General features: G+C 23.5%; 3 protein-coding genes across 3 annotated transcripts; 1 reads left to right on the top strand and 2 right to left on the bottom strand.

Annotated features, from left to right (window-relative positions):
- Positions 1-451: 451 nt before the first annotated feature.
- LOC136981253 (adult-specific rigid cuticular protein 11.9-like) lies at positions 452-989 on the bottom strand. The gene has a single exon (XM_067277543.1). The coding sequence runs from the start codon at positions 947-949 to the stop codon at positions 572-574; it is 378 nt and encodes a 125-aa protein (XP_067133644.1). The 5' UTR covers positions 950-989; the 3' UTR covers positions 452-571.
- Positions 990-6,374: 5,385 nt separating this feature from the next.
- Positions 6,375-9,099, top strand: LOC136982471 (uncharacterized). The gene is made up of 5 exons (XM_067278963.1): positions 6,375-6,505; positions 6,579-7,339; positions 7,415-7,546; positions 8,551-8,630; positions 8,865-9,099. Exons 1-5 carry the CDS (start codon positions 6,406-6,408, stop codon positions 9,097-9,099), a joined length of 1,308 nt encoding a protein of 435 aa, XP_067135064.1. The 5' UTR covers positions 6,375-6,405.
- Positions 9,100-79,874: 70,775 nt separating this feature from the next.
- Positions 79,875-136,432, bottom strand: LOC136982094 (octopamine receptor beta-2R-like). Its single transcript, XM_067278521.1, has 2 exons — positions 134,783-136,432; positions 79,875-81,062 (listed from the first exon to the last, which is right to left on the bottom strand). The coding sequence occupies exon 1, from the start codon at positions 136,053-136,055 to the stop codon at positions 134,820-134,822; it is 1,236 nt and encodes a 411-aa protein (XP_067134622.1). The 5' UTR covers positions 136,056-136,432; the 3' UTR covers positions 79,875-81,062; positions 134,783-134,819.
- Positions 136,433-140,483: the final 4,051 nt, after the last annotated feature.

Below are 140,483 nucleotides of genomic sequence, written 5' to 3'. Positions count from 1 at the left end.
AAATTACCATAATTATTACCAACAAAATTATTAGAATAGATTAGGTTATGTTAGAACGTGTGTCCCCACTGTTTCCTTTCTTCTATTTACTGGAATCAGAGGCGAGCCGCCATTTTGGAACCATTGGTAACATTAACCAATGAATTTTAGTAAATAAATCCTAATTAATAAAACTTTTTATATAATCTCTTATCTCTTGCGGATACGAAATTTTTATTATTAATTTTTAAAGATTTCTGTATGATGTAACTAAATATTTTAAAATATAAGTAAATATTACTTTAAAATATTATAAATTCTTAATAGCATTATATACTGTAAAAAGAAATATTTTGATATTTTATTTGCTTTTATTATTTTTGTATAACAAACATTACAAATACATTTTTTTTATCAAACAATTATTACATGATATAAAGATTTTGAATTATCAAACACTAAACAATAAGCAATTTGAATTCAGAGCCTTTTTCTATTTTTTTCTTTTTTTGGTATTTTATTCCTCCAAAGAGACATAGCCTATATCACAACCATCCCCGCTTGAGCAAGAACTCGCAGATTTTCAATTGATTTACCAATAAATTGCTGGTGCTGCAGCGAAACCAAACGCATAAGGATGAGGTACAATTGCTGGTGCAAGAGGAAAACCTGCAAAATATGGGAATGGTAAAGGTGCAGCTTTCAGATCGACGGTAACTGGTTTAGGTGCTAAAGCTGCAAGTTTTTTCGCTTCTTCTTCTGTCTTCTTATCAACAGTAATATCTCCCTCAGCAACAAAACCGATGCCTGCTCCAGCTTTATACGTTACTTCTCGAAGGTAACCATTGGGATCCGTGTAACTGTACTTTCCACTAATGGTTCCATCACTTCCTCCGCTTTCTTCTCTCTTGTGACCACCGTCATCTCCTGTGCTATAAGCAAAGTTATACTTTCCATCACCTATCTCCATGGTCTGTTCGGCTACGCAACTAGCCACCAAGAAAATGAGGATGCACTGTCAAAAAATTAATTGAATTAATTCATTCTAATATAACGATCACAAAGCAAGCCGGTAAATACATAAAAAGTTATACAAAGGTTATATAATTATTAATTTAAACAGGTTTTAAAACACCTCGTTATCTTTCGATATGTGCTCCAGAACTGATTATAAGTAAGGATACAACATAACAATTTATCAATAGTAAGGGCTAAAAAACTAGTATAAGTTAAATATGAAATTAAAAAATAGATTTAATAGTAACTTTAAAAAGATCAATAAACAAATATTTAACTTAAGAAAATAAATTTATATAATATAAATTAAATTTAAAAATCTAAAATATTATATTGAATATCAAGAGAAGTAAAATTGACACTACAACAATTAAATATGGTTAAAAATAAGTTTATTTAATCAGAAGAAATGAAGACATTTAACATCTAAAATATCAATTATTTTTAACCTTTTTATTACATTAATAAACTACGAGTATTTCTTTAAAATATAGAATTAGAAGTTTATTTAACTACTTACGTATTTCATGTTTTCCTGAGGTGCGATCTTTCAAGCGATCTGGACCATCATTACAACGATGAACCTTATATACTTTTACCCATCCTGGAATTTCATCATAAAAAATTTTAATGTAGTTTTTTTATTTATTCGATTCTCCAATCTTCGCCCTAAATCAAACCAGTTTTTACTTAAAGAATACCAAAGAAGGACGATCATTGATCTTCAAGGTTTTAGTGAATATTCAATTGAAAAGTACAGTCATTGATGCGATAATGGCCAGAAAGATGAGGTGTGCCAACAAAATTCAGGTCAGAAGATGTAAACAAGGTTACATTATCACCACCACACCCAGTTAAAAATAGTAAAGAATGCGAATTAAGAATACGCGTAACATAATAATTACAAGTTAAAATCCTTTTTCTGATTTATTAAGATTAATAAGAGATGATGCTCTTCTTTTACAGTTAGTTGGTGTAGCCTACTTAATGAAATGCACTTAGAAGATAATTGGAAAAACACGCTTTTAGTCATTTTGAGCGTGAAAGGTTGGAGGTGGTTTGATCTAATAAAAGAAATAGAAAGTAGGAGTTGAAAGTTACAGCCACTCATTAATCCAAAAATAGATTTTTAGCTAATTATGATCATTAAAAATCAATATTTTAACTCCTTTTCTTACATTTATTCATTTCTTAAATATTTATTATAGTTTTTATGAAAATTTTGGATAAAATATAAGAAAATTAAGAAAATTATACAATTTATAAATGTCTTAATTAAATTATATCTTTATAAAATAAAAAAAAAATATTCTTATTCTATTTATTTTCAAAAATGTTACAGGATTGTATAATTAAGTAATCAGAAAAGAACAATGAAATAATTATTTTATTATATCTTTTGTTTTGTCATTTTTGGATTTATTGTAATAAAATGAGATTAAGTTTTTATAAGACAATTATTTCATTTTCGAAATCATAATTAATTAAAAATGTTTTAAAGTATTAAAATGTATAATCCCATTCTATTTATCTATATACTAATTACGAAGCTTCTTATAAATTTAAAAAATAATTTTAATAAAGCAACATTTTTGTATTTTTTTTTAAATTCAATCTAAATTAATCTAAATATATAATTTATAATCTTTTTAAAATTTGTTTAATATCTGAATAATTATTATAAATATGTCTTATTCAATATTTGAATTCTTAACTTCAATATTTGCATAGTTATAAACACAAATTTTAGTAGTATTAATGTAAAGTATTTTTATATTACGTATAAAGAAAATACGATATTCATGGAATTTCTAGTCATTCAGTAAGAATCATTCTCCGTTAAACAAATTATATCAAAATATGTGTTTTTATATAAATAATTTTAATGTATTATACTTTATTATTATAAAACATTTTTTTTTATTTCGATATAAATGAGTTTATTCGAAATTTATATTGTACATATGATTAATTTTGAAAGTCATTAATTACAGATTAGAAGAAATTACCTTGATTTATCACTTTTGTAATTTATTAATCTTATTTACCTTCAGAATAAGTGGAAACACTAGAACACTTTGTGTTTGTATGCCTCGTGAGTACGTAATTTTGAGGGTGTGTACAGGTTTTTTTATGTGGAAAAAAAAATTATTTAAACACAAACAATTTTTTAGAACCATTTTTGTCGCAAGATACTTGCGATTCTATCTAGCACAGCGGAGTTATTGTGACTATATACTATAGCGAGGTTGAGGCCGAAGTTTTAAACGCGAAAACGTGTACGTCGAACGTTCAGCGCCGCTTTCCTGTAAGCCTAGAAGTTTGACAATGGCGTTTAGAAAGTCAGTGGAATGTTGCTCGACATTCCAAACGCTATTGTCAAACTTCTAGGTTTTCAGGAAAACGGCGCTGAACATCCGACGTACACGTTTTCGCGTTTAAAACTTCGGCCTCAACCTTGCTAATATTTCAATAATTTGGTAGGTATATTTGTAAGGTAAATAACGAATGTGACACTTATATATTTTAAAAACCTATTTGATAATAAAAATATATTACCTATTTTGTATATTTTTCATTAATTACTTGTTGGTTATTAACTCTTGGAATTTTTTAAACCGCTTATCTCAATTATCTACTCGATTAAGTAAGAGCAGATAATTAAATTGGTAATATCTTTTACTAATTATATAAATAATAAATGTTCGTGTATTTCTATTTATAGATTTTTATATACAAATTAACAACAATGCATTAATTGTTCTATATTAAACAATAAAATTCTTATGCTGTTGTGCACTCTTGTTATATTTACAAGTAATTAAATAACTCATTAAAATAATGAATACAGTAATATAATATCATTATAGTAATACAATAATAATATTTTCTAGAAAATTTAATTTAAAATTCATTTAGATTTTATAAGTTTAGAATAATTAATAATTGAATATTTAAAGACAAGAAGTTTTCGTGACGAAATATGTCCTTGACACTTTCTGTATTATCCTATTTGAAGTTGATGAAGTAGAAAAGGAAAAAGCACGTATAATTAAAAAAATAAGTACATTTTGAAAATGTCTATTTAAAAAAAAGAATAAAATCAGGGTTATTCGTTTTAAAACAAATGTTCAAAACAAGTGTTTAAAACAATATACAGTATTTAAACAACCTAAAACACGTGTTTAAACTTTTTTAAACAAGGGAAAAAAAACACGTTTTGAACAGTGCAGAATTAAGCTAATTTTGGCTGGAATAAATCTTTTTCTCTTTGGTGAGTATCATGGAGCCCAGTATATTGAACCCTGAATACTGTATCTTTATATACAATATCAAGAATACTCAGATATTTTCTACGTAATAAACTAATAAATGCGTAAACATTAAAACTTAATATTAAACACAATTCACGTAAACACACGTTTTATTAGAAAATAAAAACTGATAATAATTGATTAACGAACACAATACGAAAGAAGCTACGTTTAAGAATACGATTAGACTAACGAGAAAACGTAGTACAATGCTTTTACATATTTTTAAACACTATCTTATTATTTTTTCGTATGAACATTGAACAAATGACACAACACTGTAGAGAAAAGGAATGAAAATGAAATGTATTAAATCATTGCTTTTAAATGTTTTAATTATAGTATTTACTTGGAAAACTCAGTTTAACTTTTACAATCAAAATATAAAACACTAGAATAATTATATTTCCAGTTATAATTTTATATTTACTAAATTTTGAACTCCATAATGCCCCGATATATTCTACAAAAATATTTGAAATCGTTTAAATTTTTATTCTGAGAAGTTACTTGAATCTTTTAAAAATTATAAGGATAATTTTAATAGTCATGAACACAAATTAAGTTTTTTCTGTGGTTTTATTTTAAAAGAATGCCGTAATTTTTTTCGGTATTTCATTTACTTTCGGTAGATTCAATTTCTTTACAGACATTAGAATTTAAGTCAGCATTTCCAGAACTAATCATTACATATCAATAATAGTTTTAGTATAAGAATTTTTAAATATACGTGCACTTTTTATAATTTGTGAGTCTGGTTAATCATCGTAACAAGATCACTATCACTAAAATGAAAATGAATGAGATGGTTCGTACTAAGTTCACATACCAAAAATAAATCAGGCATATAATAGAAGAGCTTTCCAAACAAAAGAACTCGTACAGTACATGGTATGTAAAAAAGTCCTAATTTATATCGTATTTACAACAATATTGGACAGTTGTTAATTTTAAATAGTAATTTGTTAGATTATTGTGTTAATTTTGTAGAGATAGTTTATTATTATTATTATTATGTTGGGTTAAGTGAGATATACTCGGTTAACACCGGTGGCTGTGTACTATGCCGGACCAAAGTCAAGGCATAGTAACCAAAACAGAAATTAAAGAAGTGTATCAGTGTGTGTGTCTGTATTCAGGAATTTTCTCACAATATGACATGTATTCAATATAGTGGCCTTCTGTAGTGTGATGTATGCGTTTCTATTCAATTGTAATGTGCCCAGGCTTTTGTGTAGTGTGTGTGGTATGACACCTGTAGAGGAGAGAACAACAGGTACAATAAGCACCCTATCCATCCTCCACAGATGCCTTATTTCCTGGGCGAGTTCTGTGTACTTGCTAATTTTTTCAGTGCAAGCGTTTTGTATATTGTGAGTGTTTGGAATGGATATGTCTATAATGTATGTGATTTTATTGTGTTTGTCAATGAGTGTGATGTCTGGTCTGTTGTGGTAAATTGTTTTATCTGTGATTACGGCTCTGTCGTAGTACATTTTGTGCGTGTTGTTTTCCAATACTGTCTGTGGAATGTATTTGTAATATGGTTCGTGGATGTCTACTAATTTGTGTTTCTTTGCAAGCTCTTGGTGTATTATATTTGCTACTTGATTATGTCTGTGTAAATAATCTGTCTGTGCCAAGAGCTTGCAATCAGAGGTGATGTGTTGTATAGTTTCTGGCATGATGTGACATTTTCTGCATGTGTCATTTGTGAGTGTTGCATCTTTGAGTATGTGTTTTCTGTAGTTATTATTATTATTATTATTATTATTATTATTATTTAGGGTTTTAAAGTTAAAAAAAATCGTTATGCGTGTTAATTTCATTTTAAATTTGAAAAGAAATGTTCGATGCTGTTCCGAATTCGAACACAATTTATCTGACGAGGGCTCATAAATAGAGCCGAAAAACGTTTGTAACGTTTGTAAAGTTTAAATACCCCAGTAGTAGGATGTTTTTATATTTTATTTATATTTATATTTAACAGATAATTGTTAATTAATTTATATTTATTTAACAGATAATTGTCAATTAATAAAAAAACAGTATTGTTAAGAAGGAAAATTGTTATAATTATTTCGAATATAAAAAGATGTGGAATAAATATATCTTGCTTTCTTTATTGATATTTACAAAAAGTTTGGCATTGTATATAAATATTAAGATAACCATGAAACACGATATTAACAATGGTAAGTTTATTTGATATAAATTTTTACATTTCATAATATTTGCAGGTATAATGATAATGATTATTATTAATAGGAATAAATAATGAAAATACTGAACGAGGTCAGAAATCCAGATTAAGCAAGATTCTATGGTATATATTGAAATTTATTTTAGAAACATCAAAACAGATTTATATTTATTTCTTAAATGAAATCTATAAACAACATGAAAACGCATCAAACATAACGATTTTAGTTGATGTTTCTGTAGATCTAAATTTCATAATCAAAAGTTTATTAAAGAATGAAAAAAGGGTTTGTTTTGTGGATAAACGAAAAAACTTCTCCAGTACAGAAAATGTCTCAAATTCCATTTATCCTACCTTTATGCAAAAATGGAGACGAGATAGGATAGAAGATGAGATGCTTTTATTTAACTGGGAGCAGCATCTGATCGTTTCTTCATATGTTTCAACTAAATTCTGTAAACAAATAATTATTCTGGAAAATCATACGACGATAAAGAATGAGGAAAGTATATTTAATATGAAAGTTGAGAATTTAACTGCCTGCCATCATAATAATTTTAGTTTGGGAACCGAAAATATGACCAAAACTAATTTAAATTTAAGTGACATCGTAGAGTATCCAAACATGTCATGTGAAATAACAAATGAAAAATGTATTGTTTTTACATTCGAGATTGCCAACAGAAATATATTCTTTTTGAACATAATGGAAAGCTCTCAAAACAATTCTAAAAAGCGTAACAACGTTTTGAATCTTCAAGTTGCATTACCAGTTACGCAAAATTATAAAATTATTGTATGGATTGGAACAATTTTGTGCTTATCGGTACGACGCTTTTCAATTTATCAAAATGTTTTAAATATATTTTTAGCAAAATATGAATTAATTTTTAATTTTCAGATTATTTGCTTTTGTTTTTATTTTTTCCTGTCCAAAATTTCGGATCAAAAGCAAATCTTTGAACATATACAAACTGATAATAACGACGAACCCGAAACAACAGAGAAAGAACTTCAAAATGACAACTTACAGGTAAACTTTGTTTATTTTTTAAAGTAATAGAGTAGCCTAAATCCTACCGAATATTTTTCTTATTTGAATAGGTTTTAGTATTTTTTATGTTTTAACTTTTAAACAAGATACATGTCACATAATTACGTTTTTATTTATAGTAAAATTACTTTTATTGGGCTACTAGATTTTATTCAAAGGAATCCAGAGATTCCAAATAATGACGAGCATATTCGAATGTAAAACTGAGAACTATTCGACTCTAAAAATTTCTCATTGTTTCCGAGAACTTAATCTAAGTATTCAATATATTCTCGAGAACAATGAGATCAAGTTTTACACCCTAACATGTGCTGCTCCATGCAGATGCTTACTCTACTGGTGTCTGGAGCCACGGTCCTGTATATCTCTGTCACTTTAGTAGTCTATATAGTGGAATTAGAATTAACAGTCTACTTTTATTTATCAATTAGCCTTTAATCCCTTTCTTTATATAATACAATAACAATATACTTTCTACAAATACGTAATACATAATTTTATTGAAGAGTTATCGAACAATTGAAATCTTTATTTTTTTTTATATGCCTCCTAAAATGCATTAAAAGTAGCATTACTTTTAATAATATGTCGTTATGAATTCAGTACTTGCTGAACTCGTAATGATGTATTATTAGGATCAATTAGTATAATGGAATAAATTAATCAATCATACTGAAAATCAAAATTAAAATCAAAATTTGAAATAAATATATTAAAATTCCTAATTCGCGATCTCATCCAATCTCTAATGTCCTTAGTGGTAGATAATCTCCAGTATTTACTTTTATAAGCATTGTTTAATTTCAGGACTGTAATAATACCGAGTCTAGTTATGAAGACCAACATTTGCATATGTCTGTTAAAACAGATGTAATTCAAAGTCCATTACTTACGATAGATCAGGTAAGACATTTTCAAATTTTTATATTAAACAATGATTACAAAAGTGAAAAATGAAATTAAATTGTATCAATGTTTTTCAGCTGAAACTAGATTTTACAAACATTATGGAAGAGCTACAGGAAACGGAAGAACAAAGCACCAACAAATGGGAAAGTAATTTGTAAGTAATTTTTAAAAAAAATAGATATATTCAGAATTACTTATTTTTAAACGCATTTCTTGACATAATGCAATATCAGTAAATTAAAAGCACTTTTATTTTATAACAAAAACAGTAGCGTCAAACACACTTCTAATATTTTTTTGTACAATGTACCAAATGTATTAATTAACAAATATATTATTATTAACATATAATGCTTATTATATTGATTGGTGTTATAATTTCTAACAGGTTAAGCATGTCAAATGAGTTGGAATCAATTGAAAACTTAGGAGAAAGCATAGTCTTCGACATTCAATCTGAAATCGAATCAATAGAGCAGCTGATGGAAATCATAAAAGGAATCGACACAAAGTACCAATGGATAGTAGGGAATCACGAGAAATTGAAGCGATGGTTTGCAGAATTTGTAGCTTATAAAACTGAAATTAAACAAAAATTACAACGGTTCGGTATATTAAAATAAATACGACGAATAAATAAAGACGAATAAAAATTTCGATTTTATGATGATCCTTCGAATCTTACTAGACCTCAAGTGTAGTAACCCCCTTTTATCTATCGTATTGTGATTTACTCGAGTGTCTCTCTATATAGTCTATTAATAAAATTGAACCTTTGTTAAATTGAGGTGTCTGAACATTACAGATTAAAACTTATACATGATAAGGACTACGGAGCGAGTTACGTTCTGAAATATACGAAAGATATAGTGACTAAACATCCCTCTTGAGAGCGATTTATTCTTGCATTTATGACGAATTAGAAACTTCATTCTAGATGTGTTAAATTATGCGTTAGACTCTGTTTTCTGTTAAGACTGATTGTAAAATCGGGAAAAAAACGTTCGTTAAATGATTATTGCACAAAGCAAATATTTACATAAGTTCAATACCGTTTATTTTTTCTATGGGAGAATTTTGTGATAAGTTTACTGACACCCTCTACTGTTAAGCTACGTAATTATAATAGGACAAGCAAACTAGACGCTTATTGAGTTGCGATCAGAAAATTCCGCCTGTCTTTTCCTTATCTCGAGAACGGAGTTAGATAGATGAAAGACGAGACCAGATATGGAAATTTAGGGGCAGCAAGAAACCCCGACTATGTACCAAGTATGTACGAACTTCCGATGCAAACCGGAAGGCACGTTATTTCAACCGAAAAATTTTTCCCTTAAAGCAGTTAGATAAATGACCGGCACGACTCTATTGTTAAAGGTAAAGTATGACGTACAGGGGCAAGCGACTACTGATTTGGTGTGGAGAACATATATTTTAAATTAAATAAATGAAAAAGTCAACATTCCGACGTTGTGACAAGAAAAGAATTGCTCGTGGGATTTTTAAATTGTTTATTATTTATAATATTACATATATAATAAGTCTTCTTTTTCTTATTTGTACTATATATGTTAGTACACAAAAAATTTATCTCCGCTCTTTTCTGACGTACGGAGGCTGGAAATTTTACAGTACTCTAATCTGTTTACTTAAAAACAAACCCGAATAAAATTAAAAATTGTAAGGCAAACAGGTAAATCTTGAGAGAGAAAAAATTTATTATTATTCATATTATATTACCCCAAATGCATTTCGCCGTAAACGGCCTCCTCAGTAGGGCTTTTTTCCAAAGAAACTTTGATGCGAGTCATCCAACAGAAACAGAAACATCGTCCACACAGTGAATACTTCGCGTACAATCTTTATATCCGACTAGCAGACCCGGCCACGCGTTGTTGTGGCTAAAAATGTATCTATTATGAATGTATAACACTTCCCCCGTGGGGGGAAAATTTCAAAAAATCCCTTCTTAGTGTACATTCTCTTCACGTGCCCTATTAAAACGCAATCAAAAACGCAAAAAACTGCATCTAAAATAGTAGAATAGAAGCCGAGTTCTTCACGGTAAGCCTTAATCCTGTCCATCTCCCCCCAGTGGAGGGAACTTCGACACGTATATTATTTAAAACATGTGCGTATTCGAATGCAACGTTGTGTCAAAATTTCAAAGGAATCGGTAGGAACAAACGAACATTACATTTTTATTTATATAGATAGATAGTGTAGATGTACCAGTTTTGGCCAGTGTACCAGTTCTGGCCAGAAAACAAATTTAACTTAAAAATATAATCACCACATATTCAAATCTGTCCAATGAAACAAACTTTTATTGTTAACTGTGTGAACAGTTAACAATAAAAGTTTGTTTCATTTGTGATTAAATTTTTAAGTTAAATTTGATTTTCTGGCCAGAACTGGTACTACACTGGCCAAAACTGGTACATCTACCCTAGATGATGATCTGCTTTAGTTCAACCTCACAAAAAAACATAATGCCTTACAGAAAAGCAAACTTAGGTCGTCGGAGTTAGCGCCATCTGTTGGACATAAAAGCCTTAACCCTAGATGTTATCTTTTAATTTATATGAATGTTTAACGGAATAATATATAGCCTATGTCTACCCTGAAGGTCCATTCTAAATATTGGTGAAAGAATTTTTGAAATCGGATGAGTAGTTTCGGAGATTACCTGTTACAACCAAACTTAGTTACCTCTTTATATATTAGTATAGATAATATTAACATAAACATAATAAAATTAGATTTTCTAAATAAAATCAAATATAAAAAGTTGTAACTGGCTTTAAACGGCTAGTTAAGGCTCCTGTGACGTACAGTACTGTACTGTACATTAATTTGTTTAAACACCTCCACTGGATTTCTGGCTTTTTCGGTTCCAAACCTGTTTCTTAGTTTAGATTAAGACGAAAAAAGCCTGGCTAATTCTGGCTGATGAAGCAGCAGCTTAGTAAAGAGGGCTATGGTTTCTAGATTCAAGCCTCGCAAGGAAAGCCACCAGTTCAGGGGCTTGATGGATATACCCCGTAGTAAGGACTTTCCCAAAGAGATAATATTTGAAACTCCTTGCTCTTGCTTGATAGTTAATAATATCGGAAATGGATTGGGATAAAAACCACTGGTGTATTCCATGGCCTCATCAATCTTCCCGCTAAATAGTTTATGCCGGCGAACCGTGGATCGAGGGGATTTACTCCATTTCGATGTAGAAATTGTCGTCAGATAATTTTCGGGATTAAATTTCTGCGTGTGATTTTTTATTTGTTGAGCCAAAGAAACTACTTCCTCTTTCAGGATTCTACACCTAATCCGTAATGTTTTCGTCTTTTCGGGAGTAATGCAATAGAAATGTTCGACTCTTCGGGTTTTGAATCGAGAATAATAATCGAAAGAAACATTTGCATCTTCTCGCCTCGGTTTAAAATTTAAAACTGAAAAGTAGTATAAACATTTAGTTTTTCCAATCGCGAATAAGTTTGGCTTTAAAAATTGAGATGCGTTTTTTTCACTTTTACCCCCTTTTCTGTCTATATACTAGTTCACAAGTGAGAAACTTTTCAGTTATTTTCTTATCGCATACTAATGCCAGAGTGACGTTACAATGGTAGTAGGTAGTCGTTACTTAAGTAATTACTACCTACTACCAATGTAACGTACTGTAAAATCGTAAAAAACACAGACAAATTTAAGTTTAAACATTTTAAAAGTGTTTAAAACTAAAGAAAAAAGTGTTTTTTTAAACAAAAACCGTTTTAAAATGGTTTTTGCAACCTTGAATAAAAACATTTATATAAAAATTAATATTTTGTAACTTATACACAACTGAATTTATTGATATTTAAGTTATATTTTATTTACACTGTATTAATAAATGTAATAAAATCATCATAAAAATTGTATAAAAATAATTTAGTTAAATTTATAAATATAAATTCAACAAACTTATATAATAAATTTAATTTATAAATCCAAAATTATAAAATAAATGCATATAAATTTATTTCTAATCTTTAATATATTTACTTTTTAAAAGCATTTTAAAATCTTATATTAGATTAACTCATTCATTAAGTTGCATAATAGCAATAATAATAATACAGAATCATGTTCTTTTCTTTAAATAGAATATTGATAAAAGTATAAAATGATCTGCTTTATGCCATAGATTTATTTTTAATGACTTGTTTATTATATAAACTATTATATAAATATTTAATTGTATTCATCATCGAAAATATTGATTTTTATTGACCTTGTTTTACTTTCTTTTGTTTGTGTTAATCAATATTTTCCTACAATTGTTTAGAAATATTCTTAATTGTATTATTTTAAAGTCCTGTGAAGTCTATTTGAAGCATGCTATTTAAGTGTCTAATTTTAAAAATATATTTTTTTTTCAGTTTATTATTTTCTTTTGCACTTATAATTTCTTTGGACAATAAATTAACATTAATCTGTATTCTCTCATATATTTTAACAGGTTTAATTATTTTTATAAAGATCTGAAATACTTATATATGTGTATATATATATATTTTTTTCTACAAAATCTCATAGAAGATTAACTTCATAATCCTGATTGAAGGTACGAGCTATTTTTAGTTTCGAAGCTTCCTCTTTCTACTAACCCTATTTCTAGACGAAGTACCACATAAAAATTGATTTTTATATATATATATATATATATATAGGTGTATATTATTCTTCTTTTTCGAGTTAATACCGTAATTCATAATGTAATAAATTAATTTCATTATATAAATCTATATAAGTTAAATTTAAATTCGATATAAATTGACTAGAAAAATGCTATTAAATATAGATTGATAGCAAATATTTATCTTGTTTCGTTGATTTAAACAGATTTATAAGTGATTACATGTACAATTTTTGCGTATAAATCCTCATCCACAAAGAGCTTCATCTCCCTTTTCAACATTACAAATCAACATAATTTTTAATCTTTTAAAAATCTTTATTGACATAGGTATGTAATTAGATATCGTGGCTTTAATATCATTTTGATTTTACTAAAATTTATTAATTTCTTTCCTTAATTTTTATTATTTTTATTTATTTTGATTTACAATTCTGGTGAAAAAATAAATAATTTCTTGAAAGTTTTCTTGTTAAAAATACGATTAAAATACTTTTTTTAACTGAAAGATTTAAAAATAGTAATAAATTAATTAGTAATTTTATTATTATTCTAATCAATTAAGATTTAAAAAAAACAAAATACATTTAATATTTCAATAAATATTTAAGCATTAAATAGAACAATTTCTAAGTTTAATTTAATAAAATAAAATGAATAAAAACAAAAACTAAGTAAATATTTTAAGTATATTAAATAAAGATTGGTGATAATTTTTAAATTTTTTAAACTTATTAGAACTGTATAAAAATTATCAAGTGTATTATTTAATTATAAAATTATATTTATTTAATGTAGTTTTATTGTTTTAAATATTATCGAGAAAAAATTGTTAAAAATCAAATTTTATAAATTTCAAGTGAAGTAATTCCGAATCGATACAGTAAACAGAAATATTTTAAAGTAAAACCGAAGAAAAGTTTTTGAAAATTCTTATTACTTTAACAAAAAAAAAAAAAAAAATTATTCAAAAATTTCATTTCTCTTTGCAACGTCGATTTTAAAAGGAATTTACTTTTTACACCAACCGTTAGATGGCAACAGATATATAAATATTCGTTTCTCATATATTAAATTTGATTTTTATTATTTATAACATTGCTTCTGTAATATAAAAAAATATCCTTTTAATGAAAATATATGTGAGAGATTTTTTAAAAATTTATTTATAAATATAAAATGTATAAAAACAAAGTTTCATTTATTTATACATTATTAAAAAAAAAGAAAAAAGGATAAAACGTTAAAAGCTTAAAATATTTTAAAAAGTTTTAATGATATTTATAATTTAAAGTAAATGTAGGCCTATAAATTTACAACTTTTTACACTTTATATATTATAAAGTATATTATACACGTATTGAAGGCGGTTTTAACAAGTTATGGTGGTTAATACGGAAATTTGTAAAAATTTACCTTGTTGATGATCGATTAGTGAAGCTGTATAAATCTTTATGTCGTTGTATGAAAGGTAAAAGAGATAATTACATATTAGCTTTCGTTTATCGGTCGAAGCTTAACATAATAGGTATTAAGGGATATAATATGATTCATTTGGAAATATGTAGTTAGGGTATCAAATGTTGTAGACTATTAACTCCATCTGCAGAAAAAAATATATATAGAAAAATTGCTGTACTTGAGAAAATAGATCGGTTAGCTCCGTCCCAATCGATACTTCTATTACGCTATACAAATAGTTGTGTCGATCAGTGTTGCAGTGCTTAAGAAAAATCTATTGCTGCTGACTTTTTCTTCAAATAAATTGCATTTTTACCTTTCGCCTTAACTTAAATTGACGGGGTTATTATTTGAAATCGGTTTGCTTGTCTTTTAGTTGATTGCATACGAAAAATGCTTTTTTTAGAAACATTATATATTGTTTTTTTCTTTTTTTTGACTATTCCGAATAAAGAAATAATTTATTAATTCTAAAGATTGAAATTTTATAAATAAATATTTTATGAATGGTTTTGAAAGCTTTGTACTATATTATTACATAATATTGGAGAACAAACATTTCTTCTTGTTTCTTACTTTCATTCTTTAGACTGGTTTCTTAGGATCTATACTTTAAAGCCAATTGCAGAAATAAACTTAACTTAAGCCGTGGGTTAGATTATCCTTTAAGTCATCTAATCTCCCTCTTTAGGCAAACAACTGTTCATTGTTAACTATTGGTGGGTGCATCAAAATCCGTAGTTTAGACCCGGATAGAGACAGACCTAAATCATAGCTTATTCCTACAACTGATCATAGATGTTTATAAATACAATTTATGTATTGTATACTTCTACATACCATAATAATTAGATTTTATTTGTAATAAATTAATCTAAAAAGTTCATAAAAATTATAAAAGAACTTTGCAATACGATTGCTTTTGTTAAACACTAAAACATGGTGGATTTTTTATAAACGCAATATATTAAAATATATTCATATTTTATTGTTATGAATTTATATAATGATTTAAGAAATTAAATATATTTTATTTAATATAATTCTCCTTACATTCAACAGATGGCGGAATTTACTTAGTTTTTAAACTGAGAAAATCAAAAGTCCAGACCTTTTTTTTCTCTCAAGTTTAACGAAATTTTTATTTATAAACGTAATATAAAGATATAATTTAATAAATTAAAAATTAAAATATTTTTAAATGTTTAATGTAAATAAAGATTATTTTTATGTAAACATATTTTATAAATTTTTATATATAATAATAATAATAATAATAATTTTTATTAATATATATATATATAATAGGTGTAAGGATTAATAGTTTTAATTATTAACTAGAGGAAGATAAATTTTACACAACATTAAACCAATTATTTATAACCGAACGTAAAGAGTTACAGAGCTAATTAGATCTAATCTGAATATTTTCTGAACAATCAATATTTTTTTTTTCTTTATTTTTTTCAAAATTCTTGCCGAATTAACAATTGAATTTTAATATTTTTTAAATAAATTAATAAAAAAGTACTTTAGCTAAGCAATTTAATTGGAAGAAGACGATAAAAAAAACAGCATATGATAAGAGTTTGAATTATTAAATTATTTCTTGTTAGTCGTATTTTTAAATAAATTATTTTACTTTATTAAAATTAATTTTTATTAGATATATATTAAAATTTTAAACGAAAAATTTAGAATTAAATTTAAATTAACAAATGGGAATTTACAATATATTGGACGAGGATTCATAAATGTCCATTTCAAGATGGCTTGACATTCTAGTGGCTCTAACATGTCAAAAGAATTTCCCTTCGACGTCAAAAAAGATCATAAAAAAGCGATGAACGTTAAATTTATAAAAAAAAAATGGTTAAAAAATATAACTTATATTTACTTCCTTAAAAATATTCAATTTTAATGAATTATTTTTATATAAATTCGAATTTATATTAATATATTTTACAAAATTGGCCTTATATTCTGCTTTTTAATGTTTTATTTGAAGCGAGAAATTTATATTTAATGCCTCTTAAAACCCCTACGGGGTTTTTATATAGGGATTTAATGTAGTAGAGTTGATTTGTATAGAAGTTTAGGAAAATCAGTTCTATACGAAAGGTACAAGAATTAGTTTACAAAAGTAGAAGATTTTATTTTAGATTTAAAAATCTTGACAGTTGTTTTGTACAAGAGTTTCAAAATAAAAGAATTGTTACGTTGTTTCAATGGTTTAAAAATCAGAAAAGTCATTGTATAATGTTTGCTTTGTAAAATGGAAGAAAATCAACAATTACTTACAGCGATTTACAAAACTGAAGAATTTCTTTGTACGATCATTTAAAATAGTTTACCACTTCTTTGTATAATGATTGAAATAAATATGTGTTACTTTTTACAATAGCTTAAAAGATCGTGAATTATTTGTACAATGATTTAAAAATAAAGATATTATTCTGTACATTTGTTTAAAAGACAGAAAATTTGTTTTATACGATGACTTAAAAACCAGAAAATTGTTTTGTACAATTGTTTAAAAATAAACTTGTTTTGTACAGTTGTACAGAGCACCAGACAGTTACTTCCTATAACGGCTTAAAGAGAAATTTACTGAATTTATTTACTGTAATTATTTTTAAAAGTAAATTTATTTGCATGAAATTATAAATAAATCGAATTTTAAAGACGAAAATTCTTTTCACGCAATAAATAAAAAAAGTTCAGCTTATTTAAAATACTTTTTAAATACAATCCTATTCATTTGAAAATTGAAATTGCATTCTTAAATTAAATTCAATTTTTAATTATTCAGTTTATTTATTCATTGTTTACTCGCAAAATGCAATAAAAATTAATCAATTTGTAATTATTTTTTGTATTTACTTTGAAAGTTTGATTTTATAAACATTATTATAATTGTTTAAATTAATATTACATTTTACATTTATAAAAATGTTTATTTTATTATTAAAAGATAGTAGGAAAACATATTTTATGTGAGTATTGTTTAATGATAAATTGTTTAAACTGAATATCAAATAATATAAATAATTTTATTAAAGATAATTAATATTTTCATATTTTCTATCATGAAAGTCTACTTTTTTTTCTTTACAAATTTTTTAAGAATTTTTCTATGATTTTCTGTGTAAATTCATATTAAACTCTGCATCATATAATTTAAAAACTGACTTAGCGGAAAAAATCGAAACTGCGTTTAATCAGAAATCTTTTAAGATAGATCCAGGTAATTGGCAAAGTCTATTCTCAGTGTGATATAGCTGTTACTTCGCCTTGTGCTTCACCAAACAGCTTCTTGCACTCGAAGTAAATTATCGCTGTCTCTCTGTTACGTTAGCTAACGAGGAGTCTCCTCAGATACAAGGATCCTTTACACATAACTCACAATAGCTCAAGTCTGATGAGACAAGATTAAAAGCGTCAAAATAGAGAGTCATTAAGTTTGTTTGAACAATTGCTTTAAACTGATACGGTTTGTTAATTAATTACTTTTGATTTGATAGTTTCTGAAGTTAAATGGATAATATTAATATTATTTTATGCTCGTGATTTACATATCTATAATTTTTTCTCATTTAATATAGAATGAATTTAACTACAATGCAGATTTTATTAAATTTCTGAAGTAATTTATGGAAATAACTGTATGATAGAAATGGTTTGCAAATACATTCAATTATTTAGATGTATATTTTAAAATACAGTATTGTAGATATTGTTTACACAATTAAATAGATGTTATCAATAATTTAATTTAACTTATTATAATGCTAGTGATTATTACGAGATTACAATATAGAGATATTATTATAAATTTTATATATATATATATGAATTAAGATTTTAATTTTCAATTTTTATGAAAATTTGATATCAATTTTCCAAGTTATTGTTGAAGATATCAATTATATAAAACGTATAATCATTAAATGGAGAATTATATTGATACTTAGAATTAATTTTTGTTTAAAACATCTAAAATACATTTTAATATAATAATAAATCATCAGTCTAATAAGAATTTTCACACTAATCTATTTTCTGACAGGTTAGTAAAGAGACACGAGAAATAAAATTCTCACAAGAGATTTTTCATAAAATACATCGAATTTAAGTCCTGTATATATATAGGATTGGTGGCCAGTCGAAAGGGATGATTTGGTGCTTCTATACAGTATATATATGTAATATATATATATATATAAGGAAGCATAAAAAATCCCTTTGGAGTAGCCAACCTATAAATTGCGAATTGATGGTTTATGATTTCATATAGAATCTTTCGATGTAAATTCAAAGATTCATTATGATATCAATTTTGTTATTTTAGCAAGTTATGTTAAAATAACGTTTAAATATTTTCATTCATAACACAAATGTAATAAATTTTTCAGGAATATTCAAATACACCTGTCGGTGTTCTAGAAGAACTGAACGTTATCTTCAATATAATACGATCCTCGCAACCCACCAGTTGAAAACTATAATACAATAGAAAATAATGATTTTAAATAACAATTCTATAGAAAATTAGAGAGGATTATTTTCACTCTTTGAATGAAAATAATAGTTTCATTGCACGGAAATACTGATAAGGAGGATAATTATGAACAATAAATCTTTTAGGAAGTTCAGGTTAAATTTCTGATGCGTTTAATCCATGATATGTTTATTTATTATCAGACTTATAAATGGTACTGCTAGTAATTTAAAAGCGACATTACAATAAAGATATCGATCGTGCTCAGCTGGCAAAGGAGAAGAGGGGTAAAGCAAAGACGTGCGAGGGGGAAAAAAGATTGTAAAACTTAAATGACATCTATGCTTCGGGTTATCTTTCGAAGAGATTCTATGTGCTCTTTAAATAAAAGAAATCCAAGAAAGTATATTAACCCTGATATTGCACTGTCACCAATAAGAAGAATTGTACTCAATAGTTCTTTCAAGAAGTGAAGACCAAAATGGAAGAAGAGTAATCGAAACGGATATAGCATCTCCTTCTTCAGCTCCGACGAGCAACTTCTTAGGTCAGCATATAAAGGGGGAAAACAGAATTATTATTGGAAATTCAATATAGTAAGCCAGAATTTCTCAATCAATAATTTTCGCATTGAACATTTTTTTCTTTTTAGGTTTTTAATACAAATATTGAAAGAAACGACGGAAAACAGTTTATTGTAAATTTCCAACAAACAGATATGAGAATGTTTTTAATAAAATAGCCTATAATTATATAGCCTATAATTAATTTTATTGTTTTTAAAAATTATTTAATAAATCTAATATAAAACGATTTGATTTTTGATGTGCATAATTATAACATTTGGGATATGATAAAATCGAAATAAAACACGGAAAAGCAGAGTAAGATCGCTTAAAATTAAATTTTCTGATGATCAAACCAATCACATTCTTCCTAATCGAATTGAACGATTGGTTGTTCATTGATTTCAAGTAATTTTTTATTTGAAATTTTTTACTTTGTCTTAAACTTTTAAAATAATTTTATCATAAATTTATTGATAAATAAATAAATAAAACAATAGCTTGTTAGTTACACTGATTTCTATAAGAAAAGTTGTAATTCGCAATACTCAGGTTAGACAGAGAACGGCATATATCTTTCGCTTTTCTACAAAAATATTTAAAATTTTGAGAAGTTCTAACGTTGTTTTGTCAATTGTTTTAAGTTACTGATTTTTATACAATAACTCTATACTGAATTTTATATTATATGCGTTTAATGAGTTTTGTAAATAACTTGATTCTCTAATTAATTTAGAATAAAAGTTTGTATAAATATTTACTTGCTTTACTCCTCAGTCAATTCAATTTAGTTCATAATTTACAGTGGCAAAATATGACGTTAGTCATTTCATTTTCATGAAGTTTAAAATATTTCCATCTTATTCTGTATATAATAGATCTTTTGCGATCATTTCAGAGTATATCTTCTACCAGTTTTATACTACAATCTTGATTTCATAGTTGCAAAAGTATAAAATGTGTACACAGATATATGCAATGCATAAAGAAATATACACATAAGGAGAGTTACGGTATAAAGACATTCAAAATAAATACTGTATACAAATAGATACATAAAATACACAGATGTACAGCGTAATACAAGTATCGATATATAGACATTATTACGATGCATAAATGCGATGTACTGCACAAGTAGTACAATAGGAAAACAAGTTATGATATACGTTATTGTAGCTATACAATATACGATATTCCTCATCACAAATTGCATATTATAGCAATCAAATACGTAAGCGTGTTTTAATACCAAGCAATTTAATTTTCTAGAGCAGAAGAACGTTAATGAAAATTCTTTTACACAAAAAGTAATTTTTTCAAGACCAGATATGATATTTGAAAAGTTAGAAAATACTTTTAAAAATATTTTCGAGAATCAAATTTGTCGAAGAATATTTTTCTGACGGTCGATACAAGCATTTACTTTAGTTGGATAGAAGAAAGAAGGTAGAATGTCCCCGAGGGCGTGTGCCATGCTTAAAACAGCGATGCCATTCTGATAGAAGATATGTGATCGGATGTTGAATTCCCACGAGGGAATATTAAACACACAATACTCGAGTTTATTTCATCAACTTTTTAGTCTGATCAATCGCATTCCACTTGCTCTAAACAGTATTTATTTTGAGTACACATCATGCCAGATAATTATTCCATAGAATGGATCTTGTTTTCTGATTTCCAAACAAATAATAAAATAGAACTTTTTATAACTTTTCTAAATTTTAAAATGTAAAAATCAATATAAATATCATAAAATAATTAAATTAGTAAATCAATTTTTCCTACAGTTATTAATACTTTATTTAATCTTTTGATGCTGTTAGTAAATACAGCTTTAGTTAATAAAAAGCATACCACTTTTAAAATATTCATTAAGACTCCAAATAAATAAAAATTCATTTTTATTCAGCTTAATAAATTGAAAAGTTATTTATTAAGCAATATAATTTTATTCTCTAAATTACATTCCAGAAAAAAAATTGTTAAAAATTTCTATTAAAAATGTTTGATGCTATTCAAAATTAAAACAAAAATAATAAAAAATATAGTTTGTACATTTTTAGATAAATTTTACCAATTTTTATGCTGTAATTCTCATTATTTTTAGAATTTTGATATCATTAAAGGAAGCAATTTTACAAACATTCAGATATTTAGATTAATAAACTACTAAAAAAATTTATAAATATAGTTTTAAAAAATGAACATAGAAACAGAAAATATTAAAATAAATGAATAATAATTATAAAAAATCCAAATAAAAAAAAGTAATATTAACTCTTAAAAAAGTATTATAAAAATATACATTGTTTTGTATTGAATTTGATTTTATTTATTTGTTTTTGAATATAAAAATGCTTTCTAACAAAATTTTAAACTGTAATTGTTTATAAAGAAACGTTAGAAAAAAATATTAGAATGAAAAAGATTCAAGAAGTGCATTACGTTTTTAAAGTAATGCTCAAACTTTAATAGACAATATCTACTGTATATATATATTTTATTCTGTTTCAATATATACAAAATTATTTTATCTTTTGTTTACATTTGTTATAACTTATAAATTTTATACATATATATTTAAATAAATTTTATTCAAATAAATAAAGTGTTTAGATCAAAAACATATGAAAGAAAAACAATTTTATAAGCATGTTTCAAATAATGTAACATATCATGAAGTATAACCAAATATATTAAAGATTTTAAAAAAATATGAAATTGAACTTAAAAAATGATTTTAAACGAATACAAAATATACAAAATTAAAAGTTTTATTTAATTAATATTGCATTTCATTAAATTTAAAATATTTTCTAAAAATTGAAGTAAATAATTGAAAAGGTAATCATTTTTCTTGTTAATTTATCAACAAATATTATTAATTTATCAATTAATATGTTTATAAAATATATTATTTTCATTTTTTCTAAATTTTAAAAATATATCTTAAAGAATTCTTATTTAAAATCATTAAACAAACTGAAATAATTAATTAAAATGTTTAAATTAGAATTATAATAATCAATATTTTTTTTCAAAATTAAATTTAATTGAATTTGATATTTGCTGCATTTATAAATTATTTTATTTTCATTTTGATAATATTTTCATATTAAAATCATTAAATAAAAATGTATTTTATAATAATATTTTTATCGAAAATTTTCTATTTAATGATTTTATTTTATATTTAGTTTAATTGAATTTTCATAGATCTTATGAATATGTTAAAAGTTCATTATAAATGTATGAATTCTTTTCTTACACGAAAGAGAAGGATGTAACTTTTGCATTTATAATGAAACAATTTAAAGAAGAAAATGAAATATGTCAAAAAATATTGAATTTACACCTGAAAAATTTTCATGTAAACAAAATCCAGTAAAGATTTTGAATATAATATTTAAAATAAAATAAAAAAAGTGCATACATTGAAAATGAAGTTTGCACTTCTTACAAATTTAAAACAAAAAAAAATATTGTTCAAAAATATCTATAACTTAAAATTCCTATTTAACATTAAATAATTATGAATAATTCTCTAAATATTTATATTTTTCTATTTGAAAGAAAAAGAAAATATTATTAAAATATTTTTATAAATTTTTACGAAATTTAATGAGTATTTTCTTCTATATAAATTAATATTTAAATATTAATGTCTTCTAGTAGAAAATTTTTGAAAAAAATATTTAACGTTTTAATTAATTTTTATTTTAGTGTTTTTTTGTATAAAACAGGTTTACTTCAACTGAAATAAAATTGTTGATTTCAAACATTTTGTTTCATTATTTAGTTTTTTTCCCTTAATTGTTTTAAATAGTTTTTCTTAATTGTATTGTTTTCATGTCTTTATAAATGCTTATTTTAAATTATAAACATTAAAATATTAAATATATATGTATAAAAATTCATTCTTTTTAAAGTTTTTTATATGGAAACAGTCAATACGCCAATAATCCAATAAATTTAAATTGTAATATCTTTTTCTGTTCTTTTTAAATTTTGAAAATAATTTGTAATTTATTAAAAGAGTTTTAATTTTTAATAAATTATAAAGAAATATTTTAAATGAAACATTTACCTTTTATTAAAAATTGCATTTTCATTCAATTTATTATATAAAAAGAAAAATAAATATTAATAAAATAAACGTTGTTTGTTTTTCATCGCATAAAATGAAAATTTATCAATTTTTAATGTAGAAAAATTAATGAAATTTTATGCATTTTCTGAAGGTGTAACCGTTATACAAATTGTTATTAAACTTTTATTGTGTAAATAGAAATTACTTTTAAAAATCTGTTTAAAACATTTCATGAATTACAGTATCTCATTTCTTTTAAAAAATTTTTATAAGTAAAGAAATAAACAAAAATCAATAAAACTAAACAAAATTTATCGATTTTATAAAGTAAAGTAGATAATTTTCTATATTATTTTAAAGAAACTTGGATAGAATATTAGCAAAGTGTTGATGTGATGCATTACTTGAAGATGTGAGTATCAGAGCTACTTTCTCCTCTCTAGACACTCTTTTCTCATGATTTACTGCAGGTTGTCGACTTGCAACTCTATATCACTTTTCTGTTTCATAAATCTATTTAATAGCATCTTATTTACCTGCAAATGTTGCATTTCTGTACTTATATTACATAAAACATTTCGATTATCTTTCGAGGTTCTTACTTGATACTTTTAGAGACAACTAAAGAAAATTAAAAGCATGGCTTCGTCAATTAAACTTTTTTCTTCTTTTGATCAAAATGTTTAGTTTTAAAAAAAGAACAAAAAATTTTGGTAAAAATTGTTTAAAAATCGGTATTGATTTGTTCTCTATATCATTATTTCTTAAACTCTAACTACTAACTTTGATGTTGAAATTCTCTTTTGAAGATGCTACTCCAAACATAGCCTCTTTATCTGATGGAAATATAAGTTTAAAAATCGAATATCCTTCTAAGAATCGTACACGTAGTTACATCATGAAGAAGGTTCTTTGTGTTGAGACTTTACTTTTGTAAGAAAATTCTTTTGTAGGTGAAGTAAAGAAGCAGAAAGATCATGGTTATTTTTAGATTAGCTCTATCGCTAGTTTAAGCAGTTGTTTCGTTTACTTTAAATAAAAAGTAATTTAAATTATATCGATTATCTTTTAGATATAATCTACAGTCTATATCTATGGAGTAATATATGTCTACATATGTAATGTTAAGGTATATATTTTTTAAAATTATCTAAAAACTACTTTTCTACTGTTGCGATATTACAGAATTTAGGCCATACTATAGCTCAAAATGATCGTATAACTAGTAATTAAAGATAGAAATACTAAATATACTGTATAATGTATATCCTTGAATATATCTTTTATCAAAATAATGGATTTATTAATATTTAATGCACAGAAAAAACATTATTTCTTATACACAAGTTAAGCATATTTATTTATAAATAATGTATTTTTGAATTAACGTATAAGCATTATTTGATGCTAAAGAAAAATATATATTTCTTTTATCTTATATCAATAATGTGTATATCCAACATACTTAATCTAATTAAATATTTAATATCACTTAATATATATTGTTCTGATTCAATTCAATTCTACATCAGGAAAATATTTCTTAAAAATAGTTTTTATTTTATAAACAAAATCTCACTTTTGATATCTTTAAATGTGGGCCTTTTGAATTAATGTTGTATTGATTCTAAGGAAGAGAACTAAATAATAAAACACTGTATATATAATTTTCTATAAAAAGCTTTATTATTTTTATGATAAAATATTGTAAAACATTGTATAAAGCAAATAAACATTAAAGTAGTTATTAAATGTACGAAGCTTACAATAAAGTGCAATATTTATAAAATCATATATAAAAATTTAAAAATTTTTTATTTTGTTTAATTTCTGTCAAAATTTCATTTGATAACTTATAAAATTGTTTATATTTATTGTTCAGTTGTTAAATTTTTAATTTTAATTCAAAGAAAAATGTTTTCATTTATAAATATTTCTAACAAAACTCAAAAGTATCTTTGATAAAAAAAAAATAAAAAAATAACATAATATAAACACTTCAGCTGTGCTATATCTGACAGAATCACATCTATCATTCTAACATAAACAAAGAGAAAATATTTTGCTATAGAAAGGTTTTAAGAATATATACAGCTTGATCCAATGGTAGATCAATGGTACTTGTCAATATTTTTACTGTAGATCTATCAAAATATTATAAATTTTACTGATTTAGAATATATAAATATATATTGATTCCTCTTAAACAACAGATAAATTCTTAAACATTCAAACAGTAAATTCTTTTTATTATATTCATAGGTTTCCAGGATTTTATCAAGGATGTAAGTGCAAGCAATTTTCTCTTTATCTTTAATTGAATCAAATTGAAAATATTATTTTTCAGTAAAAGCATTTTCTGTTTATTTTAAAGTAATAATTGAAAGTAATCAACATATGATGTTGACAATAATAGATAAACAATGAACGTAGAAACAGCTAAAGATCTAAAGCTTAATTTCGTAGTTAAAAGTTTGATTGAATTTGGGTTCTGGTAGAAAAACTTTCTGAACCCAGTTAAAACTTGGCGTGAGTTACCAAATTTATTTTACTTATTGATTGAATTTTGTGTATTTACTGAGGAATTAATTTTTGTTTAAGGAAATTTAATATGAAAAAGCCATTTTGCTAAATTATTTAATTTTGTAATTATTTATTGTAATATAAACATAAATGCAATAATTTATTTCTGATTACAAGCATTACTAATATCCACAATATTATGATGCTAATGACTATGGGTATTATTAATAGCATTGCTTCTAACTCATAAGGGATATAAGTTAGAGATTTTCTCTATAATCATTAAGATACTGATATGGCTGACTAAGAGTTTTATAGTTATTATAATACTGATAAGAGACAGTATGAGATACAGATTCCCTATGTAATAATTATGTTGATATGGTTTTTTATATGTTATACTCCCCAAAAAAGCTAAATTCTAGTTAAAAACATACAAATATAAGCATATATTTATTATAAGAGGGATTCGTGTGCATAAAATTTATCTTGTGAGTTGAGTTTTTAAAACAGGATAAGCATTATAATTTCATACATTTGAAGTTTAAATATAATGTATTCTGATGTTATATAATATTAATTTAACAATTTATTCATATTACATAATAAAGATATTTAACTTTATCACTTTCTTAAAACTATACTTTATAATGCTTTTAATATTTTATGTTATAAAACATATTCTTAAATTACTTTAGCCAAAAATATGTATATTTATATAATAAAAGTCTATGAAACTTTCTTTATAAAATTCCTTATTAAATATAAAGTTATGGTTAAATTTTAGACAAAGATGTTTAAAAAGAAAAATTAAATAATAATTAAATTAGAAAGGAGGAAAATAGAATCAGATAAAATAATTAGATATAGGAAGCAAAAACCCATAAGTATATAAAAAATAAAATAAAATAAGAGGAATAAAAATAAAGAAAATACTCGTATTTTTGTAACTTTTATATTGCAATTTAATTCATATTGCTATACTTTAAGACCAAGAAGAAATATATTATTTTGAATATTTTTTCTAATTAATACATATTAACAATGTAGCAATATTTTACTTCAATAAAGTTTTAAATGGATTGTTCAAATTTCCGTCTAAATTGTAAATTTTTATATCTTTAATCGTCTTATCTCGGTTTTTGGAAAAACGAAAACGGTTAAAGGTTTATCTAAAAAGAATTTTTACATATTTAAGAAGTTTTTCTTTTTTTATGAATTATTTACAAGAAAGAATTTTCTTGATAAACATTTCTTTTCGAAAAGTAAATTATAAAACATTTCATTTTAGTTTTTATTTAATTTATTTAGCAATAAAAATGTATAAAAATTGATTTTTTTTATTGAGAATCAATAAAAAAAACATTGTCATTTGAACAATAAAAGTGCTTTTTAGTTAAGCTAAACGTTCAAAATTTTTCTTTAAAAAATCTATCTTAAATTTTCTTAGAATTAAAATATATTTTGACAAATTTTGTCAAATTTAACGACTTTTTAGAAGATTATAGCAAACTTTTAATAATATTCTTTGGTTTATATCACTTAAAAATCGGTTATAATGTCATTAAATAAACCATTTTGCTGAATTCCATTTTGATATATAATTCGATCGCATATCAATAAAGAAATTTTCTTCGGCTGATGATTGATGTTCTCCTAAATACGCTCTAAATTAGAATAAAAACACTTTTGAATGTAATGAAATATGGATTTGGATGAAAGAAAATATTTGGAGTATAATTTCTAAATTTTAAAATTAAGTAGACCTTAGATCATGATTAAAATAATTTTTTCTAGCGTTGAGGCAAATATTAAAAACGCTTACTAATTTCGCTTGAATTTGCATATTTTCGTATATATTTTTTCTTAATTAAAAGGAATTTAAAAGTTTTTAAGTAATTTGCAAGGTTATATTGGACTAAGATTACCCGAAATAAGATCTGCCGAAATAGTTTAAGTAAGATCATTCTAAATTGCATTCAAAATTTAATGTAGCATTAATTCGAAATTATTACTTTCTTATACATTTTTTTCATTAAATGTAATTAAAGAGTTTCATTTAAATTGTAAAATACAATTTATGTAATAAAATAAGCCATGCAAATTTAATATTTATTAACTTTATTATTGTAACGAAATTTTTTTAAAAAGACAAGAAAATTTTAAGGAAAATTATAATCCTATTCAACATTAATCATAAATTATTCATATTTTTAAGTTGCATTTAGATTTATATTTTTATATTTTGTTATAATAAATATGGTAAAAATAAATTTAAATACAGAAATTATATTTTAAAAAATTGTTTTAAACAGAAGTTTTGAATTTTATAAAATATGGAGTATTTTATTTAAATGAATAACCGAAATTTGGTCATTCGCTACAATAAAAAATATGCATTTTTCACAAAATATCGAAATTCTATCATTATTATAAATTTATTTTAAGAATAGAATTTGTTATTTTGTCATTAAATTCACTATGAATTTATGTTTATATGTTTATAATGTCTATATATAAGGTTTATATGTTATAAATGTATGTACTCTATATAAAATGTAGTTATATTTTATATAGAACACCGTTTATATTCATGTAACTTGCTACTTTTAGAATCTAAAAAATGAATCTAAGATACAATTATATTTATCGTATTTTGTATTTAACAGGATAAATTATATACTTATACAAATAGTTAACTTGGAATTTACGTTGTTAAATTGTTTAATAGTAATACGGAAATTGCTACAATATAAACATTTATTTATCATGTTTAACGTATGTTAACTGTGTTCTGAATTTAAAAAGATCTACAGAAATTACACTAAAAGACCAAATTAAATAAAGAATTTATATCTTTATGTATATAATAATTAAAAAAGTGAAAATTTAACTAATTGAGGAATTAAATTAACGAATAAGAAAAGAAAAGAGTTCAACTAAAAAATATATTTTTACATAGAATTTACAAAAATACGATGTAAACAAAACATAATTCCCTCTGCAAATTTAAGAAAATAAAATAATTCCTTTCGTATCTTTAATAAATAACTTTTTGTTTGTTTGTTTATTAAAAGTTAGAACTTTAAAACTGGAAAAATATAAAAGAAAATTCCAAAAGAGGAAAAATATTTGCCTCATTATAGTTGTTAGTTTTTGAAATTTCTCGATTTTTCTAAAATTACTCAACATTTTACACTATTCACTTGATCATAGTCATTGGAAGACGAGTAGTTTTGTTTTACTTGATGCCTTTTGGGATTTTTACTTCATCCGAGATGAAAATGTCAAATGTAATGGGATTTTTGTGAGTGGAGTGTCATTTGCCATCAGAAAGCGAATGCTATTATTGTATTGCCATTGTTGCCACTTCTGTGCTACACATCGCAGAAACTGTAACGCAACAAAAATATGTCACAAAAGAGAAATAAACAAAATATGCAGTCATTTTCACTTCGAATAAATCATCCGAGTTAAATGGATTAAATTACTATATTATCGATTAAAATTTTGTCAATATAGTATTTTATATATATATAGATTTATGAAGTAAAATTTATAATAAAGCTTTTTACAGTTATTTTATTTTTAGTATCTTGTTATATTTAAGTGAATTTATTTGATATTGTTCTGTTAGTGTTTTCGTCTATGCGCAAAACTATTGATAGCTGAAAACTAGAATTTCTTCGAAATCTGAGTTTGAAAATTTGTCGGAAAATTATTTTATTTAATAATGTTTCCAGTTAAAATTATAATAAAGTAATAATGTTTTTAGCTTCAAATTGTGAATGTTTTGTAGTTTATCTTACGAACAATCTTAGGTTTTTTCTTAAACTCTTTCCCTCCTTTGAGCACTAACAAGGTTTTTTTTGACTGCGATTTAAAAAAAACTACAGATCTATAAATTCCCACTGTCGTCTGTCTATCTGTCAGTTTGTCCTTTCTTAATCTCGAGAAAGGTGTTAGATAGATGAAAATCGAGACCGGATGTGGAAAGCTTAGGGGCAGGAGGTCAAGATTAACACTATAAGAACATCCGGTTTAGACGGGAAGTCATATGAATTTTATTCAAAAATTTCTCCTGAAAGAAGTTACATGGATGATTGTTGACTGTTATGTATGACTGTTATCAGGAAAAGTATGATGTACAGTACAAGAGCAAGACACTGATAATTTGAAGTAAAGAGCATATATTTTAAATGAAATAAATTAAAAAATATCATTAAAAGATGGCAGCCCGGCATTATGTTGTTTTTTTTTTTTTTTTCATTTCCATCATGGGTTTGATTAGATCCGCATTTAGGGTAGCCAGGTGGTGAGGGTTGGGATATTCAAAACTAACCGTCCATAAAGAATCAAACGTTCGTAAACGGAATCTGTAAACGTTTATAGTTAAAACGTTTTTCATTCGTAACTTGAACCTGAAAAGTCTACATTCTGAGCTCGGAAATCTTCGTATTAAAAAAAGATCTCGGTTAAGCTCACAAGTATTACAAAATTGAATCAGAGAAATTTTACACTTTCGGCCGAAAATATACGCCTATTCTAAACGTATTCAATATTAAAAACAAAAAAAAGTTTTTTCCAATTACTTTTCATGGAATAAACTATGAATAAGAGAATTTTAAAAATTTTTTTGCTATTATTATTGAGATTAAATTCCATTTATATTATTAAATATTACTGTAATTTCGCATTTAATTGGTTTTATTTAATATAAGTTATATTTCCAAAATAGTAATTGACAATTTTAATGGAATTAAAAAATAATCTTTCTAGATTTATCTATAATACAATACAAAATAAAGAAATACGCTAAGACTCTCGAAAATAACTGCTATTGTATAAATGATATAAGTTGTATCAATATTGATTGAAATTTATTAGAACTAAGATAAAAATTACTATTTTTTAGCCGTAATATATGTCGTTTGTGATGGTAACTTTACATAAGCAGACGTTTGGCATTATGCTTTTTTGTACAATCTTTTCAAAATGAAAAGATTGTACAAAAAAGCATAATGCAATAAGACATAAAAGCATAAGGCATACATTTTTCAATATTGTATGGAAGATCCATACAATATTGAAAAATGCTAGCCAAGCGCACAACCTTTTAAACTTTGTTTGTTTAACTGCAAAATTCAGTATCCAAAAATTTTTTACTTATTTATAGTAAACATACATATTATAGATTTTTTTATTTTCTTTAGCATTGCGGCAGAAATAAAAAGTTTTCTTTGAAAAAATTCTTTACTGCGCCTTTTAGTATTATTTTTTGAATTTTATTGTTTATTGTGTCAATACAGTCAAGCTTCAAAGATTCTATGAAATTCTGTTGTAAAGATAAATCTATTTTAAATAATATCGCTCAGTTGTAATAGTTGTAACCTTAATTTTACCTTGAAATAATCATAATAAAGCATAATAAAATAAAATAATTTATTAAAAAATTCTAAAAATTATCACGTAATTAATTAAATTAAAATAATAATCAGTTGTTACTTAAAACATAATATTAGAAAATATATTATAAACTAAGTTTTACTTTATTCGAACAAATCTGCCTTAGAAAATCAGATCAAATTATTATAAATTAGCTTCAATTTGCTCAATTATTTTATACTATTTTAAAATTAAGTTGAAATATCCGTTCAGATTCCTCTTCCTCTACTTAAAATTTTCTAAATTATGTTTTTTTTTATAATCTCAACTTTAAAGTTAAAAAATATCTATTGATCTTTTTGAAATAAAATATCTTCTACAAATTATTTACGTAATGAATATTGTCTTACCTATTATCAAGAGTATAATAGTTTTATGTTGCTTCTTACAAAATCTTTATTATAATCCTGAAGAGCATTCTCTTAAAGTATCGTAATTATATGATGTAAGAAAATAGATCCAAAATACATCAAGGACATGTTTTTATATGTCTAGTTAATGTATTAGACAATATGTCTTTTATACATTGAAATGTTAAAAAATCCTGCCTGAACATTGAAAAACATGTATAGATCTTAATTTACGTGTTTTCAACATATCTAAAGCGTAGTTAGAAATTAAAACTTGCTAAAATAATAATCTATGAAAACGAATTTTATTTGCTTTGAAGTTGGTATGTTAGATTCTTGCATTATATTTTAAAAAATCCCAAAAATATGCGGATTTATATTTGTAATTCTTCTAAAAAAAATAGATTTTTATACATATCTATCTCTCTCTCTCTCTTTCTATATATAAGTATAATAAGTATAAGTATATATAAGTATAAGTATATACTTTCATAAAATAAAAGTATAGAATATATATATATATATATATATATATATATATTATACTTTTATTTTATCTGGAAAAATCAAATCTTCAGATTTCTAAAATCTTTTCTTATGAGTTGTCCACGGAAATGGTATAGAAGATAACGTAATATATTAGAAATTTTTGAACTATGTTGTTATATTAGGTAATTCTTCAATATCTCTTATTTTTTACGCTTTGATATAACAATCGAGTTATTTATATTTTCATGCATGGTCAACATTATATAAAAATAAATTTAATATATTTTTTCCTATAATTTTTAAACATTATAAATAAAGAATATATAATATAAATTGTTACGTAAATATATTTATTTTAAAAAAATATTTTAGATAATTTAAAGGTTTTAAAATTATTTCCTAGAAAATATTTTTCTTAGAAAAATGAATTTCTTTATAAAATTTATTAAGAACTATTCTTTTATTTAATTTATACAAAAATTCTGATGGTATTTTATCTTCAAAAAAAACTTTTTTATTGTTTCTTTCTAATAAAATTAGAGGATTTACGAAGAAAATGGAAATAATAAATTCCGAGAAAATTACAGAAAGAATCAATATTTACGTAAATATATTAGAAATTTTTATCATACTGATTAAAATTTAATTCAATTTTATAAGATATTAAACTATAAAATTTTTAAAATTCCTGTTTAATTTTCAAATATGTATAAATATAAATGAAAGGAAAAATTGTGTTTATCGATAGTTTTGCATAAGTAAATTAATAAAATATCAATTTCTAATAATGAAATTTAATACAAATTAAATATAAATAAGAAAATATTTTATTTAAAAAAGTAACACTTTATATATTATAAAGTAATTAAGTAGCTGAAGTAAATTTTCATGAAAAAGTTGTACAATTTTTAAGATATCTTGTAAAGAACGTGTAGTGTTGACAGCATGTCGCCAGATAATTGACTCTTCGCTGTACAATTATCAACTAAAGTACAGAATTAGATGAAGTTGCCAATAGAATTATCAGATTCTCCTTAAGAAATTTTGTTGAACGTGGGTTTACAAAAGCTACGTTCAACGAGATTTCCATTACATTTTCTTTCTTTATTTCTTCTTCTTTTTTTAGATTACTTAAATCTTAGTCTCTTGTTAAATTAATGGAACGTGACAACGGCAACTCCATTAAATATACATTAAATTGAAACAAGGAAAATACATGTTAAGTAAATGCTAAATTTATTCACGTGCTAAATTTAGTTAATCAGTTGAGTCTGTTAAAGAATGATATCTATTCATAAGTTCAATATAGTATATCCTTTTCTTAAAATAAAATAAACTTTCGCTCTTCTTAAAATTACACCTATTTATATTTATTAAAATATTATGGAAACGTATTTAGAATTTAAATAAAACTTGTTAAATTACATTAATTTAAAATGGATGATGATAATAAATTAAATATTTTCAATTAAAAGTATAAATAAGAAAATCGTAAGCAATTAAAACAAGAAAATTAATTATTATCAAACTGTGGAAATCGTTTCTAAAGCTGTAAAATCTTTTTGTTTTTGACATTTAACTGCTTGTTTGCACTTCCAAATGATAGTTGTGTATTATCCCAATACAGAAACGAAATGTCACAGACTGTTCTGACAGAAAATATAATGCTTAACGTCTAGGGAGTGGAGAATAAATTCTGAGAAAGGCTGGTCAATATTCACTTTTTGTAAAATTTTAGCTTTGTGTTCAATCCGATTCTTTACTTATTTTTTTATATTATTTTTCTCTTTCCAAATTAAGAAATGTGCATCAAGTTATACGCTTTATGAAACTGAAAATACAGATAACATTTTAATTAAAATCCAGCCATTATGAATTCATTCGAATTTTGAAAATATATTTTTTTATTTTTTTTTTTTTTTTTTTATTAATTCTGCTTTTGAAAAATTATTTTAAAAAATTATCTAAGTTCTTCATTCACAATTTTCTTTTATTTGGCGATATGATTTCATTAATTGTTTACAATGAAATTAATTTGAAAATTTTTAAAAATATTTTAATGAAGTAAGACTGAGCAACGAAGAGAAAAATTTTAAATTACATATAGATTAAAAAGTGGAATTACCAGTTAAGATTACTATAAATATTTTTAATAACTTCGAATTTATAATCTTTTGATGTTTATTTTATTTTATTTTTATTTTTAATAATAAAGGCTTTACAGAAAAGTCAAGTGAAAAAAATTTATGGGCAGTTCTTGTGTATTTTTAAATATCTATAAACTGTATGTAAATTTTAGAATATTTATAAGACTTATATTTACTTAAATTTTCTGAAAAATCAGAAAATAAACATATTTTTGTATTTTTACTTTGAAACACAAGTTATTTTTCTTAAAAAATCCATTAAAGATATGTTTATTATCTATCTATAAATAAGTGTAGATTTAATACAATAGCCAAAACATTTTCTGAATTTATTTTACGTGCTTCATCTATTAAATTCAAAACAAATATATTTATATTTTGAATTTATTAGTTGTTTTTAATACATTTTTATAAAGTTATTTCATACATATTGTAATTATTTTCTCATTTTTGCACCATTTTTATTGGAGAGTTTAAAAAAAGCAATTTTTTAATTCATTTTGATCACGAAATTAAATTATTTTTATTGTTTTAAATGTTTTATAATATAAAATGCCTTAAATTTTAAATTTTATTTGGTTCAAAAAAATGAACATTGAAAGTGATATATATATATATGTATGTATATGTGTACTACGAAAGAGTATAGTCTATAATATTAGAGTAGCCTGTTATTGATAAAAAGTGATATATCTTAGCATTCGGCAAGAAAATAACACTGAAATTCTTGCCTTATATAACTAAAATACTTAAAAAATGATACCTTTAACAGACATTTTTGTTGAAAAATCTCTTGATTCTTGAATTGACATTTTCGTTAGTAATGTATTGTACTTTACAGAAAGAACATTACAATCGTATTGATGATGACGGAAAAGTTATGAATAATTCTTTTTCTTTTCACTTTTCTATGTTTAATTTGATACAGTAAAACAGTACCGAATTATTTTTCCGGTTTTGAACAGGTTTTAGTTTTTTTTTTAAGTGGTTCCAACTAAAGATTCTTCTTCATATTTAACGTAAAATCACTTTTATATGCGTAGAAAAATTCTATTATTATGCTTAATACAAAAAATGATACCAACTAGAAAATATTCGAATGCAAAAATCGGAACTATGAGATTGAAAGTTCTCGTTTTTCCCAAGAATTTATGCTAGGTATTTTAATACTTCTCGGATGCGATCCTTATGCGTTCAAACAACAGCAAACAAGCCAATTCAAGTACTAAGAAGTAGTGTCTCGCTCTCTGTCAGAAATTCTAATCGCATTACTATAATAAAGAGACAAAGTTATTCTGTGTTCGGGCTTCTCGAAGAATTTTAATACCCTAATTAATCGTTTACTTCAATCTCTGTAATTATGAATGTGTTAATCAACTTGTTTTCGTATATTCGGTACTAGTTAGACACTAACAACTCCTTACAAAGCAAATTTGAGGCATTATGTTACGTTATTTTGTTTTCACAAATTACATTCGTTGCTTGTTCTCGAGAACTCAATTCTCGAAAACTCATTCGGTTCTTAAAATTATTCGATTCCGTTTCCGGTTAATTCCAACAAAGACTAATATTAACACAGACCTTCTGTACAATGTCCCTTGACCGTTCTCGGAAAACTTATATTCTGTTATACTATTGTTATACCTGGAGGTAACTTTACTTATTTGACAAGTGGAGCCTTAATTTTTCGCTTTATTCAGGTTAAGTTATCATTGTTCGTACCTAAAAACCTCTTCTGCTTCAGCTTTGGACAGGTTTCGGACTTAAAATTTAGCATAGAAAATCGCTTCGCTCGGAAAAATTTTTTTTTTTTCCGTTTAGGCAAATTTTCGTTTTATTCAGTTTCGTTTAGTCTGAATAACAGAAAACGGAAAAAATTATTCGATACCGTTCAATTTCAGTTTAACCTAATGCAAGTTTTACTGCATTAACGTTCGACATTTTACTAACAAAAGTAGTTTTTAAAAATATAAACCTAGATTATATTTTCTAGTAATTGTAATTTTTAAATTATACCTTAACCAGAGGACAATTTAGACATTTTTTTTTTCATATCAAAGCGGAGAAGAGCATCAAAATAAAGATCGACTCCGTCGTGAAGGATTGTTGGTCCTGTGGAATTAGATGGACGAACATGAAGACCTTTTGTGTTTCTTCTGTATGTTTATTTTAAATGAACATTGCTTTTACTCTAGTATAAAACAAAACTGTTTCTCCAGGTATTAATTTCTAGGCATGAACATATAGTTTATACTCTAACTAGTTCATACGTTAGTTGTTAGTTTTGGTTAACAATTTGTTTAATCATGATTGAAATTGTTAATAAATAACAGCCAATAGAATATGTTACACGTTTTCCTTGTATGCTTTAACTTTCTTTAAATTATATTCATAAAATAACTCGAGCGAATGAATAAAAAAATATTTTTATCTTCTATATTGTAATATTTTACACACTGTTTCTATTTATATTACAGTAGAGTGTCAATTATCGAAATAATCGGGGTGGGAGACTTTTCGGATAACCGATCACATTCAGCAGGGAAAAAATAAAATGATAAATACCTTAAATAGCGTGAACATATTAAGTTTAATTCTTACACAAAGGTAAAAAAGATTAAGGCATTGAATATGTATAAAAACATATGAATGATTAGAAGTAACGAAAAAAATTGTCTAATTTTTTAAAAACAAGCACTAGTCTTTCCGTACAATCTACAATATATTGATGGGACTGAATTAAAAATAAAATATAAATATTTACTATTAAATATTTAATAACATTCTTCTTCAATATTAGTTGTACTGTAAGACTAATAATAAATTTTAATCTTTAATTCTAAAATATTCTTAATGTATTATATGTGTACATAACATGGAGCTTGGAATCTTATATAACTTATAATAATAAAAAAATTAGAAAATAGTTTCAATAAATGGAAGATTTTCAAATTCACTTAAATGGGTTTTAGATGTTAAAAATCAGAAAAAAAAATTCAATATTAGCAGAAAAATTCTGTAAAGTCAGCATTATCGTATTGATTCTCATAGCAACAAAACGATGTTATAGTTCAATCTGTATAAAAACGCGTGCATGTAATCGCTGATGTCCATATTGAAAATTTCACTGTCATTGCTTATGCCAGTGAAACTGGTAATTTGATTTGATTTAGTTCCATTTTGAATTAGTTTAAAGAGAAATCTGACATCAGACATACAGAAATGTCTCCAATATAGAAAATTAATACATAAACTTCAAATCGGATAAACTTCATTGTATCCTCTTTCATTGTACAGAATTCAAATCCTATTTAAGTAATTAGTTTATGCTTTGAGATAATAATAGTCCGTGTTAACAAATATTGTCAATTTTGTAGATTTGGGATATCATAATCCTTTCAAACTACAGAAAAATTACTCTAGATCAATAATATTTAAATTATATTTTTACGAATCTTTAAAGTCCTTCGGGGCATTTTCGGGGATTAATTTCTAACAAAAATGATTAGTTTGACAATTTAAAAACATTATAACTTTAAGAAATATTTTCCGAATTAATTTTTTAAACAAAAATTTATATCACGATAGCTCAAAAATAAAAAAATTTGTATATAAATTTATAAATCATATTATCATTTAATTTTTCCCTAATAAAAGTCATTTCTACAGTAATGCGTTGCAAAAAACCAAATCAAATTTATTGAAATGGTTTCCATTGTTGTTGAGAACTTAAAAACGACTATTCTATATGAATATTAATTTGTTTAAAACAAATGTTATTCTCATTAATTAATTTAATATTGTTTAAATTACATTGATTCAACGATATTCATAAATATATACGAAATTAATTTTTAAACTGTAATGGATATATACGTTTACTATAAATTACATCGACATTTATAATAAATCCTATTATGTTGCATTCATACATATTACAGAGACTGTAATAAATTTTGAGAAGATAATTCATTTTCCATGTTATAAAGTTCATATAAATGTTGTAACCTTAATTTTTCTATTTTCTTTTTTTATATTTGTACATTTTAGTTTTAATTTAAATTATGTACGAGGAAAGTGATTTGATTTGTTTTTTCTTCGCTTTACCCAGATTGAATGTTTAAGAAATAAATAAACAAAAGAATTTTTTTTATCATATAATAGCTGAAGTTTGCAAAATAAAACATAATTTTGATTATTTTTAAATATTTTATTATTTATTTTGGTACAGTAACTTTTTTACTAAAAGGAAATAAATTTTTAAAATTTTATAAACAATAATTATCTTCAATTATTTGTTTTGTTTAAATTTGAAAGAAACCTAAAAAATTAATTCTTTAAAAATCTATATAAAATTTCTCTTAAACAGCTTATTTCCACGAGAAATAATTCAGGTGAGCTTTTGAGCGTGAGTGGTAGATAATCAATCGTACAGTGTAAGCAAATGTTACTTTTATTTTAAATTATAGCAAATTATAAATTCTGTTATGTTTTAAATAAAGATAAATTATAGTGAATTTTTATAAATATTTTCCTGTGTATCCAGACTAAATAATTACAATATTCGCGATGGCTCTCGGAGGGACCAATTTATATACAGTAAAATTAAAAAAATATACAAATGATGATGAAAAATATCTTTAATAAATATTTTTAATGGCAATATTTAAAATTGATAAAGATATACTATTAATATTTGTTCATGTGAAGAAATTGTTTATTTTATCTTGAATATAATTTTATTTTCTTTTAGCAAAAAGTTCAATAAAAATAGATTCAAATCTTCTTTTGTTAATACAGTTCATTAGATGAAAGTTTATTATACTAACAAACGGTGTTAATAGGATTTTATTCAAAACTTTTAGACGTTTTTGCTCGTATTTCTGACATCATAAAACAATGCAATGAGGAATTGTTCATAAATTACATAATGCATATTCTCGACCAACTTCCATAATTGTATGCTACTAAGGAATACAGAACGTTACATTATTTTTACGAAAGTAAAAATAATGTAACGTTCTGTATTCCTTTCCTATTTACGAAAGTAAACAGAACGTTCTGTATTACGTTCTGTTTACTTACGTAAAAATAATGCAACGTAAACATTTCTTTTTGGCGAATTAGTCAAGAGAGTAATAACCAAATGTGAGGAATTGTTGCTGTTTGATGAAAAAACTACCGGGATCTTAATTATACATATTTAACAAACAGTACCAGTTGATTTGAAGACTCTACATTACGTAACGTTTTTGTAAACATCTTTATCCCGTCGTAACTCATCGTAACGATTACATTCATATCTACGTTATGTAATTTATTGACAGCTCCTAATCTTAAATTGCTGCTAATTTATGTATTGAAAAGCTGGTCCCAGCAGATACTATTTTTTATAATTTGTTATGAGAAGTAATGTTAATAAGAATGCAGATTATTTTCAAAAATATTCGAAATATTTTCATTTTAATTTCCGTGCTTTATGTTTGAATAGAACAATAAACAATTTGATTTGATGTTGACTTTCTTTAATATAATAATGAATGAAAATTCTGCATAAATTATTTATATTGCACTTACTAAGTCTAACAACATTATATAATGTTAAAAATAGAATTTATGTTGTTGTTTTATTAACATAACAATAAAAAAATCTTAATCTCTTATTATATAAAAAAGTAAATTATACGATTGTTCTGTAATCTTCATACTTAAACTAGTTAATTTGTTTTAAATTATTCCATTTTAGTGGTTTTATATAACCCAAAATAATAGTAAGTAATAATTTAGTATTATTTACATAAAAAAGCAAATTAATAACAACTTCTTTTTAAATATAACATCACAGTTGTATATTTTTAATTGTAAAATTAAAACATTATAAATTAAGGTTGTTATGAATTTTTTAAAGCTCTATTCTTAACTTTATTTGTAAAAAAAAAAATGTTATAATGTTATAAATGTTAAATGTAAACGTTTTTTCGGTTATTCATATATTAAAATATCAAGTTCTTGACGAAATATCAATTTTTATGTAAATCTATAATTTAAAAGCCTTTAATTAGCGAAAATAAAAGAAATTCTTACAGTTAAGAAACAAGTTATTTTTAAAAATATGTCAAGATATATTCGTATAAACGACTTATCTTAAAGATTTAGTGACAAATACTAGCAAAGACTTATTCCTTTGTCATATCATTTATCTTATAACCAATAATAAACCGTTTCTTCACTATAGACACGTAAAGGCACTTTAAAAACAAGGGAATATATTCGGATTTCGTTATTATTTTCTAGATTTTCACCAGATAAAAAATAGTTTAAGTAACTTAACTTAAAAAATGAATCATTAAAGTAATAAAAAAATAATTTCCCATTTAGATTCTATTCAATATAACTACCTAAATTGTTAAAAAAAAGGAAAGAAAAATCCAATAATAACATCTGGTAATTCTTAAAGAGATGTATTCTAATGATTACTTTTTGTAATTGGTTTACATTTACAAAAAAATAATCATTTGAAAAGTATAAGACAATGGATAGCTATGAATAAAATTTAATGATATACAGTGATAAATTATAAGTGAACTTCAATTAAAAAATAAAATCTTTCTCAATTACAAATACGTGAAATACATATTAATATATTAAGACAATGGATTGAATTATGAAAAATTAATTTATAAAAAAAATTTAATGATGTAATAAAATAATTAATTACATTTTTCGTTACTGATTTAACCTATTTAAAATTACAGTATTAATGGTTACAACACCTTATACATTAATTAAACAATTATTATTATATAAAATGTAATTAATTTTACATTACTTGAGTTATTATTTTCATTTTTAAGCATAAAACATTAAAATGATAATTCAATATTTTTTTAAATTTTGTAAAATTAATTATCAGTAACTCTTTTCATTGTAGGTGTGATTAAAAAATGTAATATAAAAAAAATTAAGAGAAGTTTTGCAATTATTTATTTAAATTTCATATGTAATTTTAATACCAAGATATTTTAATAACATTAATTATTAACATTTATTCTAAATTATATATGTAATATATATATATATATATAATATATATATATATGTCTGTGTGTGTGTGTGTATGTGTGTATAACGTTAAAACTTACTGCATGAATAATTTAAAATTTAAACAAATGTTCATTTATTATTTATTTATTAAGAACCAAATTTAGGCAATGTAATCTCATATAAAGATATCTTCTGATTGCTGTTATTTTTCAATCTTGACATTGAAACATCATAAATTTATATGTTATCTTATTTTTTATTTATACATACTAAGCAATTACGTAAAGAAATTTCTTTGGGTTTCTTTTTAAGAAAGAAACGGCTTTATATACATTTAAGGAAACGAATTAGTATTATAAACAATTATAATTATAACAATATAATGGAGTTATTTTATTATTAAAGCCAACAGAAATGACGACTCTATTCATTAAGATTCATCAACATCTCCTTTGTTACTCTGAGTATTCGGGATCAGATCAGATCCATTATTTCTAGTATGAAAATATTTTTTAAATTCTTTCTACAGTCAAAAATCATCAGAAAATGAATTTCTCTTTCCATGATAATAAATCTATTGTAGGTGATTACACTTATAAGTGTAATCACCTACAATAGATTCATCATGGAGTTAAGCCCATAATCGTGAAAGCTTAACTCATTAAGCTTTCGTGATTAAGCTTCGGTTCATATTATATTAAACTATTCTAAAATTTCAACAATTTTACTATTATTAAACATTCTTACATCGAAAACCTGTAAACATCAATCTGTATACAAGGAATTCTTATTTAGAAAATTTTAATTAATTTAATTTTGAACCGATAAACAATTTAATCCATCTAAACTTTAAAGTGTTTAATTACTGTAATTGATTTATCAAAGTTTTAATTGATTTTAATATATATTAATTTGTAAAAATTAATAATATTAATAGTTAAGACATCTTGGGTCAAATCATTAAATATTTTCTGAATTTTTAAAATAATTTTTTTTATTGTTTGTTGAAGTTCTAAAGATGTTATTGCCATAGTTATTCTCGTATCATTATTTTTAACAATTATATTGCAATTATTTGATAAATAAATCATTCGTTTTCTTTAAACGTTTATAACACACTAAGGATGTACCTCGAAAATGTTACTATGGTAACATCTCCTACAAAAGAAACTTCGTTACCGTAACAATGCTACTCTATAAACGACGAATGCTGCTAAGATTAATACAAGCATACAATATGTATGTAATTCTTATTGCTACAGTTGTAATGCAGACGTTTACTGACGTTATTCCAACCATAACCTATAAAGAAAAATATAATAATAAATGCTAAAACATGAATAAATTTAATAATAGTTAGAAATATTCTATTAAAGAAAGTTTATGTTGAAAATTGAGATTTGTTATTGTTATATAAATAATATTTTAAAATTTAATTACTGTTAAATTATTCAACAGATGGCATGATATGTAGCTTTTTCCTTTAATTTATTTTAAAAACTTCAAGGTTTGATACTACGTTAGAGAGTCGAGATTTAAATTTAAAGATAAAATAATAATTATTAATTATAAGTTTAATTAAGAGGAAAGTAGATGATTACAGTAAACATCTGCATCAGCATCATTAAACCTACTTCATACCTTACATAAGTGTATAGATTATATATATTTATAATATTCTTGCGATAATATTTAGTGATTAAATTCCGAATTTACAAATTATATCCACGTCATAATTTCTAGATATCAGACTGAAAACTTTCCTCACTCAAATGCGTATTTACAACTAATTTTTCCATAATTTTATTTAATAAAGTATTCTTTTCTTTCTTTATAAAGTTTATCATATGATTTTTAAAATAATTATTTTATTTTTAATTAAATCGTGAAAAATGTTGTTTTTGAAAACTGAGGGTTCTACAAATGAAAACCGAAACGCGAAGAAAAGATTTCAACTTTGTTATTTTGAGGTATTTTAGATTCAAAATTAAATTCTAATTTAATTTTGATTCCCTAATCAAATTATTTAACTTGGAGATAAAGTAAAATCTAAGGAATTCTTCGTTTAATTAAAGAAATATTGGGACAATAGAATTAAGTTAAACATGAGGGATTTGTTTAGAAAATATTAAAGAAGACGAATCAATTATTCGGAATTTATTAACCCCGTAATATCCCTTCAAAATCTGCACAAAATAAAAATACATAAATAATTTGAATGAGTTTAACATTAGCTCAAATCTTATTAAGAAGATGGTTTAAGTGATTAATAGCATTCAGTAAATTTTATTCATTTCCTGTTAGATGGAAATCTCAATAAAGAATAAGATATTTATCATTATTAAATAAATAGCAATACATTTAAAATTTAACATATATTTAGTAGTAAACTTCCATGTAAGTGTTATTAGAAATTAAACTCGAAAGCTGCAAATTGCCGATTGAGAAACTCGCTGAACGTATTGAATTTAGTTTATATTTAATACGTCCTTCAGAGTTTCTCAGCTGGTAGATCGCGGGTCTAGCTAGTAAACTTATAGTTTATTAGCTAAGAAACTTTAAATAAATTGGAACCATATATATATGAATTATCGAACATTTTCTAGTAGTTTCAAAAAAGTTTATCATTAATAATATATAATAATTTGTTACATTTTTCCATAATTATTTTCTGCTACAAAGAACAAAATTTCCTTGCTTTTATTTACAGTTGTTTATTTCAATTCAAATAAATATAATATAGATGGAGATATAAAAATATTTTTATATGTTTGTTATTTCGTTTTTTATATTTGTGTAAATTTTATGCTTAAAGCTATTGTGGAAACATATTTTATCCAATTTCCACTTTTATAACATAATTTACACTTGATAACTTAATATATATATATGAATATTTATTTTATAGAAATATTTCTCAATGTACAAGATGGCGACTCCTCTTTCAGCACACTAAAAACTTGATATTATCCAGGATATGGTTAACGACCTTCTGAGGATTGTGAGCTATTGGTCGAAAAATATTATATTAAAGAATATTATAAAGAAAAACTTGCAAGAAATTAGGTTAATCTTTCGAAGCTATATTAAGAAAGAGATTGATTTTTCAAAGTTCAAAGTAACCGTGTAATATAAATTCGAGTTATTTTAAGCGATCAACACCTCAGAATAGTTACACTAGATCAATGCCAATTTTAAAATGGAATTGAAAGAGAAAGAGACTTAGATTTATTCAATATTGGGCGGAGTAACTTTAGAGAAATTATTCATCTGATTTATACGGTTGGGTGGAGATTAATGTTTAAATTACATTCACTTAATATCATTGTTGCTATTGCGAAAACAGATCATTTTGGGTCTAATCCCTAAAGGGTTAATTTCTGTCTTGTTAATCGAACTAGTCATTGCTAAAAGACAGTTATCACAGAGCAATCTTTTGTTACAACATTCTTTTTGAAGTCATTCAGAAGAGAATTCTTTCATAGTCGAGTATTTATCTAGACTTGTGTGGTGACAAACAAACAAGAAAACTCGCAGATCTGGTGGGGATTAGAGACGGAATGAGAAAGATCGATTTTTCGGAAGTAGCAAATTGGTTCCGTTGATTGCAGTCAACAAGAAACGTGAATACTTTTTTCTTCTTTCATCACGCAATAAGAAATTAAAAATAAAAAAATATATATATAAAAAGCAAATTTAGGACCATACTCTCTATCAAATTAAATCCTTCTTTCTTTAATAAAAAGATTATCAAATTATTTTATTTTATGATTTTATTTTTTTTCTTCTTCTTCTTCCCAAATCGAAATGAGTTAGTATCAACGCTAGAGCTTAGTTTAGTCTGTCTTTCTGATTGCATAAGCAAAATTTTGATGATAAATAGGTAAAATTTATCAAAATGTAGGATTTTAGGATTAATGCGTCCAAGTGTAATTAAGACTTGGCTTACCGTGTTCAAATATAGTTTAATATGTAGAAAATTCGTATGATAAAAGGAGTTCTTGAGTATTGAAGCATCACTCATCACTGCCTTATTTAATGTAATAATGTTACATAAAATTTTTTAATTTATCAATTATAAATATATAACAATCTATGGAAGATTATTAAAAATTTGTTGAATTTCACAAATTCTAGATCATCTAATGTTATAGAAGAATTTTAAATTTATAAATAACTTTTTAGTTTAATTGGATGAATACAAATACGAATATAAATATTACCATTGAATATTTTGAACAAGGAGATAGTCTTAATATTTTTAATACTTTTTCCCAAAACTCCCTGATCCCTGAGTACTAAAGTTCGACATTATTCAATTTTTTGATGATCGCGATCCCCTGGTTAGAAATCGATAACAAAGAAAACAAAGGTAATTTGAAATTAAATTTGAAACATATTAATAAAAGATAAAATATTTAATACGTTGTTTATAAAAAGGAGGTACATCTTAAGCCTCAAAAATTTTTCGCATGTCATTTAATACTTATATAATTTAGGTTTTCCTCCATCATCTAAATCTAGAAAACCTAAATCTGAATAAGCTCTTTTGAAAATCAATTTTAATTTTAAATATGTATAAATACAAAAAAAAAAATACATTTAAAAAATGAATCCTCTTAAGAAAATGCAAATTCAAGAAAATTTGAAAACAAAAACTTAATAATTTATTTATTTAAATAAAAAAAAATACAACTAATTAAATTCCTTAAAATATATCTTATTTTTAAAAAGATAATTAAAATCTTAGAAAAATTAATATTTTTATAAAGTTATTTAATTGTTAAATTATATAAACTATAATGAATATTTCACTAGAAGAATTATTTATTTAAAAAATATATATATTTAATTCTAAAAATACTTTTAACACGAAAAAAATTCGTTTAAAAACCTTTAATATTTGTACGTTAAAAATATTTAAATATCTAAAATAAAATTAGAAATGTTATTAAAAGAAAATATAGGATTTTGCTTTATACTGATCATTTTAAAACAGCGAATTCAGAGGAGAATAATGATTTAAATTGGTTTCGAAATTAAAGTGTGTAAAAGAGTAGTTTAATTTTCCAGATTCATCATCTCTCCATCTTCAATGAACCTCCTCTTTTAGATATTCATTTTCACGATTTGTAGCTAACATAATTTTATACCAAGTGTTTATTATCTATCTGTAATTACTTATTTACAATAAAAATTGTAAAATCTATAATTCTACATTTCTAATTCAGAATAATTTGACACAGAAGACGAGTATTATCGAAGATCGAAATCTTTTATTTCATGTATTGTACTGTACACATTGCTTTCATTATATTTTAATGGTTTGCAATTGTTAATTTTGCTTATATTATTGTAAATATGAAGTTTAAAGTTGTACATAATTATATTAATTAATAAAATGTAGATAATAATATTAATAAAATTTTTTAAATGTATTCTATAAATAAAAAAAAAATCTTTTGCTTTAGATTATAATTTGGAATTTCTATATTTATAAATTTTCTAAAAATTCAACATTGTATATTTAGAAATTTATTAAAAATTTAGTTATTCATAATATTTATTTAAAAATATTTTATTTATATTTTTTTTTTTTATTTGAAATTTTTTTATTTGATTTGATTTATTTTTTATTATATTTTTATTTAAATTTATTTAAAAAGGTAATATAATGTACAGTATATAACTAATAAACGCATTAATTAATTATAATATATTATAATAAATATATAAATTTAATTATAATTAAATTTAAAATTATTTATTATATAATATATATTATATATAAATAATATAAGTACTGTAATTATAAATTTAAATTATATAATTATATGAGTTTAATTATGAAAGTAATAAAATAACTAATTATAAACGCTTTAAACGATTAACTTTTATTCAGTTTTTTTTACTTAATATTTCACAAAATACTTCAATGATAAAATCAAATAATAAGAATAAAATTTATTAAATTATTTTAAATTATTTCAGGAGTGTAACAACTTAAATATCTTATCGTTGTTAATTGTCATCATTAAAGAGAAACCAAGAAGATGAGGAAGTTCAATTGATAAAAATTTAAGATTTTTTTAAAATAAGTAAAAATTTCACTTGAAACCAGGAATTGGAAGTTTATTCTCTTTTGTAAAGGGAAAGTGTTGTCATGGCATTTTCTGGAAAGGATGAAGCAAGTTACAATAGAGAGAGCGGCAGTTATTGAAGAGGACATTACATGGTTGTGCACTTTGCTCCTTCAATAATTGGTCATCTAACAATTTACTTTCCATGATTATTGATGTGAAAGGGATGCTCCTTTATTATATTTTACATACAATATGATCTTGTCAACCAATGTACATTTTTCAATTTTTATCATCATTTTTTAAATTTATACTTTTGTAATTTATATATATTAAAAATAATAATAATATAAGTAATTGGTTTATTTATTTGCTAAAAATTTAAATAAATTTGTTTATATATTTATACAAAGAATTTGTTTAGAAGGATATTTATGAAGTATATTATATTTTTTTAATTACTAAAACTATTTACAGCATATAATTATTTCTGACATTAAATTTTTGAAACTAGAATTATAGATTCTTGCATCTAATTTCTAATTCTTAAATTATTTCAATTATAAAAAATCATTGCAGTTTATACTGTATATTATTTAAATTTAAAAATTAATTTTGCATGTAAGATTTTTTGGATTTTTAACTAAAAAAAATCTAAAAAAGACAAAAAATCCAAAATATAAAATATAAATTTCAGAGTTTTGTTTTTATGTGAAACTTATATTTGAGATTTTGAAATTTTTTACTTAAAAAATTGATTAATTCATTCATTTATGATAATTTATTGTTATTGAAAAACATTTGAATTGTTTATAGAATTAATGTAATAACAGATAATTATATATTTAATTAGAATTAAAAATAACTTTAAGATGAGCTTGGTTTACTTAACTAGGATTATATAGAGTATTAATTAATAATTTAATCTCGAAAATTTATTTAATACCATTCATAGTGTATAATCAATTATTAGAACTCTTAACTCTTATTAATACAGAAATGTCATACATATTTGAAAATTAATTGGAAATTTTGGAATACATTTTGCCAATATTATTACTTGTAATATTGAAAATTCATTTATTAGTCAGGAATTAGATTTATGAAGAAAATTAGAATTTGCTAAAGAGTTATTAATTAAATATACTCTTGTCAATTTTATCAGTACAAATTTTAAATAATAAATAAACAAATTTAAATGCTAAATTAAATTTTTAGTTATTCCTAATTTTCTAATTTATATGCTAAATTTATAAATTATTTTCAATCAATTTAATTATACATTTTTTAAAATAAGTTATTTAAAAAATTAAATTTTATTATATTTACTAGATTATGTTATATAAACTTATAATTAGATTTTTAAAAATAATAAAATTTAAAACAATATATTTTTATAATATAAAATCTTAAAGATTTTATTATTATAAAAATATTTTGTTGTATTATATTATTTATATATTTTATAAAAATTTTTAAAACATTGAAAATAACTCTCTATATAGTCCTTAATAAATTATATTTTCTCTATAAATTTTACAAATAGCTTAATTTATAAAAATATTCTATTAAAAAATTAATTTCTTGTATAAATAGACTAATAGGATTTATGTTGTAGCAAAGATTAAAATGTCAAGTTTTTAGATGAGTAAATATCTAGAAATCTGTGTTAAATTGTGCTTTAAGATGTCTTCTTAACTAATTAAATTTATATTTGTTAATCACTTAAAAGAGTTTATTTTGGGTATAATTCAACTTACACGATTTAATCCTTAATAAAGATGCCTGTTTTCAGTTACAAAGTAGTGTCTACAATACATTATCCGCTGCTGTTAAGGACCGTATATATTAAATCATATATATTATGTACTGTACCTGTACATTTCTAAATAAGAACTTTTAGAAATGTATTGTTAGACATAAAAATAGCGTATTAACTTTAGCCAAAATATTATTTGTGGTGTGCTCCTTTAGGTTTTTCAATATATTAAATGGAGGCCAGTCAAGTAAAAACATTTGATAATTCTATTGTATAAAAATGATTATCCAAAAATATTAAATTTATAAAATATTTTTTTAAAAAATTAAATACTAATAAAATTTATTGATTATTTTTCTTTCGTGAATAAAATTGTTGAAGATAAATTAGAGCGTTATCCATCGTTATCCATTATATTAAAATATAAAAAGCTGATCAAGTATAATAATTTATTGTTTATTTCGTCTGCGATAACAGATAAATTGTTATAGAAAATGTTCTGTACAGAATGGAGATTGAGGCTACGTTCGATAGCATCTTTGACGTTTACAATTGTTTCCTCAGGAACAGATGAATGAGTGGAACGCTTTTCATCTGTTACGCTCCCAGCCCTCAAATTTATTCACAAAGGATACAGATACATACCATACGGGTTTCAATCTTTTTATTGTTTTTTCTTTGTTTTTGAAACTGCCTTTTTTATGTAAATTCATTAAGTAAATTCAAAATCAAGTATCTTATTCTTTACCATTGAATAAATTATAAATTAGTCTAACATTACGACATTTATCTTTTGGATTTCCATATTTTAATTTATGTAATATTAAAAAAAGAATTGATTAATTATTTAGATTAAAAAGTGTAGACTTTCCTGATTAAATGAGCTTGTTCTTTTATTATTTAAAGAATAATAAATAAATAAAAATGTAAATGTTTTTATTACATTTATGGACTTGGATTCCTACTTTTAACAGAACTAATCTCACTTGATTATTAATATTTACGATATTTTTAATTTTAATTAAAATATTTTCAAGTTTGCTATTCTGTTTCAATTAACATGCTGGAAGGTTTTTAAATAAATACTGTTTGTATATATATTTTATATAAATTTTTAAACCCTCTAACATATTAATTTAATGAAAGTTTAGTAGCAGTAGTACTGCGTGTATATATATATATATGCGTGTGTGTTTTGCTACTCATATTGAAGACCTTTAACAGTTAATAATAATCAATATGATGAACACAGTGATTAGAACTCGTGACAGGATAGATTAGAGACAACGTATTTAATAATCTTTACGCACAAAGAACTAAAATATACATTTTAAAATATTCGAAGTCTATATTGATGAAGTATATAGAAAATTCTTATTTAATACATTTAAAAATAAATAGTTTTTTATGAATAATACAGTAATATACTTAAAATATTTTTTATGGTAATCATCAAGATTTTTAAATAATTTTAAAAAATAAAATATTGTAATTTTAAATATAATTCTATGTACGGAATGTTTATTTGTATTTGTTTTTTCCTGTAGGTAAAAGAAATTTGTTACTATTTCGTGATTGTAATGCCTTGAAGGTCTGACTGCCTGTCTGCCAATGTCTTTCGTGTCAGGCATTACTTCAGGACAGACTTGTTTTGCTGATCGTGAACGGACCACAAACTTAACACCAAATGGATAACAACGCAATGATTATAGGACATGCAATAATGTCGTTCAGTTGACTATTAATTTCACGATTGGGAAAAAGAAAAATCTTGTTATTTTAATATTTCAAGTTCAATAATAAGCGTTTAAATTTTTCTCTGTCGATATATATATATATATATATATTAGAATTTCAGTCTTTTTATACTTATTTTCTTTAAGTTTCTTACTTCATTATTTTCTTAAAAATAAAACTTTTATTATAGTAATTTAATATTTTTTTCTTTCATTTCTTCAAAGTAGATTTTTTTTAAAATATGATGATGAATAGTTTCATTGTAAAAATATTTTGTTACCGAACTATTAAAAGAAAACTTCCATACTAAAATTTAATGATTTGATGCGTATTATCTTCTGAATTTTATTATTTTGCATTTTTAAAATAAAGCATAATTCTTATAAACATAAATAAAGTGACAAAGCTTATAAATGATTATAATTGTATGTAAAAATATGTTTGATTTCGTTATTTTAGCATAATGTTTTCTTGAATTTTTAACATTTTTTTAAAACAAAATGGAGTGTTGTAAAATTACAAATAGAAAAAAGAAAGCAATAATTCATTGTACAAGAGAAAAGAAAAGAAAGTTATAAAAAATAATTATCCGAATGAAAAGATAGAAATTAAGGAAATAATATGGAGAATGTATCAAGAAAATCAATACTATTGCATAAGGTGCAGTAATCTAGTATTCTACTTATGTAAAATAAACACGTTTTACCTATAAAATAGGAATAAATTATATATAAGATAAACATATTTACTAAATAGACTTTGATTTTAATATGTCTTTTCGTCTGCACTATATTGTGTTTTAAAAAATGTTTGTCTAAGATACTTAACTATTATAAAATTTTTCAAAACTTTGATGGGACAAATTTGCATTTTTAATTAATATTCTCATTGAAAGAAATTTTTATTTTTTGAAATAATGTACTATGTATGTATTATTCGTATTGATATTAAGATAGTTAATATTCAGTATAGCATATTAAGATATTCTCTTTATGTATTCGAACGTGACGTGACACTGTCCTAGGTTTTACCAGACTAATCCGTAAGTTCTAATACATAACATGCGATTATGTCAGCATGCTATAAACAGACATAAACAAACATTATGCAGCAAAAGATCTTGAAGGCGAAAAATTTCCGGCATATCTTGTTAGCATCTGTTTCTGTATCAAACTGCCGGTCTTGCAGGAAGTGCTGTAAACTCCGGAACCCATAATCGACTGCTGCAATGTCTGGGTTACATGCTGGGTGGGACAACAGTGAAACATTTTGTTCTTGCCAGGATTTGTCTTCACCGATGCGTCGGAGCGTTGCCAGGCTGCAATAAAAACTCGCTTTCAATTGACCAAAACATAGTATTTCTGTTTCATTTCAGCATAGACGCACTCTAATTAAACACTGTAAAGTTCTTCGTCCACCACACGTCCTTTTGGCCCCAACTCAACATGAATTACCCTTCAAAATTCTATCAAATGCACAGCATAAGTTTCTTGGCAAATCTCTCCTATCTTGTACAGTACATGGTACAGCCATCACATCATAATCTGTTCTTATGTAGCAGAACTTATAGGCCTGCCTAATAATTAAATGCATTTTTACATTATTATATAAAATATAAAACTATACATTAAATTTATATAATATGAAATTCAAATGTAAAATGAAGCATGAAATTTTAATTAGATTCCGTAATTGTACTGTACAGACAATGCAGCATAAAATTTCCATCTTGTATTGTTTGTGTAATTATTCAATAATAATTTATTTGTCTAATAAAATTACATTTAATTTATCAAACAATTTTATCAAGTTTCAACTACATATGCTCAATGATCTTAAACCTCTGTTTAATTTTATAAACAATATTTATAATAAAATTTACACTTAAAATATGTATTAGTTGTAAGATAGAATAGAAAATAAAATTGTAAATTCTATCAAAAACGGAGTTTCAGTAGATACCTTTTGTCAAAATCGTTTTTACAAGAAAACATAACTAAATAAATTGATAACTCACTTGAAAGAAATCGGAGATAAGTGAAAGGACTGAAAAAAGTCTAAATCTTTTCGAAGATTCTTTTCAATTGAGTGTCAAAAAGATCTTTAGTGGTGTCATTTTATCAGCATGGTTCCACTTTATTTTTTATGACTGAAAATGTATTTAATATCCTTTCTAAAAAGTCAAATTTTAATTTTTAAGATAAATATGGAGGAGAATAATTTTAATTAATTTAAATCTGTTTTAAAAACGTTTTGGCACAACTTTCAACATCTCTTCAAATTCATTGAAAAACGTTAAGTTTTAAAAGTAACGTATAAAGAAGCCAATTACAGTTGAAATATATTAAAATTTAGATTTTTAAAACCTTTATTTTGGATCTAGAATGATCTAAGATAAAAAGTGGGTTCTGTTAAATATTTTGTGTGTTAATCTTATCCAATGAATCAAAGGCAAATATGATATTAATCCATTGAAAATCAATAAAATTTTAAGAGAATACAACAAATTTACATCCATTTCTTACTTAAAATCTAGATGAATTTGGCATCATCTGTGATTCTATTAAAAATTATCAATAAGATCAACCATCAATTATAATTAATTTTCTAAATTTTACATAATGTAGCATCAATAATCAGATAATTAATTTTGAATATTTATTCGATTCTTTGTTATCGATTTTCTTCATAAATAAATTTAACAAACACTATAGACAATAATGATCTGAAGATTTATAGAATTACACGTTGCCTGAAGCTAAATTTCATTTTATTGTCGAAAACTAACGTTGACAATAATAGATAAAAGAATGTTTCGAATATTTGAAATTAAATAACAAATTAAATTTTGTGTAAAAGACTATTCAATAAACTTTAATTTTAAATTTATTGATTAAAATATTTTTACAACTCAGACATTAACAAATATTTAATTATAATATGAAAAAAGTCGAGTGTTTATTTGTATAATAAAATATTCTTTTTTCGGGATCTTAAAAATTAGAAAAGGAAAAGGAAAAAATAATTTAAAACTTCAAGATTTTAAATGAATTTGGATACTAAACATTAACATATTTTAATAAAAATCACTTACTTTATGCCAGATTATTAATAGTTTTTCTTACAGATCTAGAATTAGATATAATTTTGCTATTTAAAAAATAATAACAATAAAGCATATAACATTATAAAATCAATGTACTTCTTAAATCTCACAACTCAACAAATATAGGACTTATCATACAAGATATGTGTTTAAAAGATTTATAAAAATTTAATTCAAAATATAATCTTATACACGGAGAAATTTTCTCAAAATCTTCATAATTATTTATAATTTAATATTACTTTCCTTTGTGCAGTAATCTAATTAACATAAAGTCGCAAATCTCGTGTTAAAAAGTAGCAATTTTTATCAAATAAATTAATTTTTATAATATATTATATTATATTATATTATAAAAAATTTGATAAACAAAAAATTAAATACTGTAAAAAGGTATTAAATTTTATATTATTATTATTTTATTTTATGTTTTTATAAACTTACAGAAGTGAAAGAGCTGTTACATAAGTTGCGATATATTCTGTAGATTATTGAATGAAGGCTGATGTTGAACATTCCATTCAGCTGTTTAATCGAAATACGTGTAACATGGCGTCTCTGCTAAAGCGATCGATCATTCTTGTGTTCACAAACATGAGAATTGCATGGAAAATTAACGTAGAACTTAATTAAAGGAAAAAGACATTTAAAATTACAACTTTTTAGTCTCACATTCTGTGCATTATCTACGTTCAGAACGTAAAGGAAAGTGCCAAATTTGATCATTTCTCTATGCAGTTCTTTTATGATTATCGACGCTAAGTTGAATTTTGTAAATCTACTTCATTTTAAAATTGATAGTGACATATTTTATAGGAAGTAGTTTAGTACGATGAATAGCACGTACTAGATACAAATTTTTCTCAGTAATAAATTTTAAAAATACATACAAAATTTTTTTAAATATACAATTTAATCCACAATTTTATACGATTAAATAAATGAATTTTATATGTTTTAGAAATGATTTTAATGTAATTGAGAAAAGGAATTAACTGATTTTATCACTTCTAATGCGTTAAACGTTATTAAAAATGTTTTTTTAAATATTAGTTTAATTTAATTTGAAAAATTGATTCATTTTGTTTTCCAACTCTAAATTAATTTGTAAATTATTTTAGTAAATTTAGTAAAATGAGCCGATATAAAGAGAAACATGAAAAAAGAGATATCCATTCTGTCAGCAATACTATACGTGTTAAGAGGCTTACAACACACATATACTGACTGAATAGAAGATATATCTTTATATTCACCTCACGTGATCATATACGTTTCAAAAACGTTTATATATAAGCTATATATTCTGAGCTAAAAGATTACATCACTTACTAAATCAAACCTAGATAAAGAATGCTATGATTCTAGAAAGAATGTGATTTCTTCTATAATTATTAAATGAAGATTTATACTATTAATGATATTTTACAAGAATTTATCATTAATTTAATGTAAACAAATGAAAAATATGAAACACAAAAGATATATACCAAATATTTATATGAAAACCTTGACAATATTCTCATTTTTTGCTTAAGAATGAGAGTAGTGATCCATTGAAATTTCTCATTCACCCATTCCACCTTCATGATCTAAAACCGAATATCCATTCACCGGAAGCGAAACCCAGTTCTTGGTTGCTATGACAACATCCTCTATTAATCACTCTGTGTTGAAAAGAAACGTTATATGTATTCAAGTATGGATCAGAGAATGTGCTGCTACATCGAAGAATTTTCGTAATTATTAGAAATTTCTGTCGAAACGTTACTTTTTATGTCTATATTGCCAATGTATTTGTTAAATCATTAACTAATATATACAGGACATAAATATCTGCGAAATAGGTTCAATTTATAAAAATTAAAGAAATAAATATAAGTACTTATAAAATAAATATATTAATAATGAATTTGATATGCGAAAATTGATAAGAATCAACTTTTATACACAAAACTAATATAAAAATTAGCAAAATGAACAATTTTATGTGTGCTTAAAAGAACCAATTTATATTTTATATCAATAATAAATTAATGAATGATGTAAAGTTTATTCTAAAATTAAAGATAATTATCATTTTTTATAAAAGTTTTAAATAATTATCAAACAAGTCTTTAAATTTTTTAAAGATTAAAACAACAATTATTTAATATGTATTTAAATAATTAATAAAATATCAAATATATCTTAATAATCAACAGCTTAAAGAGAAAAAATTTTAAATGAAGTTTTAAATTAAATTTACGAATGAATTAAAAATTTATTTTTAGAATAAATTCAACATACGAAGTGGAAAAGTTCATTGAAACTCTGTTTATGAAAGAATAGCTTGATTAGATGTCTTTTACAAACGTTACGATCTGCATAGGACAGATAATAAATGGTTCCTTATTATTAATCATTCTTAATATGCTGACTGCTGAACAATTGCTGACTTTTACACAAAATTTAAATTCGATCGATGTTTTTTAACAAAACTTATCAAGCAATGGGAAATGTATGAATTCGACTGATTTGATTGTAAATTCTCAGAATAAATAATAATAATACATATATAAAACATTTACTATTAAAAATTATTTTTAGATAAAAGATAAAAAAAATTAATTTATTAATCATTCTTTTAAGCATTTATTAAGATTTAAATCGAAATTATTAATTAAAAAATTTGAATAAAGTTAGAGAAAATATTTATTAAATTATATATTTTTACTAATTATAACGTCTATTAAATGAAACGTTTACTTTGATTTAATTTAATTTTTTGCTATTTATTTGTTTGTTTTTAAAAATATTTAAATTTAGAATTGGCAAGTTTAAAATATTTTTAAAAATTTTTTTAAATAAATAAATTTTATATGTCATAAAAATAAATTATACTTTCTAAAATATTCGCATTGTTTTCAATCTAACACACTCTTCTTTATTAAAATTATGAAATAAAATATATTCATGCATGATATAATCTGTGTTATTTGAAATTATATTAAACTATATAGGCTAAGATAAGAACATTGCATACAATCTGTATTTTTGTCTTGATTAACAGTATAAATTTTATTATAAAAAAATGTTTATAACTCCTATCTGCTTTTGGATCTTTAAACAAGATGCTTATTCTATGCCAAGATTTCTGTTTGGGCAGTAATATAAACTAATAAAAATATTTCATTCGTTTCTCAAGTCTTTTATTTATTATGTTTTATGTTGATAAAGTCCATATGAAATGTCAATAAAGAAGTAACTTTGATGATAACGTAACTCCTTAAAAATGAATTTTTTGTCATGTTTATTAATTTAAATCTCTAAAATAGAATTTATAATGTTCTTTGTTTATTTAAACAGATTTTTCAATTTATTCTATTTGGCATCTCCTTTTAACATGTTTATCTTACAGATAATGATATCCAGAGATACTCACAGGGTGTAGTGACCCCCAAATTGATATATACTATATTTTCATTCTTTTTACCCTGTTTTTGTGTACTTGAAAACTACGATTTTCAAATACGTTTCGTTGTTTACTCAAATTTTCATGGAAATTTAAACTATTACTTAAGAAATTGCGTTTAAAAAACGATACGTTTCAAATGCTTTTTACTGAAGATTTCCTTTCATCTTGAGTAAAGTTCCAAATACTTATCATCATCATCATCGTCATCATTGTAGCATCTTTCAATCCATCGAAGTCGACTTTCTAAATCCTCTTTTCCTATTTTCCTCTATTTTGGCTTATTAAACTGGCAAATATCATGGTCACAGCAATTCTTCTACTGGTTAGAAAGGAAGGATTACAAAGAAGTACATTTCCATTTTTTCCTTATTTGGTCATCTCTTTTAGCATTTTCTGTCATTAGTAACATTAATCAGGAATGTTGTAGATGATCGCGATCTACTGGTTAAGAAACATTAACTTTAAACTGATAAATATGACATCCAACAAGGATTTAAGACTTATAGATTACAAGAATCGATCTTGTTCGATATTTTCAATCAATAATTATAGATATTTTTCTGGAGGTCAATATCCTTACCGAATGACAAAATGCAGCTGAAAATGACATGAGAATACAAGTTTTACTAGTCTGAAGGAGAAAGGAGTGTTATAAAAGGTCTTTGGGATTTCTTTTGAAATGGTATGTTCTTTCTGAACTTTAACTTTTTCATTCAGTCCGATATTCGAATTTGTCCAGAATACTGATGTTTTTGTGGGAATATCAATAACTTCTCTCTGCTGTATATATGTATACATGGATCTATATATAAAAATTTGCATGTAAAGATATATGTCAACATCCAATCTTTAGAGATTTTTGCAAGAAAGCCGCCTTTTAATAATCATATTTTTGAATTTTTTTAAAGTATAATTAAATATGCATTTATATTAATAAGACAAAATTTTATATATACTTTGTTAAATTATTAAAATTTTAATTAAATTGAGCAGAAGTTTTCTAAAATTCAATATATTTTTCATATTTATTTTTGTAAATGTTTATTAAAATAAGATGTATATATTTATATTTTTAATTAATTAATATAAGTTATAATAATTCATATTTTTAAATGAAATAATTAACTAATAATATATTAAATATTACTATTTTATTTATAAATTACTTTATTTCTGTAAATTAAATTTTACTAAAATAAAAGAAATTTTTAATTATTTTTTTACAAATATGAAACATCGGTTTTATTTTCATTCATTTTGTTTACAATATTCTTATAATCTTTATTTTTTAATTAAATTTATAATAAAAAAGTAATAAATAATAAATGAAAATAAGTGACTATTGAAGAATGACATTTCACTGTACAAAATATTGCATGTAAAAAAAACTTTGTGCAAATCTATTTCGAATATATAAAAATACAATTTTATAAGAAGAATTTATGTTTATTTCAACATACAATGCGGGTATTGTAAACGAAATGACATTATACATGATATTTTCAATCGACTCTCCATCAATTTCAATTTTCTTGGATTTTTAATAGAATGGCAATAAGTCAACTATTGTACGAATATATCTGATTTTATTTTAGTTGTTATTGAATGGATATATATTTTTTTATTTTCCTGTTTTAGAAATATTTTATAAAAACATTAATACCTTCGTAAAATGGAACATAAACGAATTATAACTTAAATAAGTTATTTCATCATAATGAACAGAAAGTTAAATTTTATTTATCAAGAAAACAAAGTATGAATTTATAAAATTATTATATCTTTACAGTTTGTCTTCACATATATGAGAACAGACAGACAGATATACAAACACACACGTATATATATGAGAACATATTCTATATATACATTCTTATAATATATGTCTAAGAATAATATATAATAACTGAAAACATATCATTCTATCCCATATCTCCTGTCAGTAAATATCAAAATGATAAAGTATTTCTTAAAATATCTATCCACTTTATAAAGATATTTTGTTGATAGGATTTATAATATTGAAATAAAATTAAATAAAAGCTTTCTATTAATAATTTTTAACAGGAATATTTATTCTATAAGACACATTACTTATTTTGTTTATTTAAATAAATTAATAAGGCAATTTTTAATAATATTAATTAATAATATTTTACTTTATCACACAAACATAATCATCAAATTTTGAAATTCAATATCAAGAAATTATTCATAAATATAAACTTTATTAATTAATTAATTTTATAAATTAATCATAAACAATTTAATGATAAATAAACAATAAGTTAATTAAGAAATAAATAAACATAATTATAATGTAAATGACAACTGGACATTTAATAAAATTATTTTCATCCAAAAAAATCTAATAATATTTTTTTTTAATTTTCTAATTAAAAAATAAAAAGCACATTATCTTTAATTATAAGAAATTTCTTAATTTTTTAGTATTAAATACATAAATATTTACTATAAAAGAATATACAATGTTAATTAATAGGTGCAATATTAATGAAAGGTCTTAGAAGGATGATAAGATATTTGTAATATTATATTATGGATAATGTTTCATTTAATTATATTAATGTCAAAACAATAAATTACAATATAATTAATTATACAATGTGAATTGTCATGAAATATATAAATATTTTGATGCAGAGGTGTATAAACATAACAAATTTAAATATATTTTAATATTAAAAACTATATCGAAGAGTCAATTAAGAATTTATCAAAGAGAAGTAAAATGTAATTTGTGTTCAAGAGAATGTAATTTTCTCGTAAACAATTTATTTTTTATTTTTATTTTTTTTTTTTCTAAAATGCTTTTCAAAGGATTTCCAATAGAATGGATAGGAATGTCGTGTCAATAGATTTTAAACATTGTTACTTGAATATTACGAAAATAAAACATAAAAAGTCGATAAATTTTATTTTTTGTAATAAAAATAATAAGTAAATTTATTAGAAATTTTCTTTTTTATTATTACTATTTTTAATTTTTCAACAAATATGAAAAAAAATTTATATTAAAATATTTCTAGTTTGAAATTAATGAAATAAAATATTTGCTTCATACAAATATTTAAAATAATCTAAAAATTAAATTTTACCGAATTTAAACAAAAAAAAAAAATTTAACTTACATGTGAGAATATAATTAAATACATTCTCATAACATTTTCATTACAAAATTAGGTTAATGTTACCTATGGTTCCAAGATGGCGGCTCGTCTCTGATTCCAGCAAATAGAAGGGAAACAGTGGGACGCAAATTCTAACCTAATTTAACCTATTCTAATAAATTACCATAATTATTACCAACAAAATTATTAGAATAGGTTAGTTTAGGTTAGAACGTGCGTTCCCAATGTTTCCTTGTTGGAATCAGACGAGCCGCCATCTTGGAACCATAGGTAACATTAACCCAAAATTAAAAATAATGAATGTAAAATGTAGATATTTAAATATTAATTTATTCTGTTTTAATTATAAAAACATAATAAATGAAATATTATAAATATTTAATGAAAATATAAATTAAAATTTAAAAAAAATATATTAAGAATTTTACTTCTGTTTGATCCACATTTTGTACAAAAAAACAACAAAAAAACAAAAATTTTCAATAATCTAACTGTTGAAATTATTTTAGAAGAAAATAAACTTTTAAAAGATTAAATAAATTAAAATTTTCTACAAAAATTTCCATCAGAAATGGATAATTTAAGTAATGCTAATGTACTTTAATTATTACTTAACAGATGAAAAATGGTAAAACAATAACTAGAATAACTATCAATTATCTGTATGAAAATACATTTATTAAAAGATTAATTTAGAGATGTCGTATACTTCATTCAAATTTACTTCCGTCGTTCTCTGTTAATTCAATATAAGTCCTTGTTTATCATTAATCAATTTTTTTTAATTGATTTTTTTTCTTGTTATAATATTTTAAAAATTCTGCATTGCAGCATTCTAATTCGACTTAACTCTATTATGATACTATATCAAATATTCACTGCAGGAGATGCTTTTCACCAAACAAAATTTATCACGAGACGCCTACTCTTTATTATTAATGATTCTTTTGCTTTCTAAACATGCGGAAATATTGTAATTTTAAAATTTTATAAATTTTTCATTTAAAACATTCCAAAATATACATAGTTTGAAAATTATATATTTGAAATTTTAAATGTTATTCTGTATTAAATTTAAATATCTTTTCGAAGGAATGATCAAACAAATTCTAACAAACATATGTATATTTTAATTCAAGAATAAGGAATGTTTATCCAGAAAATTAATTTTAAAACGTTAAAATAGAATTCAAAAGTGTCTAATTATACTGCTACCAGTCACGAAGTTATATTATACTTTTCGTTAAAGTTCTCTTCTACATATGCTTGAACTTTCTATGTTATTCTAAATGAATAGTTAATTTTATGTGATATTTACTAAGCATTAAAAATTCTTGAAAGAAAAGACAGATAGGAGCTTCAATTTTAAAATATTGTAAGAGTAAACATGCGAATCAACGAAATTAGTTAAAATATTTGAGAAGAATAAATGAAAAATTATTATTAAAGCAAACATTAAATATAAACTGAGAAATTTTTCTACAGGTAACAAAAAAGAAATGGAGTGAAAGTTTAGGAGTAAGCTTAGGAGCAATTTGAACACTTTTTTCTTCTAAAAATAATTATCTTTTATATTTATTCTGTATTCAAATTATCTTATCATAATTACGCGTGTATGTCATAATATATTACTAAGTTTATATTTAATTTTGTTGCGGATTTTAATTGATTTTATATTAGGGTATACGTTAGTGTTGTGTATTGAAGAAAGATGACCTCACAAGCCATATGGCATTACACATTCATGAAAATAAAATTAAACTAAATAATTATCTTACGTTTAACCTTTCAGAATGCGTAATGATTAGGCTATATTGAAATTAACTTAATATGATATATTTGATAGAAAAGTATCAAAGTCTTCTAAAGAAGGATGCTATGCTTTTCCAGCATCGTCAATTTTATAAGCTCTACTAGAAAGAGAAATAGAGACGAACGCATCAAGTTCGCATTTTCTTAAAAAAATATAAGGAAATAGGATCTTCGGATTATCTAAAATCTCTACTAAAACCGAAAAATTTAAAATAGAAAAATTAAAGTAAATTTAAAACCTTTCTGTACAGTATTTAAATATCCGATATTCTCTATTGATTTTACTATGAATTGAATTCAGTTAAATTATTTGTAAGATTTAACAAAATGTTTATAATATAGTCTTATAAGTAATTTAATAAGAAACAAAACAATAAATAAATCATATTATCTTCTTATTTTTAATCAATAAATTGGAAGAATAAACGTATAAAAATAGAAATCTACTCTTTCAATCTAGAGGTTGATCATTGATACATTTTGAGCTTTTGTCCACTCTATCAGTTTAATATTATTATTAATGTGGATTAATTGCACAAATATTTTTAAATATAAGCATAAATGTTGTAAACGTCTATACAATTAAATTTTTAATGTTTTTTTATTTTTAATCAATATTTATAAGCTCTATATTTAAATTTATACAATAAATAATATATTTGACTCAAGTAACATGTAATAAATAAATAATGGAAATATTTTTTTATTTGTTAATTTTTTATCAACGATTCTTATTTATGTTTTTCATACTAAAATATATAATTTTTTATTCTTACGTTTTAGACTTATCCTATTAGTTTAAATTTTAAGTGGGTCAAATATTAATATAAACAAAAAAAAAAACTTGAAAAATATTAAAGAAATAAATTGTTTAATAATTTTTTCCCTATAGTAATTTACTCGTTACTTTAGGCAACTCACGTCTCATTAGAAACAAGAAAACTTGCTAAACTTGCTTACAAGTTACTCAGAAGAAATGATTCTTAGAAATAATTTCAATAATTATTTTTAGAAAAATATAAAATTGTTTCTAAGTTATGAATGTTTTTAATATAAATACTGTCCAAATAAAATACATCATTGCTTGAGCAATCAAGCGAGAAGTTATCATTCAGATCTGTCATCACGAGTATCCGATTGATACATCTAAAGAATAGAGATTATTGGGAATTTCTGTTAATTCCCATTATCTTATATCATCGATATATCTTCTCAACGTTAATTTGAAGGAGAAGAAAGAACGTTTTTCGCCAAATTGTTGATATTTAACACTTTTAAATGGTAGAGATCTATAAAAAGTAAAAAGATTTTTTTAAATGATATTTATATTTGTGATATAAAGTAATCTGTAATTAGATTTTAAATTAATTTTTGTTCGAAAACGGAGACTTCAATATTTTTCTATTATATATAATCATTAAATAAGTGATATCACATCAGAAATTCCTAGAATTAATAAAAATAAAATTCATTACTTAAATATGGCTTTTAAAAATACTTGAGAAGAAATTACATAAGAACGTGTTATGCAAAAACAATCTCAACATAACGATAATGATGTTAGATTATTAAATTATTTTCTTATTATATGATAATGATGGGAAAAAGCCATGTAACAATCACTAACTGAATAAAATGTTCTGTATTTATATTACAAATATCGCATAGACATATGTATCACTTTGTCATAACAAATGCTGATGTCATAGATAATGGCATTTGTAAACATCTTCATCAGATGTTAGCAATTGCTCATATTAATATAAATTATTCGTATCTGTGACGGTTTTTATACGTTTTCTTGGCAGGTAATTTTTTAAAGCAAACAATTTTAAAAGTATGTTTTTTTATAATGAATTGTATCATGTTTAAACAGGGAGTGACACGTTTTCAAAGTAATCCAAATGTTTTAAGTAGAATATAGAGAATGATAGTACTTCCTAATATATATATTTTATAAAAAAAGGCAATTTTAAAGTGAAGTTTTATCGAAAGTTTTTAGATAGAATCCACTCAAAAGATCAAAGAACGCTTTATTTTTTTGTTCCCCTGGTTTCTCTGATTCTTCCAAGCACTCCTCTAGTCAAAAAGATCTAAAGGAATATTTTCATTTCATCTGTTTCAAGTAAATTTTATAATTTAAATTTAAAATGATTTAAGTTTCTTCGCATTATTTACAATTGGGAATCAAACTTTTAATAATCAGAATTTCAACATTTTCTCTATATAATAATTTTAATTGACATGTTACCAGAAAAATTATTTTATAAAATGTTACTAGCATCTGCAATAAGTACTGCAATCCTGGCGATAATTGAACATTTTATGCTTTATATACAAATTTAATTTATATTTTTTCAATTAATTATTTTTTGGAAACAATTAAAAGAATTTTAAATTTATATAATCGTGTTCAATTCTCATGTATATTTATATTCTATTCATATATTTACGCTTATGTTTAGCATTCAAAATTGAAAATATTATATATATTTTTTAATAATTGTATTAAATTATCTAAATTTTCACTTTGTTTTGATAATTTGAATTAATTTCTTTATTTTTCTTCATGTCTATAATATCTTATATGATGATAAATACAATATTAATTGTATGTTTAACTATGTTTAACTATGAAATAGATAAATCATTTAAATTTTGTATAGAATTATTGAATTATGTAAATAATACAGCTACACTGTATAATTATAATATAAATCATGAGCATACTAAATGTATAGAAAAATTTTTTCTAAATGTTTACTACAGAAATTTTCAGAATAATTCAATTTAATAATGCAGAAAATTTAATATTCTGATATTTATTTAATTTAATAAATGATAAATTTTATATTTTTCATTAAAAATTCAATATAAAAATAACATTTTTATGTAGGGGATATTTTATTTTAGTGAAACATTTTATTAAAATTTTGTAATTTAAAATAATTTATAGATTTTTTAATATTAAAATATATTTTGAAATGTCTTTACTATTAAAGCAGTTCGAATGTACGCTGTATGTACTGTACATATATGAAAAAGACGAATGTTTTATTATTTACAAGGTAATATAATTAATTTATATAATAAATAGTTTAAAAGTAAATAAATATATCGATTATTCTTTGTATATCATAAATATATTTATTTACAATTTTTTCTTATTAGTTTTTCGTTCCTGTTAATTAAATTATATATGCGCAGTGTTTATTTTCCTTTCTTAATATTCAGTTTTTTTTCAATAAATTGAATTTTTTTTTCCAATGAATAAATTTATTAATAATATAAAAATACGCTCTGCACAATATAAATAATATATCAATCAATGAAGATTATTTTAAGAATAGAATATTTGATTTAAATGTCACTAAAATATCTTCAAAAATATTATTATACTTTACGCAATAAATAAACGAAAATAACCAAAATTAAAGCTTAAAAAACCTTCATTTATATTTAAATATTTTGTTCTAAATTTAATTCGAATAATTAATTAATTAATTAAAAATAACTTAATGATTAATTTGTTAATTTGTAATTTGAAAATGTCAAAGTATTTAACTATAATTTATTTCGAAAAATAATTCGAATAAATTAAATGCTTTACTTTTTCAAGAGAGTCAATCATTAAATTGTCTACGCCAATCTATTTTTGTTTTTAATGTTGGTCTTGAAATCTAGATTATGTATTGTAGCTAGATAATAATATTAAAATCATAAATCTTTACATTCTATTTATATCGCTCGTTAAAAAAAAGAATTAAATATATATATCGAAAATCTAATTTTACGAATAGTTAGTTTCCTATACATAAAATTAGATTTTCTATACATTTTCTTCTTTATATATATAATTTCTGGACTGGACTGAAGATTATATATATATAATGTATTATACAAATCCGTTTAAATCAATTAATTAAACAATAAATGAATTTTTATCCATTATATGCGAGTAAGCGATCTTTTTTTTAACATAAAAATCTTTGTTTTTAAAGCGTAATTTTGAAAAAGACAAATAACTTGGCTGCAAAATATATTTTTTTTACACATGTTTGTAAAATTAGTCTGGTTATCTGCATCGACATTTATTATATATTGCAATCGATTAGTTATTTTGATTGAATTTTCAACTGTTAGTATAATAAATATCCTTTTATTTTTCTTCTTATCAGCTTTTCTATCCTAATTTTTGCAATAATGTTTCATTTTTTGACATTTGTCTTTGAATTTTCTTTTTATTTTTTGGCTACTTTATAAAGTCGTTATTAATTTTTTATTCTTATTTTATTATTTTATCGAAAATTTTCTTAAATTTTTTAAATAATGTAATAAATTATGTTATATTATATAAATATTTAAAGCAGAAAAATATTTTAGAAAATTTAAAGAAATTCAACAGTTTATCGAAATTAAAATAACATGATATATCCGATATTTCACGTCAAGAGTGATGTAAATAAATTTGGAAATATATTGACAACCGGAGTTTATAAACTGTATAGTGTAATGTACGACCAGAAATTATAATGTAATAAGTGTAAATAAATAATGAAACATATAAAATGTATTAAAAATAAAAGTTCAACATAGTTTTGAAAGCGACGTATTTTTATAAAGAGCAGGAATTGTATGATATATTTTACTATAAAAGAAAGTTAATAAAATGTTCATGTACATATTTTCTTTAAAAAAACATTATCGATTTACTTTTAAAAGTCTGAAATTTTAAGAAAATTTAAGAAAATATTTTGAAATTGCTCTTTTTTTGAATATCATCAATTTTCCTTTCGTACTGTACAGTACATAAGATTGAAAACCGAAACCATATAATATTAATATTACAGATAGAAAGAGTTGAGCTTGATGAATAGTTCAGTATGGTAATCTTTCAGCGTAAAAGATGAAGAAAGCATTCGCTTGTTTGTTGGATATGAAGGTATAGACTTGATGAATAGTGCAATATGATAATCTTTGAGTGTAAGAGATAAGGAAAATGAACCACTTGTTTATAACTAATAATTTTTTCGAATTAAAAAATAGACTTTTTCCAGTAAAATCTTAATTATCAATCATTTACTTATCATTAAAAATTGCTCACACACTTTGATACATAGCAAATTAATTGTGTTATTAATCCTTCTAATCGAATGTTATATCTTATGATTTACTACACCCATTTTCAATATTTGTTAGCATTTAAGATTAAATTTTCTTAAAATATCTGTAATGTATTTTAATATAAAGTAGCAAATCTAAAAAATAAATAAATTGAATTAATATATATATATTTACCTCGAGTCATAAGCTATAATATATGAATTCATTTTTTTTTTTTGTTTGGAATATTGAGATGTTTTTTCAGTCGTTAAGTCCAAATGCGTGATAATTGAAAACTATATTCTTATATAATGTCAGTTTTTCAACAGTAGTATCTGAAAAAAATCGGATTTTCGTTTAAGAAAACCTCTAAACTATACCTAAGTGTTCCTCTTAAAAGGATTTCTATTATTTTATTAATCTGTTTTTAATTAATGATACTTTTTAAGAGAAATACTTATCTGATTGCTTCTATTGAAGAAGGATCCTTAGTTGACGATTTCCTTTTAAGAAATAATCCTAACTGATCTCTTTTCAGAGATATGGAGCCGTAACAAGTGATATATTTTTTTTACGAAATACCGAACCGTTGCTCCTTTACTGCAGAATCTCTGCAAAGGAGGCCATTAGTTGGGGATTCTTTAAAGATTCCTGGAAAGGTTATCAACTTATGAAGATTCCACTTTAAAGCTAGTGATCTGTTTTTCTTAAGAAAGACCTTTACTAAAGGCATATTAATTTTTTTTAAAAAGGCTGAAATTATTAATATTGTAAATATAGTCAAGTTGAACGAAGAATTGTGATGAAATTATATTAAAAGATTTACTAAATTTTTAAATCTACAATAAATTTAGTTATAAGAAAGATAAATAAAACGACAGCAATGAAAATTTTTCTAAAAATTTAATCATTATAGAAATGCATCAGATATTATTAAATTATAACATTTATTTATCTAGAAATTATTGGGTAGTAATTTTATTCTGAAGTAAAAAAAAAAAAAACATTAAATGACTTGAAATTCATTATATCTACTGTATGTACAATGTTACATTGTGAGAAAACTTTAAAGATTTGTCAGTAAAAAAGTTTTCTTTTTTAAAGAAAATAAATTTTTCCATTAATCAATTTTACTAATTGAAATGAAAATGGAAAAATTTTTTTTATTTTAAAATTTCTTTTAAAATTTACATTGATTATAATTTTATTTTCATTTCGTTTAAAATATGAATATGCATGTTAATAAAGGAAAAAAATAACATTATAATTAGATATTCGTATGCATTGCATTAAGGGAATTTAATTTTTAATCAAATATTGTCTAATGCATTTTATTTTAAGCTGTAAACTGGGAAATGTTTTAAGACGTACTTCTAAGTTAATATTAAAAATAAAAATTCTTTTCGAAAGTTTAAAAGTGTTTACAACGTAATGCAGATTACAAATTTAAAATACATAACACTATATTATCGAGATTTAACGGATTTACAAGTGAAAATAATTAATTTAGCCATTTAGATGCAGAGAAAGAAGCCTTTAAACTTCACTATGAGCATTTATATCTGCTAAAATCTAAATATCAAGTTAACTAAATCAATTTTTATTACTACTTTTGTACTTTATTGCTGTTTTTTCTTTTAAATTAATTATAAATTTGTTAAAATTTTATTTAATAAATTAACGTTTTTATGCTATAAAAGAAATGTGGCTTATTCGTAGTTAAATCGTTAACCGTAAAAACCGTTTAATGGATATAGTAGCGTTAACATGAGCATTGGTGACTTTAATATAAACATTAACAGTTTTATGTATCAAAGTTCAAGGTTTAACTCCAAACTCTGAAAATTGAATTCATTCAAATTAAATTCACTGAAGTATAGATTGAGCTAAATTTAAAGAATCTTGAATGGGCTGAGAATAAGATTTCTATAGCCTACTGACAGCAAACAAGTTTATTTGATATTATTTTATAACTGATATCCAGAAGGAAAACAAATTGGTTCTAAACTTTTATAATGAATGCAGACATTTTTCATTCATCGTACATTGATTGAATAGATTTGTCGTTCTATTGTATAAAAAATCTGATTCATCCCATGCATATTATGTTTATAATTGGATTGATGTAAAATATAGTATACAAGTTTCAAGTATACGGCAGATTCTTTCGAGAATATCTACTGTGCACCTTTTCATATACAAGTTTTTTTTAATAATTTCATTGCATTAGTATTATAAATTCAAATACTGAATATCAGTAGCAACATTGGGCATATGTAGGAGTTTTCTTGCAAGATGATGTGTAAATATTTAACAGCTGTGTAAACATACATTTAACATGAATTTATATCGAAAATTTTAAATCATATAATAGAAAATTTCGAGATATGTGTATACCAGGAAGCATCTTTTCCGTTTAAATCAATTTTCACAAGCAGACCACTTAAAAACTGGATTGAACCTTTATTGACTTTTCAGATGAATTTCGGGACATTCGTACAGTTTGAAATTCCTCTTCAGTATACACCATTTGTTGTTGGCAAAATTTTATACCATTTTATATTTTGATAAAAGTGTATGTCAGCATGTTCAATTAAATGTGAAAGTTGGTTTAAACAAAAAAAATGCTTCCTGGTATACATTCTTCGAATATATCACCATTTGCTTTCATTATAGAAAATTACGAAATTTACTTTTTAAATTCGGCTCACCGGTGACCGAGTGATAAAACCATCGAACACTGCATGGTCGCGGGTTCGCGCCTAATCAACTGGCTGGTTGCATTTCTGGGTTTTTTCATATCTAATATCTAACCAGGGCCAGTTCCCCATAGCTATCGCGTGTTTAACACCTAAATAGGAGCCAGTTTCCCATAGAAGTCCTCCCGGAGGCTTCCTCCTTGGCAGATCGCCCGTGCTGCGTTGCTGTATTCAATCAATTAGTTTTTAAATATTCCATGAAAATCTATAAATTAATTGATACAGTAACAAATAAGTTCAGAAATACACGTGTTATCAATATAATCTAATCCTATTTTATGCTCTTTATATTCATTCTATAAAAATATTTATTGGATCCGATCAACTGAAGATTGCTTTTCCTACAACGCAATGGTATTGACTCCTTTGATGTGTTCACTGCTTTTCATTCTCTTTTTTCATCCACAGAATGCTATTCTTGAACTTTATTTCCTACACTACTGAGGATTTCGTCAAATAATACTTTATTCAAAATTTTCGTTTCTCTTGTATTTATCGTCATATATAAATATCACAATGTGAAATAAATATATTTTGATTTTTCTATTATCAATAAAAACATATTAAATCATTAGATTTATACTCATTTCAATATAAACACAGAAGAAAAGTCGAGAATTATTTCGTTATTTAAATTGACATTAAACTGATTTATTAATTAGTTTCGAAAGATAAATTTGTTGCATTTTCTTAATTATTTTTTGAAAAAATACAATCTTTCCCCCGGAAGTAATTTAACTTAAATTTTTAACAGCATCAAACATAATTTACTCTAGAAAGAATCCATACGAAAACTTCAATGTATTGACGTATACTCTTCAAATTTCTACTAAAAATAATTTTAAATATCCAACGAAGATTTCAATTATATAAAAATAAAAATAGATATATTAGTAATAAAATATTCAAATATTCAACATTGCAAGTTAGATAAAGTTCATTATTCGAAATCAGAATTGATGAAGCAATAAAAGGATAATCAAAATCCAGAAATTTTTCATATTTCTGTTAGAATAATATTCTTGTAAAGATGATTTTCAATGCTTTAAGGTAAAAATCAAAAATTATTGATTATTCTAGATGACTGGTGTTCGAGCATCTCTTTGTAAATTTAAACTTCGTTATTTAAGTCTCCTTTTCTGTTTTTTAAGTCAATTTTATAGTCTGTGAGACTTTTTCAAAAATATACTGAAACCTTCCAGTGCTGGAAGGCTTCAACATACTTTTATACATCTTACATAACTTTACATAGAATAAACAAGGAAAAGATTGCAAAGTCGTCAGTATCATGTTCATGAAAATAAATCACAACAATGCTTTTTCGAACACATAAAACTTCTTTGATTGTTAGTTTATGTACAAAAATTTTCATTGTAAACAATCAAAGAGAGAATTGAAATACAAATTCGAAAAATTAGGATTTATAATTTAATATATAACCAAATTATCAATCAAGTTCTATGTAAATTAATTTACAACTTTTTAAAATACGTGAAAATTTTCAATAATTTTGCCTATAAACATAATTTCTCTTAGCAAACTTTAAAAATATCTCATATTGTAGTTTTCATCCCTGCATAAATTAAGCTGTCAAATTTAATTTTTGTCAAAAAAGGCAAAAATATTTTCTAATTTTTTGTTTTTTGTTCAACGGTATTTTCCCACGTCACCAATGTTATCTGGATGACATTATCTTACTCTAACTTGATTCGCTTTTGGTGTCAAAACGGTAACAAGATAAGACTTCGATCGAAATTCATAAAGCATCATCTCTTCCATTTTAACACAAAATAGAGTTCTTTAAAAACTTCATATTTTATCAAAAACACATATTGAAAATCGAATTTAATTTGCAAAAAATTATATTAAAAAATCATAACTGTCCATTAAGTTTTTTGTAATTGAAACTAACATCAAATCTATATTTTCAACAATTTTCAAATAAAATTTCGGAAACATTATTAAAAATTAACTACTACTTTATCCAATGTACTTCACATTTATAATTTGATAAATTTATTTTTGTAGTATTTCATATAAAATTTTACATCATTTTCCTTATTGTTCTAACATACAATATTATAAGAAATATATATATATATATATATATATTTAAACATAATTAATATACTTTGCATTTTGAGTTAATTTTTTAAAAAAATTTATCTGCTACAAGAATATATATAACAAAGTATAATATAGTATATATATATTAAGCCATAAAACACGAAGAAGAGTCGATAAATGTTTAGGTGATATTTTTTGATATATTTATTGAAAAATAGTGTCAAGTGTCTACTTTAATAGAGACTATAAATTATTGCAATGTCAAGGCATTTTCATTTTCAGCATTCAACTTACAAAAGAAAAAAGAATTCTTCTGTAAATGATTTTCTCAAACATCATTAAATGTATCTTTCTTTTTCTAAAACTTAATTAAACAGTTGAAATTATATATTACATTTAATTCTTAAAGCTAATTATAAGTATTTATTCTAACGAAACATCATTCCACTCTGATTAAGACATTGATCAAAATAACTTAGTAATATTTATAATGCATGTATATTATATTTAAATTTTAAAAAATATTTAATTTTTACTTTAAAAAACTCTATAATTTTAAATATAACTAATATTAAGTTAAATAATAATTGCATATGTCCATGACATGCAGTAAAAATCTTATTTTTAGTACGTTAAATTCAAAATTTCATTTTATATTGGCCAAATTGATATTATTTATCAAAAGTATTCGTTCAAAAGGATTTCGTTTTATAGTAGCAGATGTTATTTGTTAGAAAACATTCGATTGCATGATATTTTCTATGAAAGCGGATATTTGTTAAGATGAAGATTAATCATCTATGTACGTAATAGTCCTACATGTGTATCAAATATTAACGAATGAGCACGAATTTGTTAAGTGATAAGAAAGGTAAATGATGTACAAATCAATATATAGAATCCCTATCAATGCTTTTCGATTATACTTTGATTTATACCTAGTGATTCAGAGATGTAATTTGTTAAAATATTAATATAATATAAGGATTAGGTAATAATTAGGTATTCAGTATAATTTATTGTTTATAAAATAAATCATAAATATATTGAATATTTCATTATTATATTACTTCAGTCTTAAAATTTATTAAATATTAATATTTCAATATATAGTATGATTTAGGCTATAATAAATTTTGAATAATTGTTAATTATTTTTTTGAATTTTTCGAATTTTTCTTATTACTATTTTAAATTTAAATAATTAAAATTGATTGATGAAATTTAAATTTTATTATTCTTACGAGTTTCTTCTTTTAATTTGCCAGTTAAAAAAGCAAAAAGAATATAAATATAATTTGCTACTGTATATAGAGAAAAAGATTAAATGTTTTTCTCGTTTGTTATCGATCGTTTTATTACTACTATAATATTATTTTTAAAGAAATAATTGATAAAATAATAATGTATAATTTCGGTTTTATTTTGATAATTACAATTATTCAACGTTATACATATATATATATATATATAAATACTTGAAAGTTTCATATAGTGACTCTGCAGTGATTTTAAAAAGTGCGATTATGAAAATCGCACCTTTTAAAATCATTTTTTTAAAATGAATTTTAAAATTTAAATAATATGATTTAAAAAAGTGAATTTGTCGTGTTTACAAAACTACTAAATAAGCGATCTTTGCCAAAAAAAAGTAATGTAGGGCACTAGGCTATATCTGCAATTTAGAAATGTATCAAAGAAGAAGAAAATAAAATAAAATCAATTGAAACTAAGTTAAGAATTAAATTAACTAACGAACATAATTATTTTCTAAAGTTAAAAATAGTATTTTAAAAATATTTAAAAGAATTAACAACGGGTTACACATCAGAAAATCCATACATCGTTATCATCTTGAAGCGGCATCGAAAAATCGATCGATATTCTCCTCAAGATATCGATCTGCATGTAGTCGACAGACATAGAAAAAAATATAATAAAAAAAAATAAATTTTTTTTCATTTTAACCTTCTTTACTTAACTATTTTATTATTCAGAATATTTGAAAAAAATATATACATATATATATAATAATAATAAATCATTGAAATTCCTTTTGATAAAGATAAATAAGTAGTAGAAGATACGTGATTCGGATGCAAATCAGATCGTGATGACATCACCGTTTGGCATTTTGCCAATAACCAGTGATCCCCTGAGAGATTATTGAGCAGGTAAAAGATTTTTCACATCCAAATAAAGTAGAGAGGGGGATGCAAAAGTAGGCAAAGGGAATCTTTCAGGCGACCGACCTCGTCATTCACAAAGCAAAGTCACATATTCATTTCTATTATAATAATATTTTTATGTAAACGATTCGCTTTATCTGTTATTAAAAGTGCAATAAATATTTTTTTAAACACATAATCTATATATTAAACGTATCATCTTATTGCTATTACAATTCTTCTGCCATGAGTGACGTTTTTATTTAATTTTCCATCTTATAACGTTGAAGAATTTTTGAGTGAAATCGAATATATATATATGTATGTAGGTAGGTATCTTAAGGAAGAGCACAATCAATGCAACAGTAAGGGAAATGAGAAAAATGGATTTCAAAATGTTGAATGAAGAGAATGGACAGAATAATGTATAGGAGGTCACTTTGTTGGGACGTTTGTTGTTACCATGGTAACGTAAAGGAGATGAGCCAAAATGCCGTTGTTTCTGGAACTTTGCCAAACTGTAGCAGTTTAGCTTCAGAAAAGTAGAAATACAATTATCTTTCAACATATTTCACTTTATTATTTTCACTTAAATTACGTATAATTGTGGAATTTCTAACTATTTGAGACTTCCCCCTTCATAATACCTAAAAAGATTATCAATTCTGATGTAAATAAGATATCACGTTTTTGTTCTCTGCATTCATTCTTCAACTTCCAAAAATATTCAAGACTTTTTTCGAAGTTGCACATTAAACAATTTAAATATTCTATAAATTTTTTAATATTTTTTAATATATATTCATTAATAATATAATTCCTTTCGTGTTTTCATCAATACGTTTGCATGCAGAAGAAAGATAAATCTTCAAAATTTCATTCATGAAAATTTTAGAATATATTTGTATATATTCTATTCATCAGTACATTTTGTATAATATATTTTTAAATGAAATTTTAAACTTCATTAAGTAGAAAAATGCAGTAAATAATTCCCTAAAGATTAAGTAATGAGAGAATAAAAAAAAAACTTGAATGAATTAATTCTTTTCCTTGAATTTATCTGTGTAGAAAAATTCTAAATAAAATTTTATTAAGTTTAATTAATTTTATCAAATTATATAAGCTTTTATCTTCATTTTAAAGCATATGAATATAAAAATTAGATTACTTTTAAGATACGTTTTTAAAATTTTGATACTTATTAAATACATGTATCTTACACAAACATATTTTTGATTCATTATATTTTATATTATTTTAAAATAACTTTTTTCCTCTTTTATTTTTGTTTCGAGTATTTTATATATTTTTTAGAAACTTCTTTTATAACTCAAAAACTATTCTGAATATATTTAAAAATTGACATTTTATATATTTGCCATAAACAAAAAAAAGAATAACAAAAATTCGAATCGCATATTGTTGGATAAAATAAATCATTGAATTTCTGCATTGTTTCTTTATATTATATAACTAAAAAAATAAAATGTACAGAAATTTATGGGATTTCTATAAATTCTTTTGGAAAATTTTTGTCAATGCGTTTTAAAAATATTTTACGTGCACCTTAACCTTTTTTTTATATTTAAGTAAAGTCATACATTCTTACGTAAAACCAATATTTATTTTTATATTACTTAAATTCAAAAGATTTTTTCACCTTTTATATTTCTTAAATCTAAAAAAAATCACCAATATTTTTTGTTATATCTTTACAAGATCCTAAATACTACATTTTTACTTTTATTTTTCAGCTTAAGAAATGAAATTCCAAGAGGAATAAAAAAAAGGGGGAGACGACCACAAAGAGACGTAGAAAATGCGCATTAAAATCACCCAAATAAAAGATAACTTACCTTAAAAAATAAATTATAATAATATTTTTTAAACTAACAACACTAAGACTATTAAATTTTAATCGTAAAATTAATATAGACCCATAAATAATTTTCATAATTAAAATTTAGTTCTATTTTCAGACTGTTACGGTTAATCTTTAATTTTTTCCCTGTTAAAAAATATATTACAAATATTAAAAAATTCGATTATTTAATAAAATAAACTGAATATTTATTATTATTATTTTTTGAATATAGATGATATTATTAAAATTGCTATATCTTAATAAAAATGTAAATTAGAATTTAAAAAAAAAGAAAGAAATATATTTGGCTAATGTTCAGTATTATTAGCCTTTAATCGAAAAATCGATATGAAAATTAAGGATTTGGAATGGAAAATATATAGTTTGAAATGGAAAAAACTGAAATCACATCTGAATAGAGTTGTAAAGATGCATGATTTGGTACAGGATTATCACTACACAACAAATGCTTTTCATATTTGGATCTATTTAAGCAGAAATTCACAATCCGGTTAGTCTACTTTACCTAACAATCTCGTTAGATCACAATTTCTAACTGTTAAAATAGTTTAAATTTTTGAAAAATAAAAATGGCTGTTAAATTTGAAAACCGCCATTTTAAAAAGTAAAATAAATTTTCTTTGTCCTTAATTAATATAATTTTCTATATATTTTAATGATTTATTTAATTTTTGTACATTTTATAACAGTTTTATATTATTAATAATTTCTAAACTCTTACATTTATCATTAAAAATTTTTAGACAGGAATATAATTAACGTGTTTGAAAAATTAAATTTGCATCTATCGTATATAAAGATGCTATCAACGGATATTAAACAACGTAACAAATTTCTAAAAACTATATTTTGCAATTAATAGAATTTACTAGAAAATAAATTGCATCTAATTTTATTTTTAACTTATTACGTATATATAGAAGCAAAATAACAAGTTAATTTCAAACATTATGCAAACATTTAAACAGAGTAAAGCTAATAAAGTAAAGTAAAGAATATATAAAAGTCTGAATAAAATAGCAAGAGCTTCTGCTACATGATTAAGATTTCTAAATCATATTTTCAACTTATATAAAAGTTTATTGAAAAATTCAAGTAATTTTCGTTGAAAACTTTAAAACTTGATGTATTTTTTCATCAATTTTTGAAAGTACAATGCTTTTATCTTAAAATGCAAAATAAAAATGGTAACAGAATTAAATTTTTGATGTAGTCTATATTCACGATGGTTTTTGATAAAACTGAATCATTTTTTGCACAATTGTATAACTGGAAATCTTGTAGAATTTACTTGACCCACATACCATAAGAAGAAAATGAGCAAAATTTTATATCTTAATGAAAAATAATCATTATATTTTTTTGTGTTTGAAATTTTTTTACAATTAAAACATATATTAAAAAGCATCGTAGCCTGAAGGCCTAATATACAACTGTACATTTTAAATACCTTTTTTTTAAAGAAATTTAAATCATACATTTTACGACAGAATAAGTCATTAAAACAACCCAATTATAATTAAATTGGATTAAATTTTTAATGTAATTATATTCTATTATATAAATTTAGGATTTGATTAATCTTATGAAGTTTTCGTCTTTGTGTAATTGGATAACGAAAATGACAAAGATAATTTTATTAGATGACTGTTTTAAAATGGAAAAGTGTTTAAAAGCAGTTGAATATCTTCAATTACTAAAAAGTAATTTTATGTTCAAGGTTATAAAATATTTTATACTGATTCAAAATTTTTATATAAATAACCGGAAAAGAATGACTTTCTTTTATAATAAAACTCATAAAAGCCGTTTCCTTTACATTGCTATGAATTTATTTCAGTTTTAAAAACTATTTAATTCATTCAATATTTTAAAATTTTGATACTTTTTTAAAAAAAAATGTATTATTATATTTTAAAATGGACATTAAATTACGCTCTAATTATACATGTATATATAATGTAATTGTTAAAATAGCTGAGAATCTAATAATAATGATAATGCAAATTTAACTTTCGATTAATTTTAATATATCAAAATTTGAATTGATGTTTTAAAAGTTTGAAGAAAGGTCGTTATATAGAATCAATCTGAAGGAAAGTTTTAGAGTGGAGCTTAAAATGGATCATTTGATTATACGTCTTGCTTCCTTCCACTATTAATCAATACATGCGCCATGTTACAGATTAATTGTGTTTTTTCTGGTACATTCTTCGTCAAATGATTATAAAAGATTAGTAATAAAAATCAAGGGTTTTATGGTATTTTTAAAATAGAAAATATACGAGGATTAGAAATTTAATTTGTGTTCTTGAAAAATAATATCACGTAAATTATCCGAATATGGCAAAATCATATCGATTTCCTCCCACTCAGAAATCGCTGCTTAAGAAATAAATAATAATAAATCAGTTAAACAGAAAATTATTATAAAATGTCCACATTTTAAATTAGTTTTTATAATTTAGAATAATAAAAAAATAATTTATACTTATCAATGAAAATTTAATAAGTTTATCGCTATGAAACTCGAAAGTCTATTATGATAAGCGAGTTAATTTAATTTGATTTGTAAATATTTTAAAGAAAAATATAATATTAAAGAATTCTTTTTGTTTAAAATTATAGATATTCACTAGATATTTACTTTTATGATTTTAGACTATTAAAAACATTTCGGAAATAATAAATATTCTTAATGTATTCATTACTAAGGGCCTAAAAATTGAGATAATTTATGTAATCAGTCCACAATAGAAATATAGGTAATAAATAATATAATCTAAATCTATAAATCTTAATTTATAAAGAATATATACATACAAAAACAAAAGAGTTGTGGCATATTCTTCGGATGGACACGTTATTCATACATTTGGATTTGTTTGTTTAGTTATTACACAAAATATAGAAAATATAAATTTTACTCTTATTTGAATATTTACTGCAATTTAATAAAGTTATCAAGGGATATATTTATTTAATTCATAATGTTAACTAGTGACAATAAACATATGGAAATGCCTTTTATTACCTTTTCGAAAATATATACAACAAGATGAACTAACATTGCAAAGCTGCAGAGACATAACGCGTAATTATTATTTTACAGCTTGATTCACTTTGAGAAGATATAGTCTATATATATCATCTATACATGTTTTCATGTTTTCGACGAACAATAATAACGTAACAATATGTTGATACAACACATTGGCAAACATATGTAATTTTTTTTTTAATTACCCGTCTTGCACATTGAATATTATTGTTATTTTGATATTCTTTTCACTTTGAACAATGCTGATGAGTAGTCTCGAATGAACGTGAGCACTGGGTAAATTTTAATAAATGAATAAACACATACTTCTTCAGTAACATAACTTACAAAACAAGCTGTCGAGTTGAGTCAAAACCATTTTGAATATCTGAGAATCTCGACTATAAACGAATGTTAAATAATTTATTTAAAAAAAATATATATTGCTTTTCGACATTATTTAGTGACTTTTTTTATTTATTAACAATCTACAACCGCCAAGCATTCTTTAAATACTCCTAACGCTTCTAACATGAGCATTAAGTCTGTGAGCAGGACATTTTTTCTTTTATTTATTTATTTTTTGCTGATATTATGAGTGGATTTTTTAAAAATTCCACTGGTCACTATAACAACAAATTATCACAGAACAATAGCAACAACTTTACAAAGTTACGATATAGATATAGTGAAGAGCATTTGCTCTCACAACAGCTGTTGTAGATATTGGCAAAAATACAACACCACCTTATTTCGAGAACCGATCAATGCGGGATTTGGATATGGAAAAGAGTGGGATATTTGCAGAAAGAAGAATTGGTAAACCCTAAAGGCACAACCATAATAGTGGTTAGTAGTGATCTGTAATGATGCACTAGCTAAGGGAAGACAAAATGACTGGCAATACCTAATAAAAAAGGAAGGGTAAGCTAAAGTAAATTTGGTTATGTCCCCATATGTCTAACAGTGATAAACTAAAGATTTCGATTGTCCCAGGGTTTTATATGGTGTTTTTTGATATAGGACGTAGCTCTCCTATTTTTTCCATTGTGTATATGCTTCTTCTGGTTTCAGTCGGAGGTTCTTTCTTCAAACCTACTTAAAGATGTTCTTGAATAGCAAAAAACCGTCTCGACTTGAAGCTTCGTTCATGTTTTTAATCTGGAAAAAATACGCAAAATATAACATAAAATTTTATAATATCTACCAATTAAAAAAAGGAAATTTGATTAAATATTTATTTATAACTCATTTCAAAATATAATATACTCTTTTTTTATAAATTGCAATGAATTTCTTTATAATAAAAGAAAAATAAATAATAAAACGTAACGGTACTTTGTACACGCAAACCTTAACAATCCCGTTTAACGATGCAAATGAGATAAAACTTAAGCACGCTCGTTGTTGCAGATATTGGATTTAAAAAACTGATGGATGGTTAACAATAAGAAAATACCTTCTTTTTCTATAAAAGCAATCTTTAAATTAAATAGTATTAAATATTCTTGGGATTATCATCAATTACAATCTTGAATAATCTATAGATTAAAGTGCTGTAACTAACAAAATTCGATAAAATAAACGTTAAGATCTTCAGCTTAACATTTATTCAATCATAAACTAAACAATACGATTTAGTTCTAAAAGTTTTACTTATTCGAAACCTATAAAACCAGCCAGAATTACATTATGGGTCATGTAACAGAAGGATCTCTTTCACACGTCATAAATCTTCTTGAGAAATAGTCGAGTCGATCTTTTCTCTAATCCATTACTATAATATCTTTATTGTAAATTATTCCAAATATAAAAGAAAAAATAACGATATATATTTATTTTTAACGCACATAAACATATATATTTAGGTTATTATTTTCAATATGGGTATAATTTTCACTTATCGGCACTGCGCCAAATTGTTAATATTGCAAGCGCATGCGTTAGTAGAATGTAATTTTCTATCCTACACTGTAGTTCCCATTTTTATTTTCTTTTTTTCACAATTCTATATGCCAATTTTTCATCAAATTTTTAAAAAACTTTTAACGTTTTACATCGGTTCAAAAAATCTGAATGTTCTACCTAAGATTTTGATATTGAATATATTGCTTTGATATTGCGATTTTGTATTTCATACATAGTACTTCAGAAAGCCAAAATTTTTTGAATTCGAACAATCGTTTAAAAATCGTGTTCAAAATGCCATATATATATTTTTTTAATTTATCAAAAATAATGTATGAAAATTCTTTTAAAATTTCATATTTTCAAAAGTTTTCAATATTTAATTCGGAAAATACTAACAAATATTTGATATATATCATTGCATAAATTTTATAATATTTTATGAATAAATAAACACTTCATTTAAAAAAAGAGAGAAACATTAAAAGTAGTTAATAATATAAATTTAATATAATAATAATATTAATAATAATAAAATTTCTTAACTGGAATAAATGTAAAAATAAAAAGTTTCAGCCTGTTCCAGCAAAAGTTTTTAATTTTCTAACGTTTTCGGCTATTTATGCGGCCATAAATTTTAAAAATTATTCTTTTATGTGTTCGTTCCTGATTATAGCTGCAAAGATAGACGAAAACGTTAGAAAATGAAAAACTTTTTCTGGAACAGGCTGGAACTTTTTATTTATTTATTTATTTATTTTATTTTATGTATTTTTAGTTACGTTTCGTTTTTTGAAAATATGTTTTCTTTGATCTTAAACCTGATTAGTATCGATGATAATAACGTAAGATTTTTTCCCTAACAAATTGACATACCAAGCAAACACAAGTTGATTTTGGATCTACATCAAAGAGAAAAAAGGAAACAAGTTAAAAAGCGTGAAACTAGGTTTGAAATTTCAAATTAGAAACTAAAATTTTCAAGTATTTTTACTCTTTAGATCTCTATACTAATCGTCCAAATAGGTTAAAAAAACGTTCCGTTTGTTTTTAATAAATCTCACTTGTCAACTGTCATTTAATATTAGAGAATTTGTTCATTTTTGCCAAATTAACCATTCCGTTGCTTATATTAACGAGAGAAATTCTAAATTATGTTACAGAGTGAAGAGAAATACATTACAATTTGTATTTATTTTTTCTACATTTGGATCTAAACACTACCTAAATATAAAATTTTAATTTATATAAATGTATAACAAGTTAACACAATTATAATTAGCAAAAATCAAAAAAATTATATATTATTTTAATAGAATTTTTATCGTGATGATTGGGAAGCTCTAACTTACGTTTCACATGAGTTAGAGCTTCCCAAGTTTTATTTATTCTGTTGTTTTCAATGGACGAATTCCGGAATCGCGATCTACCGGTTGAACGTGTGAACTTTACGTAGTTTCAAAATGTGTTTATATTTTATTTAGTAAAAATTTAACATATAAAACTTTTGTAAATTTCAATATTTATAATCTACGTACATAAATTATTTAATCAAATTGAATATAATTTTTTAAAATTAAAAATTTTGATGGAAACGAATGAAAACGAATTAATATTCTCATCCAATTAATGAGAAAGTTGCTCATACAATATTTATCTAAAATTCATCGAGATATTTCGAAATTATTAATTATTCGAATATTAATTTTACCGATAGGATTTTAAATAAAAATCCTTAAATATCATGACACTAATTTAAAAATGTACGCCAATTTTTTAATTAATATTTTAAAAATAGAATATTTTGTATAAACACAAACTTGAACTTTAATTAAAAATTTTTATTTGTAAAAATAAATATTGAAAATTATGTTTAAAAGATATGTTTTTGGCAAAGATGCACCTTCCAAAATTAAAAATTCTTGCTTAATTTCTCTACCAATGATGTCAGACCATATCGCTTTTATCCTAATGATGTTTTCAAAAATAACTTGCACCAAAAAAAAAATCTTTCAAGTTTTTTAACATTAAAACCCAGCTTTTCGTTAAAAGAAATGTTTGTTTTTAGTCGCCAAAAGCGCAACTTTTAATATAAATTTATATCCTTCTAGTAATAATACTTTACTTGAATTAACTAAATGTTGTTTGAATCATTAAATAAGTTAGAATTGAAGTGTTTACTATCAGCTCTTTAAGTCCCTTTTAACTTTAAATAATGCAATAAGGCAATTTATCGCAGCAATTCATTAAAGATAAAGGTCACAAGTGAATAAAACTACAAGAAAAAAATAATAAAATAAAATTATAAGTATATTTTTCTCTCTAATTTATACATATTCTTTAATTAAAATTTAATAAATATATATATAAAACATTAAATTCATTTTAAAATGTTATAAGATTTATTTTCTATTTTCTTTTATAGGAAATGCTAATTTTAATCTTAACATAATTCAGTAATGTATATATAATTAATGCCAAATAAATAAGTTTTAAGTAAAAAATTAATAAAATAAATTCGTAAATATTTTAATACTTTTGAAAACAAAAGGAAAATATCTCGAAAATCCTGGATAAATAATTTTGTCAGCAGATTAGAAATATAATATTGTTTTCTTCTTATAGGATTATTTTAAATAAAATGATTTTTCTTTTTCGTTTTCGTTAAGAGTAAAGTTATTTGGATTAATAACTAATCATTCTCAAACACGGTTAGAAAGAAAATTATTTTAGCAATCGTGTTATATTTTTAAAACAACTCTTTTATATTTAAATTATATTATAAAGATTTCAAACATCAAAGAAAATGTTTGTTTCTCTGTGATAAATATGTCAAAAGTAATTCTAGAAATTATTAATTACTACTTTATGTTTAACAATTAATAAAACATGAGCTTATACAAAAAAATTCATTTCAAATTTTTACTTTTTTTCTATTGTAATTAAATTATCTACTTTACATTTTTGATAAAAATGTGCTCATAAGAGCATTTTTTCACCAAGAATTTAAATTTATAGTAAACATATTTTTTAAAAATACGGGACCATTAAAAGGAAAAAAAAAAAGCTTATTTTCGTGATATTTTAAAATTAAGTATAATTGCGTGTTTAACTATTTTAAACTTGAATTTATCCAAAAAATTTAACATTAAAATTTCAAATTTTTTACATTTTTAATCGCCTACTTTGTATCTGTAATTTTAAAAAATGTACAGTACAGTACGTATTGTTATAATAATAATAATAATAAAGTTTATATAAAAGTGCATTCGTGTAAGAAAATAATTTTTGTATTATTTCAAAAGTACTAATTATCACTTCGAGTATTGAAACTTGAGTTTAATCTAAAAAATTGCATCTTAAATTTTTAATTTTTCTCTACCCTAATTAAATCTCTACTTCATATTTGTTTGAAAAGCGCTTTTATAATAAATATATTTTATTTTTCTTTTAAAATGTATATTCATTTTCTGTTTTTTATAAAATAAAATAAAAAAATTGGCATACCCATTGATCCACTTAGGAAGTAAGTGCTCTGTCGAGCGTAAATCTGACAAAAGAAAATTTGCTTCAAGTCACAAATTTTTTTTCTACTCCGTAGATGAATTATTATACCTAACTCAACGAGGGAAAGTACAGACAAACGATTGTTGAATATTTAGAAAAATTAAAATCAACTGATTTGTAAAGAATAAAATATTAATTTAAAAATGAAATTACTTTCCCGACATATTTATTTCATAGATTATTAAAATAATTTAATTTACACTTGTATAAATAAAAATAAATTAATTTTTAGATTTTAGGTGTTAAACAAATCAAATAAACGTAATTATTTAATACAAATATTAACTCTCGAATTTTATAATAATTCTCGTTAAAATACTTATCATCACATTTTCAAGTTTATTTATTGCCGTGTTTATAAGAATTGAATATTTATAGAATTATTATTATTATTTTAGTGTTAGGTATAATATTATTTCTTAAAATGTACTTTTATATCATTACATTAAATATATATAATAAAAATTTAAAAATAAAAGTATCGATACTTCGTAAAATAACATTACTATAACTTTATTTAATTTTAATAAATAATCATTATATTTACATACAAATATATATTGCTTAAGTTTAATATCAAGCAATATTATATAAATTACAATTAAATTGTTTAAAAATCAGTTTTATTGTATAATAAAATCGTTTTTTCTTATTATAAAAATTTATTTAATACATTCCTCCCTCTGTATCCGTAGGAAATTGGCTCCAGGATCCTTGTGGATACCGAAATCCGCAAACGCTCAAGCTAATTATATAAAATGGTATAGTATTTGCTTATAACCTACGCACTCTTCCTTAAATCACCTCTAGATTACTTATAACATTTAATACAATTTAAACAGTTGTTATATTGTATTATTTACAGAATAATGAAAGAAAAATAGCCTATATATGTTTAGTACAGACATAACACTCGTAAGTTCTCAGTACAAGTTCAACGTAACATTTTCTTTCTTTCAACACTTGCTTTCATTTAATGATCTAAATGAAAGAAATATTTAAAATATAAATAAAGAGAAACCCGCAGATACAGAGGGATAACTGTACTGGATATTATATTATATATGTGTGTGTTAAATAAATTCTCAAATAATTGAAAGAATATATTTTATTATATACAATAATCCTCTCTTCTACAGGGACCTACCATATTAGTTAATTATATAATAAATAAATTCATTTATTTATTATATAATAATTGAAAAAAATAAAGTTTATTTTAGTATATGATTAAACTGTTTTAAGTAATTAAATTATATGTAGCCTATATATACTATTTTAATTTTATATTATTATAGAAATATATTAAAATTTTAAAAAAAAATTAAATTTTAAAATCTATATTCTTCATATCGTTACATTAAAAACATTATAGAACGTAAGTTATTATGTAAAAACATTTATTAATAAAAAGATTACTGTGAAGTTTTATAATTTTGAATTTAATTTTATAAAGATTGCATAGTAACAAATACTTTTAAAAATATATTATTTTTTACTCAAGTTCTGCGTCAAATTTAATTTTCAAGCAATCAAATTTGTTCTACTTTCTGTACAAGATTATTACTTTTTATATATATAAGAATAAAAGGGTAAGACATATTCAATCTTTATTTTAAGATAAAGTGTTAAGTAAGGGAAAAAATTAAGAAAATTTAAAATAAAAACATGTCCGATACTTTTCTTAATTAAGTTTTTAAATTTTGCTCTTAATGGAATACTTTAAAAACAATTTTATCTAATTATAATTATTATATTTTTAGATGTAGCGTAAAAAACCGTTCAGTAAACATAAACATAATTTTAAACGATTAAATAATTTTTTAAAATGCTAATTATAAAATTATTTATTTGTAATTATTATAATGTTGTTTTTCTCAACAAATAATTCACCATTCTCTAATTCTTTAAAGAGATTAACACCAGAGAAAAAGCTCGGAAATGTTACATTAAATAAATAAACTACAAAGTTTGTTATGCCAGTGTAATGATAATTTTGAATTCTGTACAAAATATATTTCTAAAATACAAATAAAATTCTTTTTTTTAAACGATATAGTTGTTAAACTCACAAAATGAAGATATAAAAATTCAAAACACAGATTTTTTTAGATACGAGAAGAAGCAAATGTGACAAACAATAATATGAATGGTAAGTGAGAGTGACGAAATTGTTCTTTACAAATTTACAAACTTTAACGTTTTCATCCAGAAAAACACATAATAATACGGTAGAATTTGATCTGAATATGAATTTGATTTTTATGATGTATAATATTCAAAATAGAGGAAAAATAATCTTTTTAATAATATTTTTTATTGCTGTACGATTGAGTAATGACAAAACAGATAATCTTTAAGAAAATTTACTTATTATTATCAAAATAAAATATCAAATATTAGGAGAAGCGCAAATGTAACCTGAAGAAATCTGAACAGCTTTCAGTTAATATTTTGTTATGCTACTGCTGGCAAATACCATCTTTTTTTATGTTTAGTGCTGATGTAAATGTCATTTTGTATCAGGATAAATTTATCACAACAATCAAAAGAGAGTAAATACACATGATGTTAATTATTGTATAGCAAACCTAGTAAACCTTATGTTAACCTGTTAACAGAATGTTTCTCATTATGCCTCTTTCTATTTTAGAGTTTGATAATTACAAAGTAATTTATTCATCTATTAATTACATTGGCATAGTTACACTTATTCAAACTGTATTCAAATTAGATTTTTTTTTTGTTTTTTTGCTTTAGAAATTCAAAATTCGCATCTACTTTACCATTAAAGTAAATATTTATTTTAAAAAACACTTATTAAATTTATAATTTACTCTAAAAGTTAATTAAAAATTTTAATTATGTAAAATATTTACTATTATTTATTTTTGTTTTCAACAAATAATAATTAACAACAAACTATGCCTATTTCTAAATTCCTTGATATTTTATATTGTTTGATAATTAAAATAATTAAAATATATATTAAATTTAAAAGCAAAAATTTTCAAAATATACACAGTGATTCAAAACTTGGGTTAAAATTTTTTAAGGAAGACAGAGAATATAAAAACAAGGCATATTCACATAGGAATGTACGATAGAAAATGCTAGAGATGAAGTAATGACGACAATGGTAAAACAATCTTTATTAGGCCCTATAGCACATTAGTATGGCGTTTCCGATCACACATTCCTATGTGAATATGTTTTGTTTTTACGTTCTCTGCCTCCCCTAATACTTTGTATCTCGAGTTTAGAATCACCCTGTATATAGAAGCTAAATTTATTTTTAATTATAACAGAGTTTAAATGATGACTTTAAATATAAAAATTTTAAATTAATATAACTTGATGTAAGAATCAAAGATGTTAGAAAATAATTACCATAACCTACACTGTGTAATCATCAAAAATATTTTAAAAGTTCATTAATTCAAGTAAAGTAAACAAATATATTAATAAATTTAATAATCTTGTCATTCTTGAAATTTAAAAATCAATTATTAAGGCAGTCTCACTCTAGCAAACATAAATTAATTATTTAATGCTGGAAAATATAAAGATAGAAAAGAGAATATTAGTCACTTTTAAAGTATAATTACTTACTTAAATATAGATATTGATATTATATTTAAAATTTTTAAAAATTAACGAAAAAAATGCAAATGAAGTAGTACGTAATCAATTCAGTAATATACTATAAATTTATTTAACCACTTCTCATATAAATTTTATGGACGTTCTGTGTAGATGTAGTGCGATTAAATTTATGTAAATAGTTTGATATATATCATTTTTGTGTTATTTAACTGTTAATTTCTGTTAATTATAATTAACGAAGTTAATGATTAAGCATAAAATGATTTTAATATGTATTAAAAAGGACTTAAACATTAGATTTCAATCAATGGATTGCAATCGCTTTAAGTATTTTTGATAATCTGTAATATACTAAAACAAGATCGTCAAATTACGGCTTATAAACGATTTTATATGTTAAAAGAGCTAATTTAAATTATTCAGAAATAATTATGCTCTGTATTAAATATCGAATTGTAATCTATTGTTAATATCTAGTCTATAAAAACGAGAAATTGTTTTAAAAATGTATACATACATACTGTACAAGAATCAACGTTTATGTGTTCTTATATTTCTTCTGTTAATAAATTAATGAAATCGTTAGAAAATTAAAACATAATTTCAGAAATACATTCATAAAAATATATTTACCATTACTTACAGACACAAATTAACTTTAAAACGACCTAAGAATAATTAATATTTATTAAACTTATAATTTCGTTTATAAGAAGTATTTGACATTAAAATTAAGACATTTTTATTACTTATTATTAAAGAATAAAAAAATTCATTTTACTTTCATATTCACACTAACAAAAAGAAGAAAATCTTAATTAATGATAGATTATATTCAACAATTCTGATTAAAATCACCTCCCTAATAATTGATATTATTAAAGAGAATATCTAAAAATAGACATTTCGTCACATTATAATCAAGATGGGTGAAAAGAAAGTGGAAAAATGTACCGCCCTTCCGTGTGAACTCCACCCTAAAAAAGTATTCTATAGTAAAATTAGAATTTTTATAATTATTTGCCCAATCGAATTGATTCAAAACATTCAAAACATTGTCCTAAATCAAACTTATCTGCACTTAAATGTAAGAAAGTTTTCATAACATTACGTAGTCTACACGTAAACATTGAATAAAATTTCAAAAATTCATTTTATAACCATGGAGAATATAATAAAATGAATTATTCATGAATAGAAATGCTAAATAAGTTAAAAGTTGTCTTCTGATATGTAGGAAAGATTTTTAAAAATATAAAGAATTATTGCAAGAATTGAAAATGATGTTTGATTGGAGAATTTAGCATGATTAAAAAAAAAAATACAGAAATATTTATTTTTGTTTCTTCAACCAATCGTTGCTTATCTTCATTAAAATCTTTTAATATTTTTGCAGAAGTTCATTTATCTTTATATATTGCTATTGTTCTTCCATATAACTTAGATTAGTATTTATTATCCGTTTATTTATTTTATCATTATATTAAGTAATGCAGATTCTATAAATCTACAATAAAATAGATTAATACTATTTAGGCCATGTTGATTCAATTAGACTCAACGTAAACCTAGAAATGAATTCCCATATTCTGAAAATACTTAATATTTTGAGAAATATTCTAAGATCTTTAATAGAATTATGTGAAACTACGAATTAATTAATTAATTAATTAATATTAATACCGATTATTCAATTCATGATGGCGCATTATTGTTAATCAAGAAAGGAAAAATTGTTATAACTACAAAATATTTTTTAAATAAATTAAATAAATTCCAGGTAATTACAGATGTTCGTAATTACAATAAACTTTTTAAATACTCTCTTTAGATATTAAACTATTAAAAATTGTTGTAAAAGATGGCAAAGTACAGTTTAATAGGGCGTTAACGTATAGAATTTAGAATTATTTAGAATTATCATCGGATTATCAATTTATAAATCAAACGATATCGAATTTGACATTAATGCATAATAAAATATTTACATGAATATACAAAATTCAAACCGAAGCTTTCAACACTAAAGCAAAATTTAAGAATTCTTGACGACTCAATTTTGTAAACAGAAGGTATTCAATGTTTAATATAAGATTTTTAAAATGACATAATTTATTGATAATATTTTCGAAGAAATTCTTAAACACATTATACATTACTCAAAGTCTCATCCAAACTTCGACGAATAAATGATGATTCCGAGATCTTGTACTTAATCAAATTTAAATAACACGCGAGATTTAATTCAATTCTACAACAATCTTATCCAAAACAGCGCTCGAATTTTGGAAGAAATCCAAAAACATTTTTTTCATCTCTATTATTTAACAATGAGTAATGTTTACAGTGTAGTGCAATGTTTGTTTTTTAGAATAAATTACGAAAAAAAAATCATTGAACAGTAAACTCTTTTCAAATTTCATAAATAATAATAATAATAATAGCTTAATAATTTCGAGAGGAAATGACGTACTACAAAATAAAGTTCTATGAGTGTTCATCAAATATATTCATTAAAATGAATTCTTTCAAGTGTTCTTCAGATATCGAATAACAATTCTGTGATTCTCATAGGATTATGTTTGCTTCCTTTGATAGTTAATATAAGAGAGAATAAGAGAATGTGTTTTTATTAATCTAAAAAAAAAACATCGTGATAAGCCAGATAAGACACACAAACGCATTTATTCTATTATTCTTTCTTAACATACGAATTTAACAAATATTCATTTAATTATAAAAGAAAGGAAGTAATAAATTTATCGAACTAGCAGCGAGTTCTCGTAGAACTTATTGATTGGTATCGACCTTCGAAATGACCTGGCAAATACTTGAGCAGGTGTGGTCCATAATTCAATTCCAAAAATAACGAGTTATTTGATTTGTTAGAAATTTTAACCGTAAATCATGTTCCATTCCCTAATTTAATTTATACAATTTTTTTTCAATATAGAAACGAAAAATTTTAAAACGTATATTCTAAAGTTTTCTGTAACGAATAGATATATTTTATACTTTTTTAGTATTAGGATTTATTTGAAATTTTAAATTCATACATTGTTCCTGAGAGATTTTTTTATTCTGCCAATTACTAGTTTATATATACTCGAAGAGCCTACAGCAGTATTTAATATTTTTTTTAAAAAATTTTATTCCATTCTGTATGGTCTCGGTATTGATTTTTGTTGACGTCTCTGCAATCTGCCTTTTCTCTGCTTGATCTTATTTATACTTCGAAGTATGAACTGAATTAATACACCACACCTTTTTAGAGGAATCAGAGCGTTAAATGATCCAACCGTTCTTATACTCTTGAGGTCAATAGTTGCAGAAACAAAAATATGATTCATAAGTGTATATATTCTCCAAGTTTTAAATGAGATATCATTTATCTAGATTTGTTCTTATTCTAGAGAAAAAGAAAATAAGAATGATCTAGAAGGGGATATAATAAATAGAGATAAGAAACAGTAGAAGAGGAGAAAGAAAAATGAAGTACAAGAAAATAGTTAGTTAAGAGGAACAAAATAAATGAAAGGAATAGGAGAAAGCGCACCAAAAAAAATAAATAAATAAAAAGAAAATAAATAAATGCCAATATCGGAAGCCAATAATGTGATTAAGTAATAAATAATGCTAGAGCAGCAAAGATGATTAAAAAAGCAGGAAAAATTTTTTTAAAAGAGGAGTAAACAAATATACAGAAACAAACTTCACGAGAATAATAAACAAATTTGAAAAAATTATATAAATAAAATTTATTTGCGTACTTAAAATGCTATACTTTTAATAAAATTATCCAAAAACCAACCATATTAATAAAATTTGCACATAGAATTTGACCATGCAAAATTCATAATCTTCATATCTTACGTAAAATACTTGAAGCAATAATATTAAATATCGGATGAAAATGACTCATGACCTTAATATCAGAAATTATTTAGGAAAATATTCATTAAATATTTCACAAAATGAGCTTAGAGAGTACTAATAAAATTCCATAGAAAGATCTAAATTAAATGGGAATTCAGGAATTTCTATTATTTCGGGAAAAAATTATATTATTACAAATTCAATAATATCAAAAAAGTGACGTTTAAACTGACGAATAAATGCAATTTTTACAAAGAGAAACTATTAAATTTACCTGTTTCTGAAAGTCTACGTTAACTTGTATACAGGTTGTGCATTTAGAAAATATTGTACACTTATAAAAAAATTCGAAGAGTAAAGAGAAAAAGAAAAAAAAAGCATAACAGTCAACCTTCAACTTGCGATATTTGTAAACATATCAGTAAATAATGCTTTATTTATTGATCTGAATAAGATTTTACCAAAACTAACAACATAGATAATACTTTTGTCACATTAAAACTCATGCACATACTGTGTAAAAAAACATACAAGGATACAGATAATACTTGTGTTTATGTTCTCTAAGTGTAACTATTTTTCTGCTACTTCTCTCCTTTCTTGTTATTTTTCTAACTATTTATTTGTACTTTTTTTTAAATCTGTCTTCTATTTTCCTTTTTCTTTTCTATTTCTAATTTTATTTTATTTTTTATTTCTTTCAGATTTTTGCATCTCATATATAAATGTTACAAATTTACGAAAGAATTTTAATTAAAAATGTCAAGATGCTATCGAATGACAAGTCACTTTCATCACTATACGTTTATTCTACTTTAGCATTTTATGTTGCTTTTAATTAATATAGTAGTAGATTGAAGATAGATTTACTCTTAAAATTATTTAACTTATTATCATTACAGGTCAGCCGATAGCTTATTATCGCGAATAACATTTAAATGAGAATTTCTCTTTACTAAACGAAATAATTTATAAGAATCAGAAATATATATAAATATAAGTAGAAACATTTATTATTGAAATTTGAATAAATTAGAATTATTTTCCGCAAATTTAAATATAACTTATTCATACAATTTTAGTTGTATGATAAAATGTTTAATCCCTAAAGATGGGGTTTGCATGAGTTTTAAATTAATTTGAATTTATAAGTAGTAGATTTAGATTTTAATCATTCAACTTAAAAATATTATTTTAAAATGTACACGAATAGTTTAATTGAATGGAAATTTATTTAATGTTTAAATATGAAAAATTTTTTTAATTTGATATTTTCTAATAACTAGATGTATATATTACATTTATTTAAGAATTAGTTTTTGTAAGTAAGTACGAACAATAATAATAATATTAAAAATAAAATTTACAATTGAAACTATTGTACAAAAACAATTCTTTCATATCTATAATAATAAAAGAATGATTGTGCCACAATCAATAAAATGTTTCTTTTCACTAAACTTTTATTTATTTAGTTTTTTTCAAGTTTATTTTCATTTATTTTTCTGGGTTTTAGAATTTCTGTGAAATTGAATCTTTCCAATTTCATTTAAAAATGGAAAATGCTTATATCAAGGTTTATTATCATTTTTTCAATATATTGTTTTTCTCTATATCGTAAACATACTCATTAAAATAAAATATATAAAATTTTTTCAGGTACTTCTAAACAACTTGAAAACGTAGAAACATTTATAGACTGCTACGTTGATAGATCCATTCTTACTCAGCACCTCGAACATAAGAATCGATCTATTAAGGCCTGAACGTAGTCTTTGCTCGTAGATCCCATCTTATAGAGCACTTAGAATCTAGATCTGTCGACTCTGATAATCTATTAATGTCTTTGAACGTAGATTCTGTTTTCTAGAGCGTTTGAAAGATAAGACTTGGTTGTAAATAGATTTATTAAGGCGTCGACGTAGCCTTAGCACATAGATCTATTTTCTAAAAATTAAGAAATGATCTATCGATTCTGGCTAAAATATCATCTAAATTAAGAAATCAGAAAAAAAAGATGAAAATGTATTTATTAAAATTTGGTTGCTAGACAAGTATTTCTAATCTTTATAATACACTAAACAGTTGGTTTTAACAAATACACATTTAGAATGATATTTGATAAAATATATGTTTTATATTAAATTTATACAGATTTGTAGCTAGGGGATACGTGGTAGCTAAGCTCCCAAATATAGTATACATAATACATGCTTTCGCTTTTTACGTAAACTTACGCTAATATTACTTATTTTTACATTTAAACTGTAGCTAATAGGCCTAGTGCTGACTGAAAAACAAAATGCTAGTCACAATTTTTTTAGTTTCTCCTTTAGTCTGCTTCAATAATTTATTCTTGGCTACGAGACTGAATTTATATTTTAAAAATTTATAATATTAACTGTTTCAAAATTTTTTTTCATATATATCAATAGTATACATTTTTAAAGAAAACCAAACACGAAATTTAAAATAAACGTACAGATTATGAATTTTAAATAAAACGTATAATGTGCACTTTTGTTCGAAAAATATAAAATATGTTTAAATTTTTAATTGTTATAACAATTTATTATTTTTAGGTTTGCAACGACATGCTGATCAATTTCTGTTAATATTTAAAACATGGTGGATATAAACATATTAAAATTTATTTATATCTATCATAATCATAATTATCAACATCAATTTTGATTTTATACTTTCTGCAAAATGAGCATTTTCAATGTGTTCTGGAATGTGTAATTTTATATAAAAATATTCAATTTTGAAATAAAAATAATGCAATAACTAAAATTTTGCTGATTTATATTACATATATAGAAATGATCTAATGCGCATGAATTATTTACATCAAAATGCACTCTCTAGTCTAAATTCTCTTCATTTTAATGCGATCTGCATTTGTCATCATTCGCCCAAATAATCAAAAATGAGAAACTCCTTTATCAAATAAGCAAATTTTGAATGTTTATCCGGAAATTTCCTTAGTGTTTACATAGATCTATATACGGGTTTGATCAACTTATCCTTTATTTAAATTAGTCTATATCTTAGTTATTTAAAATTAAAACTGAAATTTCTTCGATTCCTAACTCTTTCTAATATATCGAATTCCTTAAAAATATGCATGCTTTGAGAGTTTTTATAAGAAGAATCTCAGGAAAACTCCAAGAATTTGAGAGGTTACAAATACGAATAAATGGTGCGTGCATTTACAATAAAAAAAAGTCTTTGGAAAATCTAGTATTTTGTACATTATTTATATTTATAGAATACGATACATTGTATATAGCAATTTAAATTCATTATATAATTTATTCTTTAGAGCAGAATTATATACAGTATACAATTGCTATAAGTGAATTACATAATATTACAAAATTATGCATTGACAAAAAGTTTCACTATTTTTATAAATCCGAATTTCTGATAGACTTAACAGTGCTAAAATTTGATTTAATTCTTTTCTTTTTTTCTCTGTAAAAATAATGTATATTTATTTCTTTTGTAGAAAATCCATTTATTCTGCTTCAGTTAATGTCTTCAGTTTAAATAATAAATATGATAATTTATTTAAATCGTGATTAAGCTCTGCATTTTTATATTCATAGAAATTCTGTTATAAAGCATTAATAGAAAATTGCTTACATAAAAAAATAACTTGAAAAATTACTAAAATAAATGTCAAAAAATATAAAAGTATATTTTTCATAATTATGAAATGGTATAGATACATTCCTTAAAATTTTTGGCATTAATAATAATTTATTGTTACAAATTAAATTAGTTTTCTGCTTTATCATTTTACTTGGCTGACATCTAGAGAAATGTCGTTAATTTTACAGCAAACTCGATTGGATACTTCCATGTAGTTTGTCAGATGTCAGTACAACATTTTGACAGAAAAATAAGTTGGAATGAAGCATTAATCGATCAATAAGCTTATAAATTGAACTCAGATTTGTTTTCGATAAAAATAATAATAAAAACAGGGAAGCCAAGAATCATGAAACTTCTTTCAATACGAAAAAAATGGATAAAAAGTTACTGAATGCTTCATTTGTGTTTAATTGGAAAACGAAGAAAAAACTTAAAAGTAATAAGGGGATCCATTATTTTAGAAGCGGATTCTTTCGAATTTAGCAAAATAATGCAGACAATCCATTAGGAGTGTACTTAAAGTCACGTGGTAATAGCTCTTTCCATTTACTTCACATTGAAGTGTTACGTGCCAGAGCTTATTTTAAGGAACAAAACTTTTTTCAGCTGTAGAGCATTCCTATATAACATGCTTCATTTACGTGATCAAAGTGTATATATTATTAAATGAACTACAGCAGAACTTTAAGTGTATAAAAAATTCTCGTATTAAGATAAAATGTATTCTTTTTAAATTGTTATTTTAATAAAATAATTTTTATTATTTTAAATTTTAAACCAAACGCTCATCATTTCAACACAAAATTTAAATCATACAACAAAAACAAGGACATTTTTGTTTATTTTTATTTCCTTTTTATAAAAATGAAACTGAGTAAAAAATATTCTATATTCAATTTCATTTCTAGAATTTAAAAAAATTCTATAACTGAAATTCATCATAAAAAATTTTTGTATTCGATTTCAATTGTATAATTCTTAAAATTAAGCAAAAATAAATATATTATGGTTAAAAATAAATGCATACCTTAAAACATATAATATTTCCCATGTTAATAAAAGTAATTTTAAATATGAGCAATTAATTTACAATAATATTACTTACATAAGCCTTTATATGTACAGTAATTGTTTTAATAAATTCAAAGTAAATTTTCATTTTCTCTAAATATTTAAATATTAATTCGTAGTAAAAATATTAGAAGTTTTAACCTAAAAATATAATAAGTAGCCTATATAATGGAAATTTATGTGAGTATTTTAATCACAATGATTATTATTACGCTATTCTATAGAAGTATTTCATAATATCCTGCTTTCTAACATCCTTTTTAAATAAAAAAGAAAGTATAAAAGATGGAATATAATTATTGTTCATAGTATTAAAAATAACCTATTGAATAGATTTTGTTGGAATTCTTTCTAGCATTAGAAAGGAAACAATTTGATACAAAATGTTTTTCATTTAACTTAGTTAATTCATGTATTTTATGTTATGCAATATGCCATGATATATCTAGACACTTTAAATCTGTGTATTTATAGTTAATACTTGTCCGGAATGTATATTATGATAGATGATAATGGTTCAGTAATGTTTATATTGACTTTTTTTATATATAGAATAGCAGTGTAAGTCTTGTTAATAATGTGTGTTTGTGGCTTACGTACATGTCACTTTAATGGAATATACAAGAATTTATAAATAGCAGAAAAGCTAAAAAAAAAGCGTTATTGCAAAGAAACGTAATTTGTTATTTAAAAAGTATTAAAATCTGAAATATTTAATTAACTAATAACATGTTTTCCCTATGTTTGACATTATTTAGAACTGTACAAGGCTTTCTCAATTGTCTTATGAAAATAAAAGATATTTAAGTCTATTTATATACATTTAAATGTCTTTAAATGTGTTTTTGTTGATTTATTGTAAAGTAAATTTTGTAGTAATTTATTTTGAAAGAAAACTATAATTTTTCCCCTTTATTAAAGAATGAAAATAGCATTTTTTTGAGTTAAATTAATGGATAAATGGGATTTTTGTTTACAAATTGCACATAATAAATTATTCTATCGCGCTATTTAGTAAATACACAACTCAAAATTGCATTTGGGAACTAATTAGCCTACAAGCTTTTGATCATATGTAATAATTAAAATTTGTTAATACTAATAAATTATATAACTTCAATTAATAATCTTTAGAGAATATCGTAAATTTAACTACGAATCTGAATCTGACTTATTTTAATGAATTTCGTAATTTGATCCATCTCTTTCAATCGGTGGATCGCGAACCCTCTAAGCGTTAAAAACCCTAGTACTGGTACTTTTATATTTTGAAAGGTTGAGGAACATATCATAAACAGTTTTAATGAAAAATAATATAAAATTTTGTTTTGTAACGATAAGCGTTTATACATTCAGATAGGAAAATTAATTAAAATTTCCTATCTAAATGGCAATAAAAAAAATTCTAATGATCAAAATTTGCATTTATAATTACATAAATTTTATTAACATAATGCTTATCAACTAGAATGTCAAGAATCAGTAATGATTACGAATTATGTCCTTACATAATAAAATTGTATCAAAATTTTCATTGTAGTCGAAAATTTAGACATTCAGACAGGCGAATTAATTATAAATTCGTATATAGGTGTATAAAAACGCATTTAACAATTAAATAATATAAATTTGTATGATTACAATCATTAAAATGTTTGTTAAATTTACAAAATATATAAGAATTTGTTGGGTCGTATTTTATGGTTTTATAAACTGGAAATGAACAAAATTTGGATTAAAGCTAAAACACAGTTAAAATTATTTTCGTGTTAAAAAATTCTAGAAGAAAATTTTCAGGTTCAGTCTAAAACACAGGATCGATATAGGTGACATCAGTAACAGCTGGTGTGACGTCATCTTATTGTGTCGTTACAAGACAAAACTTAGAAGTGGTTGTTGTTGTTTTAATTGAATTACTATCCGAAAAACGGTTCATTATCAAACTCTATTAAGACGTAATTAATCGTAATGAAGTCGCCATCTTTAGCTACTGTCTATAATGATAAACAAAATAATTCTTAATTATTAAATGTTACATTGAAACAAAAGCAGAATAACTTAATATTTCGTGTTAATATTTTGATAAAATAAATCTAACTTTTATTATAATTAATATGATATTTATGACATTAATACTTTAAATAAAAGTAAATTATATATATATATATATATTTACATAGGAAAAATGTCAAAGTCAAATCATTAAAAATATATATACCACACACACACACTATATATATATATATATATATAAATTTAGGGTAATTTAAAAATAATTTTCTTTTATTTTCTCGAGTTTATATATATATTATTAGAAAATGAATAGAAGAATTTGTTGCGCCATATCCGCCATTTCAAGGTAATACATTATTTACTATAATACTTCTTTCATTTTTTCAAATGAATGAAAAGTAAAATAATGGATATATTGAATACTGTTTTTGTGTATTATGTGACATTTTTTTACTTTTATTAATAGTGAACAGAATAAACTATTACATAACTTAATATGCTATACTATTTAAGATGTCTTGTTAGAAAATGTCACATAGTTCAAATACAGTATAAATGATTACTCATTAAACCATGTGACAATATCTTAATTCTATTGAAAACAGAATAAACATGGTAGAATTGAATATGACACTATGTGGCACTTTCTTTTGAAATTATAATGAAGAGAGCGTATTATACAGTACATAGTATAAACATGCAGTGTAACTAAATACTGGATAAACTATTAACAATATTTTTAAAAATTCCGGATACTAAAAGCATAATATAACTAAATTCTGAAGTATATGTCACATTCTGTTAGTACTTGAAGTAGAGAATATAACATAGGCAATTAGTATAATTTATTGTTTCGCGTGGGAATTTCATTATAAATTAATAAATTAAGAAAGTTTCTTCCTATAATTGTTTATAATAAAATGTATATTTAATTACCAATTAAAATAAATATTACAACACATATAATATAAATTATATGTTTGAAAATTCAGTTAACTTTAATTTAAATTACATTAATATATTGATTTTGAATTTTTAAAAATAGGAAATAAATGTAAAATTATTATCAGATTATTAAACTATGCTTTAAAATTTATATCCTAAGATATTTTAAAATAAAATTACATTACTTAATAATTTTTTAATACTTTTTCTGTCTTTAATTAAGTAATTTACACAATGAATTAAGTCATTTAAATAATATATTTATTTTTAAACTATTTTATTTATATTAAAGTAATTTTTAAATAATTAAAAGTATTAAAATAAATTTAAACAAGCAAATATTTATTGGGACATTATCATGATTCCATAATCAAATTTCTAAATTTATTTCATTTAAAATATATGCTCTCCACCTCAAATTAGTAGCGGCTTGCCCCTGATACCATACTTTTCCTTTAAAAATAGAGTCGTGCCAATCATCTATCTAACACCTTTCAGGGGAACATTTTTGAATTGAAATAATGTGAGTTGCGGTATAAATTGGTAGATCGTATATAGTTAATTGGTCCTCTTTCTCTTACGATTTCAGTATCTGGTCTCGACGTTTATCTATCTAGCTCCAATCTCGAGATTAAGGAAAGACAGACAGACAGACGACAGTAGGAATTTGTCTACAATTTTTCAAATTGTAGTCCAATTAATCTAAAAGAACTTAAGGAAAGCTTTCTTACCTTTTAAGGAATTCTATAATAGATCATTTTTAAATTCTAAAATCGTTAATATAAGAAATAGATAAAAATGGTGATAAAATATATCTAAAATAACATATAATATTTTTAAAATTAAAGTTTAAAGCAAAAAAAAAAAAAATACTTATGGAAAATTAGAAGTGACGCGACTAACGCAGAGACAAAGATGTGAATAACTTCCGTTTAATTAAGTATTCCATTCTGATGATCTCATCGCATATATATAATAAATTTTTTAACATAAAAATGGTTTTGATTTGATAAACCTTTTTTGAATAACACCGGTAACATCGATGCGTAATTAGTTTTGATCTATCATTGCATATATTATTATAATGGAAATAATGATATCAGGTTTGTGATATTTATCCAAAAACATATACATCAAATAGAATTCCTGTAATTATTTTTATCAAAGTAATAGTTTACATCTGTATATTATGAAAGAAAATAGAAAAAACGTACGAACACGACAGGGGAAAGTTGTTTAAAAGTAACCTGTTTAAAATAAATTTAAATACTTTTCACAATAACTATAAAAAAATCTTTAAAGCCATTTAGTGAAATGTTTTAATTTCTTTTTATAAGATAACAAGAGTAATTGAATAAAGCTTATTTCTCTAATTAATTTCCTTATCACATTCCGAATTAGTAAAAGTATTCCAATCAAATAAATAAGTTAATGAATATTTAAAAAAACTTATTCGTGCTAATTATCATTACATTTTTTACAAATAGAGAATATAATTCCATAAGAATAGTAATAATCTCAATTAAAATATTTCTCAATTTTACTGATTTTTTAACGAATTTTTGAACATCAAAAGATAATGCAAAAGATAATAATTCCACTTGAAAGTCGCTATCAATATTCCAATTAACAAAGATTGAAAATTAAGTTACTGTTTACAGCATATAATTTATAAAAGATTAATTAAGTTTAAAGATACAGAAATTAATTGTTACATATAAATTTTCGACAATATAGTATAAATAATATAGTACAATAAAGTTAAATTGACCTTTCTGACTCTTTCACTGGCATACATTTTTGAACAGAAATAGACTTTAGAAAAAGTAATGTTTACTGTTGAAAGAGAATATTCAGTACGTTACTCTAATAATAAAAAATAATTAAAAAGTAAAATAAATTAATCAGCATAACTATGCAACATAAAAGTGTAAAACTCGGCAGCCACACAATAAAATGGCGTCCGGATGATTGATTTTGAGCGCCCCCTATTTATTTTCGGAGACATTTATCATATTAATTTGTTCCGCATTATTTTAAATTTGATATTTTCTTTTTCCTCTCTGATACTTATTTTTTTAAATTAAAATATTTAATATATAAATTAAATGAATGTAATTCGTGTGTAAAATAAAGAAAATGTTTACAAAGAATTATTTTAAATTACAATAATGAAGAAAGCGTTAAGTTGCCTCTATTCAGAGCCATTGGTATATTTACAAAGTATTACAAACTAATAAAAATTAAGTAATCGAAGTCGTTTTCGTTTTCTATGTTTTCTGTCACGCTAGAAAAACTTACTGATATCTGAAACTATAATCTTCGATCATTAGCTACATCATAGTATTGGGTATTAGATAAAGTCATAGTATGTATCAGCTTGTCCAAAACGATTGACTCGTTTAGCGTTATATAAGTAAAATGTATGTAATTATGAATACAAACAATCATAGAGATAGTCAAATACCTATAACATATGCTAAATTATATTATTTTTCATGAAAAATACCAATTTGATAATTAATAATGAAAGAAAATTTTTAATATTAAGATGAAGAAAATTTACACTATATGGATAAAAGCTTGGATTAATTCCTGTTATAATTTTTAAGAAATATTACTAAAAATTATTACATAAAAATTTTAAGATTTTAGAGAAATTCATTTAGAACGAGCAGTTATTTATTGTGACATCATTACAATGCCGAGCTGCAATTTTTAATCATATCTTTAATTTATTTAATCTATTTAAAATATATGCTCTCCACCTCAAATTAGTATTGTAGTGTCTTGTCCCTATACATCATACTTTTTCTTTAACAACAGAGTCGTGCCATTCATCTATTAACTACTTTCAGGGGAACTTTTGAATTGAAATATCATGCCTTCCGGCTTGCATCGTTGGTTCGTATATAGTTAATCAGGCCTCCAGCCCATAAGGTTTCCATATCTGGTCTCGGATTTCATCTATATAACACTTTTCTTGAGATTAAGAAAAGACAGAAGGATGGACATACGACAGTGGAAATTTGTGTCTACAATTTTTTAAATTGCAGCCCAATTAATTTGTAATATTTTTGAAACAATTATTAGAGACTGGGATGATTATTGAAGAAAAAAAATACATTTCAGATAACGATATAATGGTAGTTATAAAATTGAATTAATATACGGTATGAATATTAAGTAAATATCATTTGTTATTTATGTAATTTTGATATCATTATTATTAATGATATCATTTCATTATCTTGTCTAATTCAAAAAATTGAGTCAAATATCCAAGCTATTCTAGATAAATACAGTCAAATTTCTGTATAACGAATTATCTCCGAGACGCGGAGAATTCATTAAATAGAAATATTCGTTATATAGAAATTCGTAATATGAAAGTCTAAATATACGAAATTTACTTTTTATATTAAAAAAATAATAAATTTTTGTCAATAACTAACGTATCTTAATGATTACTTAAGATGGTTTCTAATTGGATTGATTAATATTACTGTATAAAAGAAAATTATATATTGTTGTTATCATATTACATAATCAAATAATATATTAAAATTTTTAAATAATGCATTTTTTCATTTTCTAAATAATTGGAACAATTGTTATGGAATTATGAACCATTTTGAATTAAATAATCTTCATGACCTTGATCTCATATTTGCTCATAGAACACATTAAAATTTTAATCTGCTAAATAGTAAAATATATGTTAAGATTGAAAATTACAAAGACTGCAAAATATTTTATAAATGTTAAGAAATTTTTCATGAAAATGACAAGAGATGTGTAAATTTATAAAATGAGTAAAAAAGTGTTGTGTTTCCTAGGATCTAAAGACAAAGAACAGAAAAATGAATCATTTAAAAAAGAAATTAAGAAAGGAATTATGAAAGAACGTATTGAGATGATGAAGAATTCTTTAGAAGAGAATAAGAAAATATTTTGAAAACAAATAAGGATTTTGAAGAAGAAAAAACTGGAGTAACTGGAGTGAATTATATGAGATTAAACAAAAAGTGCAAGAATTATTGCACGAATATTTCCATGAGTTGTAGAAATCTGAGGAATGTAGAAAGAATGAGAAAGTAGTAGTTGATAATGGAAAAATAGATGAATGAAGTATATTTACAAAATTTAAAAATAGAAAAATCTCAAAACATAAATGATAAAACTATTCGAGGAAATAATGACCTTTGTAAGAGGATTAGCTTATATGATTGCATGATATTATGTCTTTGCAACTATACTGAAATTTTTCATGATTAGAAAGATTATTTATCCTTTTTTTACGAAGAGAGAGAAGATTAAGCAGAATAAAAGTGCTAAATATAAAATGTTTCAGATTAATATTTCTATGAAAACATATCAGGATTGTAAAGTGTTGATAAAAATGATGTGAAAAAACTGCTGCGATAAGAGCAATACATAGAAGATATAATTTTTTACGGATAATTTAAAAAAAACGTATAACTGGATATAAGTGAAATTTATATGTTTTTACAGTGAAAATATCATCATATTTTCATATAATTAAAAAATAATAATCGTATTGCTCAAAGTTTATTCATATTGCTTTAACTTGTAGGCATTTCAACAAGAAATTTAAAATTTAAACAAGAAGTTATTACTAAACAAATGTTTACTTGCTGTAACAACATGGAAAAATCATTTTAAATTTCTTAGGACTTGAAAAATAAGGAAAAATAAGTTTAAAAATTGCATGGAAAAGTAGTAGTGAATTAGAAAACTACAATTTGATAAAGTTATTAAATTAGAATTGTTTCATTTAAAAGAACCATCAATAAATTCTTTCGATTAATTATGAAAGAAGAGAATTATTGATAAACCTTTAAAAAGTATTATACGAAAATATGAGTATAGAAATAGCACTATAAAATTAGATTAAGAATCTTTTAATGTTAATACTTTATCAATATTTTATATTACTTTCCACTTTTAGATGTTCCCATAAGGGAATAAGTATAATCTATACATATATAAAAACTAGATATATTCATAATGTTTTATCTCATAAATTTAGAAAACCGTTCGATTTCTTTGTAGAAAATATTAATAACATCATTGTTTAAAGAATTTTACTATTTCAGGAGGATTATTTCGTTCCAATTCAAAATTCCGCATAAATTTTGAAAATCTACAAAGTACTTTTCTAATTACAATTTAATTCTGAAATAATTATACACAATTTAAAGAGCAATTGAAATGTAATTTAGAATTGTGTAAGTAAATATATAAGTAGACATAAGTTGCAAATTTCATTTCTAATTTTTTGGTTATTACTTTAATAAAGATTAATTAATTAACTTCAATAAAATGTTGATGTTAACGATGCTTACTGCTCACAAAACTTATATAATGATCATCAGAATTTATGTATTTTTGAGTTTTTTTATATGTCATTCTAGAATTATGAGGAAGCTATTTAAAGATGTTGGAAGAAAAAGAATTTCTAGGTAATATCAAGAAATATTCCATATGGACTATGGAAAGTCATAAAATGATTCATTGATTTTGTGATTTATGTATGAACATTAAAGCCTAAATAATATTCAAGATATATTATTTACCTTTAATGTATAAAGTATAAAAACTGAAGAAATATTATTTCAAGACTTCGATATTATTGTGGAGAAAAGATTTATATAGATAAAACATTCTAAACACGGCTTAAAAATAACATGAATCATACAGCAGCTTCAATATCTTTGGTTTATATTCATTCGTATCAATATAATTGCAGAATAAATATACGCAGAAATGAGAAAAATCAATTTTTATATGATGAGGTATTTGAATCAATAGATAAATCGAGAAAGGTGAAGAAAAATTATTCTCGTCTTCAAATAAATTATTCTCTTTATCAACAAAAACTTGAATCAGCTTGTTCATAAAAATTAAAAGTTCATAGTCCACTGATTACAGTATTAATAGAAAAAGTTTAAAAGATGACTTACGACATCTCATACTATAAAATAAAATCATAATTATAATTTATAGCGTAATGTTTAAAATTATAAAAATTTAATTACACGTTTCTTGCATAACAAATTCTAGAATTTCCTCTGAAATAAGAAAACAACTTTAACAAAAATTGAAGTTCGCATTAATTTAAAAAATTTTTTTATATTAAAAAGTGTTTTCTTTGTATTCAAATTTAAAATTTAATATTATTATTACATAACTGATTAAATAATAATTTGTTATTTAAATAATAATCACTATTACCAACTCTAATTTTTTCCAAGAAAGGACTAAGCTATCATATAGAGCAGCGGTTCTTAACCTTTTTAGTGGTCAGCACTCCCTTAAATCTGAAAATAAGCTCTTGCACCCCTTAAAAATATGTGTATATTTGTTGTACGAGAGTTTTACCCAATTTTCGAACCGTGTTAGAGTGAATCCGTCCTATAGAAGTGCCATGTTATACGGGGTTACCTGTACATGTAAATATTGTTACAAACCTTGTTCACGTTCTTATTCAAGGTATGCGAACACGTCTCAACTAGTTTCTGTGCTGCACGTGACAATGTAACTACATTAACTGCATGTACTGACGACAAGCACGATGTGCAGAGAGACGGTAGAGTAGAGAGTGTAGAAGTGAGACGGTAGAGAGTGGAGAAGTGGGGATGTCGTGTTGCTGGGTACCACGGTCTGTAAAGAATACGGTCGCCTCGTTCGTAATTTTTTTTTTTTTTTTTAATTTTTGAAATTTCTCTCGCACCCCAGGTTAAGAACCACTAATCTAGAGTCTAAGCTAAGTCATTTCTTGGAGGAAAAATGAAGTTGGTTAAAATAATAGTTCGAATTTAATAAGCTATAATGGGGCCTTGCCTTATATGATTTTTTCCATGTAATAGTATTTTGATGCTATTATAAAATTTAAAAATATCTCTAAGATACTCTAACAATATACAGTATATATATATAGCCTATAGTACAAGGACATTCAGAGAGAGGGGCAAAAGAAGCAGATTTTCCCGAGACTTAAAAGTAGCGCCTCCTATACAATATTTGGTTAGATTTACCTTAGGTAGCCAAAATGGTGGCTCGTCTCTAATTCCAGCAAGCAGAAGAAGGGAAACAGTGGGGACGCACGTTCTAACCTAACCTAACCTATTCTAATAATTTGGTTGGTAATAATTATGGTAATTTATTAGAATAGATTAGGTTAGGTTAGGTTAGGTTAGAACGTGCGTCCCCACTGTTTCCCTTCTTCTGCTTGCTGGAATTAGAGACGAGCCGCCATTTTGGCTACCTAAGGTAAATCTAATCTAATATTTTTTATTTGTTTATTTTCTTTACTTTAATATACAATAATAATTTAATTTGCTTTAGGCCTCAATACGTATTTTTTCCCAGTCCCCGTTACCTCTATATGGCCTACCCATATATATATTCAATAAATTATAACATATTGTAATATATTCAATAAATTGTATATGTATAAGTATAATTTTAAAAAATAATTTAGAAAAATATTTCTTTAGAAAAGCTAAAAAGTTAAGAACAGCGCAAATTATGCAAACATTCTATCAAAAATTGAGAAAACACTTAAATTATTCAATCCAAGTAGATAAAGAAAGTTTAAATATTGTACTCAAATAATTAACAAATTAAAAACGTTGGTGATACCTTCAATAAAATAATAAATAAAATATTAATTTATTTTTTAATGTGTTGCTAGAAAAATTTTTAATTGTTTTCTCATTTATATATCTAACTATAATAAATGAGTGCAAATCTACATCCAACTCTAATAACAAGATAAAGGTGTGTTAGGAGAGAAGCTTTAAGCATTAGTCAACTCATTTTATCCAACACCAGATGCAACTAACAAAATTATTTGGAACTTATCTCAAGAAAATATAACTATGTGTATAATTTGTTCATTATGTAATACTGTATATAAGCAGTAAAACAGAATAATGATAAAATATCAATTAAGATAATTTTATTAATAAAGTTGTGTTACTATTCATGTTCAACATCCTTACATAATTCAATAAACAAATGTGTAATATAGTAAATAATTCAACCAATAGTAAACTGGTTCAGTATATCAGAGAAAGAGTATAAATACTGTGCATAACAGCATTAATTTTATATTAAGATGCAGAGGAAGAATGTAACATAAGAAATTGATATAAATTATTTTATGAAATAATTTATACTTGAAAAAATTATAAATTTGACATGTATTTATGCTTAAAAATATTTTTAAAAAGATTTCAGTTCATTAATGTGGATAATTTCACATTTCTTCACTATTTTCAAAATTCAATACTCAATATTTTTGTTGTTGACATCTTTTATAAAGTTTTATAAACAATTTTTAAAATATTTCAGAAAAAAAAACAGATATTGAAAAATATAAAAAATAATTTTAATCATAAACTTTTCGATTTAATTAATTAATTAAAAATTAATTTTTATATATTATTTTAATGCTGTTTTGTTGAAAATTCTATTATTTTGTACTTTGTGTAAAAAAATAGTTTATTATTTTATAAATTTTAACCTTTTACTAAGTTTATATGACGGAAAATGTGACTTATTATTACAGAAACTATATATATTGTTTAAAATTTCATAGAAACAAATTTATATTCTAGTTTAATAGCTGAGTATTAAATTATGCTTTATAGTTAATTCTCAAAAAGTGAATTGTGATCCCACAATGTTGTAAATCATTTTTAGCTATTGTGAGAATCTTCTATTATAATATAAAAGAATCGGCAATTATGTAAAAGTTCAGAAAACATTTCTTTATACCAAATTTCGTTTCCCCCCTCTCTGATAATTTTCCTTAAATTTAACTGAAAAATCACTCCTAATTAATTGTAGTGGTGATGTTAGATTACTGCATCTAAGAAAAGAAAAAAAAATATTATAAAACTGTAAATTTTATACATTATTCCTTTTAATTATAAATACAAGAAATGTTAGTGAATTGTAAGAAATATTTCGTAAAAAAAATAGATGTGTTTTCTTTTATCATTGAAGACGCAAAGAAACAATTAAATTAACTAATTACATTCATAATTAATTAACTAACGAATTCAAAAATAAAATTTCAGTTTTTTTAAACCTTTTTTTCTAAATCAGTTTTCATTAGTGTTGTATTGTAAAAATTAATCATTCAGGAAAGCTTTAGATGGATATTTTTAGAATAAAATAACCTCTATTTTATTATTTCGTAATATATATTTTATCTAAAAGTATGATATAACTTTCAATTTACTCGAAAAGCGAAAATATTTGAAGTTTTTCTGCATCGGAATAAAATAATCAAGTAAACAATTACCTGATCAAAGGTCAATCTATCTTTAATGAGTTCTCTTTAGATTTAAGTGCTATTAAAAAATTCCTATGTTCACGTTCTAGAAAAAAATGAATGTCTTCATACACTGTTAAATTATTATATTATAAAATTATTAAATTGTAATTACTACATTTTAATACTTTGTCATTATGCAGACTAATTACTATAATGTAAAATTCCAAATTTTACTGAAAAAATTTACTATGCTTAACAATAGAATTATTATTTTAAATAATAAAGATTCTTATATTTAAAATAAGAATTAATAGAGGTTAAAATTATAACTATACTGAACAATGAAATTCTGTAAAATTGCTGTTCTTTATAGTTACAATGCTCAAGACTGGATTTACACTTTTTTTAATTCCTAAACTATACATTATAATAGGCTCTTCCCCTCCACCAAATAACGATACATGTAAAACTGCGAGGCCCTAAGCATCGGCTTGTTTACATTAGGCTTTATGCAAATCCGACCTGACCATACTAAACAATTGTTATGTAAAAACTATAATTATACTGTACTATATATAAGTTTAGAATATCGTGCAAATTACTATTATCATTTTACTGAAATAAAAAAAAATTTATGTAAAACGTAATCTTTTATATAAAGTATCATCGATTTTTCTTATTATAATGTATAATTTTCATAAAAAGATAAGAAAAATATATAAAATGTTGAATAAATTTGTGTTACAAGATCTATTTTGAGATGAAAAATTTTCTCATGTCTTTTAATATCTAGTGGTATAAGTTAGAAAAATTTAATTCGCAAATGATTTTTATACCTATGTTTGAATCGATTTTACTTTTCAATGCTAGCTTTTTAGCAAAATGAATGTTGGCAAACTTCAAAATGGAAACATCCAAAAATATTCACGTGATCAGGGAGTGATTGCCAAGACAGAGAATGACCTCTGGCACGCGAGAACTACATTTGTAACATCATACCAACCCACAAGCTGTCTCATCACTCCAATTTTATTTCTAAAAGAAACCATTTGGTAATTTTCATTTAGCATCACAAAAATTTAAAATAATTTTTCTTATTTTTTAATACAATTAAACGTTTCCTCAAAATAAAATCTGAGTATTTAAGTTAAATTCTAGGACATATAAAGAGTTAATTATCCCCACAATCGCGCTTTACATGATAGTAGCCATTCAAGTGCAATGTAAACACTCCACAACTGGTATAAAGTTATCGAAGGTGTTTCTCTCCCATTTGATAACTTCCTGAAAGTAAAAGAAATGCTTTCAACGATGATCTTACTCAATTGTGAGATTGCGTGATGATCTTTAGCAAACCGATCACAGTAAAACTGTGCTGAAACAAGAACAAGTTTGATATCATTGATTTCTTCGATTATTATATGAATGCTGACGTTTGCTATTGGAAATTTTGCTATTCCTGCAAAAGTAAGAAGAAGAAATATGCAAAATGCAGGTTAAGCTAATTTATTGTATAAAGGGGTCATCAGGGAGAAGTGTTAAAGAAGTTATAAAGTGCTTGTAAGATGATATCGATGATTTTTACACTCTTAAGTGTGAAGGAAATGATTATCGTTTCAGACAAAAAGTTTTATTTTTAAAGTTGCTTAATACAAAAACTTATCTGATTATTTAAATTACATATAACCTATATATATTATACAAATAAAAAACCAAACGAGTTTTGACAGATTATCAGATTCAGAGCAAAGAAGTAATGACATCAAATGCTAAATAATTTTTATTTTGAGTTGAAACGTAACGAAAATATATAAAAATAAACAGCTTCACAACTGTCAAAAGATGAACTATGGTTACAAGGGATGAACATTATAATGTGCTATAAATACGATATCACGCGACTATGTTTAAAACCCTCCCACTGTGTACTCTAATAACATAAGACTAGCATTATAAAATTAAAATACAATTAATAAAGTAGTATTAAAAATAATGCTTTTATTAATTTTCTTCAAAGTATGATGTAATTTAATTCTATTTTAAGAAATATAAAAGTTAAAAAGATCATATTAAATTTGATAGTTTTTGTTACATATTTCCTTATGAAAACATCAAAAAAGGTCTTAATAAATTACAGGAATATATATATATATATATATATATGATTTAAAAATAAATAATGAACTTTAACAATGTTGAATTATAAAAAAATACATTTATTTAAAATGTTATCACATATAAAATTCATTATAAAACTTTTTAGATTACATTGTTTATTCTATACGATAAACTGACAATACAAAATCACAGCACTTAAATAATATCTCCATTAATACCGTATTTCAATTATGCCAAAAATCTTAAACAAGCGTAATTCTATACAAAAATTCTAATTAAGCCGAATGTTTATAAATGCTTAATTCTTTATATTCCTGGTCATTGTTTTGATATATGATATTTTATAATTGATTTTTAAATTAAAGTCCCTTGGAAACAAGGTATTAACATTCTGCTTTTGTATGTCTATCATAGTTTCTCCCTTAGGATTTTCATACTAATGATTCAATTATATTCAAATTTATATACAGTGCGTATACTGTACAGTAAATGTCTGCGGTGTATCTAACAAGATATGTGGCAGCCTCATTAACTGAATCAAAAAATTAAAATTAAGAAAAAATAAATAATTGAAAATATTTAAAACCCATATTTTTCAAACATAATTATTAGTCTATTTTAATTTACTATTAAATTATTTAATAAAATATATAAAATTGAAAATCTACATTTCAAGCATTATTTTAAAATATTTGTTCACGTATAACTTTAAAATTATTTTATTTATCAAGCTACACTTAAAATAATTTTATAATCTAAAACTAAATTAAATATAATTATGGAGCATTTAAAATTTTATTAAATATTAACGCATATGTGTACTCGAAACAGATAAAATAAAAATTTAAAGTACATAAAAATAATTAAAATCTCCTTATAAATTTAATAAGAATCTCAATCATTATTTATTAATTGATTAAAAATTCAAATTTCATCTAAAATTAATAACTATACGTTATATTAGAATCGTTTCAAGCACAGCATATTGAATAATGAATGAATGATAATATAGAAAGATGGTATGCAATATCGTTTGTCGTTATGATAGTCAAGTAAATAATTAAATAAGCTTATAAGCAGACAAATCGAAGTAATTGCAATAAACTACTTCATGAACTTTTCTCGACCACAATTACACAATTATTGTTGAACCCAATAACTTTGTTGACCTATAATAATGCGGAAAAGTAATAGACAATTGAAATACATTCATTGCACTCAAATCGCATATATTACAGAAAATAAAATTTTTGCAATTTATATATATATAATTAGACCTAAATATAATAAAAGAACATATTTCTATCTATAAATAATATATATAAGAAGTATTATGGATCATTCAAATATATAGGAATGTATGAATAATATTATTATATAGTATATATTGTATTATGTAAGGAATTTAAATTATACATATATACAGTCGAACCTCCAATAGCTGCCATCTTTCAACAATGCCATCTCTAAACAGCGGCCATTTTTTCAGAAACGTATTTTTTTTTCTTTTTAATAAAACTGCGTACAAAATAACCTCCCAACAACAGCCATTTTTTATGTTCTCGTTCAGAGATTTGGCTGTATAAATATATATATATATATATAATAATTATAATTACTTGCTGATTTAGCTGAAAATGATCTATAAATTACCATTTTATTAACATAAATCGATGAATTTTTTATGTTTTAAATTTTTTTATTATATAATTTCTATTAAAAACTTTAAAACGTAAAAAATCATCATCGTTTTATGTTAATAAAATGATAATTTTCATCTAAAACAGTAAGTAATTATAATTATTTTCTAACAGCAGGTGTTAAAAATAATATATTAACGATTAAAAATAATTTGGAAATTAGCTTAAGAGTAATTCATAAATTTGTAAGATTAATCAAGCTGTTTCTGATGTTATTCTTTAATAATAATAAAAAAAAAAGAAAAAACACGATTATTGTGTTATCTTTACTGTTTATGTGTATATTACAACTTTTATAGATACTCATGGTGTATGACTCATGTGGATAAATGATGTTGTATGAAATTTGAACTTGCTTTTACGACCACATTCCGTCGCCATTATATTACTAGGTTCATAGAGTTACAATACAAATTATAAAATCAGAAAAACGTCTAATAATAAATTTATTATTATTTTTTAGTTAATTTGAAATTTTTTACGAAAGAAAATATTAATATAAAATGTTAAATAATCAGAAATTACTATATATATTTTGAATTTATTAAAATGATAATTTATCAAAATATTTTTTTAAAAAAACACATTGTAACACGCGATACTTTGTGGGATATTAATGATGTATCATTTTATTAATAAAAATTTGTTAACAAAGTTTAGAAACTAAAATTAAAATTTTTAAACAATGATAATTTGCTATTCAAAAATTTATTTTAACATAATTATGTATGCAAAATTTAAGAAAAAATAAATAAAGACAAGAGTAATTATATAACTTAATCAATTTTGGTAACTTAAAGCACGAAGAGATATCGACATGGAATTTTTAAAAAGTTTTTCAATAAATCTTTTTTTTAATGACGAAGATAAATCAACAAACATCTACAAAAGTAGATTGAGAACAGGAAAAAAAATATTTACATACAAAACTTAGAGTGTAGAATATATAGAAATTCATTGAGGAATGGAGTACGAATACTTGTACAATTTTTGTATAAATTTTAAGTAGTTTAGAACTTATACTTATACAAAAATTTCTTTAAAATTGTATCTCAAAAATCAAGCCAACTTTTAAAAATAAAATAAATCTGAAACTTAGTTACACACACATATATATATTTATATATTAAAGGAAGCATATGACTTTTTAATGATTTCTGAAATTAGAATGTTGCTTATTTGCTCTAGGCCTATATTTAGTAAGATGTCAAACTAAAATATAGAGAATAATTTCGAAATTATAAGAAGATATTACGAAAATATATTATTGTTACATAAATCATTAATTGATTTGTATATTATAATAAATTGCGCTGTCAAATTTCAGAAAATGATTCCCTTAATATTAATAATCAATTATCGATTTTTAGATAGGTAGCTAAACTTATTATAACCTTATACGTCTACATACAAGTATTATATATTATAATATTCATGAATTATGATATAATTTATATATTAATTTTTTTTCCCGCTTAAACTTTCAGGTTTTGTATTCAACTAGTGAAGTTTTAGTATCTTCAAATATACTATTTTTCAAAAATTGAGTTAAGCAATTGAAATTTTCTATAATTTTTTAGGAAATTAATACTTTGTGAGAAAATTATAGTAGATTATGAGACCGATCTTACCTTTCATTATGCTACAGCTTAGTATCTTCAAAGACAAGTACTAATTTTCTTAAAACTATAGGAGTCCTATTAAAGAACTTTTACAGTAAATTCGTCTATTTTCTATCTGAATATTAATCTATTTATCTGTTTTTCCTCAAAAATATTTCTGAATCTAAGAGTTAACCAGGTTTAGCGAAGTGCTAAGGATATTATTTACTGTCACAATATAAAATTGCAACTTTGTGTTAATTTGATTTTTAAAATATCTAAAAATTAAATACTATAAAATATACTTTTTATCGCACATTACACATTAAATAATTCAATAATTATTTAAATATTCTTTCTACATTTTATGCGTTTGTAAACACACCAATTTCCACTCTTATCTTATGCAAATTACCGTTTTAACATTTATAACAAAATAATAAATGTATTCTGTAAATTCTTCCAATCATAAATTTTATCACGATAGTGATTAAGAACGATTCAGTTTATTTAATTTATAAAATAGTAAAATCAATTAGATCCGTTTAATCTTAGTTAGTGCATCCATAAAATAAAGCAAATATGACATCAATATCACGCTTTTCGCTTGATTTAAAATCATTCATCCACGGAAATGAAGCAATCATATCCTGTCTTTCCTTAACTTTTCTACTAACATACGCACAAATATAAATATACACTAATGAATATATTTTAAGAGCAGGTATCATCTAAAAATAAGTAACATTTTTTCATTATTTTCTCATTCGTTCGTGAAAGTAAAAATAAAAAAAATTCTACAGGAAAAGGAGAGAGATTAGAGTGTTGAAGCCCTACACTTGGCAATGGTTGCTACATCAGCAAACGTCTTCAGTTTGGAAATAGGACATACATTCGGCTACTTGCCAGATGGATAGAAGAGAATCGAAATGTCTGTCTCTAAAACATTTTTTTTTTCATTTATATTTTAATATTTTTACAACTATCCACGCCAAATTTCTTTATTTTTACAAAATGGGATAACTGTAATATACTTCACAGTTTTCTAAAAATATCACCTTCGACATTCTTTTATATTTTTTACAGCATTTTTATTAGAATATCGATAACAATATAATGATCGTTGCTTTTTAGAAACGTCAAATAAATATTTTTCTTAATGCCTACCAATCGATATTATTCATTTACAATTTTATTAGAAGATAAATTTAACAATTTTAGAATTAATCTTTCGTTATAAATTTATATCCTGTTTAATTACCAACATTCAAATTTATTAAACTTAAATATATTTATTTATAAATTAACAGTAATAAATATTATAAATCAGCCGAGAGGAATTTATAAAATTGACATTAACTTAAAATAAATTATTATTATTATTATTATCATCATCATCATTTCTATTAATTTTATTTTATAGTTACCTTTTCCAATTGAACGTTTTAATTACATTAACTTGCATATTTATAGAGTTATAGATTATTATTGAAGCATAAAATATCTGAAATCATTTCATAAATTTGATAAATACGTAATTCTGAAAATGTAAAATAATATATTTAAGAATATTATATTAATCTAAGTAAAAAAAAATTAAGTATATAATGAAATGAATATGTACAAATGTATACACTATAAATTTAATAAAAATGCAATTCTTCTAAATATATTTTATACCCAACTTTCCTTACTTTTATAGATTATAAAAATAAAATCTTGCTCGTCCGTCTGTTTGTCTGTTCGCAAGTTTTTTCTTAAAAATGCCAATTTTGTAGGAAATTTAATAATGGTGTAGATAGAGATATGGCAATCATTCCACTTTCTTCTTTATATTTATTTATTTAATCAAAACTTACTTAAATATCTTATTTTTATATGTTTAAATATAATTAAATTGTTCAAATAATAAAGTTTTTAAAGTGTTTTTTAAATTTTATACTTCTTTTTACAGTATTAGAAGAGATCACATTAAATTGGGATGAAATCACTAGTTAAAAATTTGAATAAAAATCTCTTAAAATTCATATAACTAAAATTATATAATCATAGAATTATCTATATTTATTTTAATAATTAAAAGAGATATTTGCAAACTTTAAATAAAAAATACAATTGGATTAAAGTTATTTATAAAATTTTCATTTTCTAAACCAATTTAAATATAAATTTATTTGAATGCAGATATACAACATAATAAATAAATATATATGAAAACGTAAGGGAATAAAAGAGAATTTTAAATTTGAAACTAAGTAAATTACAAGTTATAACACGATTTTCAATATATATAAATCGTTTTTTCAATAAAATCAATTGATTTTATGAACATTTTTCAAAAGAAAAAACATTAAATATATTTATATGTATTTATCAATTTATTTTGAATATATTCTATTGTATTCAGAACTCACATTAAAATGATTGATCGATTTTCATGTTATAGAAAAGAGAATTACTTTTGTTAAATAAATAATGGAAGATATCAAATTCAGAAATTTAAATCTTAAATTATATCATTTGATTAATGGAAATGTTATCAATATCATTTGCAGTTTCTGATATACACTAATATTGTACGTAATAATTTGTATTTCATATGCGCATAATTCAAATTTTTTCTAATAGAGTTTACTCAAAATTCTTACTTTTAACTATTTATAACATCTAAATACATATACAATTTTAAATCTCTTCTACTAAATGCATTTCTATGTTTTTCAAACAATTTGGCAGAATTTCAGTCCTTCCTTCACGAAGCTTTTTTAAATAGGCTCAATCAAGCTCAAAATTACTCAATTATCCTATCAAAAATTGATGAAATCGCGGTATTCTTCAATTTTTCTAAATTTCAACTCCTACTTTTTTCATCTGCATTCAAAACGTATTGGTTAAATTTAAATATCTAATACTTAGAATTTCTATAAATTATAGTTTTAAAAAAATAAATATATATATATATATATATAAAGAGTTAAAAAGCATTCTATTATATAATTTTCACATTCTATTATTCATTGTTTTATATACAAATTTTTGTAAATAGAAATAAAAATTATACCTTAATTTTTAATAGACTACATATGAATTTTTAAATTTATTTTTTAAAACTTGAGAAAAAAAGGAAAATAATAAAGTTGGTTTGCATTTGGGAATACAAATAAATTGATTTAAAAATATATTAAATTAATCCTCAAATATATCTATTATATATGCAATTTGACGAAAAAAAGAGAAAATAATTCAATAAAAAAAAAATAGTCTGTCTCGATAAAATTTACACAGTGTGAAAATCCGCTATGATAAAATTCAACACGGACCTTTCTAACTCAATTTATACTGATTTTAATAAATTAAGCTACTTTTAAGTCACTAGGCTGCTATTCAAATACAACATGACTGACCTGAATATCTAATGATCTGTCAGCATAATGTTTACAACTGCACCACCTGCTTTGCAAGCAAGTACTTGTGACTCGATGTGAAATGATTTCTATCCTCTGCCTATTTAAAGCCATGATTAACGAACGGTCCTTATTCGAAGTAACTTTAGTTACAAAGTATTCAACATATGCATCTCAATCTATATGTGTCACTTTATATGTAAGCATCACGCTTAGAAATAAAATGTGAACTTTTTAATTTTGATTATATGTCTCCTAGCATGGTCTACACACCTCCTGATGTTGAACATAAAAGTAGCATGTTTACCTTAGCAAGGAGAGGGTACCTTTTACTACTTGAGCACGACTCTTAATATGAAAAATGTGTCTTTTGATATTTGAAACATTCTGGTTAATAATGAACAAATAGCTCTACATATGAGTCTCTTGATATAGAATGTGGGCTTCTTAATATGTAAGCGTGTGTCTCTACTTATGCAAAAAACAGTAAAATATTATTTACAAACAGTAAGATGGTTGTACAAACTCAATGACGCGTCATTAGTTTTCGTTTCAAGAATTTTGTTGCATCACCCCATTTGTCTACTAAAAATACAGTAGAATGTTATTGGCCTTCCTTATAATTGGGATGCAATAGGTCTGCCTTATAATTATTTTTATTTCATTACAGAAAATTGTTGTTTGTTAAAACAAATAGAATAGAATTATTTTTTAAATCTCGCATCAAGGTCTTCATGAATAAATAATTTAATTGTTAAAATTAGCAATTAAACATCATTATAATCCAAACAATGTTTAAAAGTAATTACTACAAAATATTATACACTTTTTACATTTTGAAAAATATTTTGATTTTCTTTGAAAATATTTTAATTATTATTTACTTTAAAAAATTTTTCAAAAGACAAAAATAATAATAAGATTTCAATATATTTTGTATATTTTACATATTTATACAATATTATACAAAACTTCCTAATGTAATAACTAAAATATAAATTTATAATTTACATTTTTTCCAGAAATTTTATATGTATTACGCTTACATGTTTTGTATATAACCTACTATTACTTTATTTTAAGTATTTAAATATATTTTCATATTTTACTTTCTGGTAAAATAAAATATTAAAATTATTATTTTTCAAAAATTCATGTTCTACGTAATTAATATAATTTTCAAAAAGAATTTCCTGGTAATATATATGTATTTATTTTTTTTAAACAAAGATATGATATTATAATGTAAAATTTTCAAAAATCTGATCTTTATTTCTTTTGTCAACACCAAGAACATTATTTAAATTAAGCATTTTTAGAAGCAAATACCCAAAATGAAATTCATTAACATAAATAGCAGATGATCACATGGCTGATGTAGCACAAGCTCGTTTCCTTAATGTGAAAGAATAGTAACTATCCCGAATACCGTCGTTGCCTAACAGTGAAAATCAGAATGGTCGATTATGTTTGCAAATTACAAAGCAAACTATGCGTAATGGAGGCATCTAACAACATACAGTACGCATTACAGTACATTCTCCTTTCTACTCAGTAGTTCATTCACTGAATAAAATGATTATATAGAAAGAAATTCGTAAATAAAGCGTCTTTTTCTTACTACATTATCAGTTTATTCTATTGTTTTAACTTTTTTTTACAGCAAATACTTTACTCCTATTGATTTGTATTATAAATGATATTGTAGTTTTACTTTCTTGCTACCTTACAAATAAAAGCTACGTATCTAACAGTTAACAGTATTTTTTTTGTAAGGTACAGTACATGTTTATATATCAAGTAAGATGATAAGTACTTTATATATCCTATATTTAACACAAATTATGAGCTACGGAAATAACTATAATGGAGATATCTTGCAACATATAGTACGCATTATAGTACATTCACCGTTACACACAGTGCTTCATTCATCGAATAGAATGGTCACATCGAGAAAAAATCGTAAATAAAGCGCAATTTTTTTATTGTATCATCAGTATCAGCTTTATTTCTATTGTCTCAGCATATTCTACAACAAACTCTCTTACTGATCATTTATATTATAAATAATATTGATGTTTTTGTCTCTAGTCATTTGTATATAAAAGGAAAACTGTGTACTCTATTTGACTATATTTTTACATACTGCTGCTATTTATATATAAATAAGATGAAAAGTATTGTATATCCTACATTTAATATACATAATATATGAATATAGCTGTAAGCAGTTATCTTGGAATATACACTATGCATTTTAATGTTTCTTCCCTTATATAGAATGCCATATTCATTGAATAAAATGATTATATAGGGAGAAAATTGTAAATAAAGTGCTGTTTTTTCTACGCTGTTAGATTTTTTTCTATTTTTTCAACTATTTTTTAGAACAAATACTTCACTCTTACGAGTATTATCATTTATATTGTAAATGATACTGATGTTTGCTTTTATCTACAAATAAAAGAATTTTGTAATCAATTATATTATTATATTTTATATACAGCATATTTTTTAAAAGTTAAATTATCATTTAAAAATGTTTATATAATTTAAATAAAAAAAATAAAGAAATTTAAACATTTTAATTTCATTAAGTCTTTTTTCAAACTTTTAAGTCTATTAAAAAAAATTATTTAAAATTTCGAACTTATTGTATTAAGAGATATATTATAAGTAATAGCCAAGTTTTAATTTAATTGATTTATTTTAATAATAAAAAAAGAAATATATTACTGTTTAAAATTTATTATTCTGATTATTTTATTCGATTAAATTTATAACCATTAAAAAAATTTTTAGCGCTTATATAAATTGATATAATTTAACATTTTTAAAAGTATTTAAAATTCAATTACGTAGTAATTTATATAACTTTCTAGGTATGAAATATTTATAATTAATACATTCATTATATAACATAAACTTTTTAAATTAAATTAATGAATTAAGTTTCAAGTTTATAGTAATGAAATCTTCGTATTTTAATTTATGTAACGCAGGGTTAACCTTTGGACTAAATCAACGTTAAGACAGGTCAAGGTAACTAAAAAGAGGAAAGAAGAATAAAATAATTACTAAAATTCATTACTTTAATCCTATTTTTTCTTTTTATTGACACAGTATTCGCGTATTGAAAAATCGTGACATTAACCAGAAGTACAGTTCGAAATCCCTAGAGATTGCGACCCACCAGTTAGAAAACCTTCCAATTAATCGAAAGTTAAAGTCAAAATTTAAACAGTTAAAATTAATTCCTATTCGTTGCTTTTATTTAGTTCTTTTCAAGAATTGAAGCGTGCATTATCTATATTTGGAATTGAATATACCATTATTGAACGTAATCTGTTCGTAAAAATACTCAAACGAACTTACATAAACGCATCAACATAATGTTTGCATTAAAAATCAATTTTTGTGGATCAATAAAACTTTGTTTTATAAAATATCTGTGTATATTAATTTTTCTAATGGATAAATTAAAGTCAAGACTTTTTCATTTTCTTTGGATTTTACGTTTAACTCCAAATATCTAAGTTCAATGCGTTAATCTTTTCTAATCCTAAATTTATTTTTATGCCAGTTTTATGAGACGTGTAGTTATTGATTCTAAAATATGGCATTTTCTTTTTTTAAATTAGATTCTAAAATATTTTAAAGTTAATTCAAAAATACTAATTTTTTAAAACACGAAATATCAGAAATAAAGATTTTTTGAAACCAAAAAAAAAATTTCAATTTTCGAAATATTTTTTTTTACAGTTTTATAAATGCAAAATGCACTTTGTCAATAAAATTCATTTCCATCTTCCACTTGCATTTATGTATATATAAGCTATATATAATATGCTCTATCTTACTCCAAATATCAAATCAGACGAAAAACCTTCAAGTTCAAGCATATTTTAAAGTATATAACAAAAAAAAAGTACTCAAAGAGGATATTTTTTAAGGAGATCAATAATATGAATAAAGTTCAAGCATATTAAAGGAGAGTTCACTTATTGATCTGGGGGGTGAGTTTCACTTTATTCAATATTTTAAGCACAACTGATGTATCCTTTTAAAATATCCTTGGTTCAATTGATTCGAAATCAATATCCTGCAATCGTACTGATCTTTCTTAGCGATTATTTGATAAATGATTTTCTACTTGTATTAATCGCTTAATTTTCGCTATAGTAGAAGCTTACCTCCTCGTAATGGAAGTGTCCATAACGGTCATTTTGTCAATCGTTACCATAGTAACAATACAATTCGGACACGCAACGTAACGTTTAGTTAATTCTTGCAGAATAAAAATAGACGAAGCGTAAAAATTTAATCGAAGCGAATATTTTTGTATCATTGGTTTAAGCAAGTTACAAATTTTCGCTATTGTACAATTAACCCTACAGCTAGTTTAAATATATTATATAATATATATTAATATCTTTAAATAATATAAATAAATATTGTGTATATATATATATATATATATATATATATATATAAAGATAGCATCAACTTGCACATAAAGGATTTCAGATATTCTTGAAAAAACAAAAACGAAGAACTATTTATATAACATTCAATTTAAATTATAGATTAAATTTTAGCATAGAATATGAGTAATACAAAATAAGTAAATTATTTTTAAATCACGTTTTCATATTTTATAAGTAGAAAATAAAATAAAATAAAATAATAAAATTCTCAAAATGCCTTCAGTTAAAATTTATGTAACATTAAATAGATTTTTTTTTCTTTTTATTATTATTATTATTACGAATTATTTAGTTTTGAAATAAAAATTTATTTATTATTTACTAAAATTAGAAAGGAATAGATAGCGTAATTAGATTTTTTATTTACTTTGATTATTTTAAGTTTTATTATGATTTAAATTTTATAATTTAATAAGTTTTTGTTGGATTTTATAAAATTTATTCTACTTTAATATTTATTTTTTGTATTAGGTTTAGTTATGGAAAAATATATAAATATATAAATCAATTATTTATGTATGGTCGTCAATTAGAAAAAAAATCTAAAAAATTTTTCGTTAATAGCGAAATATTTTTAATTAATGCTAAAAGATAAAATGAAGTTTTATTGTGACTAATAAAATAAAATATAGAACTAAATTAGTAGTAGTGTAAAGTTTTAAACCATCATCGTACATATTCTAGACGTAAAAGTGATATGAAAGTAGTTTTTTCATCTATCCAATTTCATAAAAAAATATGAGTTTTTATTCTTATTATAGCTTCGAAAAGAGGGGGGAATCATTTATAATAGGAATTCCATTCTAATGTACATTTAAGAAAACCTACAGATTATTCACACAAAAATATCTTAAAGTTATGCTGTTAATATTAAACTTTTCAACCTTCTTTCTTCTTTTTTTTGGCATTTATTAATTAAGCATGAACTAAGAATTATATTAAAATATTTTACTTATAAAGAAATACTAGATTTAAAGCCTATCTACCTATAAACATCATAAATATCTGTAAAGAACTTATATTTATACGAAGCAATGTGAAACATGTTATAGAGCATCTTGCAGATTATTTTCTAACAGTTTTATGTTTGACAGAACTCTGATATGATGAAACCTTTATACTAATAAATCCAAAAATGTAATAAATAAAGTTCAAGCTATTCACTACTTTCTAAATATGTTTTGCAATGCTTAAAACATACTTCAACTGAAAATATTGATGATACACATGTAGAAGAAAAAATTTAAATTTTCATTATATGCATGCTTTTATCATATTATTGAATGTTCTCCATATAACTGTTTTCCATTCAATTTAGATGGAAACTTCAGAAGGATCGATAAGAACTGTCCATAGATAGAACTTTATAGACTGAACAGTTTATACTAGGGAACAATCTTTGAACGGTAGTACATTAAAAAAAAACAGTTTAAAAAATATGAAAATATCTCAAATTGACAATTTTATTTCAATATAACATCTTTAAATATCTGTATTTTAGAAATATGAATTCCCAAATGTAAGAAATGTGATTATAATAAAAATCTCGCAGAGTTAATTCTTTAATTTTTTTATTTTTTCAATATTTTTTAAAGAAAATTGCAAAATATAAAATAAATATTTTTATTATTTTATTTTCTATTTTTAAAATGACTTTTTTCTCTATAGATAACAATATAACGTTATATGTTTCGTTCTCAAAAATAGTACTTTCATCAATAATTTACTTTACAACTGGAAACAATAGTCACGCAAGGTTAAAGCTATTAATAATATATTTGATAATAGTTTTTCTTTTTTTTATTTACATAAAATAGATATTTTGGGGTTTGAATAGTTATAAAACTTTTAATAGATTTCACGATAAAATTTAATTATTTCTTCATAAGATTAATGTTACAAGAAAGATAATTACAAAGGTATTAAAATAATTATTTATATTGTTTTGTTAACTATTTAAAATAGTTTTGATAAACTTTATTTAACATGAAAATATATAATAGTTGAAAGAAATTATAAATAAATAAGGATTACAAGCAAAAGTTAAATTGATAATTGTATTGATAAAATACATAAAGATAGAAAAAAAACTGGACTGCGTGACTATCAATTGTGATATTTTTTTAATTTATATAAGCGAAATTTCGTGTTACAGGGTGATTGTTTCTTTTACTACCATATATCAATACATTGGTCTAGTAACCATACTCTCTGAGAAATTTTCTAAAAAACAAATATCTATCAAGATAGACAAGCTTAAGGACAGAATACGAAGTTTCAAATCTATATGTATATATATATATATATTTTTTAAATTTCAACTTTATGGAGAGAAACGTAGGAAAAACATATTTTTGAATTGAGGATATTGGAGTAGGAATATAAGAGATATTTTATTTTAAATGAAACTACTATTATCTGCTACAATCCCTGAGAATTTCAACTCACTACAAAAAATTTGCGATTGACAGATTAACAAACAAATAAAAAACAATAGCAATTTTAAAAACAGACTTTAAAAATAAGTTATATACATTTAATATGTTTTAATAATATTTTCAGAATAATCTTTCAAGCATTTTATTTTATTTTAGCTTTTTTATATACAGAATGATTTCAAATTTTAAATTATACGTATGATGACCGGATGCGATTAAACCTACAGCTCTGGGGGATCCGGGATCGAATCCGGACGAGTAAATCTAGAAATCTTTTATGTGTCTAAAATATGTCGGGCCCTCGCTTTCACCATCCGGCTGATTCATTGCGGGCCTGGCCAAACCCATGATGGGTATGGTTAAAAAGGTGCTCTTCGTACCCACAGGACAGTCAAAAATAAAAAATAAATAAATAAAAACGCTACAAATATTATTTAAAAACTGCATTTAAGTTATTTTAAATAATGTATGAATTAAATATTTGTATTATAAAATAATAATAATAAATTACTTTATATTTTAGAAAAATTAGGCAGAAAACATTTAATTAATTTATCGTGAAAATATAAATGAATTACAACATAAAACTGAGAATAGATAAAAATATACTTTTAAAAGCAAAAATTACATTAAATATAATTAATTTCCTAAAAGTATCAATGTAAACTATTTATAGAATTTAATAAATATATTATATTCAATTTAAATATAATAAAATTTGACTTTGGCATAAATTAAATATGTTCTATTTGATACTATATATTTGAAATCTTTACATCTACATTCCATTAAGGTTTGACACGAGAAAACTGTTAACAGTATTTGGAAGAAAAGTAAAGCGAATGAATTTCTTCTTTGAAAATCAGTTCTTTACTTCCTTAAATACTCAAACCAAACACATTTTCGCTATTTTTTCAAGCAATTTCTTCAGAAAATAAAAAGAGAAAAAACTCGTTAATTCTTCACTTGATCAAAAAAAACCGTTTCTTCGTTGATTAAATGGCAGAGATTGAAAATATGAGAAGTGAAAATAAAATACAAAATTTTCATTTACCACAAGTAAATGATATGAAAGTAAAGTAGAACAATTTTCTACTTAATGAATAAAAATAAAAATAAAGTTGATAAGTAAAATCTATTTGCAAAAATCTATTTGTGAAAACAATACTTTAATTTGCATCCTTTAAACGTTTATATGTCGAAGAATTCATTATTTAAACATATGAATCTAATATAAATGAAAATTTGAAATGCATTGCACAGCATGTTTTCGATACTGATTCCCATTAACTATAATAAATTTTATTAAAGTGACAATTCGAGACAGGCGTGTGGTTTTAAAATTCAAAATTATCCATTAATAGAAATCCCTTAAAAGTCTAAATAGCACGCTAGATATCTTATAATGAAAGATCAATATCAAGTCGAGAAATGAAGACCACAGCAGTTAATTCGTTAAATTGATAACGGTACATTGTGTATATTGCTAAAAGAGTAGTTTAAAATATTAAATAGAATATAAAATTTTTAAGATTTCATTTTAAAAAGTCTATATTAATTAAAAAGAATATTTGAGATATTAAAATATTTATTTCTTTCAAAAAAGCAATTAATTTTTTTTTCGGATAACAAATTCCTTCTGTGATCATTTGGAATTTTTAAATGTATTTTTCTATAAATTTTGTTAGGTATATTTCAGAATTTAATTATGAAATGGTTTTCTTATAATATATGCAATTCTGAAGAGATGCTTTCAGAATTGCATAAAGCAGAAAAGATGATATAAACTCTTTTAAGTTTTATACGAAAATATTAATAAGTTAACAATATATAAACAACACAAAAGTTTACTGTTTATTAAATTATTTTTAATTAATTTAAGTTTACCGTTCGTATGATCTGAGTTTATCACTCTATAAATTAAACAATTACAAGTCGAGTAAACCATCTATATCCTATTAAAAGTATCTAAATATCATTCTTTATTTGGACGTTTTCAGTCAGAGTAAAGAATAATATCCACATTCACAATAAATTGTTAACGTTTTCGATACATTTAAATTCGTTTTACAACAAACTAAGAAAAAGTGAAAAACGCTTAAAACTTGCCAAGCCATTCTTTATCTACAGTTCTTTTTGGATTCGTGGCACTGTTTGTAACTTTTATCTATCGAAAATTCGCATCACCCCCTGGCAAAATACATATAACCTAGCATCAGTATCATAGACTTATTATTTGGAATTCATATCGATTTACGAGGATTAAGAATTCTACATTCCTACCGCTATTTCGAAAGAAGGAATGAAAATTTACCTTCGAAAACTTTCGGTTGTTACGGCAACTATTCACCAAAAATCTTATCTACGGTGTCAGATAGTGAATGACATAAAAATCGTGTTAGACATACAATTTTCAAAACAACAAGATAAGAGAATTAATGTCATGATCAAGTTAATCTCTATTTCGAATAAAATGATATAGACGTATATGATTTGATTTATTTTGTTATGAGATTTTTTTTATTTTTTATTTTTTTGAAAAGCATAAGATTATTATATTAAAGACAAGTAATATAATAGGCCTTTAAATGTCAGAAATTGATGTATTGATTATCCCTTTACATGTCATATCATCATTTTACAAAAGATGGAATAATATAATGTTTACTTAGCTTGTAGATAAATAACATTATTAATAAATCTACAAAAATTTTAAAGATTGTACAGATTTAACCAATATTTTTTGAGTTTTATGTATTTCATGCCGTAACATTGTATTATAAATATATTTTTAATATTTTATTGGATTGTTTAAATAAGTTTAATGATCTTCATATCTTTTATTTTAAAATTATTTTTAGATTACGATTAAAAATTAGAGATAAGATTTAAAATATTGAAAGTAACGTTGGAATTTCTGGAATTATTATATTCATTCCGATTAATTTTCTCTTCAATATATTTTATTTCAGAATCTAAGGAATACAATACAAAAAATAAAAAACTGGTTAGCAGCGTTAATAACAGTATTAAGATCTATTGGCTTTTATATGGTGTTATTTCAGGAATCTCCAGAAGTTTTGGCTTATGTTAGAAGCATTACTTATGGTAATTTAATAACAAGAAAACATAAACATCATAAAAACAGAAATAGTTCACAGGTGGTATGAACATACCGTGCTGCAGACCAGCCATTTTTGATTTATAGTTCTTTTCAGCCTAGAAAAGAGTGATAATGCAGAGTTTAAACAAATTCGTATTTAAGTGAAAGAATAAAAAACAATCTATTCAGTGAGAAAGCAACTTTTGTAAATCTTGGGCGTATATTCTATCACATTATTTATTTAAGTATAATAATTTTAAGGAGACTAGAAAAGAATTAGGAATAAAGTATATACTCATACAAAAGTTTTCAGTTAATGTTTGCGAACGATGTTTCTTTAACAGTTATGTAATGTATTTATAACAAATTAATTAAATTTATTGACAATTAAATAAGTAGGAATATCGTTTTTAACTTATTGTCGGATTCTCTTTGTAACTTCTTTGTCCTAAGGATCATTTTCGACCAATAAGGAATAAGGATTGATATTTTTTATACTTCTATTTTAACAAGTGTATTATTACTAAAATAATTAAATCTTAAATTACTAACAGAATACATACAGGCCTATATACATAAGCAAGAATTATGTAAGTAATATTTAATGTTTCCGTATAAAAATCTATTACCGTCTAGGTTTAATGTAATCTCATAAGAAACAAATTTAATATTTAGATACAAAAGACTCGATATTTAAACCATAACATAATTTTTAAGTCAGTAAATTATAGTCTTTATTCTAAAGTTAACATGAAGTTATATATAAAAAAAAATTCTTGTTAGATGAATTATTAACATACCGGTAATTAATAATATCAGGACGAAAAAATATCCACAGAGTTACTTAAAATACATGAATATAAAAAACATTTTCATATTTTTAGTATTTTTCTCAAGTATCAGAATAACCATATAAATTCTTTATTAGAAAAAATAATATTAAATTTAAATAAAATTTTATAAATAATAAAGTGCAAATATAAGCTAAAAATAAACAATAATAATATGTAATTATCCTCACATCTTCAGTTAAAAGTAAATAAAATCGCTTATTTATTTTTCACTAATAATTTAATATACTGTTAAAATATCAATTCTAAATAAGTATATTTAATACTTAATGCAAAAAGAAATAAATAAAAATAAATGAAATATTTAACTTTACGTTTAAGCAGCTAAGAAAACAAAACTAATGAAAAGCAGTGCAATATCTAATATGAAGATAAAGCAAATATTGAAATTCTTTCATGTATAAGACATATGTTTTTTAAAATATTTATAAAAATCAAATTATGAGCATTACAAAAATGTCACTTAGCAAAGAAGCTTTACATTTTTGACAAACTGTCCTTTACAATTTTATATAAATCTTTTAAATATGAATATATTTTAAAATATTTATTTCTTTATAAACTTTACACTCATTAAAATTATTAAATATAATAATTTTTCTTAAACTACCTAATTAAAAAAATAAAAATAAGGATCTTAGGTGATAAAAATAATATATATATTTACTTAAAATAAAACTTTGTATAAATTATTTTAGATAAATAAAAATATAAATTTTGTTATAAATATATTTATATTATAAATAATATTTTTTTAGAAGATAAAATATATTATATACAAGTTACTTTAACAAACAAAAATAAAATTTTTTAAACAAGTTCTTAAAATAAATACTTATTTTTATTTATAAAAACAAATAAATGATATAAATTTGTTTATAAAAAATAAATAACTTAATAAGATATTTTAAATTTTTAAAATTAATATTTTATTAATGTAAGAAAAATTTATATATAAATTTTTCTTGAGAGTTCAACTATATTAAAATTTATTAGCTTAAAATATATAATAGATAATGTAAGAGATACGATAACAAAAATAAATAGATGAAGAGTCGAATGATAAATTCAAGATATGAATTCATTTCACAATTTTTTTTTAATAAAATATTTTAAATATTTGATATTTAAAAAACTAAAGAGTCATCTTGGTGCTCTAATAAAATTATTGGAATAAAATTTCACGGTTTGTGACCTCCAATGTACAGCTGTAAACACCACCTGTTCTTACCTAAACATAAATGCTTAATGTTATTTTTATCATACAGAAGAGGAAAAGTTACTAAAATATATAAAACATCGCATCAACAACACCACTGTACAATATTATCAATAGTTTCTACTCCGCCGGGTAAATATGTTTAGTTAATGATGATAAAACCTATCGAGGTGATTCATTATTCATACTTTATTAACGTAAAATATGCTTAAAACCACATTTTTTACATTCATTATTATCTTTACATTTACGTATGGGTATTCAATGTTGAAGAATATGCATTCAAGTTTATCGCATAAATATAATGTTAATAAGAAACTTGATTTATAGTTAAAATACAAAAGAACATTAAATATATTTTAGCGGTATATTTTAATTATTTTTCAAAATTTTAAAAGAAATTCTTGAAATATTTATCTTAAAAAGAGGAACGAAAAAAAAAGGAGAAAGGATATAAGAAAGTAAAAGATGCCAAGGCAATGTCATAATGTTGTCTGGTTTGATACACATAAAGAAAAGATATAATATCATATTTGGCATCAAAATAAAGATTTCGACTCCATAATTACTCTACAAAACTATTTTAGTGACAAAAAGTGAACCAAGGCAAACATTCTAAGCTTTTGCCAACAAAAGAAAATTACTTCTATCTTCAAAGTTTCATATTTTAAAGTAGAATAGGGAATAAGTCGGCAAAATATAAATTTATGTCGTTAATGGCATAATAAAAAAAAAAGAGTTTTTCTATGTAATTTTAAATCTTATTAAATTTTATTTAAAAGTCTTTTTACGGATATTAATAAAAATGTCCATCAAATAATTTAAGATTTTAAACCCTTTCATTACTAAAAAAATTCTACTTTCATAAGATTTAAAGATGATAAAAATATATAAAAAAATAAGGATTAGTTAAACTTTAAATGTAATGCCATTTTTATAATAAAAATTTTAAGTTTTTTAAATAGAAAAAAGTCGCGTAAATTGAAAGGATAACCATTTTTTAGTATTAGTCAATGGTTTATTTATTCAATTGTTTATTCAAAAAAATTCCCATTGTTTAAAGAATTTTGTTTTTTACTTTTAATTTAGTCTTTATAAACAAAATACTAATTTAAAAGAAGTAAAAAGATATAAATATATTTTACTATATAGAAATATTTTAAAACCTCAAAAGATTGTGATGAATGTTAAAATTATTAAGGAGTAAAGGCGTGTCTCTATTATACAATATTTTATTGTAAGAAATAACATAACCCATTAAAAAAATCTTATAGAAGTATACATTAACTATTGTTGTTCGTCATTATTGTAGATAAGTATCCGTTTTCATTGTTCCTCTACTGAAATTCTTCAACTTAATGATAGTAAATATGTCCTTGACTGATATACCACTTACAAATAAACATATTTTTAAAATTTTTTTTATTATAATAGTCATTATTAAAATATATCATTTATATTAGAAATAACAATTGATATTGCTGTAAAATCTTCATTTATAGGAACTAGATACGTTTACTTCCGATCGAAGAATTAAATAAGTAGATGTAGGTCATCCAATATATCTATGTATATATGTACTTGTACAAATTATATAGCACTATCTTTAGCTGTATCTTGTATTGTACGTGAAACAAGATCCGTAAAGGGAATTAAGTATTATCTTATACTTTTTATTAACTCACTCAGCAATTATTATATGAATGTAATTTAGCGATTACTCGATTTAAAATTATCATTTGATAAGTTATACAAATGAAATATTTCGATTAAATACTTAATATAACAATTTACGAGTGAGGAATTTTGTTAACGATCGATAAAATGTTTATGTTTAATACTCCTTCATAAATATATGTCTAATAATAATTTAGTTAAAGAGCTATTTTTAGGATCCGTATCTTCATGAAAATTTTAATTAGAAATATAAAATAAATGTCTATAAATTTCTATTAACTTTCTACAGTTGGAAAATGTAATCATTATCAAATTTTGAATTGATACTAAGATTCCTCGTTAATTGACGGTGAATGTGATTAATGTTTACGTCTTTTAATGACCGATTTTGTTAGGAAATAACTTTGTTATACGTATAAATCTGTGTAGATTTTGAGCTTTAAATGCGTAAAGTTATCTTAGAACTTACTTTTAAAATATTATCATCATCGTTATTAATTTTAGTCGTATGAAGGTTCTAAAAGATAATTAGATTATTGTAGTTAAAAGTAATTTTATATTTGTTTGAAAAATACTATTCAGCATGAAAACGTCGATAATATATAAATAATTAAGCTGTTATTGCTAATTTCATGCTGGAATACTAAAAATTTCATCTATGATTTCACTTTTGTAAAGGTATTAACGATAAATTAGAAACAAAATAAATATCAAAATTTGACATTTTTATAAAATATATTAATAATACAAATAAATAATTATTATTTCTATCTATTAAAGCTTCAAATTAGTATATATAAATTGTACTTCGCTCGAGTGATAAAACATCTGCTATAGATCACGTGGGGTCAAGAAAACCGCTTTCCTTAAAGCAATTTCATGTAAGGTACGAATCACGATTTACACTTGAAATAACCACGTTTATGCTGAAACGTGATATAAGAAAAAACCCTTCCTGTTTGTTTATTCGAATCCGCAAAAGTGCAATAAAATTCATAAAACAGCTTACGAAACTCAAACATTATTCTTCTTAACATAACGAATTTATAATTTAAAATATTATAAAAGTTGTTCAACTTAAATAGTTTTCAATTATTTTTTTCCAGTTTTAATCGATTTTAGTCTTCCTTCTCTTGAGTAACGATAGAATGAGTCATTAATTAAGAACACAATTCACAATTTTCGGGGATCGCGACTCACTGGTTGAGAAATTACTCTTTTATACAAATTTTTTTAAACAATTAATCATCGACGAAGCTTAAAACTTCACTATATCTTACATTGATACAAAATATAAAAGTTAATAACTCATCATCCGTTTATTTCTATAGTTATTATGTGTAAAAAGTTCATAAATTCAGTAAAAAGTTATGGCAACGGAAAAAATAATTAAAATTATTAAAGAACGTTCTGAGTTTAAATAATATTTCATAATATTTTAAATATACATGTTATTACCAGATGTGTAACTGCTGTTATACATTGTGAATGCATCATTAACAACCAACAATTGTTTTAATTTCAATTCTAACTTCAAAGTATACTTCCAATTTATTTAAAAAAAAAAGTAACTGTAATTATTATTAACCAATGATAAAGAAATAAATGTATAATTACGAAGGTAATATTCAAACGTTAAGTTTCACATTAATTATACCACAAGTTAAGTATTAGATGAATCATCTTTGTAATTGCATCAAAGCAATTAAAGAGTATAGATGATGATGTTGAAACGACAATGGAAAATAAGTTGAAAGTTTTGTTTTCCATACAGATTTTTCGACGTGGATGCGATTCGAAAAAATCTCACCAATTCGCCATTTAATGACAGTAGTCATGTTACTTTAGATTTATTTCATTTATTGATCTAAGAAAGCTGAGATGATACTTTTTGCTTCACTCCCACGCCACACACTGAGTTTGCGTAATCTTCTCTAGTATAACGCAAGCGCATTGATAACTACCGCAGTCCGTTTTCAAAAAAATCAAATAAAATAAGAAAAAAAAGAGTTAAAAATACAAGATACCGAAAAGCTAAAACAACGTACTGTACAACTTATCTAAAAATAAAAAGAGCCGACGTGTACAATATCTAATCTATTAGATATATTGAAATGTTTGTCGATTTGTCGGGATATTTGTTTGACAGAATTAAAAAGGGTGAACCGAATGTGAAAAGTATTGATGACATTTTTACCAACTGAAAAGAGCGGTTTTGATCTTGACAAAAAGCTACGTATTCTAATTTGGGATCTAGCGAAGGGAAAGTTATTTTTAGCAAGTTAAATTCTATTTTAAAAATAATTCAACTTACTCACCTAGAGGTAGAATTATTGACTAAACTTTGGTGCATTGTCAATCCCTTATGTACTTATTTTCCACCAGTCCAATATCTTGAGTGGACCTGTACGTGCAATTGAATTGTACTGTATGGCTCCTGTGCTCGTCGTGTAACCGCAAACAACAACAAAAAACTGTTAATATTGTCTCCTTAAAAGCTTCTCTAAATTCGCGATTAAAATAAGCATATATGACGGGATTAAGAGAAGAATTAAAGTATCCTATCCAAAAAAGTATATCTACAACAATGGGTGGACATGGGCAATCGTCACCACACATTGATATTGAAACGTACCATAAGAAGAAAGGGAGCCAACATAATATAAAACATCCCATGATGATTCCGAGAGTTTTTGCTGCTTTGTGTTCTCTTTTCATTTTGTTTATAGTTCTTTTTGTTGGTGTAGACTGACCACTCTCTGGATCTTCGGCATGAGAAGGTCGATGAGATGGAGGTTGAACGAGTTTTGTAGCAGAATTATCAGTGCTGTTACGTGCACCATTGTACCCTAAGTGAGGTGTCACTTGGGCTTTGAGCAACATCTTTTCTTGTCGAGTGGCTTCTCGATATATCCTCAAGTAAGTAAACAACATGATGAAGCAAGGGATCCAGAAAGAAATACTCGAAGAGATAATTGCGTAAGTTTTATTAACAACGAAATTACATTCGTGTGGATTACTTCTTAAATGGTTTAGATGATCTTCGGTAGTGTACCATCCCAGAAAGATTGGAATGAAAGATATAAGACCGGACGACACCCATACACAAGTTAGCATGATGGCCACCGTTCTTCCAGTGATTTTGGTTGGGTATTCCAAGGGCTTAATGATGGCATAATAACGATCCACGCTTATGCAACATAAGTGCATGATCGATGCGGTAGAGAAGAGTACATCGCAGGAATTCCAAAAGTCACATACGGTGGTGTTAAAAGGCCAATGGCCAAGTATTGCCATACTCGCGTTGAATGTCATGGCAAAAAGTGCAACTAGCATATCAGCAAATGCCAAAGATACGATAAAATAATTAGTAGTTATTCGAAGCTTATGATGTCTAAATACGCTAATGATCACTACCAAATTGCCAAATACGGCACAACAAACGATAAGACACATGGCGAAAGATTTGAAGACAACCTTGACTATTTCTTCCCAGTCATCAGTTTTGGCAGCAAGAGGTGGCTCGGGAGTGCCCATTCTAGCTACCGATTCGTTGTCTGTGGACTCTGTACTGAAAATTGTCTCGGTCATCTTCTCTGCAATAACATCGATAAAACTGACAACCCCGAACTACAACTTCCAAACGCAACTTTCCTTCGCCAACCCTCTGACGAACTGACGCGACGACACGTGACATCGACCGGCAGCCGCTGCGGCAGCCCGAGATTCTCGCGAGATCCGGTCGATTCCAAATGCTTGAAGGGAAAATGGGAGTGGGGAGGGAATATGAGTGCTGACGATTAAGGGGCAGACTCAAATAAATTAACAAAGGGTGCAACTTTCGTTTCTTACAGGAAGCTACGTAATTCGCCTCTCTCCTCCCACTTTTATCCACTTTTTTTCCCTCGTCTATTTAAAAAAAAACTCCAAGTTTGTTTTATGTCAGTTAAATTATGTTATTGCAGAAACTTTCATTTCCTCTTAAATTTTGAAGTTTTAAGTACCAAATAATTAATAAAAGGATATTAAAAAAGCGAATTTGCAGGAAATATTTCCTATGAAATCGGGCTATATTTCCTGGCAGAATTTTTAAAACCAAAACTATTAATTTCCTTTATTTCTCAATTTTAAATCAGGTCAACTATCCAGGCTTTAAAATAATATTATTTTAACAGAAACAACAAATAACTGTTTATATTATTAACTTTTATCCTATTATTAAAATTATGCAACTTTGTTTCGACCACGTTTATTTAATCATCGAGACAAAATAATTCTAAGAAATTTGAAAAATCATCAATTATTTTTATAAAAATATTTATTTTAAAATGACTTTAAAGTAATTTTACTAACAATGACAATAAATATATGGTTAAAAAACCAAAGTTAAGGAATACAACCTGAAGAACAATGACTTAGGGATAATTTATTTCTACTTGTAGGTAGATATTTATTTAGAAAAAGACAATTATTGTTATTTAGGAATAAGGAAAACATTTATTTATATTATATAAATATAAATTATTATCGTTTAGCGTAGAAATAATAATAATAATTTCAACATCATTCTTTAATTTGTAATTAAGAGAAATACAATTAGTGTAAAGAATATTATAATTTATAGCTTAAAATAAGAATTTTTTAAAATGTAATTATTATATATTATTTTGTTTCGGAAGAATTTTTAAACAGAAAGTATAGGATTTCCTATTAGATTATGAGTATTTCTATCTTGTTTTATATCCTTGAAGTAAAGAAAAGTCAAAAATTTTGATTCGGTTCGTATAAAAATATATATCTTATTTACTGTTTTGAACAATATTAAACTTTGATATATATAATTTAATATAAAATGCCAAGAAAACGTTACACGAATATTTTCGATTGTATTACATAAACTTTTATTAAATTTTATTAATAAAGGAATAAAATATTTGTATGAGAAAATATTATTAAGGTTAATTATAATTTAGTAGCGTATTTTAAAGGATAATGCGTTGATAAAAATATCAGTAATATTCATTAAATTAATGGAAGGCATGTTGGTTATTAAATAGGTTTATGTTTTAAAAATTCTATTAAATATTTGGTTTTAGACATCACTTCCATATATTTACATTTCTTCTGAAACATTTCCTAATTTGGTGACAACAGTGAGAGGTAGATAAAGCATAAGATAAAGCCTTAGAAGAATTAAATATTGATATATTAATTAACTGGTTAATTAACTTAACGTAGATTTAACTGAATTAAACATTACTAAAATCTTAACTTTTAAAAATTTTTTATTCACAAAATTCTTGGCAAGTTTCTGCTTTACAATCATTAAAATTAGAAAGAATTAGTAAAGTAGTATTGTTATCTAGATTAAGGGGTCAAGGGCTATCCGAAAACCACATACAATTGTATACAGTATTTAACGACAACACTTATTTTCCTTCTAAGAAAATAAATTATGAGTTACAATAGCTGAGAAGCATTAATAAATGAATGAAAGAATAAAAAAAAAACATTTTGTATATCCACTATTGAATATTTTACAATAATATAGATTTTTACTCATTATAGTAACGCTATATCTGTAAACAATATTTTTAATTAGTAAATGTAATAAAAAATAATGATAATAAAATTGAGTAATGTAAAAATGCTCTTAAAGATTATTTAATTGAAAATTTTAAAATTATAAATTGTATTTCACAATAAAATACTATAAATTACAATTTTGTAGAAATTGCATAATTATAGTTAAATTACATATTTAAAATGAAATATTTCATAATTTTATTAATTAAATTTTTTAAAATATCTAAATGGAAAAAAGATTGAAATTTTAAAAAAATAGTAATTAGTCTGATCAGCTAAAGGAATTAGACTAATGTTTTAATTTAATTTTAAATAAAAATATTTAAATAACATTTAAGAGATTATTTTTTCCCTTTTTCTTTCAATATTATTGGTACTATTCTCCTGAGGAGTTGTCTTTTCTGTACTACACAATGCCATTGAGGGAAGTAATAATTTCGGGTGTTCGGATACTAATTAAATAATTTTTTTTTTTTTAACTAATGACGATAAAAGTTGTAACTTTTACAATGTAAATATACTCAGAAGTGAATTTGGAATTTATATTAACATTTCAAAACATAGAAAGAAGTTATAGTAGAAAATCTTAAATTATCAAAATCATTCAAACATTAATCATCATTCAACATGCGTATAATAAATTATATTAAATTCCATTCATCGTACTAATTAATTAAATTAATATATGCAAAATCAACAATTTACAAATAATCTGGTGCATTTTGTTCACTTAATAATATTATATCTAAAAAAGGTGTCATTAATAACTAATAAAGTGGAATAAATATAGAAGAAAAATTTCTGTACACCCAAGAGATAAAATATAAAAATTTAATAAAATATATTACAAAAATTATTCATTGAAACGGTTTGTAATCCATAAATTTTTAATTGAAAAATCAATAAATTTAAATTTATTTCATTCATTTTTAATACAAGAGAGAGTTGTAAAGAGTAAAAAATGATTTGAATATTAATAATATTATTCATATATTTTATTTTTCATTAAAACAAATAAATTTTGGGAATTTCTTATAATTAATAAATTACAACAAGTTAAATTAGCTCATAAAAATTATTTTTTCATCGTAAATAATATATTAACACTTAAGACTTATCCAGTGATGCTATACGATAGTTATATATAATTCAATATTTTTATTATTAAAATATAAAATTTACTTCATTGAATATTTATAACCTATTTTATAGCCGATTTCAATTAGTTGAAAACATCATTATCGTTATTATTTAATGATATAGATATAATTTACAACATGTAGAAAAAAGATGTTTTGTATAAATTTTACTTGGGAACAGCGAGGTAATTTATAAATGATTAAGCACTGATAGAAAGCTTTCAAATTTAATACGGTTCGGAAGCTATATTCTGTATTTGGAAATTAATTTCACGCCAAGTGAAATTTCATCCAAAATTGGATCTTTCATCATTTTAAGCCATGTGACGTCGCCTTCTATCGTTGCAAATACCTATGAGCGCTGACGCAATTAATATCTTCCAACTACAGCAATTTATCTCACTTCTTAACGCTATGAAGAATATGTATGGATTTCTGGAATACCTTCACTTCATTTACCATGTTTATTATTATTAAAAAATTACGCAAAAAAAAATCATAAATTAAAAATTAATTCAATAATTAAGTATTAACTAATTTTTATTACATTATAAATATATTTTAAAGTATATATCAATACATTTTTTATTAACATTTATTATCAATTGAAATTAATTAAGCTTTATTTTTCTCATCTCGCCATCTGCCGGTAAAAATATTTTTTAAAAAAGAAATATATTTAATTAAAACAAAACAATTTTTATAATACATTAATAAAAGAGTTCAAGAATTTATAACTTATTCTTTTAAATAAAATTTAATTTATATCGATCGATATTATTTTTAATGTAATTATAAGTTAATATGCCAAATTTCTCCTGTAGAATTACATTAATTTATCTATCATTATAATTATATTTAATAATTTAGCTGAGTTGAGGTTTCAATGTTTAACTCTGATTTATTAGAATAAATACATTTAAAATTGCCATAAATATTAATAAAACATTAACACTTAATCCAATAATTTTACAATTATAACAAAAGATATAAATATATTTATTTTTTATTCTGTTTTCACTTAAATTTATTCAATTTTAAAATAATTAATTCACTTTTCAGGCAACAATTATTATTATTTGATACACAATGAAACATACGATCAGTCAAAGGTCATTTATCTAAAAAGTCCCCTTCTTAATGTTTTGTTTTGAAAAGAAAGAAAGAAAAAAAAGTTATCAGTGAACTTTTTGTTTGATTTTCTTTCTCTTTTTATTTTTCTACATCTTACAAAGTTTTACTTTTAAGTCTAGGTGTGATTGTTTTTAAAGTGATTAACTAGACTCATGAATAG

The sequence above is a fragment of the Centruroides vittatus genome, unplaced genomic scaffold, assembly GCF_030686945.1.
Source record: "Centruroides vittatus isolate TY-2023 unplaced genomic scaffold, ASM3068694v2 contig_1168, whole genome shotgun sequence".
Lineage (NCBI taxonomy): Eukaryota > Metazoa > Arthropoda > Arachnida > Scorpiones > Buthidae > Centruroides > Centruroides vittatus.
Note: the sequence above shows the minus strand (reverse complement) of the source record. Positions and strands in the feature narration are given on the sequence as shown.

Bases quoted from the DNA above. Each gene is read 5' to 3' on its own strand.
- LOC136981253 (XM_067277543.1), bottom strand. From the start codon at position 949: ATGGAGATAGGTGATGGAAAGTATAACTTTGCTTATAGCACAGGAGAT.
- LOC136982471 (XM_067278963.1), top strand. From the start codon at position 6,406: ATGTGGAATAAATATATCTTGCTTTCTTTATTGATATTTACAAAAAGT. The intron at 6,506-6,578 runs GTAAGTTTATTT...TATTATTAATAG, and splicing joins GAAACACGATATTAACAATG to GAATAAATAATGAAAATACT. The intron at 7,547-8,550 runs GTAAACTTTGTT...AATGTTTTTCAG, and splicing joins TTCAAAATGACAACTTACAG to CTGAAACTAGATTTTACAAA.
- LOC136982094 (XM_067278521.1), bottom strand. From the start codon at position 136,055: ATGACCGAGACAATTTTCAGTACAGAGTCCACAGACAACGAATCGGTA.